This window comes from Channa argus, chromosome 1 (assembly GCF_033026475.1).
Source record: "Channa argus isolate prfri chromosome 1, Channa argus male v1.0, whole genome shotgun sequence".
In the NCBI taxonomy this organism is placed as follows: Eukaryota; Metazoa; Chordata; class Actinopteri; order Anabantiformes; family Channidae; genus Channa; species Channa argus.
Window position 1 is genome coordinate 52,114,453 of NC_090197.1, and position 144,179 is coordinate 52,258,631.

Sequence of the window (144,179 nt, forward strand, 5' to 3'; positions counted from 1 at the left end):
GACCACATCTCGGACGAGCATCCTGCCAAAGAACTATTCTTACAGGGTTCTGGAAGAAGTTAATCGGGTCCATTTTATCCCTGTTTACCTTTACAGGTGTTGAGTGGAATGAATTGTAGAACACACGCATTTAATTTCTATTTCTGGCTTGTTTATTCATTTTCAATTAAGTGAGGTTTGTTAAAAAGTATAAAAGAAACACGCGAGCGCAGGCCCACGTCTCACTCTCCCTCTCTGTCTCTGCTTTTCTGTCTCTTTCTTCCCATCAGTCTCTCTCCCTCTGCCTCTCACTCTCATATCCTCTCTCAACATTTTCCCCAACCCTGCACCTGTTTCCCAGCTTTTATTTTGAAGTCCCTCAGACCTACTTCATGTCTAGTCTGTTTTCACCGTTCCCCGGCCTACTTAAACCCAGCTCACCATACAGTTCCCTCCCAGACCTTCACAGGTTTTCCCTGATGGAACATTCAGCCGTCTGATTCTGCCTGACTCTGTTTCCTGTTCAGATTTGGTCTGAAGTTTGGTTTGTTGTGTTTCCTATCTTGCTCAGTAGTGTGCACACTTTGATTAATTGTTTACTGCTGATTCCGTTTGTTGTTTCTTATATCACCTCTCACTCAACAGTTTATTATTCTCCATGTGAAATTCACATTGTTTGTGTTTTTTTCCAGTAATTTACTGTAGGCAAACAATTTTGTTTATCTTCAGCTTCTCTTGTTTTTACTCAATAAATATTTCATATAAAGAGTTTTTCTTTTTGTATATCTTTGCTTATCCGGAGTATTGAGGCAGTGTTTCTGGAACAAGCAACATAAGTACTTTTTAAACTGTTATTGTAGAAATGGTTAATGGCAGATGGCTCCAAGTGATGGAATTCAAATCTCTTTTAAAAAATTGAAACTACCTTGTTTTGCCAGAGACATTTGAGAAATATTATAAAAATTCATTTTAAAATTTAATTTTTATGCCATGAAATCTTGAGCTTTACATTGTGCCTGAGTTCGCTGATCAGATTATGTGCTAATACTCTTAATCCTTATGATTTTTAGTGTGTTTGCTGGAAGCAGCATCCGTACGTTTTAAGGGGGAAAACACAGAGCACACACACACCGCGACATTCAAGGTCAGACCAACAGGTTTTCAGACCTTGTTTTTCTATCTGAGTAACACCTATTTAGTCTATGAATGTGTGACTGGGACCTTCCACCAATTTTACATATGAAGGTCAGTTAATACAGTTTTAGTGTTAGACAAGCAGAACACAGTTAAAATAAAGCCACATTAAAAGAAAGTACATGCTGGTACATGTGGCCAGACAAAGAAAAACCGTGAAGTGCAGTAATAACTGTTTAAGTTTGTCACATTCCTGGTGATGTGTTTCTGCGACTGTGGAGCAGGAAGGTAGAGCGGTCGTCCACCAATCCCCCAGTTGATGGTTCGATCCCCGGCTCCTCCGGTCACATGTCAAAGTGTCCTTGAGCAAGACACTGAAGTCCAACTAAGTTGCTCCCGGTGAGTGTTGGCCAGCTGCATAGCAGCTCCCCCATCGGTGTGTGAGTGTGTGAAGCGCTTTGAGTGCCGATAGGTAGAAAAGTCCTATAGAAGTGCAGAACATTTACCAAATGGTTACTGGTAGAATAATTCTCACTGTACCATATATTAAGGAATGATGGAAATGAAGCTGCAGTACTCATCATAGGTCACTAGAGGGTATTACAAGTGTAGAAACTGCAGACACTGCAGGCCGTTAGTTTCCTCCCCACACACTGTTGCATTGCAGCTTGGACAAAGAGATCCCAACACGAAGAATTGGCTGGTTAGTAGCAGGCAGTTTAAATTGTTGACAGGTTTCTAAACTGCTTTCTGTATGCACCTTGTCAATACACCATATTTAGTTTTTTATTTCTTCTAGTACAACAGCTTACAGTGCTGCAGGCCTTTGAGTCTGTGATACGATTTGTCATACTAGTATTTTATATTAGGCTTTTTTTTAATTTTTTTTTTTAATTTAACTTATTACTAAAAATAATCCCATCCTCTGCTAGAAGTCAGTGGCTATGTTGTAGTATCCTTAAAATGTTTATCGTTGATTATAATGGGATTGATTTTATTATTTTTTTAAAGCAATTTGAGATTTGCAAATACATTAAAACAAATATAATAAAAATGACAAGGTTAGTATCCCTAAAATTGATCACTGATTGTGAAGGGATTAATATAGAATTTTTAGCATGTAAATCTGAATTTTACAGTGGTTACAAAATAAGACTCGTAAAGATTAAACGTTGCTGTGTAACATGGTAAAGTGTTTGGTTTAGTCTGGAAAATCTGCCTGACGCTCTTTTCTCGACAAGTGCTCATGTTTTGGATGTATGGGTGGTTGCGGTTTCTACAGTCCCCCAGTAAGTAGCGTCAGCATAAGCAGAGAAACGACATTCTCCCCCGTGATTCAAACATACATCACTTGTCATGTTTTTTGTGACTGACTCACAGGTTTAGATTTTATGAGAAATCCAAGTAGAATACTGTATCTCCCCACTCCTGCCGAAACAACTTTCCAGAAACACCTCAGTTCTGTATCACCACTCAAACAAACCAGATACTGGGCTCCAGAAACCCGACTTTTAAATTCAGCAAACCTTCCATTCAACGCACACCTGGTCAAGTTTGAAAACATGACTGGGGGATTTTAATTAGACACAATTAGAGATAGCGACCATGCAGGGAGTTGGAGGTGCCCCTGCTTTTTAGGCTCAAGAGAAAAAAAAGATGTGCTAATTAGGCCAGAGGCTACTTGTATTCGTGTGACCCGTGGAGACTCCACACAAGCTGTTTTATGTCACCACTCTTACAATTAAATCAGGAATTTGTTTGAATAAGCTGTTCATGTTGACTAAACAGACACATTACATTCGCCGCAGTAGGAGTCTATGAGTCTTAAATGACCTGCGTGAATGGACAGGCAGCAACAGGTGACCGGCCGAGGAGGAGGTGGATCGATCCATTGTGCACCCGTTTTCCTTTCAGCACTATTCCACGTATAGTGCTTCCATAGGTAAATATTAAGCCATTTAGCTGCAGGAATAATGTTTTGTGTGGCAGAATTGTTGTGTTCTCTACAGTAGATTGCACATTGCAGGATACAACTCTCTGTCCATCCATCATAGAAAAGCATCTCACTGTAAAATTAAACAATTCCTTATTTTGCATAATGAAACCTCCGAGCACCGAAGGAGCCCCCTCAAGAAGCCCTAGTGGACTTTCACAATGGACACCGGGGTCTTTTTTTTTTTTTTTTTTTTTTTTTTTTTTTTTTTTTTATAAAGAATTCTTCTTCGTGTGACAAATTAGCTGTGGAAACTTTGCAAGCAGCCCCAAATCCATATGCCATTTGTGTTGCTTGGCCCAAATAGGTCATGATGTGTGAATCATTTTCTTGGCAGCTGCAGTTTTTTAAAGCCCATAGGCCCCCTGCTGTTACAGCCACCATCCTTTGGAGGTAAAAAAGAAAGGAATGATGGACCTATTATAGACTCAGATGGGAGAGGAGAGTGTCCAGGAGGAGGCTGGGGCTTGGCTTCATTGGCTGAAAGCTGCCCCTTTTTAGGCTTTAGCATCGTAAAATGTGTCCTTTTTACAGGCGTGAATTGCTTTTACTTTCTTTTAATATATTACATAAGGCTTTGCCTTAAACTGCTGCTCCAGGCCTGAAAATCCTGCTTTGATAGGTGAGGGCTGTGCCACCAAGGATTCATGGGAATATAATTAGGGTTACAGTTAGAATGGTTTTATTTTTTGAGGGTGAACTTTCACTGGAATAAACCAAGAAACAGAAGACCCAGGTAAAAAAAGACAGTTCTTCTGCTCGGTGGCGTCAATAACTTTCAGAGCTTCCCATGACATAACCTACAGTAATGGTAATGTAACTGTAAACACAAGATTACATTTGATGAATAAATATTTAAAGGGTATAATGATAAAAAGAAATGCACCAAAAAAAAAAAAAAAAACAGAACACTGACTTTTGTACTTGTAGTTCTAGTTGTGCATTTTTGTTTCAATATTAATTTATGTTAAAAAGGAAACTGAGGGTTAATCTCAGGTTTTTATCAGATATGATCATGTAGCACATTAAATTTGGTAATTTTTGCAATGGAGTTTGGAGAGAACACAGCGAACAGCCAATGTTTTAAGAGCAAATATGATAAATATTTTGTGCCTTGAGCTGGTGGCAGCCACAGCTTCCCATTAACTGGACTAAATACATATAAATGCATGTTAGACTTAAAGAATATCAGACTGGGTTCACATCAAACTTAGCATTGAACCTAGATCACATGAGCAGAAATATTCTCTGAAAACTATCTACTACCTTAAATCCAAAGGTATTAGGTATTTACTGGGGCAACGTGACGCCGCGGTGACCCCGGAGACGCTGGAGGAGCTCTGTTGTAACAGGACACTGAAAACCTGCTTTAGAAATTAGAATTATTTTTTTTTTACCCCACATTTTTATTTGCTTTTACACAGTGGTGTTGATGAGATGTGCTGTATCAAGAAATATAGAAGCATAGCTTTCATCATTATAAGGTAGTAATAATGATATTAATTATAATAAATACCTTAATTAGTGGCACTTTTGGCGAATGCACGTGCGCCAAAAGTGTCGGAAATGTATTCAATGTGTGGTGTAATATAAAATATAAAATATTTTAAAAATTCTAAGGTTTTTAAATAAGCATATTGTTTTCAACTAACATGACACTTTTTTTTAAAGCGTGGTGCTGATTTCTACGCGGTAAATAAACCCAGTTATGATGTGAGGGATGAAGTGAGAAGATTTTTTTTTGGTCTGACAGAATTTTGAGCTGCGATGCTCTGACGGGTGCGTGTTCTATTTCCTGGAGAGCTGGAGCATAAACCTTATTCTGCAGCTTTGAAGGAGCCCTTGACTCAGTGATCCTGGGATATTTAGGTCGAACTGACTCCGCTGCTCTGCCTTTATGTGTCCGTGTCTGCAGACGTGCTTTCTCACCGGGATCTATACTGTGCGACCTGTGAAGGCGCGTGGCTTCGGTTTTTAACGAGGGAATAAAGTGCGTGTCACAAGTCACAGCACGCGCCACGAAAAACGGCGCAAAAACTGAAGCTGGGGGACGTATCGCAACTAAAAAAACGAACTATAAGAGTCCACACACACACACACATACACACACAGCCCGTGAGGAGGAGGAGGAGGTTTTTCCGTGTGGAAATAGGACCAACGACAGGAAACAACAGAAGCTGCGTGTTTTCTGCTCATTTCTGCTGCCACTTTTGTCAGTGACCTAAACAAATGAAACGTGAATTGGCTTCTTGGTGTCCAACAGTTCACCGGGCGATGCAGGTCCCAGAGAATTTAGGTGGGTTTTTTTTTCCACAGCAGGCCTTTTTGGTAATTTATGATCATCGTCACTATGATTGGGGCCTAAAACTGTAATTGATAATATTCGCAGTTGTAGTTTAATTTTTATTCCCTTTGGAAATAAAAATTTAGCCCCGTAATCACAAAGCAACAATATGGGGAAGACTTCCAGAACATAACTATCTGTGCCATTGTGGAGCTTAGATGCTCTTTCATTTGTTGTTGGGTATTTCTGTTGACAAATACGTTACTTATAAAGTTTGGAATTCAGCCGGCTCGTTACGACCTTGTGTGTATCAGTGCTGAGCTTGAATGTTTGTGAGTCCAATTCACAGCTTGGTAATAACTTGACACTCAGCAGAATGAAATGTCTCCGGGTTAAGGCCACGGAATAATAGACCCTCCGAGGACAGGGGCATTGTGTGCGCTTGTGGATGGTGCCTAATGAAAGCTTTTCCATGGAAAATCAATAGGTTTTGTTTGCCAATACTTGCTATTGATTGATGATTTTCTGGAAATACTTCTAAAACTCTAAATGTGAGCACAGAACAAATATTTGGCTATAAATACTCCCATGATTTGGAGTGAATGGGCCTGAGTAACAGAACGCATCATCACAGGACAGGAGAGCTGTTTATTGAAGTGAATTATTTTAGTCAGCCATAAAAACAGTGGTGACAGTAGACCAGGCACCAGAGGCTTAAAGAAAGAGAGAAATATACTTTACATAGATTAAAATACTTCTATACTTAAATATGTAGAAATGCTTTTGCTTAATTATCAAGAACAACAATAAAATCTAAACTTAAACTATGTTTTATTAAAACCACAATTATGCTTTACAAATATTTTATCATCACACTGAAACTAACATTTAACAATCTTTAGAAAATTAACAAAACTCTCATATCAAGTTTCATATCTTCCAAAATGAAAAATCTCCAAAACAAAAAAATAAATAAAATTTCACTCCTTTCAACCTAGATATCACTTAGATTTGTGACAATATTCATATATCTATTTATTGTTCCATGAATGCCACACATCTATTTATATCCATAGTTCTCATACACCATATGTTCTTACAAACTTCCTACATTTTGAAAGGAATTTTCAAACGCTTTTTGTCTTGCACAGGACATCGAAGTGATATTTCAGCACATCATAAGCCATCATTTATTTTTCTTTATTGTGTGATGATGTCTTGGTTGAAGTGTGAGTGAGAAGACAGTTCTTCAGCTCTGCTGCCTAAATATCATTGAGACATGACACAGACACATCAGATGACCTTCGGGTAAATAGGTTAAAACCATGTGAATACAAGTTTCACTAATATTGTCTGTGTCTGCACAAAAGAACAACAGTTCAACATGTTTTCTGAGGAGAAACCTATAGATGCATTTATTGCATCCTTTTATTGGCCTTGCAGTCGCTGGCAGTCGTTTTAGCTTACTGTGAAAATTAGCAGTGAGCGTTTATCAAATCAATTTTGAATTGATTACTAAACAATCACAATATAACAGCAGGAATGAAAAATAAAAGTTGGATCTTCACAGTAAACCTGTAGAGCTACACTCTGAGTTGAATAAGCTTTAGCTCCACCTGTTCACCCACAGGTCTCTGCACTCTGAAAGTATTGGAACTCAGTTATAGTGTGAGGTGTGCTGACATGATCCGTGGTAGGCTACGTCTCATTCACATTCATTGTTAGGAATAATAATAATTATTCTTATTATACATTTTAATAATAATTGTTTTTATCTTTTTTAAATTTTTCTTTCATGGACACAGAATAAATGGAACAGGCAGAGACATTATCCCAGTTTGCGTCTGAATATTCAGGCTGCTGAATAAACGACACCACTTAGAGAAAGTAAAAAGACAGCGTTTTGATTTCCTAATCTCCTACCAACACCCGAACGTCTCGTTGCCATGGTTTCAGTCAACACAGAAAGGAGACGACACGTGGACAATGTCTTATCAGAGGTTTCTCGGGCGTCTCTCTGCAGAGGAACAGGACTTCTATGAAACCAAAAAGGCAGCTGCTGAGTTTTACCGGCTGAACAGGATCCCGGAGGAGATCGAGAGCGCTCTGAACCAGCTCTTCCTCCAGAAGCCGGGCGACGTTCACGGGTACCTGGTATGAGTCGGTTCAGACCAAGACGCGCACGTCTCACGCTCACGCTTTGCTAATTCCCCCTTATCTTATTTGGTACCAGACAGCATCGGTTTAAGCCGGTTAACTAAATATTTATTTGTCGGGAATAACAGCCACGTCCCCACAGGTTTAAGGATTGTCTCTCTACGGGCGGGACACGGTCCCACAAATCCTTCAGCGGAGGTGGGACGGTTGATGTGACAAAACCAAACCTTTGCTAAGATGCTGTGTGTTCGCTTGCAAACTAAAACAAGTGTAAAATAATACATCTTCCTGTTAAACAACCTCGTTACTTCTGTGATAGAGAATAACAGCCTCACTTTGTTTAAATCTGCAGTCGGAGCATTGGAAAGGATTTACGAATATTATAAGCAAAAAATAAAAAAATAAAGAAAAGAAAAATACAGCGCAAGCAAACAAATGACATCAGATATCGACCAGCTGAGGCCAAAACTAATAACGGCAGAAAGAAGAGCTATTTATTGAGCAATCAAAAGTTTTGGAGGTCGTGAAGCAGAACTATTTCCATTTCCAACAATTTGCTCACAGTGCGCAGCTTTGTTTGCCACAGCAAAGCGTTTCTTTGCATTCACACACTTGTGAGGATCACAATCTTTTGGTTGGATTTCAATTGCTATCTGTTGGCAGATGTGTGGGTGTGTGTTTGGGGGGGGGGGGGGGGTCAATATAGCAACAGGGGTCAATGAAGCAGCTCATCACCCTTTTTTTTTTCTCCATGTCAGTTGTAAACGTTTACAGCTGATGCAGTAGAAATGTTGTTGAATGGCAGAGTCGGTCACCTGAACTTCTTTGTCTTATTATTAAATCTTTATTGGTGAAATAGATGATATTTTAAGAGCATCTGAAAAAGCTGCTTTATTTTTCCCTTTTTTTTTTTTTTGGCTTCAAAAGTGCAACGTGTTATTGATTACATTAAATTATAAATTACTACTACTACTACTACTACTACTACTATTATTACTACTACTACTACTATTTATGGCCAGATCTCTTATTAAATAGTTGCAAGATGTCCATCCATCCATCAATTCTCATAACCACTTAACCTGTTCAGGGTCGGGAGGCCTGGAGCCTATTCTAGTTGTCACTGGACAAGAGGTGGGGTCCACCCCAGACAGGTCTCCAGCCTGTCTCAGGGCCACAGAGAGACACACAGACAGACAACCAGTTATAGTCACAATCTCACCTACTGGCAATTTAACACGCATGTCTTTGGACTGTGGCAGGAAACTGGAGAACCCGGAGGAAACCCACACAGGGGGCAATTGCTCAAAACAGGGTGGCACATTTGGAAATTGATTTGACATATTTTAAACTTAAATATGAAAACTTTCAGATATAAAAAACTGCATATTTTTAATAATGTGTGTTCGTGTAATAAATACTAAATACTTGTGACCCAACAACTGTAATGCTTTACGAACGTAGGCATTTTGTATTTGTTGTCCATTTTAAACTTCGAGTAGTCAACAACAACTAATAATAACATTTATTACATTTGTTTGTTTATTTATTTAAAATTATAGTGATTTATTCAAAGTCATGCATGTTAAGTTAATTGGTGACTCTAAGTTGCCTGTAGGTGTTAACGGGAGCATGAATAGTTGTTTGTCTGCGTTTACCCCCTTTCACATATATGTAAAAATGCAAATATCAAAGTAAAACCCTCCTAACATTATCCGGACTTTATCCTTTAACTACTACTACAAGGGCCGTAATATGTGCATGAGCTCGTGCTTGCTGCACACTGATCTGTCCTTAATTGTGGGCGGGATTTAAAGCAGGCAAAGAGACATGTTAACTGCATGGCTCTAATGTGCGATAAACAAACCAGTGTTTTGCCTGTCTAGTTGTTCACATGTTGTTCCTCCTGTACCGAGTTTCTGCCTGGATGCAGCTCGGGATAATGCCACAGGTTCATATGTGAAAGTGGCCCCAAGTGGCTCATGTCTTTCTCTGTTGGTCCTGAGATAGACTGAGGACCCATCTAGGGTGGACCCTGCCTATCACCCAATGACAGCTGGGATAGACTTCAGCCGTAGTGGTGCTGAATAGCATAGGTGGTTAAAGGTAATGGATGGATTTGCTCAGTTCTTCTTGTGCGGAAAGTTTTATAACAGGTACCTACCACCCTCTCAGTCTATGGTGACACCTGTGGTGGTCAATCAGCCCCCCCTCTAGCCCTGCCCCTGTGTAAGGCCTACATCTATGAAAGAGAGAGAATTCATCCTTTTTACACAGATGGTGGTGGTACGCATCACACCAAGGTTTTCACAAATTATAACGTTAATGCTCTACTTTTCTGTGTTTGGGCGCATGTAAAACATCAGCACAGAGCAAAGTACAGCGCAAGAAACGGCTGAAATTAGAGAAGAAATGTGAAGTATATGTCCCTCACTCACGGTTTGTTAACAGACAGTTGTTTTAAAATAATGTAACATACATTGAGTTTGAAATATTTAGTTGTTTACATTAATATTTTGCATGAGAAGAATGATGTAGACCATCTAGAGAATAATGGTCTACATGTGGATATTATTGAGTGAGTCTAACAATGAAATGTATCAGTGCTGAACATACTTATATTTGTGCCAGTTTTAAACATATATCTCTGTGTGATAGATCAAAATTATTCAAGTGTTTGTTATTGTGGGATCTAAAACCGTTGAAGTTTTGCCTTTTTCTGTCCCACTGACTGTCACTTTAGGCAAATTACTTTACAAACCTCTGTGCACCAGCAAGGATAAGCAGACTGAAGGGGAGTGAGGTTTTTGATGCGCAGGGCCAACTGTCCATTAATGTGGAGGTTTTCTGCATTGTCTGCAATAAGGAAAAGGTAAAATGCTGAAGTGATATTTTGCCTGTTTGGCTTTATAGCCAGGAAACACTATGTTTCCTACACAGTTTTAAAATGATGAAATACTGATATAGTTGATGATACATTTCTAAACTGCTTGGACAGTGGCTGATATTTACTCATATGTCATACATATGGTATGACACATGAGAAAATATCGTGTTGTACCTTCTGTGCTTTGTATGAATTCAGTGACTGATGGATAAAAGAGATGGGTTATATTAGTGATATGCTGATGGTTTGAGGGGCTCTTTAACACACAGTAATCTGAAATAAGACACAGCTGTAAAAAAGCAAAGTAGTGATTAAAAAACATAACTCTTGCCATTTTACTTTTAGTTTTAGATATGGAGGTAACCAATTCTAACGAATCTAGCAGACACAGGTAAACAGACTGTATAGATCACGAGAATGTACCTGTTTGCCAGCTTCTCTAATCGGGGTCTTCCTTCAGCATTCTGCAGCAGTTGAAGTTTGGAGAGGTTTTATTGACAGGATCCAAAATTTTAATATGTAAAAATAACAAACTGAAGGAAGAAGGACTCACAATTAAGCTGGTTGATGACACAGGCAGTTGCCAGAAGCTTTATGTCGGCAGACAAGGAGCCTTATTGCTCAGAAATGGAAGTAACTTTAGTGTCTGAATGATCATTGGCAGTTTCTCTACTGTAACTTTAAAATTCTTTGAAGAAGACATTTTGTTTTCGCAGTTGCATAATAAAAAAAAAGGGTCAATCTAGTCGAAAGCCTTTTTTCTTTGCTGTATGTTTCCCCCAATGACATAAAATCTATATAAGAAAGTCTACAAATGATGCTTACACACAAAGTAATGTCCCATCCTCTCTGTTCTGCAGCCACTGAGAAAAATTATTTTATGAAATATTAAGAGTTAAAGGTGACTTTATGTTTGAGGTTGCTGCTTACAGAAGCTCCAAGCTGAATCCTGTTTTCATAATTTTTAGGCTTTATCAAGTAAACTGGAACTGATGTCGGGTTTTTTCACTGTCCATCTAATACATTAACAGTAATGTGTAAAGACACAAAAGAAACAGTACAGGTGGAATTTGAGATGTAGTGGTTGAAGGATGTTTTGGATGAAGAGAGATAAGAGAGATATGCGTGTGTGTGTGTGCGTGTATGTGTGTGTGTGTGTGTGTGTGTGTGTGTGTGTGTGTGTGTGTGTGTGTTTGTGTGTGTATGTGGAGGCTTGCAGAATGTTTAGAACGGAGGGAACTGCTGCCAGTAAACCATGTCATTCTTAACAGCTGTCAGGATATATTTGCATGTAGCGTGTTGTCAACCTTTTGAAGAAGTTCTGTCCTCTCTTTGTGTTCAGAGCATGTCCTCAGCTGCCATCGCTAGCCTGTTTGGATGTAAGGACACGTCACTGGACTGGAAAACAAGGAGCCAGGAGAGGGCTGCTCACGTGATGATTGCTGTCCAGTGGATAAATGAACCTTTGAACAACATGCTGAAGGGCCAAAACCCCTGTGACCAATCAGAGGTTGACAATATACTCAGGTACAGTCGAAATGTTTTGGAGGGTTTACATTTTTAGGGTTATTAAAAACAAAATCTGACGACGTCAGTGTTCGGGAACTTTTGTACCTTGGTCAGCCTCCTTTCAAAAGTGACAAGCCCTAAATAAATCAGTTTCTGTAGATTGGTTTAGTGCATTTCATTGTAAATGTCTATTGAAAAGCTGACGCTCTTATACTCTTATGCAACTGATCCTTCACAACATATTCTGTTATTATCTCAGTTCTTCCAACTGCTACTACCACATACTTTCACTAACTGTCCCCCAACTTTCTCCTCCTTAGTGACAAACTCCATCTCCTGTTCCTTTCCTACTCTCCAATTCTCTCACATGCACTGTTTCTCAAAGACTTGTTGGGAATTGTTTAATCGTGGGATTAAAGCCATGTCATCGTGACCCTTTGTGTTATTACTGACGCACATACTTTAAACCATCAAGTACACAGTTTACAAAAGTAAACCAACTTGCAGAACATGTGTCATAGAATTTAACGCTCACATTCATCTGTATGACTTGTATATTATGTATTAATTATAAATAGTATATTATCTAATACAGTAAGTCTTCTAACCACTAACCCTCACAGAGTGTGGCCATGCAGAGGTTAATGCTTCATCACAGTGTACGATCCCACTAGAGAAGCTGAGCGAGTTACAGGGGGGTAGTTGTAGTTTAGCTTAGGTGCAGTGGTCTTGAACCCAATGGAATTATCTACATTCACAGTATGTGTAAATCCTAGAATATGGTCAGATCTTCATCTAAATACACAGTACATTTTGACAATTACAACACAAATTAATTCAAACACCAGTGACACCAGATTGGAGTAAAAAAAAAAGAAAGCATTTGCTGATATGATCCATGAGTCAGACAGACGAGTTCACAGAACACCCACAATGTGAACACTGCTGATTCGCAGCTGGGAAGAGTTTCAATATAAATCTCAAAGACAGAGAGAAAGCATGAATTTCCAAGATCATCATGTGTCCTCAGGGTTATGGGTCAGGGTGACGGTCCACCAGCTGAAGCGCAATAGAACTTTCCAATTCCAAATACTTAACATACTTTTCCTTCCTCCTACTCCTCATTTTTATTAAATCCTATTACAGTTCATGTCAGCACATATTTGCTGACAACAAAGCAAGCAACAGTATTTCGGTATTTGTCTTTAGTAAGCCTGAGAAAACTGTGGGAAATCGAGTTGATTATGTCTTGATTCAGCAGGGCTGGGGTCTCCAGGGGACAGACACCAGCTTACTTTTGTCATTAGCATAATGATGGTAGCATATATTGGGTGTATATGTTATGTGACCCAGTAGAAAGTAGAAAATTAGAGAAATTCTACTAGAATTTATAGATAAATCTAGATTGGACATCTTTATTATTTGGTTGACTATTGCTCAAGATAAAGAGGGCTAGAAAAAATTAAAATCCTTGGATCTTGTAATCGTTACCTACACAGATACATGGAGCTTATACATTTTGTGTTCTGCAAATCCTCAGCACATTCTTCATGTCCCATAACCTGGAGGAGAAAAACATCTGCGATGGGGCAAAGGAGGAGAGCAGTTCACCCGGTGAACCTGAGGTGGTGCTTTCTTCTTCCCTGCCTGCACCGACAAAAGACAAGAAGAGCTCTGAGAAAGGTGGGCTAGTGATGTTTGATGTGTTGATGAACTGTATGATTATTTTATACAAAGGTAGTTTGTGGTGCTGTTGCTTTTGAACGGTTTTATGCAGTGTTGCAATTATTTTTCCACCCTTTATATATCTATGAGAAACATTACAGGCAAAAAGAGCAGCGCTGCAGAGAAGACATTTCCACCACCACTGTTGCCAGAACCAGTTTTGCCTGGCAGCCTGGCCATCGGTTCAGTATCTCTGGCTGTTGCCAAAGCTGGGGCGCAGGCGCTGGGCATCCCTCTCTACAAATACATAGCAACTCTGAAGAACCAAGAGGTTAGACAACACACGCACAAACGTTTGTATTCACACTGGAGCAACATGTAACAATGTCTCACACACTTATTCAGAGTCCAACACAATTTCACATCCCTGTCTCCTTGGTAACATTGCTGAGCTGTGGGAGGACTTCTCCTGGAAAACTGAGTTTGCTGGAGGAAATCATTCTGATCCCAAAACCAGGCCAACGATTCAAACAAGTACTCACCACTCTTTCACACCACCTGTGTGTTTTTGCACCATTTCGTCTCAGAAATATCAGTCTGTATAAACCTAGTTTTTTTTTTTTTACAAGTTCCGGGTTTTCTTTGTTTTTGCTATGATGTATATTATTGGTACGGCCTCAGTTCTTCTACGTTCAGTTTTTCCTATAGCACTTCTAAAATGCACTGACCTGTGAACTTCTTTAACAGATCATCACAATGACCCTTGAGTTACAGAAGGAGATGATGAGAATAATAAATACCTCAACAAAAGCTGGGGTGAGGGACATTACAATTTATTCACTATAAGAATAGCAACTGAATTCACACAGGCTTGGTGAGGGTGCAGAATGTAAGAGGTGGAGGCAGGATTCTTAGCTTTTCCTTGTTACTGAGCTTTTCTAAAAGATACACACACACACACACAAAAAAAGGAGATTTCTATTTGATTTTCATCATTAATCTTCAAATTAACTCAGGATTGCAGACCTGGAGCTATGTCAAAATGCTTATTAAAGCATTCATCTCTTTTCCTATCTGCAGCATTTGTACTGTGTATATACACTGTGGTAGCTCCTGCATTGTTCAGTGACCCCTAGCATGTACATTAATACTGTGAACATTGGAGAGGGTGAGGGGAACACACTGGTAACCTTGCAGCGACAATTGTCTCATTCAAATCTGTGAATACTCATTTATTGTAATTCACGTGTAGCTTCAGCTAAGCTACATGCACAGACAAATCTGAGAAAGAGAAAGGAAATTGTAAGTTAATGGATTTATTACGGCTGGATGTGAAAAAATACATACGTACATGTTGCTGACAAGGTGAACTGTGTCCTTGTTTCAAGGCCACTCAGGTGATTGTCAGTGACAGTGGAGCACCAGCTGTGAGCTACGACAGACCCGAGCAGCCTCTGGATCTGATCACTGAGGCCTGCACTAACCTTGGACTGGCGCTGGGAGCTGAGATCCATATAGCATTAAACTGTGCCGGCAGTGAGATAATGGACTATGTAAGTTAGTGAAAGGTTGTTGCTCTGTGTGAAACAAAGCGTTGGGAGCCATTGCATAGGAATCTATAAGTATATAATTTCTATAGGCATACAGCTGAATATGTCAGTTCACATAACATTATATAACAATTTGTTACCTCTTTTCTTAATCTTAGTCTAAAGGAAAATATGAAGTTGCAACCGGAACTTTGAAGTCTCCAGATGAATTAGTGGACATGTACCAAGCCCTCATCAGGAAATATCCAGCAGTGGTAGCTGTAATCGATCCCTTTAGGAGAGAGGTATGTCGCTTATGTGTATTAGTGTTTATGTATGTTGTTTTACTTTTGTTTCTGCTCCTGACATGTAGGAGATGGAGAAAAAGTAACAGATTTCTTCTAATTTTCTAAAAGGTTCATTCAAATAAAAAGTTGCAGGAAAGCAGTTGTCAAAATCACTGACTTAAAAAAATAAGTACATTTTGCATTTGCTGAAACCACAGTTTGGATTAATCCACAATTAGGGGTGCTATCATTAAGATATTGAAAATACAACAAAATATAGATCAGACTGCACTGCACATAGCACAGTAACTTAAACCATCTCCATAGTAACTTGTAGAACACTTGTTCATAACTTAACGGTTAGACACAGCTTAAATGATTAAATGGTTTGGAGAAAAAGGACTTTTTACTGGAATACTTCCCTAAACCACATCTGACTGACTACTGTCACCAACAGATCTTGTTCTAGGACACATGCAGGGCTTTAGGTGGGACCAGCGAAACGGGTACATTGTTTGATTTGTAAGGTTTCTGTTTATCTGGCTTTGTGAGGTTGGCTGGATCTTCTGGGTACGTATGGGGTTCTAAGCACTTGTAGGAGAAAATGTACAACTAAATTGTGTCTCCTTGAACTTGTGTTTATGTGTTTGCACACAGGACATAGATCAGTGGGAGAAACTGAGTCACTTGATGGGAGACTCGTGTTCACTGCTCACTGACATGACTTGCAAGTCAAAGGCCCCACCCGTCCTGGGAGTAAGGGGTTACATCGTAAAACACACTGACGAGACAACAGTCAGTGATTTGGTCAGCGTCACGTCCGAGCAACAAGGTAACAGATCCACGGAGGTATGGGACAGAAAACGTACTCACCTATAAGCTAGTTTTTTGGTTTTTGTCGGTGTTTGTAATACATACGCATGAGAGACAGGAAACTCTGTGCTATGTTCAGTTTCACTCATCAACCGTAACCAGGGAAACATAAAGGTGTCAGGAGACAAAGGCCACAAAACACTGAACTGTTTGTACCGTAAAACACCGACACACTGACCCTCAGTTCTCTCAGATATTGGAGCAACTAGAGAACAATTTATCATAACTTTATGTAAAATAATATAAAATTACTAGTATATTGTCATTTGTGCCATCAATCTTGATACTTCCCTTATGAGATGTCTTGGAAAAGAGCCAGTGACAGAGCCCTGCAAGTGTTCAGTCAGGTATGGAAGTAATCTTTAATTACAGTATATGTGTAACCACGTGGGTCAGAGAAACATATTTTGTGCTCATTCATTCAGCGCTGCACATCCCCAACCTTCTCCTGCAATACAATATTTTTACAATAACAGCATTTCAGCATGGATGCAGTGGATGCAGTTAGCATCCATTCATGCTAACTGCTAACTGACTAACTTAACTGATAACTTTTGTGCATCCTCTAATAGTCTGGCAGGTTTGGTCGTGAGCTGATACACAGATCTGTGAAGAACTGTTTTGGGGGCAGACACTCAAATGCATGTTAATGGAGTAAATTATAGAGTTAATTCTCTGATGAGCGTGTCCTGACTAACAGTGGCGTAGTGTTATACATCCTACAACTGCTGTGCTTAAGATATGGAAAATACAGTAAATACACACAACACTGCACATAGCACAATAACTTACAGTAATACACCATAGTGATTTATAGTACGCTTGTCTAAATTTCTTCCTATCTTAAATTTCATAACTTAGCATTTATAGCTTGACAGTTAGCTTAGTTAGACACAGCTTTCGTCAGTTACATCGAGAAAAGTTAGTTGCTTATTTGCCGCCTGCTAGCTGAGCTAACAAGTGGACTTCTGGTGACTTCAGCAAAGCTGGACACATTAGGCTTCTCTGCTAACTTAGTTAGCGAAGTTCAGTCATGTTAAATGTCAAAGTAAACTAAAGACATAAATACCAATGGAAGTTCAACTGTCTCTTCACAACAATTACAGCTACACTAGCAGCATTAAGCTAATGCTATTTCGTTGATTATATTTAACGGTTGATATAACTACTGCTCCTCTTACCACTATCCAAGTTCTGATCTTCTGTTCTTATTTTTTCGTTCCCAGAATTATAACCCCTCTAAAGTTTTGTCAGCTGTTTTTTTTTTTTAATAATGTGCTACTTGCCATGTAGAGTCGGGGTCCTCTCAGGGAGGTCTTCCACTGGTAGTGTCCTTGCAAATTTTGCACACGGTCAGTGTTGTTTAACTTTAGTCAGCCCTTGGGGGTCCTCTACTGGCCTGGGGCCCCAAGCACTTGCAAGCACCTTTGTCCCTTTCTACTCCAGATGAGGGGCGACTGTGGCCCAGGAGGGTAAGAAGGTCTAGCGGTTATCCACCAATCTTGCAGTTGTTGGTTTAATCCCCGGCTCCTCCATAATTTCTACAAAACTGGGAAGAATGCTTTGCAGTCATTGTCTGAAAAATGAAGTTATCCTCGATCATTCGTTGCCTAAAAGGAACAGTCTCTTCCTTATGGTGTGGTATCCATGCTGATGGAGGAGGCCTTGTACATGATACAGACCACCCACTCTCCCACTTCCAAAACCTCCCCAGATCATCATGTTTCCACCTCCGCGATTCACTAATGGTGGCATCTATTATCTTTACATGAGCTCTGTTCTTCGCTTGAGTCCAAACACCTCAATTTTCGTCTTCTCAGTCCTAAATCAGTCCACTTTTTGCGCACCCACTGCAACCTTTTCTTATGATTTGCTAACCTTAGTAGGGCTTTTATCTCGGTAACTCTGTCCTTGAGACCAGCTGGCTTGGTCAGGTCCATTCAGCAACCCATTCAGAAGCAGTAAAGCTTCTGTTTTTCAAAGAGGACACTAAGTACTTGTCTTCTTTGGCAGATGTGCACTTCTCCTAGAGAATAACCCTTGTTTTTCAAGACAAATGTAGACTGGCGAGTTTCTAAGAGAAGCTGTTTTTGTTTGGTCATTTTCATTTCTAATTTACAATGAAAATGACAGGTCACTCTAACTTTGAAAGAAGAGCCAAATATAAACTCGTATTATTGGTTTACTGGACATGAACTTATTTTAAGCTGTTTTACTCACCTGGGAGGGCCATGCATGATCAATTAGGAGCATCCACATTAGGAAGCATTTAAATTGAACACAGATGAAGTAGCAAATGATTGTTGTTTTGTAAAAAGGTAATCTTTGAATTTTTTGTTGTTTACCTGCTGATTAAATTGTTGTCGATGAGTGGTAAACATTTTTCTACGTTTTGGTATTACATACAAAATACCTTAGTGTCTCCAAACTTCTTCTGGACAGTGTATTTGAATCCTATACTGAAAAGTACGTGGGAGAGTATTTCAGTTTGAATGGTAAATTTCCAGTGAGCCCTTTTTGTCAGCTTGCGGCAGCTGGTAGGGCCCAATTACATTTTGCCTTTCAAAAATGAACTTAAAATTAGAGAATTATTATATATATACACACACACACACACACACACACACACACACACAGAGGGGTTGCCACAGCGTAACATGATGATCCTATATCCTGCAGGCAATCCACTCCTGTTAAAGTTCTGCCCTCAGGTCATCGAGGTTGTGGGTTGCAGCGTCACAACCCTCTACATGACACTGCTGATCCCATAGGTTTTCTATGGGATTCTGGGCTGGAGAAAGTGCAGTTAGTATTGGCTCGTCACAGCACCATTCACAAGGTTTAGGGCTCTTCTGTAATGACTAGGCCCACCTGCCCAGACTGTAACACCACCACCTCCAAAGGCTCGTCTGGTGGCAACATTGGCTAATGCATAGTGTTCTCCTTGATGTCTCCAATAGCATTGGTGGCTTGAATTGACTTTTTTCAGAGAGTAGCACTGTGGCCCACTGGTTCCTCATCTGGTGCAAATGCTACGTGGCTCATGCAAGACAATGATGCATGTGCCCGGTGGTGTGGTCACGTACCTTTGCAAATCCTCTAGCATGCAGACCATGCTGATGTAAGTGGTTTTGAATGGTCTGACATGACAGTTGGTGCCTCTCACCTCCCTTAAACGTACGTGGAGTTGAGTGGGATTCATTAACCGGGGGTATTGTTCAAAATGAATTGGTCAAGAACATGTGACGTGGCCAAAGTACGTCCACTTCTATGCATTTCTGTGACTCTTCCAGTCTTTCTGTGTCTCTGTTGCAACCTGCTGATGACACCCTGTGAAAATCTACGCTCAGTGGCAACTTCCCTCTGATAACATCCCGTTGGAATCCTTGCAATGGCCAGGTATCGTTGATTAACTGTTAGGTGGCGCCTTGATCTCATGATGTCAGAACATGAACAGCAAATTTCCCAGTGAATTCCCCAGTTGCTGGTTCGATCCCTGGCTCCTCTGATCATGGGTGATCAATGGGTGAATGAGAAGCAGTGTAAAGTGCTTTGAGTACCAATAGGTAGAAAAGCACCATATAAGTGCAGAACATTTGGCATTTAGCATAATGATGAAGACTGTGTAAATACAAATTATCACTGAACCAAAACATTTAGTGGTCAATTCATGGATCAGACACATGTGATTTTTGCAGTTAATCAGCATGTTATGCAATAACTTCTAAAACAGTTGGACATGTGCATTCAAATGTTTCTAATTAATTTCACCTGTAAACTTTACAGTGCATTTTAGGTGCTTTCTAAAATTTGATCCAAAAGTCCAGTAGTGTATACATGCAGTTTTTATACTGTCTGTGTGTTTGTGTATGTGTGTGAGGGTACTAGGAGTGTTTGCGTTGAGTATGAGTATTGTATTATGTATGATTATTGTTCTTTAGGAGGCAGAAAGAGAAAGTGACAAAGGAAGGAGAGGTGGAAGCATCGGGTAGAGGGCAGGTATTGGGGAGGAAAGGAACAAGAGAAAGGAAGACTAATGGCCAATGGGATAATTCTGTTGGCGTTTAGACTATTGTGGAAAATAAGCTTTGACAAACAGAAGTTTGTGGAACTTGTCTTGTCATCTTCACAGAATAAAACCACTTTCATGATTTTTTTTTTAAGCCAAAACACAATTGCCAGAAGTAAAAGTTGTGGTTAGGCTATAACCAAACTACATGAGTGTTGGCCAGCTGCATAGCATTTCCCCCATTAGTGTGTGTGCGAATGGGAATGAGAAGCAGTGTAAAGCACATTGAGGAGCAATAGCTAGAAAAGTGCTATATAAGTGCAGAACATTTAATATCTATAAACCTTCATTTCCAAGACGGTTACTTAGATGCAGGCTAAGCAAACGAATTAATCTGATTAATTGCACAGCTTTGCAAACTGATTCTATATATTCTATATATGTTCAATGATTGGAATATTACAGATATTATATATTTACTCTAAATATTTATAGGTGTAGTCATATATATATATATATATATATATATATATATATATATATATATATATATATATATAATAGTTATAGTATATTGAACACTAACACTCAAACACAGTGTTAATATACCTCTGCAAACATTGTCATATGGCTGCTAAAAATATACATTATTTAAAACATATTTTAATAAACATATTATTCCTGCTATTGGAAAAAGCAGTGGTAGTTGTTGCTAAGTCAAAGCTACAACAGACATCCTGATTCTAGCTGATTTCAACTTCTTAGAAAAATATGATGGAAACTCAGCAACTCCATAGTACCACTCCTGTTTAACTCCCAGTTTTTTGGGGACTGCCAGTCTCCTGTGTTGCCTTTTCTGGAAAAAAAATCCTTAACAAGATGTCTTTGATGCTGATGCTAACACATCACTCATATTGCTTTCAGTGTGAATTCTAGTAAGGTAGATTGTTATCAGTGTTAATGTGTGTGTTCACTTGTTGCAGGTTCAGTGTTAATGGGTACAACATGCAATGAGCCCTGCTTGGATGACTCTGTGTCGGACATAGTAAGTCTTAATATCTTTTTCATTTTCTCATTTCTCATTTCCTTTAATCAGACCTTTCCTTTTACTACACTCACTGTCAACTTGCTTTTCTTTCAAGAAAAGTCTGTTTGTGTTAGTCATGTTTGGATCAATCCTGAAACACAGTATTAATACCTCTTTGCTGTTCTAGAATCAATTCTCATATTAACAGATCAAGATCTAAACTATGGTACACTATGGTAAATATATGGTAAATGTGTATGTTATCATTAACAGGGGACACAGAACAAAGTGTCTATAACTAAGCTGAATAATTTAAATAATACCAAATTCTTAGGAACTGCTAATTCTTCTGCCTGTCCTATATGTGAACTATGGCTCTGTGTGTCAATTCAATTTCAATTCAACTTTATTAAAATAGAGCCAATTCACAACAAAGTCATCTCAGGGCACTTTACAGAAGAAAGTCAAGATTATAAAGATGTATAAAGAGAACCCAACAATTCCCCCTTGGACAAGCCATAGGCAACAGTGGAGAGGAAAAACTCCCTTTAACGGAAGAAACCTCCAGCAGAACCAGGCTCAGGGTGGACGGCCATCTGCCTCGACCGGTTGGGGTGAGTCGAAAGTGAAGAGAGAAAAGAACAGAGCAACAAAAAGCAACAACAAAACATCGGGCAGATTGGTAGGACCAGTAGCTGCACGCTGGAAGACACACAGCTTCAAAGCCGGGGGACACGTGCAGAAAGGGACAGAGAGAGGGGGACAGAGGAGGACAAAGACAACTACGGGAGAGAACACACAGCGTTAATGACATACAGTGGTGACAATTGCGGGGTGAGAGGAGAGATGGTCAAGAGGAGGAAAGGAGCTCAGTGCATTGGGGGGTGGGTCCCCCAGCAGTCTAAGCCTATGGCAGCATAACTATAACTAACTATATGCTTTATCAAAGAGGAAGGTTTTAAGCCTAGACTTAAAAGTAGAGAGGGTGTCTGCTTCCTGAATCTGAACTGGGAGCTGGTTCCACAAGAGAGGAGCTTGATAGCTAAAGGCTCTACCTCCCATTCTACTTTTGGAAATTCTGGGAACCAAAAGTAGGCCTGCATTCTGAGATTGAAGTGGTGTACTGGGATGATATGGGGCTATGAGGTTTTCTATATATGATGGAGCCTGACCATTCAGAGCTTTATATATAAGAAGCAGGGTTTTAAATTCTATCATAGATTTAATGGGAAGCCAATGGAAAGAAGCTAGTGAAGGGCCCTAGTGGAGAGAGAAAAGAAAAGAGCAACAAAAAGCAACAACAGAACATCGGGCAGGTTGGTAGGACCAGTAGCTGCACACTGGAAGACACACAGCTTCAAAGCTGGGGACACCTGCAGAAAGGGACAGACAGAGGGAGACAGAGAGGGAGAAAGACAAAGTTAATTATATTCGGTGGCGACACATAAATGCATGAGGAGGAGAGAGGGGAGTAGCTCAGTCATCAGCTGTTCAAGCCTATAGCAGCATGTCTATGAGCTTGCTCATGTTGACTGAACAGCTTTAACTTTAAGCTTTATCCAAAAGGAAGGTTTTAAGCCTAATCTTAAAAGTAGAGAGGGTGTCTGCTTACTGAATCTGAGCTGGAAGCCAGTTCCTCGGGGGAGGAGCTTGGTAGCTAAAAGCTCTGCTCCCAATTCTACTGATGGAAGTTATGTTGGGGGTCTTGCTGCTTTCATTTTTAAAGAAGAGAAAGTAAACAAAGTGGCAGCTTAAGTTGGTTATAGAAAGCTAACAGGAAATACGATGAATAAGTTGATGGAGGACTTAGAGCTGCTGCCTCACAGCTAGAAGGTCTCTGGTTCAAATCTTATCCAGCCAGCAGGGTGTTTGAATGTTCTCCCCACACCTAGGTGGGTTTCCTCCCACAGTCTAAAGACAGAGCCCCTTTTATATAATGTACAAGGAGTAATTTACTCAATAATAGGCAGTAAATTGACACTTCTGACTAACCATTGTCATATTCCGTCATCACATTAATATATTTTTCATAAAAATGAGCATTGCATTATGTGCAGAAAACAGTGCATATGCCATATACACTACTGTTTGGCTCCATTCTAGCAAGTTCTGTGTGCACTATAATGGACACATTAAAAATTACATAAACAATATCTTATGCATAAAAAATGGTGAACTGTAGTGTGTGGGGAGTGATTTTGAACACATCCATTGTCTGTCTCTGTATGTCTCTCTACATGGTCACCTGTCCAAGGTGCACTGAACAGTGTTCACCTACTGTTCACCCAGTGAAAGCTGGGATCAGCTCCAGCGCCCCCACAAACATCCCATCCCAATATTCAATTCAATTCAACTTTAATTATATAGCGCCAATTCACAACAAATAAAGTCAAGATTATAAAGATGTATTGAGAGAACCCAACAATTCCCCCTTTGAGAGGAAAAACTCCCTTTAACGGAAGAAACCTCCAGCAGAACCAGGCTCAGGGTGGACGGCCATCTGCCTTGACCGGTGGAAGTGGAGTTAGAAAAGAACAGAGCAACAACAAGCAACAACAAAACATCGGGCAGGTTGGTAGGACCAGTAGCTGCACACTTGAAAGTACAGGTCTAAAACTGGGGACACCTGCAGAAAGAGACAAAGAGAGAGGGACAGAGAAGGAGAAAGACAATTTCGGGAGAAAACACAGAGTTAATGTCATACAGTGGTGATAATTGTGGGGTGAGAGGAGACAAGAGAGGGACAAGAGGAGGAAAGGAGCTCAGTGCATTGGGGGGTGGGTCCCCCAGCAGTCGAAGCCTATAGCAGCATAACTATAACTAACTATATGCTTTATTAAAGAGGAAGGTTTTAAGCCTAGACTTAAAAGTAGAGAGGGTGTCTGCTTCCCGAATCTGAACTGGGAGCTGGTTCCACAAGAGAGGAGCTTGATAGCTAAAGGCTCTGCCTCCCATTCTACCTTTGGAAATTCTGGGAACCACAAGTAGGCCTGCATTCTGAGAGCGAAGTGGTCTGCTGGGATGATATGGTGCTATGAGGTCTTCTATATATGATGGAGCCTGACAATGCAGAGCTTTATATGTAAGAAGCAGGGTTTTAAATTCTTGTCTAGACTTTATGGGAAGCCAATGGAGAGAAGTTAGTGAAGGTGAAATATGATCTCGCATTTTGGATTAATAGTAGGTTCTTTAGGGAGTTAGTGGGGCATCCTGAAAGTAGGGAATTACAGTAGTCCAACCTAGAAGTAACAAATACATGGACTAGTTTTTCAGCATCACTTTAAGACAGGATTTCCTAATTTTGGCAATGCTCCAATATCAAGAACAATATCAAGGTCAGCAAAAACTATGAAACTTATGTCTATATTTTGTACCATATATCTCCTCTGGTTCAAAACTCCACCATATTCTCCACAGGGACGCCTTGTTTACAGTGTCATGTATTGATAGTCACTAGAGCGGAATCACAAGGCCACAGGCTGCACTATGGATCATTGAGCAAACACTTATTGCAGTTAGTGCTCATGTGAGTTGTAGTGTCGCAGTGTCACATTGTACTGATTTCAGAGACTACTATTAAAGTCATATAAAATTCAGTCTGCTAAAGTGGGAGTGGACTGTGTTACCTGCCACTGCTCAAATCCACCCACTTCTGGCGGGTTGGTCCTGGTGTGACATGTTTTTAATTACTGTTATAATGGATAGTGTGAAAACAGCAGAGTAAGATTATTAGGATGCCAGGTGGCAGTGGCAGCCAATGAAAATGTGAGAAACAGACCTGCGGGAGAAGGTGAAACAGTTCCCAGTAAAAGTGTAAGAAAATGTTCAGTCATTGGCTGTAAAGGAGAAAAAGTAAGTTGGCAGGGATTTTATGTGTATTCAAATGCTTTGAGTTGACTAACACTATAATCCATCTCATACAAGAAGCCACATTACATGGTGAATGTGACACTTTTCTCGAAAGGTGCCTGCCATATAATAATTTAAGATTTTTCTATATTAATTTATGAACAGAAAGGCCAAGTGTAGATGGGTTGCTGACAGTCAGTAAAAATGTAGTCAAGTTAGTCAGTGACAGGAAATGTAACTGTTTAAGTTATTGGGATGGACAAAACCCAGAATAGGTGTCATTATATATGATGTTCATATATTTATTTCCATAGTTGTTTCCATAAATTAAAAATAAATTGACAGCCCTCATAATAATATTAAAATAAACGTAAGAACAATATGTCGGTGAAGACTCTCAGTCCAGGTTTGGTTATCTAAAGATGCAATCATTTCAACTGGACTTCTTTTTCTTGGTTAGAAACGTTTCACTACTCATCCCAGCAGCTTCTTCAGTCTGAATAATGTGGCTAGAGAACCTAGTTATATCCTGCAGAGTAGACCTTTGTTCCACCATGGCCTGAAGAGGCTCATTAAGGTGGGAGGTGGGAACAGGGTGGAGGCATCAAGAAGTAATTATTACGACCTTAACTCCCTAAACCCCTCAGATGGTTGGTGGATGTGTGAAGTGGTCTTAATCTTCGTGGGGATGGATGAAAGGGCAGCATGAAAAATGGGAGACAGGTTGAGCGTCAGGCCTCTTCCTCTGTTGAGAGAAGGATTCTCAATATGAACATAAATGGCATCACATGCTCCCCTCTCATACCATCTGTCTTCTCTGTCCAAAATGTGTACATTGTCATCCTCAGTATCCCTTGTCCTTCAGGTATAGGTACACCGCTGATTCTGGTCCTAAGGTGTTGCCAATTGTTGCCAACCTATACATGGAGAAAGTGGAAAAGAAAGCACTCAACTCCTTCCCAGTGACAGCACCTACCCACTGGTTCAGATATGTCCAGGATATCCAGGAGGTACAGGCTTTCCAAGACCACATAAATGCAGTTGACATCAACATCAGGTTCACCAGGGAGGACACCAGTGCCAATAGAATGGCCTTTCTGGACTGCGCAGCGAACGTTGGGACCCAACCTAGAAATAGAAATCTACAGCAAAACCCACACACATGGACCACTACCTGCAGTTTGCCTCCCATCACCCACTGCAACACAAACTTGGAGTCATCAGGACCCTGCACCACAGAGCAGAAAACATCCCCACCTCCTCTGAAGCCAAAAAGAAGGAGGATAGACATCTGAGGTCAGCTCTCAAGGCCTGCGGTTATCCTGTGGGCCTTAAACAAGATGTCCAACAAAAGGACGACAGACAGAGCAGAGACTCAGAATTGAAGGAAAAACCTGGTGATTCCTTACATGGCTGGAGTATCAGAGAAGCTTGAAAGTATCTTCAGAAAACACCACATATCTTTTCACTTCAACCTATTTCCCATTTTTCATGCTGCCCTTTCATCCATCCGCAGGAAGATTAGACAATTTCACACATCCACCAAAGAGGGCCACACCCAATGACCCCATCCTAAGGGTTTAGGGATGAACCCAACAATTCCCTCTTGAGCAAGTCCTAGGCAACAGTGGAGAGGAAAAACTCCTTTTAACAGCTTTGACCAGTTGGGTTGAGTGGAAAGTAGAGAGAGAAAAAGAGCAATAAAAAGCAACAACAAAACATCGGGCGGGTTGGTAGGACCAATAGCTGCACAGTGGAAAACACACACCTTCAATGCCGGGGACACCTGCAGAAAGGGACAGAGAGAGGGAGAAAGACAACTACGGGTAAGTTAATGTCATACAGTGGTGACAATTTTGGGTGAGAGGAGAGAGGGACAAGATTAGGAAAGGAGCTCAGTGCATAGGGGGTGGGGGGTCCCCCAGCAGTCTAAGCCTATAGCAGCATGATTATAACTAAGTATAAGCTTTATTAAAGAGGAAGGTTTTAAGCCCAGACTGAAAAGTAGAGAGGGTGTCTGCTTCCTGAATCTGAACTAGGAGCTGGTTTCCCAGGAGAGGAGCTTGATAGCTAAAGGCTCTACCTCCCATTCTACCCATTCTGGGAACCACAAGTTTTCTAATAATGTTGCCTAAAGGAGACATATATAAAGTAAAAAGTATTGGTCCTAACACAGAGGCTTGTGGAACTCCATATCTAACCTTTGTGTGCATGGAGGATTAATCATTTACATGAACCAATTGAAGTCTATCAGATTTAAACCAACCTAGTGCAGTTCCTTTAATCATGTTCCAGTCTTTGTAATAAAATGTTATGATCAATGGTATCAAATGCAGCACTAAGATCTAACAGAACAAGTATAGAGACGAGTCCATTGTCTGAGGCCATGAGAAGATCGTTGGTGACTTTTACCAGTGCTGTTTCTGTACTATGACGAACTCTAAATCCTGACTGAAAGTCTTCATACAAATTATTCCTTTAAAGGTGATCACATAATTGTTTTGCAACTACTTTTTCAATTATTTTAGAAATAAAGTGGAGATTAGATATTAATCTGTAATTGGCTAAAACACCTGGGTCAAGACAGGGTTTTTTAAGTAGTGGTTTAATTACAGCTACCTTATAGGCCTGTGGTACATAGCCTGTTTCTAAAGATAGATTGATGATATCTAATATGAATGTATCTATTAAGGGTAAAGCTTCCTTGAGCAGCTTAGTTGGAATAGGGTCTAGCAGACAGGTTGTTGGTTTAGATGAGGTAATAATTGAAGTTAGCTCAGAGAGATCTATGGGTAAAAAGCAGTCTAACAGGGAGTGGGGCCTTATTGATGATACTAGCACTGCTGTACGTGAATATATATCTGTACTATTAGGGGGGAGGATCCTCCATTGTATTGATATATGGTGAAGAGAATGATGAAAGAGTCGTTTCTAAATTTGTTTACAGCTTTTTCACTCAAGTACCTGCATTGTTGTAAAGGCCATTAATGTAAATTCAATAACTATGGTCAGACAGAAGTTATGAGAAGAGTTATAAGGAACTATTGTTAAATTATCCGTTTCAATGCCACATGTAACTGTCCTAATTGTTACATCTTGATGCCGCCACCTTGTTCCCACCTCCCACCTTAACAAGCCTATTCATGCCAGTGTGAAATAAAGGTTTACTCTGAGGATATAACTGGGTTGCCAAACCAGCGTATTCAGACTGAAGAATGGATGAGTCCAGTTCACATGATTCAATCTTCAGGTCAGAACAATATGATTCTCTACCTTGGAGTAATACTGTTGTGAGGTAATATCATGATAACACTGCCACCGACTGTGCTCCTGTGGGCTTGTGGGGCAAAAGGTCCTGGGCTGGTTTCAGTCCTAGTCTCTTATGCAAACACCATAATTCCTGTTCTTTAATAACTGTATTGTGAGAGAGGACTCTGAAGAATGAATGTCACTGGACATAACTCACCCAGATTAGTTTTTGGAATATGAATCTGATAAAACCTTAAACAGTTTGTTAAACATAGAATATAAACAAAAGCATGTTCTAATCAAACACAGATTTTCAGACCTTTGTTTTTGTGCTGATTGTTCCACAGATGTTACACCTGCATGTTATATATTTTGATATAATCTTTTCATATGAAAGACATATATGATATATTTCTAAGCCAGAATGCATGAAACCCCACTGGTTCCATCACTTGGAACCAGTTTATTTCCGGTAAATATCCTGTAAAATCTGCTTGAGCTCTGGGAAACTGTAAAGCGTATACAAAAACATATTGTGAAAATAATACGCAGATTATTAGTTAATGAAGATAATCATTAGAAATCCTGTATCCCTAGCACACAAACTATCAGCTCTGCCCTTAGGTCAGCCTTCCAAGCCCTGAGCGGACACACTGTGTTCCTCGTACCTGTCTGCAGTTTCATCCAGTATCAAAAACAACAGAAAATGGAGCAGTAAAACCCAAAGTGTTCCCCTTCATGCCATCACACACATTTCCACTGCACCCATTTGTGTCTCACAGTGTGCTCTTCTTCCCCTTTAGGCTGTGGGGCTGGGCCTGGACTATGTCAAATTGGGAGGTCTGAGCGGTGCTGAGAGAATGGCTAAATACAACCGACTCATTTCTATAGAGGAAGACCTGGCCCAAGAAGGAATCTTGGGTGGGTTTTTTTTTTTGTACTCCTTCCTCATCAAAAAGGCCAGACAAAGCAAAAGAAAGAGAGAGAGAGGCAGTAATGCCTGAGCTTAAGAACACAGACAGATCTCTCTCTGTGTGTGTGTGTGTGTGTGTGTCAGATGTGAAAGGAAACTGTGTGTGAGGAATCATACAAATGTGTATTTGTGGGTGCAAGTGGAAGAAGAAAATCTCCACCTTGGATCTGTTAATTGGCTGCCTAATTACACACAGGGACAAATACTTTCCCATTCATCATTTCCAAATAGCAGGAAGAAGGGTTAATGAGAGATGGGTCCATGTCTGTTTGTCATCAACTCCCCATCGTTCAGTTTATTGAACATGTAATATTTGTGTTATGACATGTGAACTGTGACCTGCAGTGAATGGCTCCGTTTGCTTCTGCTACAGCAGCAAAAGATGATTTTAGTCCAGTTACGTGAGTCATCAGCTTTGGTCCACTTGGTACATTTCATTATTGTCTTGTCCACAGCCACCAAGGAGAAGCACGGGCCTCCACTGTTTGCTGAAAACCTACGGGAGCAGTCGTCTGCTGCAGAGGGGACTCTGTCAGACACAGCCTGAAGCACACATCTCCCGTTTCTAAGAAAATGTGACGGATTGAGGTCTTCAAGTCTGTGTGTGGCCTTGACTTGTAGGGCACAAGTTCACTTATAAAAACTACAAAATGTTCTTTTGTGTTTTACAACCCAAATTCCCAAAAAGTTGGGACGTTAAAACATCAATAAAAATTTAATACAATGATTTAACCTTATCAACCCATATTTTATTCCCAATAGAACATAAACAACATATCAGAGGTTGAAACTGAGATACTTTGCTATTTCATTGAAAATATTAGCTCATTTTGAATTTGATGGCAGCAACACATCTCACAATAATGTTGGAACAGAGGCAACAAAAGGCTAATTAAAAACTAATTTCTGCAAATAAGAAAACAAATGGAGGAGCATTTGAAAATTAATTAGCATGCATTTCTGATGGAATGGGGGTGCGGCAGCTTACACATCTGGAAAGGCTCCATCAATGCTAAAATGTGCGTAGAGGTTTTAGAACAACACATGCTCCCATCTGCACAGGGGGCCTTGCATGTTTCAGCAAGACCATGTTAAACCACATACTGCATCTATCACAACAGCGTGGTTTCACAGGAGAAGAGTCCAGGTGCTGAACTGGCCTGGCTGCAGTCCAGACCTTTCACCAATAGAAAACATTTGGTGTATTATAAGACAAAAAAATCCAGCAACAAAGGCCCAGGAGCTGCTACAATCCTCCAAGAATGGGACAACATTCCTCCAGCCACTGGTCTCCTGACTTCCGAGATGTTTACAGACAGTTGTTAAAAGAAGAGGGGATGCTACACAATGGTGAACATCACCCTCTTTAAACATTTTTGAGATGTGTTGCTGCCATCAAATTCAAAAAGAGCTTATATTTTCCATGAAATGGTAAAATGTCTGTTTCAACATCATCTATTGTGAATGAAATATGTGTTGATGACATTTGCAAATCTTTTAATTCTGTTTTTATTTAGGTTTTAGACATCTTCCCAACTTTTTTGGAATTGGGGTTGTATTTAAAACTGTTGAAAATGTAAAGCTGTTTGAGGAGAGGCCAAGTGGATAAATGCAGCCTCAATAAAGCAGCTTCTAAAACCCCCAAGCTTGTTGTTGCTACATTACAGTACCAGGAGCTGGACAGTGTACGTCCTTACACAAACGCAGGTCTCCTGTCAGGTCATAGGCCGTAACACAACAACACAATGCGTCAATATTTTCCCACAGTGGTTGGATCATCAGACTGAACTGAAATAATGAATAATGTTTTTATCTTTTGGTTTAAAATAAGTTTTTAATTTGTCCACATAGAGAAATAATTACATTAATCAATTCATCGTAAAGAACATTATTTATAACACCGACATGCAGGTTCTTGGCATTATTTTATATCAAATCCTCTGAAATTGCATCTTCATCAAATTCGCATTTTTTAACTTGATACTTTGTAAAACAAAGCTGTGAACCTTTTCAGAATTTCCTTTCTTTCCATGGTGTTTGTATTCTAGTAGAGTTACTGTGCATGAGAAGAGGGATCGAAAGGAGAAAGCTCACTCGCACACACACATCCACATCCACAGAAAAGCATGTCGGTCTTGTCCGATGTCCTGACTGACCCCTCTTGCAATTTTTGGAGGAAACGATTCAGTCAGTGTGTATAAACATCAAAGGAAAGGCCGGAGAAGCATCTGCCTGCAGCACAGAAAAAGGCAGAAGCTTCCCAAGGGCTTTGTGTTGCAGTCACATAAAGCATTAGTGAGCCTGCGAGTTATTCACAGCTATTTTCAATTAAACAGAAAACGAACATATTCTAATTGACACAGCTTAGCGTAACGTGAAAATTTAGTCTAAAGATGTTGATACAACACTTAACTGAAACAAATTGGCAGTAAAACATACTTGCTGCTCTTTTATTGGAACAGCTGTTTCATGTAACTCATCCTGTAACAGATTATTTCTAAGTAACACCACTGGTTAATGTACAAATTCCCTGTGTACTTTTATTTTAGGCAAATTTCTTTATATTTTATATTTGGTTTCTTGATCTGCCGCCAGCTCACACTCAGCGTAGCTGTAAATGGTGGAGAGTGAAGACAACCTTTAATCATTGACAGATACGGATACAAAATGAGCGGAGACACACTGCAAAATCTCAGCTGACGCTCCCTGGCAGGCAATTACTGTGTTTGGAAAAATAAATGAAATGGGTAACAAAATAGGTAAAATTAAGTGTTTCCCAGCCAACACTGAAAGGACCCCCCCCTAATTGCTAGTCCATAAAGAGCCAAAAATACAAAAACAACAAAACATTATATTGTGTTGGCCAATGATGAGCAAAAAGACATTGAAAATGAGCTTTGGCTGTAGCAGAGAAGTCGAGGGAAGAAAAGGACACAGCATGGTTTGTGTAATTACATGTTTTGCCACCATCTGATGTGTGTGTACTGTCTGTCAATCAACGTCAGCGAGTCCATTGGCTGAAGCAGATGGCGGCGAAACAATCGAGCTGGTCATTGACTTTGTTTCTGCTGAGGGAAGGAAGAGGGAGACAACATAACCAAATGACACTCACAATCGCTCCTTCCCACAATATTGTACGTGGGCATAGTGTCGGGTTGTGTCAGGAATGGCCTCGACTAGAGGAGCCTTATTAGATATGGAGAAAAGACATAAATCAATACAAGGGCTTCTCCTCTTTAAGATTAAAGCAGGTCACACACTCACTGATACTCCATCCCTTTAACATGTTATCCAAGATAATTCCCACATCCTCACGCTGCCTTTGTCATGAGCCAAACATGCTCTCGGTCTCCTCACAGTTCACTTCCTCTTGCTACAAGGCAACTAAATCTCCAGTTAAATACAATTAAAGTGACTTCCTCTGCGACATCAGGTTCAGAGGTGGGAGGAATGAATGTACGTGTGGATGATGAAGTGGAGTCTTTGAAGAGTGTTGCTGATGAATTTGGTTAGAGAAGACACTGTGCCACAATAACATTTCCTCCATACTCGATTAGGGGGATTGGGAGCTGGAAATTGCACCTCAGTGCTAAATGAAGCCTAAAGCTTTAATTAACAGCAGCACACAATAGGTGACAGACATCACACACAGTCCACAGCTCTCATGTTTCAGTCCCTCAGTCAGGGAAGTGTCTGGGAAATTTGGGCAGGTGTTGAGGTAAAACAAAACACGATGGGGAGAAGCCCACCATTGTGGTTAAATTGCAAGCATTCATGGTGGTTTTCAAAGGGCACAGGTTGATCCTCTGCTCACTACCTGTCTTACCTTCCTCTAAAAGGGCCTTAAAAGGAAAATCCGCCCTAACTCACTTTAACACAACGATTAGCCACTGGTGACTTAACTTGTTGATGTACTCGAGTTTTCAGTCTTGATATTTGCTAATAAATTCACTCATCGCATTAGTAGGACTTTTTCCAACTTTTCCACTTCAGACTACAAATATTCTAAAATCAAATTGTAAAATTGATTTACGGAATTGAAGATAAAAATACGTTTTTGACACAACTGTAACCTTCGCTTGACTAGGATGTAGTTCAGCTGCTGAATATGTTTGTTGCATTGTGAGCAAAATCAAATACACAAATTAAAGTGAACCAGATATGAATTACAAAAAGTACAAAGTGGAGAGTCCATCAGCTGGAGAAGACACGATGTACTACTGTATTATTTTAAAGTGCTACTGTTCTTGGGTATATGTCAACTGGTGAGAGGATGTACGGTTTAGAACTTTCAACAAAATGTTCATAAAATTAGCACATCAATATTTAATCAAGAATAACATTGATTAACAACATAATATACAGAGCAATAAGCAGCTGAATCTAATACTATACTTTAACCTTATTGTGACACCAAATTTAACTAGTTTTTTTTTATTATTATTTAAGTGGGCGACTATGGCTCAGAAGGTAGAGCAGTCGTCCACCTACACCTGAGTTGTTGGTTTGATCCCCGGTTCCCCCGGTCACATGTCGAAGTGTCACTGAGCAAGACACTGAACCCAGTGAGTGTTGGTCAGCTGCACAGCTCCTCCCCCATCGATGTGTGAATGAGAATTAGTGTAAAGCGCTTTGACTACCAATAGGTAGAAAAGCACTTTAGAAGTGCAGGAGATTTACCATTTATTTCCTTCATCAAGCACAAAACATTGTACTCTACCAATCTCTGCTCAGCTGAATCCACTGTGTTGGAAAACTAAAAAAGTAATGAAAGTTCCCTGACTGTCTTGCATATAAATAGTACATCCCTGTCTACAAATGATTTAAAGTCACCCAGAAAGTGGATATTTCATCTGTTGTGTTGTAAGTGACTTCTGTGTGTTTTACATTGGATGAGATGTCTGGTAACATAAACAGTGAGTCAAATAAAATTATTTACCGGCTCTGTTTATGGTCTAAATACAGAATAACCGTAAAAAAAAAAAAGCATATTAAAGTGTTTGTCGCTTTGTGGGGCATCCATTCTAAAGCAGAACAGCTCATCCACAGTGCAGAGCGCATGAAGCACAGGGGATGCAGTGCCCTAAAAGGATGGTGGCCTAAGAAGGTTGGGAGGAGTAAAGCATGAGTGAGGGGAACAGTTGAAACTAAATCTGGCACAGTGGCCTGTAATTGCTCACTGGGAGGCTACAAGGTTAACACTTGTCTAGACAGAACAATTCAGAGACACACTTTGCTTTGGGAAAATCTCAAGGCCAGAGAACCTGCTTCACTCATCTGCACAGTGCAAACAATAAATTGGGTTTACTTTCTACTAGAAGAACAGCTAAATGAAGCCTGAAAAGGTGGAGTGGGAAATACACATCTTTTATTTCAATCTAATTTTATAACCCTAGTGTGAATCACTGACATATTTGTGCATGTGCTGTTCAATCTCACTTCTAGATTAATTCATTACCAGCATATCCTCATTACATTTTTTGGTAAATTCACTTGCAATCACTGTGACTGTATTATCACTGTTAAATGTATTGTAAAGTCAAATGCTATACATTCATTTTGCAATATCTGATCCTCCATCACTCACATCGAGTCTGTATTGTAGATGGTGGCAGCCTTCACACTTCAGGCAGGGTAACAGGTTGGAGACCTGGACAAAGAGACAAAGAGATGCTCAAGCAGCGTTCACGATCAACCTCTCAACATTTGGTGACATAGACACAAACATGGAGCCCCAATTTTAAATCTGTGTATAGGATCTAAACCAGAAGACACAAGAGACTCAAGAGAAAACTGTTTACAAGCACATTTCCCTTTATAAATTACAATGACCATCAAAATGTTCACACTTTGAGGATCATATTTCCTGAATGAACACTGCACAAGCTGGTGAAGGGAGGGGGGCACCAAGCTCAATGCTTAGTGTTATTAGGGCTCACTGTTATAAGCTGTGGTCACGTTCAGAACTGTGCAAAAGTCTTGGGCCACCATCAGCTTTGCTATTTTAGTAAGGCTGCAATGACAAATGTATTTCTAGGTCTCTTTATTCAGCTATAACCAGAAATTACAGGAAATACATAGAAATTATTTAAAAAATACACAAATTTTTTTTTAGAACAAATCATTTTCCACAGGCAGGTGTCAGTTTTTAGTGTGACCACCCACATCTTAAATTCTTTAGAGAAAACTGTCTTTAAGATTTCCTAAGTACTCTTCTATTATATGATACCAGGCTTCCTACGCATGTTCTGAGATCTTTTCTATAGACTGTTTTTATATCTTGCTCTGAGCAGGTGTTCTCATATCTCTGTGGAGGTCAGTCAATGACTGTCAGTGTTTTATCTTTGCCCCAAAACAATTTCACTTCAGTAGCTGTTTTCTTGGGATCTTTTTGGGATGAGAAACAAAACTGTTCCCCAGCTGACACTGGTTTGATGAATTAAAACCTGTCTGAATGTTTCAGCGTTCATGATCCCATCAGTTCAAACAACATCACCGGTTGGTTCACCAAAGGCTGCACTCATTCTTTGTCCTCCGTAAGTCTTCGTTTTTACATATTGCCACGGATCTTCACGTCAATATTTGGAAACTTTTGCATATGTCATATTTGTTTTTTTTCTGACAAATGTTCACTTTTACTCTCTTACTTTTGTTCCATGAATTTGATGTGATTCATTGATTTGCATCATTGTGCAGGTGATATTCACAGGCAGCTATGTGCAGCGTATTCACCTTGATGTCGCAGCTGTAGGCTTCTTACATGTTTGCCTATAAACATTTGAAGAGTTCAGTCTCAGAGATTCTCAGCTATTGACAGCGGTGGGCAGAGGATTGTTATTAAAAGATTCTGTGAATGTGGGGCAGCACGATGGTGGAGTGATTAGAGACGCCAACTCGCACCCTTATTCTTACTTTCCTGGCTGTGTTTGACGGACGTACAGTTTCCTTCAATTTCATTTCTTACCCCAAAACAAAAATAGTAATTGCAAAAGGAAAAGCAAGCTTAACATTGTTCAGCCTAATTTCATTATGCAAATCCATGGATAGTTATTTTCTCCCCATTCCAAAGACATGGACGTTATTGGTGACTCTAAATCGCCCGTAGGTGTGAATGGGAATGGTTGTCTGTCTGTGTATGTCTCTCTGTGTTGAGACAGACTACAGACCTGTCCAGGGTGGACCTTGCCTTTTGCCCAGTGGCAGCTGGGATAGGCTCTAGCCCCCCTGAGACCCTACTAGGATAAGCAGTTACACCTAATGGATAATTGGACTGAAGGATTCTTGTAATGTTAGTCGACTTACATAGTTTTGCTATAATGACCTGGTGTCTCACTTGCATACAGCCGTGGGTAATTCTAGGGGGTGACCAGGGGGCTTATTTAAAGTGATATTAATTTGACATGAGGTTCAGTTAGTTATGATTAACTGTCAGACAACTGTTGGAATTCTTATTACAGTATTCTTACTGCATACAAACCAGACTGGGTCACCAGCTCCTGGTTGTTTTGACTGCAGCACAGTCTCAGCTGATGAACCTCCTGTCGATGTGCAGTCTCACCATCGTCCGATTTCTGGAATGATGGTGTCGAACACAGAGCCAAAATACACAAGCAAAAGCTGTGCATATGTCCCGGGGGTGTCGAGGCTGTAACGCAGTCCCATGTTAACTGCATCACCTGCAGGCAAACTGCAGAGGGTCTAGCAGGGGCCCTTTTATTTCTTTCAGGTGGTTAAACACTCATTCAAAGGATTTCATGACCTCAGAGCGATTTACTCATTTAATCCATTTATTTTCTAGTTATATTCTAATAAAGGGAAATTATTATACATGGTCATCGTTGCATTTCTAAAACAACAATTCTTATCGGAGCCTAAGATGTTTGCACAATACTGCACATAGCAGATTTAAACCACAACAAGTACAAAATATATATATATTCACAATCAATACACTTTGGTCTGGTCTGGCAGCCCCACAGTGCCTCCTCTCTGTGTGCTGTGCACCTAGAGCAGGTCTGTGTTTGGTTTAGTTTGCTTGTGTTTTGTCTATTTTTATGTGTTTTCTTAAACTGAAATGCTTTGAGCTTTCAGGGACAGCAGGCATAAGTCCAGAGCTTAAATTCTTTTATAGCCCACAGAAAATGGAATTTAAAGGAGACGAAGCTTACTGGCATTGGTCTGGGACTCCAAGGCTTCCCGCCGCTTGAGCAGAACCCTCTGCAGCTCCTCATCGCGCTTTGTTGTCGGAGACACTGCCTTCGGTTGGGGGAGGTTTCGATTTAAATTCTCCTGGACAGTTTCAACAAAAACACATAAAGCACATGCAGTAGAAGAAACTTTGTTTTTACTGCTACTTGTCTGACATTAACAGAGGTGACTGCATAATTACAATTAATAAAACATCCACAGTTTATCCACTAATTTTTATCTAGTATGTCCAGTCTATTGCAGTAGAACTTTAAGATATGTGACTACATTTCATTTCATTGTAACATCACATTTTGCTATGAGCACACACACAAACATCATCGAAAACAAAGTCTCTCTTTCTGTGTAAACACAGTGAAAGTTCAACTCGTAAAATATGGCTTGTGAGGACATTTGATTCTTTTATTACCATGATTCCTTTAAGTTCCTGAATGGCAGAATTAGAGGGCAGCCTCTGCATCTGATAAAAGGAAAATAGGACGAAAAAGATGTGTTGGTAAATAAACAGCAGTCTGTCACATTATACTTATTTTTCCTCATTCTGCACTTAGAGGCTAAACTGCACCTCTTACCACAGAGATGAGACACTGTAGGCAAGCCCAAGAATGTATGCTTTCTACAAGAAGCAAATGTGTCAGAACACAATTATTTTGAGTCACGCCAATTTTCCCATCTTCATTATTTATAATTGACTTGCAGAGCCGGTCCTAATGCTATCCAATTTGGCGGAGTTGTTGTGGTGGAGGAACATGCAGACCTAAAGATGTCTTGGCCATATGTCACGTTTTATCAAAACAAGCAGCTCTTAAATAATCCCACACACTGATGGATTTAAGAGCAGCGAACATTATATGTTCAACAATGAACAAAACCCCCCGTTCAGGCCCCACAGTCCTGGACATGTGCTGCCTCTGATTTAGGATGGTAATTTCAACAAATATGACAACCAGTCACACACATGCTCTTCCTTTCAGAATTCCCCATGTTCACAGTGGTACATTAGGTTGTTTTGGACTTTTCTATTAACTCTATGTATGTGTTCTTTCCCTTCTCTGTCTGTTCAATACAGAAAGTTCTGCTTCTCTTTAATGCAGACAAACAGTGAATGAAGCAACAGTGGTACCATAGTAGTATTTACAGGTGCAGTGACCAGTGTTGTTTATTCCCAAACTTCCCTTTACCTCTTAAATCATTGTCCTAATATGTCATGTCATTGAGATTTTGAAATATTCCTATAGTCAAATATCCCCAGAGTGACTAGATCATACAGTGTCTAATCCTTTTACTTGACTTTACAGTAATGATCAGTCATAACATTATGACCACTGACAGGCGAAGTGAATAACAATGGTTATCTCATTACAATGGCACCTGGAAATGGGTGACATATGCAGTATTTGGTAGCAAGTTAATATTTTGTCCCTGAAGTAGATGTGTTTAAAGACATTTAGTGACTTTGACGAGTCTGATGGCAATACAACTTAAAACTGTGGCTTTTGTGGGATTTTTCTGGTGTGCAGTGGTCAGGAGCTACCAAAAGTGAACCAAGGAAGGAAAGCTGGTGAACTGGCAAAAGGGTCAATGGGAGCAACTAAGTTGGGGTTCAGTGTCTTGCTCAAGGACACTACGACCAGAGGAGCTGGGGATCGAACCAACAACTGTGAGACTGGTGGACAACCGCTCTACCTTCCTACGCCATGCTGACCCCATGTCCACATCCAAAAGCCCCTAACAATGGGCACAAAAGCATCAAAACTGACCCACTGAGCAATAAGAGTAGGTGGCCACATGAATCACATTTTCATTTACATCAACTGTGAGTTGTGATTGTGCATCGTCGACCAGGGGAGGAAATGACACCAGTATATGGGAAGAATGTAGCCATGCAGTGTGAGACTTTGATGCATACTGTGGTGAAAAACCTTGGGCCCTGTGATTCATATGGATGTGACTGGATGACACATTAAAACTACCTAAATATTGTTGCTGAATAAGTAAGGCCAGATACCACAGCTCACCTTCAGAGGTCTAGTGGAGAATATACATCTACGTATGGGTCAGGAATGAGTTGGTTGCAAAGGAGGAACCTATTCAATTTTAGGAGGGTTCATGGCATCAACTTGGAGGCAGTTTAGATTTGACACCATGGATTAAGAAAATCAGGAGTAAAGGTTACGCAAGTTTGCTGAGTTTTCAAAATGCACAAGTGTAAAGTAACGTTAGTTTGTCAGTAAACCTTAAAAGCTCCTTTAAAAAAACTCACCCATTTGATCCTAATGACAAAAAAGTAATCTTCCCAAAAACAGCTGTTTAAATGACTCAATATTTTAAAACTACTTCAGCCTGAAATATTCATCTTAAATATGAATTATATTTTGTTTTTTTTAACCCGTTAAAAGCCATTATGTTTGCATAACACCCTAATTTATTTTTATCAAAACACTGCATTGACTAATGAGTGAAAACACAGTCTAACATCTAATTTCATTAGAAAGGAATCCTCACAGAAAATGGTAAAAAGCGGGACATTTTTCTGCAAGATTTGAATAGGAAAAAGTACAGATATAAAAATTAAAAATAGAAGGCTACTAGTCCAAAATGAAATCTTAACCTAAAGGATTGCATTGGTTTAAAAATTGCATTTTCAATGCAACATTTTTTGACATTAGGATCATTAGGATCAAATGTGTCAGTTTTTGTGTAGCTGAGCAACTTCAGGCTAATTTATTGAACTGACATGCAATTTTGAGCTTTATTCATTCAACACAGCCAAAAGGCACCATAAATATAAATATTAAATGTCACATTTTAGTGAACGACTTTGAGAAAATAGCATATTAGTTCAGTCAAACTTCATTTCTTAAAAAAACTGAATATCCATGACATCACATAACTCAAGAGCAAAGATCACCTCAGTGACAGTGTAAAGGGGAAAAAATAGTCCTGACAGTTTAAAATAAAATAGCTTAAAAAGGCAGAGATGTACAGTGTGACCAGCACATCTCTGGTCATACTGGGGTCATATGTCATTCAAAAGACATTGATCGGATAAGATACCTGTCTCCTTGCCCCCTTAGATGACTGGCCGACTGGTCGAAGTTGAATGCCTTTCTTGATTCTTTGCATCATTTCCTCCACTGCCTGGTGCTTGATGTCCATGTCTGAGAATGACAGACACATGATTTCATCACCAAGCTCGAGGTTTAGTGGCCTTTTTTCAACAGATTTATGGCATTTAGTCACTGACACTTAAGAGGAAATGGGAAACAGTGCCAAGAATCAAAGTGAGATTAACCAATTCTGAGAGGTATGTGTAATTGTGTACTTCACAGGCATCATTAGCATGGCCACTGAAATAAAGATCATTTAGATGTAAAAGCTTACAAATGGCACAAGCACCTGGGAGTATTCAATGAAGGTTTTGTTAGAAAAACTCAAGGGTTTTACTCTTAATTATACCATAAATTCTGCCTGAACTGTATTATCATACATTCTATTTTAGGATGGATGTAGCTATAGTCATAGATACACGCAAATAAATAATTATTGTTCTGCCTGCTAATTTTGTTCAATTCGAAGTACAACTGTAGAGCCTTCAGAGCCTTTGTAGTGTGGTGCTTAATTCATCTGAAATGAATTTTTACTTGATGGGTAAAAACACAGTTTTTCATAGAAAAGTTCTGGGGCTTTCTCAAGTTCATGAAAGATGGGAACAAAAATTCAAATTCGGAAATAATCCAGCCTATTGGTGAAGAAATGTGAATATTTAATTTTCAAACATAGGACATTCAGTGGGATGCACAATGGGACCATTATCAGTAAGATGCCTTTAAAATGTCACACAAAAATTAATTCCTGTTCATGAAATAGTAAAATATTTTCCTCCCAAGTGCTCAGAAAGAGACTATTATTCAGGTGTCGGAGTAGAAGATCCTTGGGTGGCCCCTATTCAGCACTGTTTGTAATTTTAACAAATACCCTGTGCGAGGTGCCCAATTCACTCACATATTCCAAAAGTGTTAAACAATTTGAGAATAGCCTGTTCACAGTGTAGCCTTTGAGTCAACATGGTGGTTGTACCAGCTCCAACAAGTCAAGGCTTCCGTTTTGTCTGCACAAATTGAGGAATTTAACATGTCGACCTAATAGTTCAGCGATGGAGTTTTGTGACCACAGTGACCAAACATTTGAGCCTTTTTTTGGTTCCTCAGCAATAAGTTAATCTCTTAGTTGCGCAGTGGTGCATAGGAATTATGTTCTATTGGGTTTTTTTTTTTTGCTCATTACTTTTCATTATTAACAAAAGTAATCGAATATACTTTTCTTGTTTCTCCTTTTGCTCAATATCATTATCATGTTTAAAATCTGTGTATGTTTAGTTTTACTCAGCTGATCTACGCTCTTAGAAAAATAGCAACAATCTAATCAACTGCTGGTTCGTGAGTCTTAATTATGCACATTGTGGCCTATTAATACTGCACTGCATTAAATAACAAAGACTGGCGTCAGTTTATAACTGTGTTCGAAAAAAATAATTGACACCTGCCATTAAAACCAAATTCTCCTTTACCCAAATTTAAACATCCGAATTGATGCACTGGCAAACACTGTTCTGTGTAGTTTACTTTGTGGATCTGATATATGTACCCGGTGTTTTGGCGGAGTCCTGGACCACCAGTGGGATGTCAGTACAGTCTCTCCTCTTTCGAATCAATGACAACAGAGAGCTACAGGAGAAGGGACAAATGAAGATGAGCTGATTGCTAATGAATCGGTCAAATAATTAAAGGGATTTTCTAGGTCTCCAGTTTTAAACACAACAAATAAATAAATAATGAAATAAAGCATTAGATGTCTGCACACCAGCATTTCACCTTTGGTCAACAGAAGCAGTAAAAGCAAAAACGATGAGATAAGTACCCAGGATGTAGGCGGCTCTCTCTCTCTGAAGGCCTTTAGAGCCAGTTCAATATCTTGCCGTGACTCAAAGCAGCTGAAAACGGCGACTCTAAACCTACAGCACCAGAAAGCACGACACCTACCCACCTGAGGATCCACTTACTTTCCAGTGCCTCTGGTGTCAGAGGGCTGTTGTTGGTGTTAATTAGAAAATAGTCAAAATCTTTAAAGAAGATTCACAGACCCCAGACTCTCTTCGGGATGAAGTTTTCCATTTTATGAAAGCCACATTCAGGACCAAAGATATTTGGACAGTTGTGATGCTCTGTCAGACGTTTATAGTCACCCTCAGTAAAGTCTTCATTGTTGACTTTGATGGTCCTGGAGGATGTTTATGATCTGACCAACTTTTATAAAAGCGTTTCCTTAATCAGAGCAGACGTTCATATAATCTACCACAGTAGTTTTCTGTGGCCTCAAGAACCTTTGTGTTCCATCAGTGTGTGCTTTCTTTTGAAGAAAGTGGCAAAAAGTTGATTTTGCCAAACTTAGCGTTTTTCCTCTTGCTCTCTCGAATGCATTTGTTTGGGTTTTTCAGACTAATAATTATTCATAATTTCCTATCTTTGTCAAATTTGAATGGCAGTGTAGCAGCATTTTAGAAACTAGTAAAATACTTGAAAACAAACCTTCAAAGCTGCTCCTGCCAGCAAGAAGCGGTAAAAAGTTATTAAAAGCTTTTCATTATTATTTTATAACATCAGGTTGCAAAAGCAATCAAAATAATAATTGCTCACCTTAAAATGATACTCATATCCACATTGCCCAGAGTGTCCAAAATTCTAGAATCACTAGTGAGCTCACCACTACCTGTTTCGATAGAAGTAAAGTCCTGCTGTCCAGCCACAGCAGTGAGGCTTTAGTGCTGCTCATAGCACAGCACCAGCTGCAGCTGCTGTGGTGGATGAAAATGTGACTTCACCTGATAAAAAGCAACACTTTGCTGTGCTCCCATTGCTTTTGAATCTGCAGAATATAATATGATGCAAAATTCAGTCAGTGTCCAAATATTTATGGAGCTGAGTTTACATCTAAAATACATGAAACTGAAATTTTTTTACTAACTCAGGGACCAGCAGCCCACAGCTCCAGAGCTGAATCGGGCTCTTTAGCCCATCACTAGTGGTTTTCTGGCGTTGTCATAAATTATGGAAATAAATAACAATTTAGTTTTCCCATTTTGATGTTACTATTTAAAGTCTACGTCAACTAAAAACAGTGATGAAATTAGAGACCTGTGGCTTAAAGCACGTACACTTCTGTGCATTGCTATGAGGTGGACGTCACTGCTCCATTATCGCTGGTAGCTTTTCAGAGGGAAGCTCCTGAAAAGGTTTGCAGCGCAAGTGGAACACGGGAAAACCATTCTGGAAAGCAAAGACCAGACCTATCCAGACCTGGGAAATATCGATTGGCTGGATAATTAGCACCCTGTGGTGGACATGACAAGTTACATCAAAAGCCTGACAGTGAAGCCTGAACATGGTGCCTGTCAGATGTCTATATGTTTGGGGTTTGTCATCAGCCTGTGGCAGTGGCTAGTGCGTCAGAAGTCTCCGTTCCTGTGTCGGGGGTTTAAGTGGGCCACAGTGCTCTGTTGATTTTTAACATTGCTGCTTTCAAACAGTTTTAGGATTTGGGAATTAGGTTTTGGGATCAATATGTCTCCATATATTTGCCACCCTGATAGGGACAGCGCACATTTACACACGGTACCAATAACGTTATTTAATTACCTTATTATTGGCTTTACTAACATGTGTTTTCTATAGGGTTTCTATGGTGGCTGTGCTCAGCACAAATTCATCAAAGCTGCCACTGTATTTACATTTTAAGTAAAAGTATAAATATCATTTCTTTTATCTCATATATCTCTTATATTTTGAATTTAGATAAACTGTAAAGGGCTCAAATCGTTGTTGTCCCTCCGGACAGATGTTTTTCCCTTCAGACCCATCTTGGCTGTTCCGATAAGAAAAGGTTACCTGGCCTAACAGATGATGTACAGAACACATAAAACCTGAGTGGGTTGGAGGTCGGGGCTGGGGCTGGAGGAAGTGGAGGTGGTGGGGGAGGCAGAGGTGCCGGAGCTGGGGGTGGGTTGGTAGCTGCCTGCAACTTCTTCTGGAGCTCCTCAACTGGTCATGTCAATAAAATCCAGGTACAGCACCAAGAACACAAACCAAAAGCCTTTAAGTCAAGATTCTGATGAACAACTAATGGTTGACAAAAAACATGAGCAAAATCTCTTTGGTCGTAATATAAATGAAGTGGAGCTGTTGTAGCCTGTACTCAGTGAGTCCTCTGTACTATGTTACATTGTGCCCTGTCCGTGCAGTTATTCTCACCTGTAAAGCGCATGTCCTTGGCCTCTGCTTCAGCCTTAGAGCATCTGTCACTGTATTCCCTCTTCTCCTCCTCCACAAGCTCCAGTTTGCGCCTTAATGCCATCACTTCCCTCTGAGCGTCACAGCTCCTCAGCCTGTCCTCCATCTGCTTTATCTGAGGACAGACATCCACACTTTTAGTGTTACAGCAGATTCTAAAAAAATACTTCATGTTAAATTTTATTAAAGGACATTTCCTTTTCTTTGGTTTTTAAAAAAATGGGTAAAATGTTCACATGCAATTATACATTAAAAGATTCAATTGAACTGAAAAAGAACAGTTCTGCAGTGTTGTTGGCTGTACAGCTGCAGTTCCTGTAGGGGGGATTTCATATAAGTAGCACTGGGTAGATGCCAGCTCACCCCCTCCCCAACCCTAGTTCCTTAACCAGAGTATTAATTGTTCCTCAAATGAAGGGTATGTCTCACCTCCACCCCAGCATCAGGGGAGATCAGTGATCCCACTCAGCTCTAATTGTTTTCCATCAGTGCCAGAGGAGGTGGGAGGGTGCTGGAGGCTATGCTGCTGTTTTTAATTATTCATCTGGCAGGTCATGGCCAGGATAACTCACCCAGCTCTTTCGACCTTTGTAATTAACCAGCTAAATAAGTCTGTTTTGATCTATATGAATTACAGCCATTAGTCCTTTGCTTCTATTTCAAGTATTTCGTGTTTTAAATGAGTTAAGCGTGAATGAATAACTATAGTACAAATACTGCAGGTTAGTTTAGATTATTGGTCCAAAAATATTTTCATATGCATCTACACGTACACATATACATTTATACCTGCACACAAACACAATAATTTATAATTCTTTGGAAATTATGTACATTAGAAGCTAAGGCTTATTTAGACCGCAAATAAGACCACTTGGAACCTGTAGAGTTCTGGATTGAAAACCACACTAGCATCATTACTGTTAAGTAAATACAATATGTTGAATTTTTATTTAATTTTGCACTCTGATGCCTCATGTTCAAAATAAAATATTGCGCCTCCATCACTTAAAAAAAAAAAAAAAACATCGGGGAGAGTGGTACATAAGTGCACCCAGATGGTCGATCATAAAGTTTATTAACAAAATCATTGGGACAAAAGTAACCATATAAATCTCTCCAGGACGAGGACAACTTTCACATTAGCTTAACGCAGAAAGCCTGGATTAAATAGATAAGAAAAGCCTGGCTAGATGGAAAAGAACCTGACTTCAAACAAATAAAAAATGAAAAAAGGGACTGAGCGATTAAAATGGATAAACATTTCAGGCTGAGTGAAATAATAAGGCTACAACATAAAGACAGACTGAACTATAAAAAGGTAAATGTCATGTTGGTGGGTAATTAGACTAAATGAGGGGCAGCGTGAATTAAGCATATCACACATGGGGTAAACAGACTAAACAGGCAAACTAAATTCAGGGCTGGCAGAGTAACCAAAGAACACATGAGGACTGACTGAGTGAATCCAAAAAAACTAAAACCAAAAACAGACAGAGTGAACAAGAGTACCAAACATGGGACAGGTTAGGAGAGCAAGACACGAAGACAGACAGAATTAACTAGAAGCTTAGTCAATGTCGGTTGAGTGAACAGAGGTGCTCAAAAGTAGGACAGACAGAGTTAAGGAGAGTGAACCAGAGATGATCATTAGTTCTTTTCCTTACAGGAAAAGAACTAATGAGAAGGCAGATAGATTGAATCAGACAGGAGAAGTAAACATGAGGAGGGCAGGGAAACTAAAACTGAACACCTCAGTCTGAAAACAACTCACATAAACATGAAATAAGACCAGGATGTGATAACCAGATAAGGGATCAGAGGGGGCCGATCAACAGATGAACGAGGCCGATCTGTGGACAATGTTCTGGCACCAGGGAAAAAGTGAATGGTTCTTGATTGGAGACAGAGATGGACCAATCGACAGGGTGGAGCCAGGTTTGAGTGAGTATAAGGGAGACTGGGGCTGTATGTGTGGGTGAGGGCAGATCAGATCAGAACAGGGGAAAAAGGTGAAACAAAAACCACCTTAACTACTCTGAACAAGCGGCAGATTAATCGAACATAACTCTATGAGGTGGCCTTTAATTAATCAAGTGGAGTTACATTAACTTAATTCACATTAAATAATTCACATTTTTACTTTTTATTCAACTAGACTTTGTGTCCAGGGTTGACATAAGTATAACATTTCATTTCTTTGATTGTAGGGAAAACTGCTGTTTATGTGCTATAATTAAGTCAATAATTACAAAAAATTACAAGAAAATTTATCAACTAAATATAAAAATTGATAACACAACTCAGGGGAGCCTCACACAAATAATGGACCTTAAATTCAAAGAACCCTCCAAACTAGTGTAGAAATGTCAAATTTTAAATAAATGATACTCCTTAAAAACAATATAACTTTTCTTTATCTTTCAAGTGGTTGTTATTAGTGTGGCACATCCAAACCAACATGATTTAACATAGAAGTATGTGACAAATATTCAAATGCAACCGCAAGGGGGCACAAGCCAGTGCCTTCTTGTGCCAGTCACAAGTCTAAATAAATGCAGAGGGTTGTGGCAGGAAGAGCATCCGACGTAAAACACATGCCAAATTAAAAATGCGAATCATGACAATGACTTCCATACTGGATCGGTCGGGGCCTGGGTTAACAACGACCGCCACCGGTGCTGTTGACCTACAAGGTACCGGTGGAAATTGGACTACTGTTGGTTGACGTCAAAGAAGAAGAGGAGGAAGGTGTGTTCGTAGGCAGAGAGAGAAGAGGAAACTTACGAATGTAGGACTGACAGTAGGGACTTTGAATGTTGGGACTATGACAGGGAAGGGTAGAGAGTTGATTGACATGATGCAGAGAAGGAAGGTGGATATACTGTGTGTCCAGGAGACCAGGTGGAAAGGTAGTAGGATGTGAGTTAGAAGAGAAGGAGGAAATTCTGGTGTGAGTTAGATTAAGTGATGCAGAGCATCCACAGAGGTGAGAGGGTGGTGATTGGTGCGGATTTCAATGAACATGTAGGTGAAGGGAGCAGAGGTTATGAGAATGTGATGGGAAGGTTTGGTCTTCAGGACAGATGGTGGTAGACTTTGCAAAGAGGATGGAAAAGGATGGCGGCAGGCTCTGGGTGGTTTGGAGATGCTTCCAGATGACTGGATCACTACAGCTAATGTGATCAGGGAGACAGGTAGGAGGGTACTCGATGTGTCATCTGGAAAGAGGAAAGTGGACAAGGAGACAAAGAGACTTGGTGGTGGAATGAGGAAGTTCAGGAGCGTATACAGAGAAAGAAGTTAGCTAAGAAGAAGTGGGACACTGAGAGGACTGAAGAGAGTAGACAGGAGTACAGGGAGATACAGTGTAAGGTGAAGGTAGAGGTGGCAAAGGCCAAACAAAGAACATATGAGGACTTGTATGTTAGGTTGGACACTAAGGAGGGAGAGGTGGATTTGTACAGGTTGGCCAGACAAGGAGATAGAGATGGGAAGGATGTGCAGCAGGTTAGTGTGATTAAAGATAAGGATGGAAATGTATTGACAGGTGCCAGGAGTGTGATGGGAAGATGGAAGGAGAACTTTGAAGAGTTGATGAATGAGGAAAATGAAAGGCAACGAAGATTAGAAGAGGTGACTGGTGTGGAGCAGGAAGTAGCAAATATTAGTAAGAGTGAAGTGAGGAGGATGTTGAAGAGGATGAAGAATATAAAGGCAGTTGGTCCTGATGACAAACCTGTGGAAGTATGGAAGTGTCTAGGAGAGGTGGCAGTAGAGTTTCTGACTAGTTTGTTTAACAAGATCTTGGAGAGTGAGAGGATGCTGAGGACTGGAGGAGAAGTGTACTGGTGCCAATTTTTAAGAACAAGGGAGATGTGCAGAGCTGTGGCAACTACAGAGGAATAAAGCTGATGAGTCACACAATGAAGTTGTGGGAAAGAGTAGTGGAAGCTCGGCTAAGGGCAGAGGTGAACATTTTTGAGCAGCAATATGGTTTCATGCCTAGAAAGAGAACAACAGATGCAGTATTTGCTTTGAGGATGCTGATGAAGTACAGAGAAGGTCAGAGTGAGTTGCATTGTGTCTTCATAGATTTAGATAAAGTGTATGACAGGGTGCAGAGAGAGGAGCTGTGGTATTGTATGAGGACGTCTGGAGTGGCAGAGAAGTATGTTAGAGTGGTGCAGGACATGTATGAGAGCTGTAAGACAGTGGTGAGGTGCTGTAGGTGTGACAGAGGAGTTCAAGGTGGAGGTGGGTCTGCATCAAGGATCAGCTCTGAGCCCCTTCTTGTTTGCTCTGGTGATGGACAGACTGACAGATGAGGTTAGACAGGAATCTCCATGGACTATGATGTTTACAGATGACATTGTGATTTGTAGTGAGAGCAGGGAGCAGGTGGAGGAAAATCCAGAGAGGTGGAGGTCTGCTCTGGAAAACAGAGGAATGAAGCTTAGCTGCAGTAAGACAGAATACATGTGTGTGAATGAGAGGGACCCAGGTGGAACAGTGAGGTTACGGGGAGCAGAGGTGAAGAAGGTGCAGGACTTCAAGTACTTAGGGTCAACGGTTCAGAGCAACGGTGAGTGTGGAAAAGAGGTGAAGAGGCGAGTGCAGGCAGGTTGGAACAGGTGGAGAAAAGTGTCAGATGTGTTGTGTGATAAAAGAATATCAGCAAGAATGAAAGGAAAGATGTTCAAGACGGTGGTGAGACCAGCAATGTTGTTCGGCTTAGAGACAGTGGCACTGAAGAAAAGACAGGAGGCAGAGCTGGAGGTAGCAGAGCTTAAGATGTTGAGGTTCTCTTTGGGAGTGACGAGGATGGACAGGATCAGGAATGAGTACATCAGAGGGACAGCTCATGTTAGATGTGTTGGAGCTAAAGTCAGAGAGGCCAGATTGAGGTGGTTTGGACATGTTCAGAGGAGAAACTGTGAATATATCAGTAGAAGGATGCTGAGGTTGGAGCTGCCAGGCAGGAGGTCTAGAGGAAGATCAAAGAGGAGATTTATGGATGTAGTGAGAGAGGACATGAAGTTAGTTGGTGTGAGAGAAGAGGATGCAGAGGATAGAGTTAGATGGAGGCACATGATTCTCTGTGGAGACTCCTGAAAGGGAACAGCCCAAAGGAAAAGAAGAAGATGTGACAAATATTCAGGTGTTTTAGACAGTAGGATTAGAGTCAGGTGTACGAGGTCCTGCCTTATTTGCTATCAAAGTCTGAGCTTGACAACACGTTTGTAGAAATGTCTAAGCTGAACTGTCTTCGGGCTCAGGGTGCATGGTCCATTACCCTTGTTAAAAGATGGCTGGGTGGTGACCCTCATGTTGCACATAACAACTTGGATTATATTAGCTCCACTTAGCCTGCATCATGCCTTCGTGATTGCCTGTCAGTCTATTGCCTCTGCTCAACCTCAAAGTAAGACGAAGTTCCAGCCGGGTGATAAAGTCTTGGAACTGTGGTACTGTGGTTTCAGCCTGCAGGCTAAATTTCTTGTCCTTATGGGTATTGGCCTCTAAATCCTCAAGCCCTGGAGATTTCTGCTTTTGTTCTGCCAGATCATTATCTGCAGGACAAAGTAAAATGTTCTGCATTTATACGGCACTTTTCCACCTATTGGTACTTAAAGAGCTTTACACTGCTTCTCATTCACACTCACACATAATATATTTAGGTAAGCAGGTAGGTCAAGGACAAGTATGTCCAGCAACTGCAAATGTGGATTTCCCAGTGCCAAAGACCTGACGAGAGCTCTGTCGGTTTAGGCTGGTTACTATGTGGATTTTTTTATATTATTCTTACTGTATACATTGATCCAAAACATCCTCACACCCCAGGCGAGTTGGACCTGAAGTGACATCTACGATGGACTATATGCAGCTCTGTGTGCATAGAGTAATGTAAATGCACAGTGATGTAGTAACATTGTTCAGCTAGACAGCAAACAATTAATCCCAGTGAGCAGCATCTCCTCATCAGTGTCAACACAGAGAAGATATACAACAACAAACCTTTGCCCCCTGTACCCCAGTGGGAAACTTGCAACCACCCACTGTAAATGTTCAGTAAATCATTGAAGTTTGTGTACACAGACCTGGTCCTGGTGCTCCAACGTCTGTGTCTCCAGATCCTGGGTCAGTCTGGCCACCTGGCTGAGGGCTTCCTGAAGAGCTTGGCTGGATGAGGAGCTCATTAGGATTAGACTCTGTCTCTTCAGCTTTTTTTGCTCAACCAACATCTAAGACAAATTCAGCACACGGTATTTCAACACACAAAAAAATCAAACAATGTAAAACAATACAAATGTCATTAAATGAGGAACATGGATGTCTAGTGAAAAAACTCACTGCTCTGGCAAAGTTCTCTGCCTCCATCCTCAGATCGCGCTCTAGGTCCAGTGTGTCCTGCAAGGTCTCATATTCCTCCACAGCAAACTGAGACACTGGACAAAGATCCACATGTTTACATGACTGCATGTAAATAATAATAACTTTTCTTTCATTTGCAGAAAATTGCAAGTCATTTTCTCCTTTTCTTGACATTTAAACAGCAACTTTTCTAGGAGAAGGATCTTGTACTTTTCTTAACCAAGCTATAAAGCAGTCAAAGTAAAAATAAACACCATACAGTCACACGATTTTAGAATAAAAACTACAGATAAAAGATCGAGTAATGCAATGCCCACTGTATTCTGATATGGAATTCAAACCGAGGAAGAAAAGAAACATTACACCTTCCTCTAACCTCTGTTATATTTCCCAAGAAGCTTCTTTTGCTGCAGGGTCTCAGCGATCAAAAGACTGTTACAGTGTTTCTCCTTTAGCAGCTGCAAATGGAAGATGGGAGAAAAACACTATGGGCAAAAAATACAGTTTGCAGTATAGTTTATAGTAAACAATATTAATGTCGAATCATCAAGTCACTTGTGAGTGTTGATTCACACGCTACAAGGTTACAAATTTGTCTACGAAAATTGTTAGATTAATCAGCAACATTTGCAATAAACGCTGTTTATCATTTGTAAATCGATAATGAAATTTAACACATTACAATTTTCTCTGTGCAAAGCTGCAGTTTCGAGTTCTATTTTTTTATTTATTTATTTATTTTTATGCTCAACAAGCTAAAAAACAGTGTCGCGTTTTCAACAATTTACGAGCCTTGTTGGTCAAACCGATTTATTATGGAGTCTGATTGGTCAAAGCATTGTAAAACAGATGAAAACATGCCTCAACTTACCTCATCCCTGGTTGTCTTCAGTTGGTCTTGTACTGCAACAAGATTAGTTATGGCTTGATTTTTCTCCATTAGTGTTGACTCCAACTTCTCTCGTAGCTCTGAAACACATAAAATCCCAACATTATTGTCGCACACACATAGCATCCGGTCTACTGCTCGAGCTGGAAGGTTAACAAGCTGGCGATCATGACAGTTCCCCGAGCAGAGGATTACAAGTTCTGATGTCTTACTGTATGTTCTGCCACATGGATTCAGAAAGCTGGATAAGTTTATTCATCCCCGAGGGGGGAAGCTTGTTTGGTCATTACAGAAAAGCAGGACAGATCACAGCCACACAAAAACATAAAAAAGGCTGATCAAGTGTACACGATTAATAAACCATAGGTGTGAAAAATAAAAACATTACTCACTTTTAAATCGATAACATGCTGCATTATTAAGTAGACTGTAATGCAACATATCTATATTCCATATCATCATTATGGAAAAAAAGCACACATTGTTTGAAAACACATTTTGGCTCTGCCTGCTAGGTCTAAACATACTGTAGCCACTACAGTTTCTACAGGAAGAAGAATTTGCCACATCTTTCCCTGTAGGAGGATGAGTTATCTGTAGGAAACGTGTGGTGTGAGCTATTGGAGTAGAATGCAGGAACAACTGAGGCCAGAATACACATAATGCACTGATTACAATTATTAACCATATAAAAAAACTAGGAGCCCCGATTAATGTACTGCACTATCCATTTATTGTGGTTCCTTTTCAATAATGTGGAAGAAAAAAACAAAGAGTAGCATCAACAGATTGTATTGGTGTAGATGTAAAAAGGAAAACTGCCCTAATGTATATGCATTTGAAGCAAATCTGACAATTAGTTTTAAATCTTTAAAATTACACAAAGATTCAATCTGTTAATACAAAACAGCTCACAGTACGACCAGGCTGAGACATTTAGGCGATTAGTTAAGCAGAAGGTCAGTGGCACCGAAACCTGTGTTTGGTTAAGGAATAGAATGTCATGTGTTAAGTATTCTGTTGAGAAAAATTCCAAAATCCAATGAAAATGCCACAGCGTCTGAACAACTGACTGGTTGGACAGTGGCCGACCTTCCGTGGGTCTTACTTACAAACTCAGCTCAGTATCTAAAGCACATGTTGTGCGATTTTAGTTTAGACCTATATGTGGCAAAAGCATCCTATTTGCTCCTTGCCAGAGTCTGCTTTGACTGGATATCCATTAACATGTAATTATGAATTTTCACTTTATTAAGCCCACAATCTTGAAGCAAGTCAACTTATGTCTGTAATCGGTCATCACAAGCAAAACAGTGTATCATTTGCAAATGACATGATAATCGCCTGCTTTTAATGCTGACAGTCTTCAACAACGTGATAGAAAAGCATGGAGTATAAATCCATTATCACCCAAGGTTTAATTACTGGTTGAGGAAGGGAAGTGACCATGGCATTTCCCAGAGAAAATTAATTCACCGATACTGTATTTCAGACAGTTTAGGAGTCACTATGTGGAGGAACTATGTGATGTATAGCTCAGCTATTTACAGAAGAGTTATTGACATATTTGGCCCATTATACTGTAGATATTGTTTAAATATATGTTTGTCCTTACTGAAAGCTAAATACTTGAGACCACAGTACTTTACTACAGTAAGTTCATGCTAAAGTCTGGTAAACGAGCACTTCACCAATTTAGTGCTTTACTTTCTATAAAGTTATGGAACTTGTAAGAGACAACCTGCTTGTATTCTCCCACTACTCAGTTCCGATACAATTAGATGATTTCCATTATGTTTTAACATGTTTTAACACAAAACAAAACATGGAAATAATAGAGGGGGTTATAACTTTTGGACATGACTATAATCATTTGATGACTTTCTGAAAGACTGTCCAGTGTTTTAGTTGCCTAATTGCAGCCATAATATAACATACACGGATCCTGCATTGTAGATAGGAGCTGTTTTTTGAAAAAATATTATTGATCATGCCTAAGACACATATTTTCAGAATTCCTGCTATGTGGATTAAGATCCCTCCCATTCCATAATTCATCAAGAGCTCTTTGATTAGACATCATCTGCATCGGAAGTACTTACATCTCTCACCTTGTTACCAAGGGTTTCTGTGATAAATGTGTATTTTGTTTATTCATCCTCAACAAGGAAATCATATTGTCTGTCTGTATAACACCACTGATATTACTGGACAAACAGAACAGGGGCGGCTGTAGCTCAGTTGGTAAGGCAGTTGACCATGGACCACAGGGTCGGTGGTTCAATCCCCGCTCCTGGCTACAAGTCGAAGTGTCCTTGGGCAAGACACTGAACCCCAAGTTGCCCCAGAATATTAAACTGCCATCGGTGTGTGAATGGGTGAATGGGAAGCTACATTGTATAGCGCTTTGGATAAAAGCGCTATATAAGCGACTATTTACCATTTTAGAACTCCCTGATAGTTGGACAACTTGGGGACATTCTGTACCTGAAATAGTGCTTTGGGATGAGAGGCAGACTTCTCTGGCTGCATGCAGGTCTTCACCATCCTCTTCCTCTTCAAGGTTGATGTCTGTGAGGGTCTCTGGGCTGAGGTGGGACAGCAGCATCATGCTCTTCCTCTTCAGAGAGCGGTTCTGATAGCTCAACTACAGTAGGAGGAAACAGAGGGAAACGTAAAAGAAATCATGAAGAATATTGAAGAAAAGAGATCAATAGCACTATTTTACAATATTTTATATTTCTCAAATTTAAATCAGATTTATTTATACCATTGTGAACCATATAGCAATCCAGCATAACAGAGGTAATACAAAGTAAAAAGTAAATCATTTCACTTAACAGGATGATACACTCACAATGCCACAATGTGCGATTAGTTGACAAAATCACAAAACAACCGCTGAATATGCACAAATCTTCTCTATAAGCTGACATGAAACCAACCAAAAACAGAGACTACAGCACCTCAATTTTCCAAAATATGCATAGAGTGACAAGTGTTCTTTGTATTAAGCCACTGAAAAACAGCCAGAGAAATGAGGTAGTAGAGCAACAAATGGGGCAGATGAGATGTTCTGATTTACTCTTTTTTTGGCCATGCAATCAGTCATAATGGCAGGATGCATGCAAAGGCAATATTAAGGTGTGAAAAACATTCATCATTAGACGAGCACAAACAGATGAGGGAAGCAGCCAAAGACAGTGAATATCTCTCCTTTAAGATGTAATCACAGTTTTTGGATTTGACATGTATTTGCATTTTGCATTTCTGTGCACCAGTTTTTCTGTGATTATCACGTCTAACCTGTTTCCTTCTGTGGGGTTTGATTGTTTTAGTTTGAAATTCTTTGTAACTTGATCAATTCTACTAGCATGCACACTGAACTGTCACAATAGCCGTTCCATCTCTAGAAGTTCAATCATCAGTGCAGCCATATTTATCAATTAAGGAGAATGTTGCTAACTAAAACATGAAAGCCTATGGGAAAGAGATGGATGCCAATTATGCATGTTTTTTTTTTCTTTGTCATTTGAGGGAAGAAAAGTGCCTGGGGAAAGGAAAAAAAGAAATGGAAAAGGCAAGCCATAAAAGAAACATTTATTAATGGCATCCTGGTGAGAGCAGATTGCAGTGATTCCATCTTTTGATGATGCCCTTCAAGCTACATCTAGTTTTTTTTTTTTTTCATATTTTTTTATTTTTCGGAACTGCAATCAACAATACATAACATGGAATCACATTCTTCTGATAATAATCTACAATTGGTGAAGATGTATGTATAAAATTACATACTCAGATGAATCGAGGCTGACATAGCATCAGGCTCCACTCTCTGGAGGTCACCATTACAAAGCCAAAGCCCCTTCATCTTACCTTCCATCACACAACATTACAAAGACTATAAGCAACAAAAACACTTGCTGATTGCTGACTCCCTCTGGTTGCTTTTTAATTCTAAATAGTGTGTATTTAAGGAACTTTCCCTTTTTTCGTTCTGGTGGCCTTGGGCATATTTGATATGCAAAATTATCCTCACTGGGTAGAATGAGATTAATGCAAAGATGAAAATTCCTATTCTTTTGTGAGATTTTGGGTTAGATTTAAATTTAAATAAATTGACGTTAACACCCTCTGAGTGTTGGACTTGAATCCTACCAAAAGTTCAACAACAAGTCTCATTTCAGGCCTGTTCTACTCACAGTGCTTATGCGTTAATGGTAAATAAATGTGTTACTCTAATGTAAGTGAATAGTGAATTTGACTTGTTTCTTGATGTAGCTAATGAAGGACTATCAGTCTTTCTGCTTGCCTGTGCTCATACATCCTGCTATGTTAACAAGGAAGGCGCATAAGGACTAACTATCCTCTGGACACTGTTTTATTTTAGCAAAGTGGGGCAACGAAGTGGAAAGCAGAAAAGACCAAAGACATCATATAAACCTTGATAGAGAGGAGTCACTTAGGCTGCCACAAAGCAAGCTTTTAGTCACTATATTCTTAAGAACACATTGATTAATTCCTGCTGTCAGACCAGGAGTGGGCTAGTTTATTACTGCCATTTTCAGTGGACAGAGCTCGATACGCTGTCTTTTCTAAAGCTAATAACACATTTTGCACAAAAATACACTGATCGGCCACAACATTAAAACCAGTGTGAGCACTCTAGCGGATTTGCAGCTGTGCAGATCTATATGCAGCAAGCTGCAGTTCTTAGCTCTTCTGAGGAACTTGACCAGACAGGTTCTACTTTGCATCACTGAGCCTTGGCCACTTTAGTTGTCACCATTGGTAGATCCACACCAGCATAAGTGGGAATCCCAAACGAGACCTGTGGTTTTGGACAATGTCTGACCCAGTTGTGCAGTGATAACACTTTGATTCCGGTTAAAGTCACTCGGATCCTTATGCTGCCTATTGTCCTGCTTCCAGCACATCAGGGTTAAGAACTGACTTAAGCCCCTTTCAGACATGTACTGGAACTCTGAGATTCTCCTGACTTTCTTAGGAGTGGCCGTATGTGTGAACGAAAATGTCCTAACGAAAATGTCCTAGTAAAACGCTGCATTATCCTTATTATTTCCTTCGAGCCCCCAGTGCAATGTCTGTATTATTTGCATAAACTCGCGCGTGTAGCACACTGCTCTCTGTAGAATCGTTTGTATGTATAAAAGCGATCAAGTGGGCGTGTTGATGTCTTTTCTACCACTCAACTGCGGTTGTAGTCGAGTGATTGAGTGATTTTTATTAGTTGCATGGGTCTGACGTGCTGTAAACAAAACACCGTTTCCCAAATTTAAAACTTTATATCACACCGGCCTCCTGTGTGCGCTGATCACACCTGTGGATGCTTCTCTCTCCCGATCTCTCGCTGTGAGTTGCATGTCTGAAAGGCCTAAATTCTCCTAACATTGTCCAGAGTTCATGTGCGAAACAGGCTTTATGCTAATGATGGTGGTTTATTTTGTGGCTGATTGGTATAATTTATCTCCCATATTCCAAAGCAATGGCCGGTCGTCACACATGATTCACTAGTTGCTAAATATTCACTTTGTGCACACGTAGAAAATTTCAAATTAGTACCTTTGCATCCATTAAGTAAAAGTACAACATTAAAGACTTGCTGCATACTTTTTTGGATGCTGATCTTTTTATTTGAAAAGAAGCAAAACAGTAGAAACACATTTGGAAAAAATGCAGCACATCTTAGTGTAGTAACGTGTTTTGCAAAGATAAACCAGTGTTGTTTTCCAACACATTCCTCTTTGCAAAGGTTAATTGTGGTTTAATATGTTTGGAAGAGATTGATCAATAGCTCAATAGAAGATATACACTTTATGTATCAAGAACAAATCACATTGTCATAATAATTTAATGAGAAGAGGTACGTACTTATTTGCTCAAGGGGGATTTATTGTGTTCTTCTCTCTAGTTGTGTCGGGTCCTGACCTTGGACTTGAAAAGGGCTGTGCGATGATTTTGATGTGATTTGTAAACTGAACTGAACTGAATTAAATCCAGGTTTTCTAAACCAACCAACTGATTTACCGTAAATATTCTAATTAATGGTAACTATTATTATATTAAAATCGATTTTCTTTGCTTTGCTTTTTCAGATAAATACCATCATTATTCACCTTGCTGCAAATCAAATTTCCTTGGGGACAGTAAAGATGGATTGATTGATTAATTGAAACTTCAAACCTTATCTAAGAAAATAATTTGGTCCTCCAGCATTTTGGTGAAATGATTAGGCTGTAAAAATTCTATCCTAAATATTCTGTGATTGTTTTAAAGTTGTTCTTCCGAACAGGACAGGCTTTAATGAACAATATGAAAAAATGGCTAAAGGACAACCTTTACCACATTCCTACCTCAGCCTTTCACTTCTGTGAGGGGCTTTGTTCAGAAATTGAATGATACATGATTACAGTGGTAAGCTCAACACTGGTGGGCTGGATAATGCCTGTATGCCAAGTTTCCTCATTCTCAAACTTATTTAAGCAAACAAATTTTAGCAAGGATTCTAATAAAGTTTGCTCAGAATCAAAGGGATCCAATGCAATTTCAGACACAGAGATCTAGTGACAGCAGCAGACCACAGATTGACTGGAAAATGCAAACTGAATGTGTCAAAGTGACCAAAGAATCATCTGAAATGACTGATTTGATCCTGTAGCATTTGTTTGGCCAAACCTGTTCTAAATCAATGGATTTTACACATCTGATCAATGATAATTAAAGTAATAATGCCATTTTCCCAGTTGTGAGCATGTTTTAGAAACATGTAATAGAAACAGTACAGAGCGTGAGCGACCACTTGGTCATTGTCTTTGAACAGTGGTAGGCTGTACCTTAGATGCTAGGGCTTCAGCACTTGCTCTACATGTCCTCTCAATCTCCAGGTTCTCCTGAATTGTACTGACCTCTTCAAGGACCATCTGTGACACTAGGACAAAAAGAGAATTACAGACATTTTAACTTTTATTCATTCAGGGTAATTTCACTGAGAGGCTAGTTCTTTTTCCAGGATCACATTCACACAGTTACACACATTTACACCTGGAAGCTGCACAGTACAATCACATTGTAATCATCTCTACGGGAGGAGTTGGGATTTAGCAACCTGCTCACACACACCGCAGTGTTTATGAAGGGGGGGGGGGGAGGGGAACAGAGGTTTTTCACTTGCTCCATGCATCATGTTGGGCTAGGGATTAAACTGGTGACTTCCAATCACAAATTCTCTTCGCATGAAGCAGTAAACACTTCAAATCAGCACAGAAACACTATCCCTACTGTGAAGAATGGTGGTGGAGGCATAACACTTCTCTGCAGCAGGCCTTTATAATATACTGACTAAAAGGTAGTGAATTTAGGTTTTAGGAAGGTCGCAATGACAAATTGGTCTCAAAAAGATGTACACATGGCACAGCAAATGAAACCAGTTATTTAAACATATGAAGATGCTAAAGCATTAAAGTACATTGAGCCATATTTACTCGATATGAAATTATGGGACTTTTGCATTGTCATCTTATATTGTTTTAGAGTGACTTCAGAAATTATTCAGGTTGATCTGTAACAGTTTCACTGTGTCCAACATTAAATAAGTGAAACATGATAACTGATCGGAAAATGAAATCTTTCATTTACAAATACATTAGAGGCATCACACCTGCTTACACCTGAATTTGGGCAGTTTATCTCATTCTTTCTGGCAGATTCCCTCAAGTTCCATCAGAGTAGATACATCACTGTAAGCTGCCATCTTTAGGTTTCTCTATAGTTGTTGTCATTTTGAAAGTTGAAGTGTTGTCCATTTACCACACTGTGCACAACAGGTTTTTATCAAAGACCTCTTTCAATTATTCCTTACCGTAGTTGTGATCAGTCTCCTTGTCCCCACATAGCATGATGCTGCCACCACTGTGCTTCACCATATCTCTATGGTGAAGCACGGTGGTGGCAGTGGTATTAACAGAATGAGCAGTGGTGTTCACCAGTCATACTGCTTGGGATTTTATTTTATAAACTCTAAGGGGGCTATTTGACTTTTTCTGAGACTGACTTGCTGCTGAGATATTCATTGTTCAAGCGGATTCTGCCATCTCTGCAGAGAAGCTCTGAAGCTCTTTTAGAGTGATCAATTTTGGCTGGATGGCCAATTCCTTGAAGAGTCTAGTGGTTTCAATCTCTTCCATTTTACCAAATGTTTTTACAAATGTGGTCACAATGCAATGTTTGATCGTATTAATTTTTTACGTGACAAAATCAAACTGCTTGCAAGGCACTGTGGGATTCCCAGAATAACTGTTCTGGTATATCTCAGTCCCTGACCCACAGTATTACAGAAAAAATTCTAACAAACTTCTGCCAGGCAAAACTTGAAGAAAGAGATCTTAATACTCTCTGAATTTAGTTTTGTCAATATTACATAGTTAGTAGCCTCTCAGGCCCCACTAGTAACGAACATCAACTTTTTGAAAAACATTGTGTTAGTGTCACATCTGGTCATTGACCAGATAACAGAAACATGTGCCTGGCCAGTGACAAAATCCTGCATATTCATGTGCACAGAGATCCACTCATCACCAGGCTCCACGGATAATGTTGACAATGTAAATCAAGTATGAAAAGCAGCATTTATAATTCTTCGGAATAACTGCATTCATGTCAATACAAACTTAAAAAGTCGACTCATGGCCAGTCCTTCTGCTCAAAATGCCATCAAGGAAACAAAGAACATAATTAGGATGGTCTAAACGAGTGGGTGCATACGTACAGGTGACGTCTCGTTTCATTGTGCAGTTAATTAAGATAAGAATCCTGTAACACTTGACAGTGAAGTATATTTGTGTTTTTTATTGTGTCTAACACCTGAGTTGCCTAAATGGTGAGTGACCTATGTACATCATTATGATTTGAATTCAAAAAGAAGTGAACTAAATGTTGTTAATCGATGTATCTCGTATTCAAAAAATGTTCCCTACCTTTTTTATTTTCATCAGCCAGGGCCAATAAGTATTGAGTATAGACTGAATTCATGCAAGAAACAACTTCAGAGTATAAGGCTATGAATAATAGTTTATGTGGGTTTTTTGTTAAGAATGATACATGTGATGTTGCACTTAACCCAGGGTGAAGGGAACCTTCGCCTTTAGTGTTTATTTCTTTTCTGCCACTGTAGTACTTACAGTGATAGGGTTGCCCTAGTAAAACATATCATGAGAAGAATGGTGCATTTTTATAGAAGAAACACAGTGTTTAATCAAGCAAGTGAACGACACTGTAGATTTATGTAGTAGGAGCAAAACTGTTTCCATTTTATCCTCAAGTTTAGATTTCTTAAATGCACCAATTTGCTCAGATGACTGCTTGCACACTATTGACAGAAGCTTAACGAGCTTCATGATGTGATCACTCATCTTAAGGAAATTCCCACATATGAGATACAGTGTTGGATGTGGCTACAAGTTTTCATGAGAAGATTTCATCTTATTATTGTATTATAATACTTTTCCCAAATTTATTTTTATTCGTCTTCTTATCTGTGTCAGGCCATCAACATTGTTAATCAGTATATTTATGTGCACACGAGTCCCTGTTCTGTTCTTATTCCATTTTAGCTATATTTAGGGTATTATTAGAAAATAATATAAGCACTGGGCCCCAGGCAACAGTTGTTGTCTACTGAAGCTTGTAGCCCCTTAAGAGGATATAAAGCTTCTGGGTCACTTGAAAGTGCATGAGTTTGATATCAGAATTGTTTTCAACAGGTCAATTTTCAATAAATGTTACAAATATTTACATAAAATATGCAACGATACATACATTGTACCTCCACCACAACCTTCCTGCTGTTTGAGTGGGACAATTTCCAAGTCCAGAAGACCATGAGATATTGTCAAAAGTTGCCAAAAAGTGAGTGGACCACTGAACCATTTTGTCAACTACTGGTCAATAGTTAATAATGAACAGCCAAGCTGAAACCACAAGTGCTAAATAGCTAAATAGCATCTTGAAAACTTGCCATGGCTAAAAATGTGACCACAAGTTTCATGTATATAACTGGTCCATGTCGCTGGAAAGAGCTCAAAATGTTTGATGTTGACATTGAGTTATTTATAGAACCTAAATTGAGTATTGAATTTGCTTATTTCATATTTCCTTTCAGTCTCCATTATGTTTACTGGTAAATTTATGAACGTTAAAAAAAAAATTATGAATAAAAGTAGAAGGATGTAGGTTGAGACGACAGATTATCTGAAGCTTCGCAACCTGCCTGCAGCTCATTCAACCTCAAAGAAATCGGTGCCAAATGAAACCATTTTTTAAAATATAATTTTCAAACAGCAACAGAAAACATCAAATCTTGTTTAAATATGTATTTAGATCTTAAATTGCAATAACTATCTGATTTAAATGTATTTTTTCGTTGTGGTTTTCTCTGCCGTGAGCTCAACATTAACCTTTGAGTGTTGCCATGACTTCGGTTTTTGTTGGGGAAAGGCCGACTTTTACAAGAAAGAGATTCTGTGCTCAGAATTAGGAATAATTAGGCCCCAGTGTTTTTCTATGGAGTTATATCAGGATCTTTTTATTTCTTATTAATTTTTAATTTTACATTAACGCTTTTATGTTCTTATTTTGTATGTTTTCTCTTAAAACCCAAACTCTCTGTATGCTCCACCTCACACCCTCCTCCTCGCTCTCAGGTGTGACTGCATACTCAAAAAGCTCCCTAATCTCTGTGCATGCACTTAGATTTATAGTTGATTGAACCGATATGATTCATGCTGTGCTGATAAATCATAAAACGGGAAGGGAAGCAAACCGCCAACCAAAGGGTGAATCATTTGTCCAGCATGTAGCATTATCCTGTATATCTACAAGAGTGAAGTGCTGTTTCACATTCTTGGAGCTGTGTCCAACCAGCTATGAAGGAGACAAGTCCTTATCTCAGGGTAGTTACATTTACATATTACATATTTACATATTATTACATATTTTTCATTTATACATAATAACCAAAACACAATGGAGACACGATGATTTCCTGGTGTCTCTGGTATTCGCTCTCGTACTGGTCATATTTATAAGTTAAAACACATCTTAGTCATATACCACATTTGCCTATAATTTATTTTTCAGATCACAAATTTTATTATTTTCGTAAAAGGTTTGTTTTTTAAATTACACGTTTCTGGTTTGTAATGTCTGTGTTTGTTGTTCATGCAGGTGAGGACGTGACAAACCATTACAAGTTGATGTCAGCACTGCACTTCTTTAAGCCATAACCCTGAGAGGACGTGTATGATCCTACATTCTGAATCTTCCCATTTGGACACTGTCTCTAGCTGAGCCAAGCCCCACACTGACTGCCGCTTTTGAGCTTCTAAAATTCCTACACAGTTTATAAGATATTTTTGTAGGCTGCCTAATTCTCTTTATGATTAATAGCATAAACACCTGCTGGTCTGATAAAGTACATTTCAAACTGCATCAGAATAAATTCTCCAAAATCACAATTCAATATAAAAAATATTGTTGTTTTGATATGTCAGGGACCAAGTAATCGGTTAACAACTTAGATGTTTTCTCCAGCCATTGAAGAGATGTTTCACAAACCCTCTGTTTGCAGGCAGTGTTTGAATTGATTTTGCTAATTATATTGTTCTAAATATGAATAAAAATGTACATCCAACCACTGTCTGATTCATACGACACACATGAAGTCACATGTTGTTCTTTACCTTATATTTACTGTAGGAGTTTTGGCAGCCACATGTATTTAAATGCAGTGTGTATGCAACATCCTTTCCTCGATATTTTGGCAGCTACTGAATTGATGTGGCTGTTGAAACAGTAATAATGTTAGTCAAACTTACCAGAGACTTACAACACTTGCTTAGATGGAGAGATTTGTTTCCTCGAGCTGGTCTCCAGCTTTGACGTGAAGGCAACGAAAACGAACCTGCTTCACAGTCAGGTCACTGTCCAGGTACAGTTTATGAACCAATGGTCCTCTTCCAGCTGCGTGATGTGATCTGTTTGGTTTAGCAATGCTGCAAACACTCTAGGCCTAAATCCATAAATGTATGACAGGGTGAAGACACTTCCAGTAAATAACAGGACTGTGTGGTGGGTTGTTGCTATGGTGCATTTCAGCTGTGATGCAAGGAGAAATATGAGAGCGAACCCTTGAGGTACTGTATGACATTACATTACAGAGAAGTGTCCATCATGTCATCAGCCATGCTGCTGGTGCAACAGCCGTAATGTTACTAACCTGAGATGTAGACACAGCTACACAGTGATTTCACTTTGTTTTTCCTTCATAAGATTTTGTACAACAGCAGCCATGAGTTTCTCTGCTATGATCACTCATTGGAGATAGACAGGAGTCTATCTGAGAGCAGAAGTTTTGTTTTGTGAGCGCACAGCAGCACCTGAGGGTGAGGATAAGCATTTGAGGTGGAGCACAGGACTTCTGGGAGCACTCACACAGTCTGGAGTGTTTTAGGAGAAGTTATTACAAAACTTGAACATAAAATATTGAAATAATCCTTTCAAATTGAAACAATAAGCTCTTGACGCAGTCAGATAGAAGAATCTCTCCATACGAAGACACTTGGTCCACTGGTAAACAGCATAGACTTTACTGAGTGATGATGCCTTTTACCGCTAAATCACCTCTGATGATGCTAAAAAAGCTCACAAAGCCGACAACAGCGTATTTTAGTTTGGCTTTTTAAATAATCAGATTTTGTTTGGCCATAAAATGGCAAAAGTTTGCATCTTTGACTAAATGTTTGCCAGCTGGTAGTTTACAGTGGGTTAAATTGATTATTGAAAACAGTCTCCAGCTGCTAGAAATCAGTGAGGAAAGCAATACAAATAAAATAGACTGAGGAGCGGTGCAGTGTAACATTGTGCATATTATAAAATAGCAAACAAACTTAAATCTCTAAGCTGCAATCCCACTTTGCTACACAAAGGTCAACTTGAAAACTCGTCCTAATAAAACACTGAGCTTGAGCAACAGAGAAACTCAGCATTAGCACAATTGCTGTGGGCAAATCCTTTCGTGCAGCGACACGCAGACACCTCATTAAGAAGTTGATGAACCCCAGCATCAGGCAATACACATGTTTGTCCTGTGTCCTCTGCATCCGTCATTCAGTAGCACTTAGCTGCTGGTTTTCAGTCTCAGCCTCTTCTCCGCTCTTTTCTAGCCAGCTCCATAATGCTGTGGTCACACTCAACAACCTACCAAAGGACGCCTTGAACTAAATGACATGTTAATTATAATTACTGGTAGCCATGGTAAATAAACAGCGGTGGAAGTGTTGAAAGTGCATGAGCACAAGTCGATGGGGGGCTATGACACGTCAGAATTGGCAGTCTTAATTGTAAGTTTCGACTTCCCCATCATCATCACTCCATCCCTTTTCTCCCCTATTTTTTGTGCCTGTCTTTTTTCATCCTCCTCTCAGGAAAGACAGTGATTACCCCTGTGCCGACGTGCTGCATAATGGTATCAGCGCCGCCAACGGAGCAGTGAATTAAATTGTATCTGCAGCCGCTGTGAAGCCTTGATGAGGGGGGCAGATGCCTTTGTGGTGTTATCATTATAACACAATGGTCATGTTGTCATCAACCTTGCCATCCAATTGAAAAGGCATGATTGTGTGTTGGGGGCTTTTTCTCCTGTCCTCCCACTACCCCCACACCACCACCCCACCCCACACACAAAAAAACCTGCTGCCCCACCCCCAGCTATAGCGTTGTGAATAGGAGCAATTTTCTAAGAGCTATGAAATCACGTAATAGGTCCTAATATGCAGCTGCTTGGCACAGTGAAGCAGCCTCTATTAACGCGCAAGTCAAACACAATATGTGTTTTGGCTGGAGAATCGCTGAATACACGGGAATGGGCCAGATTTGTACAGATGAAAATCCACACAACTGTCACCATTACAAAGACAAACTATTTGCTCCTTCCTCTGACATGTGCTGCCCCATTTCAGATGCTGTCTTTACTGAAGTGCTCATAGCAAAGCATTCAACCTGTGAGGTAAACGGCTTTGGAAAATTCATGTAAAACATTTAAACCATATTTCCGAGACTGACTGACTTTGCCAAGAGACAAAAGCCGTCAGATGCCCGTCAAATTCTGTTTCCGTTCCGGGATTAAAGTTCCAAATGTGGCCACCTTAAAAGCATCTAAACTAAACAGCTCCTCCGTCTTTTCCAGAATCCTGCATCAAGTATAGTTTCTGAAGCTGAGCTCCACATTTGTGGGATTTCCTCCAAAGAGAAGTTCGATTTTGTTATGCTGGCTGCTACAATGTGAACTAAACAGTTCCACTGTCTCATCGTTTCACATTTACACATTAATGACTCAGGCACCAAACCTATTTCTCCCATAACCTTCTGCAGGGTTTTAGAACTACAGAGGTCTAACTCCTTTTAGATGTTTGAGAGGCAAAAAGTGGGAGACAGCTATTAAAACCATGTTCGTGCGGAGTATAATATAACATTATTATCTGTTAGCAGTAATTCATTAAAATCAGGTGAAATGTTCAAATCAATTATCAACATATAAGCTGCTTTTTCGCTTCACTCCTCCGGATTCTGTCTTAAACTTTACTTTCTTTCTTCCTCTGCCCTCTTCAAATTTAACTGAACCCTTTTTTTTTAAACTTTTTTTATTTTTGAGTTTGCATCTAATTGGGTTTAAATCATTGAAATGTGTCTCAAACAGTACGTACTTGTAAGCAAAATGAGTTTTATACAGCAGTAGCCATGACACTGTGATTATGCTATTGAATTTCGCAGTACTGATAAACGGAGAGACGGACTTGAAAGCTGCATTCTTGCAGGTCGCAGTACTGCATTCGGCCACTGGGACAAACTTATAACAATGCTGACTCTCTAACATTGTGTCCAAGTAAAGAAAATCCAAACGCGTTGTCTTAGTCTCATTTCTGGACGTGTATAATAGATAGATATAGGTAAGATAAACGTACCCTGGTGGAACTCGCTGAGCTTCTTAATGGCCTCATCTCTCTCCTCTTCCATCCTCTTGCACTTTTGTAAGAGAGAGAAACACAGAGCAGCTTTAGCACAGGATCACTGCTGTTTGCCTTCCAAACTTCAGTTACAGTTTCACTTACATCACATCAAAAACGTCCTTCTCGACATGTATCTGTTATGATTTATGATCCGTTATTATCTGTTACATTTGGTGTCGTGCACATCTATTTGGCTCTGTGTCTTTGGTTTTTCCAATGGCCCAGATAGCAGTGAGCATTTTCTCTGTCAGGATCTGTAATCACCGTACTTTCTGATAGTATCATCTTATATCCACAACATGGGGGAGATTTCCTGCGTCTAGGTCGGCTGTTAGAATTCAGTTGGTGAATTGAGTGTGTAAAATAAGTATAAAATGTGACATATTTGATGCCAACTCAACACTTCCTGAGTTATAAGACTGGTGTTAGTGATACATTTCATCCTCTTTCTAAACTAGACACAAGGTTCTATGTGACCTTGTTGCGAAAAAAATCGGTATTCAGAAAAAAAGTATTTGGAAGTTTTTAGATGTTGTATTGGTTTATTTTTCATTTTAGATCTTTCTCACTTATTTCTTCTTATAAAATTCTATCTGCACCAAACAAATCAGTGTTTGCTATGGCTACCGGAGGACCAATAAGCTTCTGTCTCTGCCTTGGGTCACTTCACTGCTCAGTGGCTGAAGCTACAGCAGCTGAAAAGACAACAATTGGATTTTATTTCGTTTTCTAACAAACACTGTAGAGGATTTTCTACAGAGGTCAACTAGTTTTTGCCTTTGGTAAAAATCTTGTTTGAACTTGGTCAGAAGCTCATTTTTAACATTAGCTACAGGCTAATTATTCAAGCTTCTATTCTAATGTTAATAATACAACGTGTAGGGACGACAGCAGGTGTTGCTGAAGGTTTCAGATGTTTTTTGGGTCTAAACACTTTAGTAGCCTGTTGCTAACTTCAGAACTGTTTGTTGTCAATAAGCTGCTCGTAATTTGTGGACTTCAGGAAACTGAAGACAGGTATTTGTTTGAAAGGTGCAGATTCTGACAGGGACATTTTGTCTAAAGAGACAACATCGGGGGACAAAAGAAGACTGTCCATGTTTACGAAGAAGAATCTTTAATATTCTTTAAAAACAAATCCAAGTAGAACACTTCATCCAAATTTTAAAAAGTGATAGGATTTTGATGATACTTATTTAAAGTAACTGTATTAGCAAATAAAACGGATCACTTCTGTATATTAGTTCTGTTGTGTAACACGTGAAAACTATAATGCTTAACACCTCAAAACCAGTCAAAACCACCTCAAAACCACTCCCAGTGCCCACAGAACCTTATAACTGCACAGCAGTATGAGTTGTTATCTGATCTGACCCAACACTAATCAGTACTTTCCAACCCTGCAGATAACAGTCATAGACAGACACGTTATTTCTGATTGTTCTCTGTTCTGCCATAACGCGTTGGTTCTGACCCAACTGTTAAATGAGACCAGCACACGCTGTTTATGGGATTTGGTCATTTGTCTCTTTCCCAAATAGCACCAAGAAAAAGAAGCTTCATGGTTGGTAGCAAGCTCCTACTACTGCTGCAACTATCTCTGCGTCTGCTGTCCCTGGGTCTCCTCCTGCTGCTAGGTCGAGTACTATTGTATTGAAACTGTGAACTGATCCTACTGGTATTTCTATTGCTGCTACTGCCAATAACCTATAGTCATCATATTGGAGACGGTCAGAATTACATACTTGCATGGATAATATCACATACCTCCATGGTTGCAGTCTCCAGCTTCCTCTGCAGACCTCCATACTCCTGGAGGGCTGTGGGGAGTAAAGGATGCCAGTAAGCCATTTTTATCAGTGAATCACTATACAGCCAGTGTCACGTATTCCCGTTTAAAAAGTCTGCAAGTGCACAGGCATGTGATCATTTCTCATCCTGAGCCTTCTGGAGTCCTGCCTGTGGAATACAGCAACACAGTTTTTCCTGTGGCTGGTGCTAAAACTGTAAGGGGAAATGTGGAAGTGTCTTCTATGATAAATTCATAGGAACAAAGTGATCTGACTGGTCAGTGCCAAGATAACAGATCTTAAACAGGGCTAGTAGCCAAAAGCAACACAGTTATTGTGAGTATGAGCCCTTTACTGTAAGTATTGTATTTACTGAAGGTGTTGGTCTTGTGTGAGCATGTGGGAAAATCCTCATCAGTCAACGTTGTCGTTGACTCCAACAGCACCACTTAAACTATTAGTGTGTACAAGTACAGTCGTACTTTTTTCTGTCGCTCTAACGCACAGTACGAGTTTGCGCGCACTTTCTGGACTAAACGCGACCAAGGTTCAGTTTGTGCGGCCGAAAGCTGCATCTTCATTATTAAAGAATAATGTGGGTCCGAAACAGCACATGATTTTTATTTTTTTTTTATGCCCCCTGGCGCATAATCCCTACAAAATCTAATTGCGTTACTAAATCCTAGAAACATCTCTGCGCACTCGCTGCTGTATAAACGCCAGCTCCTCGATGCTCGTAACCGGGACACCACCGGACATTTCCTCCATTAGGTGGAGACAGGACGGATTTCCCCCAGTAATGTGCTGCAATGTGGAACGGAAACAAACGTTGAACACTTACCTTGGTTTGACAGCTTTGTAATGACATTCATTTTATCAAGCTCCTCTGCTGCCATGGCGAGACAATCTTTAACCAAAGTTCAACAGGAAGTGGCCCCTCGACACACACCTCTGAGGTAAAACCAGTCGTGCAGAATTACTGCCTTCTACTGTTATGTGGGAAACATTAACCATGTCTTAAGCTGCATGGATAAAAAGTATGTCCATAACATTGTAGTTAGTAATGAATACTGGACAGTAGGATTATACCATCAATGTCTCAGGAACAGCTGTACTGTACACTGATGAGCCATAACATTAATACTGGGGGTCTTCATAATGTAGGAGGACAAGGGTCAGCATGGAATACACTGTGTGCAGAGGTGGTACAACTACACAAACGCAATACTCACGTAAAAGTACAAGAGTTGCTCTAAAAGAATCCTTACTTCTAGCAGAGGTTTAAATCTTTATTTAAAGTAGAAGAGTAAAAATCCCCCACGATGAAAACAGTATATTTTTAACTATGCTGAATATGGTCATTATGGTAAAATATCTACAGCATTAAATAATAAAAAAGGTCAAAGATCATTGTTGGTAAAAACATCATTAACAACATATTTATATTAAAAAACCCTGACAGTTGACTTGACTGGTTGAACATCTTTACAGTAATAACACATAATGATACGTCACGTACTTTTGCAGCTCCACTTATTCCTGCTGATATTAGGTAACATTCTGTACCATAAACTGGATTATTTCATCCATTCTCTGCTATCTTGTCAAATATGCTTATTGTATATTTTAATCCACTGCAGTTACCTTAATGTGTTAGTGACTCATTACTAATATGAAAGGCTAAGAAATAGGATGCTTGGTATGAATAAAAAGAAAAATGACAGTAAAAATGTTTCTAAGACCCACAGTGGTGCCTCTCAACATGTTCACTCTCAAACAAATGAAATAAAGACTCAACAGTAAATGCAATCAAAGCTGGATGGTTGGTAGATTAACCCTTAAAAAAATACAAAACATTGTAAAGACAGCAAAGAAATGCCAAATATTTGATGATTCCAGCTTCTCCAATATGAGGATTTGCTAAATGTAATTTGTTTTTCAACGCAACCTTTTTGAAAATACTATGAGGCTTGAAGAATCTCATAACAGAATAACTGTGTCTGTGTCTCATAAAAGTTTATCATATACAATCTGACAGTCAAAACATTAATAGAGCGTCTCCAGCTGGTGCAGAATGCTGCTGCCAGGCTGCTGATAAAAATCACACAAACACTGTCACATTTCCACTTCCATTGGCTGCTGTTAGTTTTAAAATTAACTTTAAAGTGGTGGTTATTATATATAGAGTCCTTCACCATCAGGCACCTCAGTACCTGTCTGACTGGCTTCATGCTCCTTGCAGAGCACTAAGCTCTGCCAGCCAGAAACTGTTGGCTGTGCCTCACACCAGGCTTAAAATCAAGGGTGACTGGACTTTTGCAAGTGTTGCACCAAGATTGTGGAATGTTCTTCCACAAGACTTAACTGCTGCTGCAGTGGACATATTAAAAAAAAAAGTCTCAAAACACACCAGGCTCTTCCCAACTCTGACCATCAATTGAACGATGCCTGAGCTGTAGATCATTGGTGAATTTGATTGATGTTGTACATTTGTCTTTATCTGTTGTCAATATTTGATGTGTAGTATTTTAATCTGTCCTAATGTTTTGTCCTGCGGTTTTCTATTTTTATCCAGCCATTGTATTACATTATTAGTGTATAAACGTTTTAATTAATTATTTTTAAATTACAAACTATTAAATAGTTTGTTCTTTTATTTGGCTCTTTCTATGTGTCCTGGTTTGCTTCACTTACTCTTGTAGGACTGAGGTTGAGCTTTGTTTTTTTAAAAGGATTAAATACCTTAATTTTACTTATAAATTAAACACTTATTGTAAGTTGAGGCTGTTGACAGCTTAATCTTTTAAAATGTAGTGATCTTATGCAAGAGTGTACTCTGTTGAATACTGTACAATACTGTAAACGTCATAGTGGCTGCAGGGTACTTTTAATACTTTAAGTACATTGTGATTAGAAAGAGATGCAGGACACTTTAAAAATGCATGAACCTGTAAGATTTTAACAAGTTCTGCATGAATTTAACATCAAATTTAAAATGATTTTTACTCACGTCCCAAAAATAGATTAGTAAAAGATAAACATTACTAATTTCATCTTCTTCTTTTCCTTTGGGCTGTTCCCTTTCAGGAGTCTCCACAGCGAATCATGTGCCTCCATCTAACTCTGTCCTCTGCATCCTCTTCACTCACACCAACTAACTTCATGTCCTCTCTCACTACATCCATAAATCTCCTCTTTGTTCTTCTTCTAGACCTCCTGCCTGGCAGCTCCAACCTCAGCATCCTTCTACTGATATATTCACAACCATTACTAATTTCATCTCCTGTACATAAACACTTTACCAAAGCTGTCATTTCAGGGATTCCACATTGCTTTTCATGTTGCTGGGATTCCCAGAGAAAGCTCTGTCATATCATAGGAGGGCGTGAAAATGTGAGTGATGCCCAGATAAACTGAAAAAGACCAAAAGACACAGGGTTTCTCATATAATTTAATTATGGACACATACACTCAAAATCATTATGTTGCACAACAACAACAACAACAACAACACATAAATCATTTGCAGACACATGGGAATGTATAATATACTTCTGTATACTCATCTTTTACAAATCATGTAAAACACCAACATCAGCTGAACTATAGTAGGGGAAACAAGAGAGCAATAAAGCTGCATACTGTGAATGTAATGAGACGATTTGAGCATCTGCCAACTTCCAGCTAGTGAAAAACACAGCACCTGTATTTTGGTGAACAGCACATATGTACTCTCAGGTAAAAAGCAATATAAGGACATTTCTGATATGTAACTTGGAAGTTGAAAGTTTAGTTTTCAAATTGTATTTATTCAGAATATGCCATTTTGTATATTCTCTGTAAAATACAAACCGTTGAATGTTACCTGACTTGTGCTGACTGTGGTTTACTGTTATTCTGCTGATCGTCATATTTTCCTATCTTACCTCTTGTTTTTGGTGGAGAAGGGATATTTCATAACATCTATTTTAAAAAGAAGAAGAGGGAGGACCAACAGTAACACACCCCAATAAATTAGGTATGATCTAGAATTTCAAGGATATGTTAACGTTTTTGCAGTCAAGGTTAGATTTTACAACCACTTTCAATAAACAACGTTTCGATACAGATACGCTACAGTAAATCTAGAAAAGAGGGACTTTACTGCCCTGTACCAATTCGGGGTAGGAGAGAGTGGGAGTGGTGGAACAATGGACAGAGTTGAGGCTTGGGATGGGTGCGGGTTCGACAACATGGGTTGAGTTCTCCAATGTATAGCTTGAGAAAGAAGTAAAAGAGGATGAGGATAGTGAGAAGGGTGAGTGGAGTTACAACCAGATCTTTTTGTGCTTCAGTGTCGGGCTGCAGACTCCCTGGGGTAAAATTCAGCGAGGGTGCTCTGAGGAATTCTCTTGAGCATCTCCTTGGGGAAGATGCGCAGCAGCTGCCAGCCGATGTCCAAGGTTTCATACACCGTCCTGTTGTCGTATGGGCCTTATGGAGACAAGGGGCCACATCAGTGACTGTTAGCATCTGGTTGTACACTCACATATTCATAAATGTACATAAAAAAAAGAGACATCCTAAGAACTTCAGTGTAAAAGGTGAATGTACATAAAATGGATACAAATATTAAAAAAATGTGACATTTCATTATTACACAACAGACACAGAGCAACTGGTGTTTTTAAATCAAGGCAAGTTTGAGATTTTAAAATGTCATTTTCTTCTCTTGTGTCATGGCTGGATTACGGTGTAAACAAGAACCCTGTACCTCCCTGTGTTAAATGAACATCCTACAAATCCTGAATTTCTAAAAAGACGTTTTCAGTGCAAGAGCAATAACAAAGAATCTAAACATCTATGTCGAATTACAAAAACACCCCAAAACAGAAGAAGACATTAGTTCACAAAGCAAAAATAAACTATTCCAAAACCAAAATGATTCATTTGTTAAACCACCATGTGATATTTCCAATTTTGGTGCTTCCTAGCAAAGTGGAGTAAAAGATAGTAGAATGTATTGTTAACCACTACTGCTACTTTACATTGTCTCTTAGTTATTTCGTTGCATTTTAAGTGTAAAATGACTGAAGCGTCTTAACTTTGTGAGGTCTGTATGTCATATTTACTTCATTATGCGAGTTCTTTTCTTATTGCTTTCCAAATTTTCTAAATATAAACTCTTACTGTAATTTTGTATTTGGCCTTTTTTTTTGCATTTACATGTAATTGTAATTGTTTTGGCTTTATGTAAAGCTGACTTAATTCCCTCTGTGTTGAAGCTGAAGTCACTAAATGGCATATTGAATGACATTATTACTGTGAGTTGGGGAGAAAGAAAATGCTCCAAGTATTTCTTTCCATTTCCCCATCTTGTCTTGCTCTTATGACTAATTAGGAATCCACCAGTGTTTCAAAGGGGAAAGAATGTTCTGCTGGTCCAAAAATTATAGATGTATCATGGTTGAGTGTCAAAAATAAATCCTTGGGCCACAGTTTTATAACTGGTGAATGTGGGAAATTTTGCCAATTTTATGGACCTCACACAATTTTATTGCTTTGTTTTTAGGAAAACAATATTGATGCCACTTGTTGAATGTAGAATAATGTAAGTTCTGAGAAGATTTTACACAACATTGCAATTTATCTAATGTAACTGAGAATCCATTAAAATTCGAGTCAGGACATTAGAGCTGATCTTCTTTTCCTTTCGGCCGTTCTCTTTCAGGTGTCACCACAGCAAAGCATCTGCCTCCATCTAACCCTGTCCTCCGCATCTTTTTTCTTTCTCTTTGGTTTTCCTCTAGACCTCGTGCATGCTGTCTCTCCTCTGAACATCTCCAAACCACCTCAATCTGGCCGCTCTGACTTTATTTATGTTCAGAGTGCTGACTGGAACTAGCAAGAGAGATCATATTTCACCTTCACTAGCTTCTCTCCATTGGCTTCCCATTAAATCTAATATAGAATTTCAAACCCTGCTTCTTACATATAAAGCTCTGAATGGTCAGGCTCCATCATATATAGAAGACCTCATAGCACCATATCATCCCAGTAGACCACTTCGATCTCAGAATGCAGGCCTACTTGTGGTTCCCAGAATGTCCGAAGGTAGAATGGGAGGCAGAGCCTTTAGCTATCAAGCTCCTCTCCTGTGGAACCAGCTCCCAAAAGCACCCTCTCACCCTCTCTACTTTTAAGTCTAGGCTTAAAACCTTCCTCTTTAATAAAGCTTATAGTTAGTTATAGTTATGCTGCTATAGGCTTAGACTGCTGGGGGACCCACCCCCCTTATGCACCGAGCTCCTTTCCTCTTTTTGCCCCTCTCTCGTCTCCTCTCACCCCACAATTGTAACTACTGTATTGCATTAACTCTGTGTGTTTTCTCCTATATTTGTCTTTGTCCTTCTCTGTCCCCCTCTCTCTGTCCCTTTCTGCAGGTGTCCCCGGCTTTGAAGCTGTCTGTTTCCAGTGTGCAGCTACTGGTCCTACAAACCTGCCTGATGTTTTGTTGTTGCTTTTGTTGCTCTGTTCTTTTCTCTCTTCACTTTCCACTCACCCCAACCGATCAAGGCAGATTGCCGTCCACCCTGAGCCTGGTCCTGCTGGAGGTTTCTTCTGTTAAAGGGAGTTTTTTCTCTCCACTGTTGCCTAGGACTTGCTCAAGGGGGAATTGTTGGGTTCTCTCTATGCATCTTTATAGTCTTGACTTTATTCTGTGAAGTCCCTTGAGATGACTTTGTTGTGAATTGGCGCTATATAAATAAAGTTGAAATGAATTGAAATGAGCTGTCCCTCTGATGTCCTCATTCCTGATTCTGTCCATCCTCGTCACTCCCAAAGTGAACCTCAACATCTTAAGCTCTGCTACCTCCAGCTCTGCCTCCTGTCTTTTCTTCAGTGCCACTGTCTCTAAGCCGAACAACATCTTTGGTCTCACCACCGTCTTGAACATCTTTCCTTTCATTCTCGCGGATACTCTTTTATCACACAACACACCTGATACTTTTCTCCAACCTGCTCAGGACATTAGAGCTGATATACAGCAAACAAACTCAACACAGGGCTTCAAAGTCACTGATAAAGGCCAAGTAGAAACAAAAAACAACAACTGCAATGCATTTAGTAGGAAGTGCAGCATAAATTCTCTACACTGTCCACACTGTTTGCTCACTTGAGTGCCATAGATTCAAGAGCTTTTAGTTGTACCAGAATTCTCCAGCAGAGACATTTTGATGCCTCCTGTGCTGCCTGTATTTTGAATTTCCTTTCTATTCATTATAAACATTGCATAGGCTTTATTCATTAATTTCCTGCAATGCATTATGGGTGTGGTAGGCTTTTACCCTTTTGAGTGACAAGGTATAATACAGCCCTTTCTTCCCCCCCCCCCCCCTTTTCTTTTTTACTCAAATGTAATTGCACATTTCCAACACACGTGTGCCCCACATTTCTTTGAGTTTACTTGTTTTTCAGCGGTAAACTTTCTCTGTAAATAGCAGTTTCACTGCTTATTATATGATAGCAGTAAATAGTATAGGGCGACTGTGGCACAGGAATGTAGAGCGGTCATCAACCAGTCCCCCCAGTTGTTGGTTTGATCCCAGGCTCCTTCGGCCACTTGTTAGTGCCCTTGAGCAAGACACTGAACCCCAACTTAGTTGCTCCCGGTGAGCGTTGGCCAGCTGCATAGCAGCTCCCCCATCGTTGTGTGAGTGCGAATGGGTGAATAAGAAGCATAATGCACTTTGAGTGGCAATAGGTAGAAAAGCTCTATATATGTGCAGACCATTTATAGTCTTATGTTAAGTCTATATATGACAAGTAACCAGTAAAATCTGATTATACTACATAAATACATAAGCAGAACTTAGGCATGTACTCTCCAGTGGTAAACTCATAGCTTAAACTGCTGACAGAGAGAACAAGCTCTATAACTCATCTACCTACAGAAAGCAGCTCACTTGACACGTTGACAGTGAAAAGCTATCAAAACGCATCATATGCTGGTATTCTGCAGTAATACTTTGATAAATGCATTATTCCTTGAGCATATTCTTACCCTGAGCAATGAAGTTCTTCTCAAACTTCTGCAGGAACTCGAGGTAAAGCAGGTCATCAGAAGTGAGTGCTTCTTCTCCAACAACAGCTTTCATGGCCTGGACATCCTTTCCAATGGCATAGCAGGCATACTGGAGGACAAGTTATTATTATTATTATTATTATTATTATTATTATTATTATTATTATGGTGACAACGGCTTTGAGCCCATTGAGCCACCAGCTCATTTTTATAGTACAAAGTCTGGAAACTAGGTTAACCCTAGAAATGAGGGCTTTACCAGCCTTAGTTGAATCAGATTTGGCTGTTTTGACAGATTTTGGTACCTGGGGCTTGCTAACATACCCCAGGTGACCAGAGTTAAGAAATTCACTACTAGTGGAACTTACCAATTCTGTATACATTCAGGAAAAAGGGTTATGTTCATGTTACAGGATGTATTCTTTAGACAAAAGATCTCACCAGCTGGTTAGAGACATCAGCATGGTCCTTCCTGGTCATTCCCTCGCCTATAGCTGACTTCATCAGACGGGACAATGAAGGTAATACATTAATGGGTGGGTAGATCTGAAAAAGGAAAGGAAGAAAATCTGTAAAATTATTGTTTCAACTAAAGGAGGTTAGCACAACGAACAACTTCTTGTTCCAACCTTAGTGGAGAGGTGTACTTTGACTCATATTTACTTTGCTATAAATATGTGAATGAGCCTAATCCCCTATGTTCTGTGTTTATTTGTCCCCCCACATTGAATCCTTCCTATGTGTAGTCTTTTTCCAGGTCTTCATGGTGGGGATTAGAGAGGTCTTGTTTTGTAGTAGTTGTTCTTAATTTCCAAGTATTTCAAATGTTGCTTTGAAATCGCCTCTTTACATGGCTTTAAACATACCTGTCTGTTGTGCAGCTGTCTGTCAACGTAGACCTGACCCTCTGTGATGTAGCCAGTCAAATCAGGAATTGGATGGGTGATGTCTGTTTACATAGATTATTTAATCAGCATGATTAGATTTTAATACAGCAGCAACATATAAAAGACATAATTTGTTGGTTCTGAAACCGTATTCAATTCAACAATTTATTTGCAGGTATTAAAACACTGTCACATATAAAACTGAAATAAACTGAATTTCTGTTCTTCCTAGTTTAAAGACCTTTATTCTAAATCAAGAGCCTGAGAGCCCTTGGGAACACTAGTAGTGTTTAGTAAATGCCGACACAATCACCTCCCTGTGATGCTGTAATGAGGGACTCCTGTTCAACTAGATAGGAGTAGGCTCTTCATATGGGTTTCTATGGTAACTGCAGGCATCGCAAATGTCTTCTCAGGCCATTTCACATACCTACCCCAGTATTTTAACAATAACTTGTTGAGAGATTTAGGAATTTAAGGAGAGAGAATAGAAAATAGAGGTGGAATCTGTTATATACAGATACACAAGCAGAGAACAACAATTACAATCGTTGTAAAATAATTAATACAGTTCACATGCTCATAATCTTGATCAACTACAAGCCTTTACTGTTTTGAAGAGGTCATTCGGATCCAACTTAAAGCACAGACAGTGTTTGCCTTATTGCTTCCACTCTTACCATCATTGGGCATAGTGAGAATAGGGATCTGAGTGATAGAGCCGTTTCTTCCTTCCACACGACCGGCACGTTCATAGATGGTAGCTAGATCAGTGTACATGTATCCTGGAAAGCCTCGACGGCCAGGCACTTCCTCTCGGGCCGCAGAGACCTAAAGGTGGCAGGGCCGACACGAGAATGGTAAGAAGAAGCAGCTAAGAAACTCAAGGCTGTTAACATGTACCTAGTTTTAGTTTGTCTTTTACAAATTTTACAGGTGCACGAACACATTTTAAGGAAAATAAAAAGGCAAACTGGTTACATAATGCCATATATCTACTTTAGTCCTCTTCATAAAGACCTTTTAGCTTACTCAGAGTTGGATCAGGCAAGTGACTACTAAGATTAAGGAAACTTTATCGTACTATTGGCCCAGGTCTGAATGTTTTAGGTGGAACTTGGGGAAAAAGCGACAGCAAAGGGAAGGAAAATACATTTCAAACCAAATCTAGGTTTAATCTTACTATCCTATTACTTTTAAACAAAGAAATAAAAACATACTAAAGCCATTTACAGTTTGGAAAGTCAAGTTAAGATAACTCCTCCAGTGCCGTTTAGAGGAGGCAAACAGTTGGAAATGTTGCCATTCTGTTTTCAGAAATGACCAAAAGCAAACCCTTGTTCCCAAAGTCAAGTGAATTCAGTGTAAGTAAAATGAAAATGAATCCCAATCATTCTTAGATCCAAAAGGTTGATGGGCAGGCTAAACACTTGGAACTGTGGATTCAATGAAAAAACTAAACCTTCACATGTCGAATAGGAACACAAGTTAAAGGTTAATGTCATCTTAGCCCTTTGTATGTGCTGAAATATCAATCAAGCTGCCTGAGCTTGACAACTGGTGCAGCATGGATGTGCCAAGGTTATGGACAGCAAATGCAAGAAGAAAAAAAATGCACCATATAAAAACCTACATTGTGCTACCAGCATATTCAGACAGCAAACTGTACAACAAAAAGGATTATTACGCAGGCGAAAAAGAATGAGTTGAGGCCTCACTCCTCACATGAGAACAGTAGGTGGAGGGGAAGGGGCACTTTCTTTTTTGAGCTAAGTGAACAATAATGAAGTTAAGATATTTACTACAGAAATGAAGGACACATTATCCTTCCTTTCAGCAGGACCTCAGTGAGTCTATCCCAGTGAAACTAAGAGAATATCTTCTAATACAGCAATTGTTTACAGTTGGCTGAGGTGCACGTCACAGGACATGCAAGTTTAAGTAAGCATGCCTCAAGGCAAACCTGGTCAAAATGTCCTGCCACCTTTTTGCTGTTTGACACACACAAAAAACCTTTTCACAGCAAATCCAAAGCCTGTCAGTCAATGTCTGTCTGAGGTAACATCATTTACTTTAAGGAAAGGTTTCTTGTTAGTGATCAAAGATTAAGTCAAAACGTCATATTTCAATTATTGTGGAAAATACTGTGCTTTGTTATCATAATATAATAATCATATGGGTCTAAAATTAATAGGTTATTTTAAACCCATTAGGGTTAGGATATTTCCCAACTCGAACCATAGAATCTAGCATAAACCCTTTATAGTACACTGTTAAACTGAATTGTTTTAAATTAAATGCCAACTATTTTAACAGTTACTATATATAAATCGACTCCTACATTATAAACTATTCATGTAGACTTTGGGAGAGTTGAAATATTGTTAATAGAGTGAATGCAAACATAGGAATTAGGTCATGCTATTAAACAGTCATGGTAAATTTATCTTTAATTTAAAACAATGTGAGAGTAATTGGCTGTGTTCTACACAATAATCTCTGTCCCACATTCTTTTTTGAAAGTAATAATTGATGACCTACAGAATGCACCACATAACGCACCTTGCAAGCTTGTTGTACATTCTGGGCAACATTTAGGGACAGTTGGTTTACTCCCCGGGCAACAGTGGTTTACCGAAGGTGTCTGTTGCCACATCAGTCAAAGCCCAAGAGCCTAAAACGAATGTGGGAATAGAAGCGAGGGAGATCATTGCAGTGAGCGGGCAGAGGTGAGATATCACAGAGCATGTGCTAACAATGGGTTGTGGGGCATAAAACTACAGCCTAAAACATAAACCAACATACATGTTTGTATTGCAGCTTTGCATAGAGGTATCCTGGCTTCTTTCCTTCTCCTTGACGCCAACCATTCATAATTTATTTCAAATGTTATTTCCGGAAAGTGACCGACAACGTATTTAATGATGGTGACCACAGCAGCTTTGAGCCTTTTGTCCAATCAAATTGCTTGATCAGAACTAATTGAACAAAATCTCAAGACAGTCTTGTCAGAAAAGAAAACTTTCTTTCACCTTCACTGTCGCATGTTTCGTGCTCCCTTGCAAAGTCCAAAGTGGCAGGTTTGAGGCATGGGAGGAAACGCAGCCTTTAAAGAGGTTTTTGTTTTTCTTTAAGTGCTTGTCTCACAGATGCCATCTTATGGTTATTGGACTGCAGTCAGCATTAGTAAGGGCCTTAATTTGGGTCGAGGATTGGCCTGTGACCTCACAGACAGCCCATCCGATCATTTTATTGGGTCTACCACTTGACTTTTTTGTTCCATAACCCTCAGGATCTTTTAAGAAATGTAAAATGATCGTCCTACTGCTTCCAACCACATTGGTGCATTGTAAGAGGCCTTGCTTGTGCAGCTCAACAATTCTTCCACGTTCAAAGATGGAAAGACTTTTTGCCTTTGCCATCAGAAGGTCATAACAGTGTGAATGCTTGAAGGAAAATGGCATAAAAGCCAGATTGTTGAGCAGATTCTAACCTTTTAAGGCTATGGTGTTAAACTTTTCATCAGCTGATGAACAGCCTGTTTAGAGTTTAAATGCACTTCTCAATGAATCGCCTACTCTCCATTTTTCTTTTTTGAATACTTGTTATTTCTCCTCCGGTCTTAAGATTTCATTCAGGATTGTATCTTATACATTATCTAAAGGTATCCTCACTATTATTGAGGTCATGTAAATCTTTTATGTGGCAAGACATAACTGCCAATTAAGCCTCCAGTATTTAGGTCGTTAACCTTATGAAATATAAGTTGTAAAAGTCAGAATACAGAGGTGTCAGTTGCACATTTAACCAACATTTATTTTTTTCTGCTTTTCATCTCATTATCACAGGTTGTGAGCAGTTAAAGTTTTACGGTTTTCTTTAGAGTCTTAGTTTAGTGTTTATGGTCATAAATGCAGTATACAATTCTTAGACTAGGTTACATATCTGTTATCTGAATCAGAAGTAATAAAAATGAAGCATATAAACTACTACTATACTGTCCAAAGTTATATAAAAAAAGAAATAAATAATTACTTGGGTGCAAATGCTTGCATTCCTTTTTGATAAATTAGGACAATTTTTTTTTTAAATCAGGCTATGTATCACGACTTAAAAACTTTCTCTTGTAGCAAAGCAAAGCTGAAACTTACAAACGGTCTTAGGTTCAGTCAACAGACTTGTCTCAGTTGTCTATGTGCATTTGACTAAAATTATCAAAATATTTTATGAAGGAGACTGGAACATGTGATTTGGAATAAATGAAATCACATTAGGATGATCTAAACACCATGTATTAGATAGATCCCAATTTGTTCACATTCATGATGAATAGTCCACACAAAAATGTTCTTCTAAGGCAACATGATAGGAAACACTCCATAAATTTTCATTGCTATGCAGATGACACCCAACTTTATTTATTTACCAAACCAGACATAACAAATCAATTAGTCAAACTTTAAACATGCCATAAAGTTCTAAATGTCCTGAAAATTCTTACTTTTAATTTACAACAAACTGGATCTATTGTATTTGTGCCTGAAAATCCTAAATGTTATCTAATCATGCAATTACTTTAGATGGCATAACTTGGAGTTATTTTTTTTAAATCAGCTGGGTGTGAACCTCCGACCTTATGTTTGTTGGGTGGCCACTTTACTAACGGAGCTGCTGTTGCCACCTTTCAATAATGCTCTCTGAACTCTGCAGGCAGTTCCTTTGACCCAATGGCTTTGCTCTGATACACTATGCATTTTGTCAGCTATGAGCCCTTCTATAGAAAGGTGTCCAATCAATTTCATTTACCAAAGGTGGACTCCAATCAAGCTGTAGATAGGGAGGCACCGGAGCTACATTTCATGTGTTGTTGCAAAGGGTCTAAATACTTATGTACATGTGATATTTCAGTTTACAGACATTTCAAAAATTCTGCTTTCAATTTCTCATTATTGGGTACTGAGTGTAGATTAATTAACAATCCATCAGCTAATTGTCTTACATTCTACTAGAAGCCACATAATTGGCTGAGAAAACTGAGCAGAAACTCTAAAAAGAGTGTTAAATGTTTAAGAATTTGGTAGAATCTTTGAAAGGACTGTAGTGAAAGTTTGAAAGCATGTTTTAAAACTTTGAACACACAAATGTGTAACATTCAAAAGGAATTAAGTAAAATTTCCAGACATTTTTTTTAATGTTTGAATGAGAATTTTAGGATTTAATACGGTATATTTGGGTGCTTCTTTTTACCCAATTTCTGACGCTTTTTTTTTTTTTTTTTTTTTTTTTTGTTAAAAGAAATAACGTGTCAGAAACAAAAAAAATAATTGAACCTTTAAAAAGAGATATTCCCTGAAAAAAAGTGAGTTGAATCTCTCAAAGGAGCACAAGGAATATTTGCAAAACAAGCTGCTAAACTTTAAAAAGAGATCTGTAATACTGAAAAGAAAGACGAAAATCCAAGGGCAACTCTCGAGTAGCAGAGATACTAGACATCTATGGCAAACATTAGGGTGATGACAGAATTTACTGGCTGTCAAAGTAGTGTACAGTCACAGTTATAGAAGAAAGTTAAAAGACGCCCAGGTGTCTGTATTAAGTGCAAAAGAATTTACATAACAAAGCTTTCTTTTATTTACCGCTCCACAGTTGTGATACAGCTTGTCTGGTTTTCTGACATGGCATCTGACATGGTCCTTGGTCTTCCAGAGGTTCTCACTGCATATCCACAGGACTAATGTCTCCATAATAATTTGTAATTAAAAGAAACCTGCTTTTGTCAGGCTTTTTTCAGATCAAGAATCCGTCGAGTCAAGCGCTTTACATGTTTCCATACATTGGACACTTATCCAAGCAGAGCTATGGATGAAGGCCAAGGAAGACACCATTGCTAAAGAAAAGATGACTGATCTTTGCCAGAGTACTTGGACAAACTACAATCCCGGGAAAATGTTCTGTGGTGAAAACCAAAATAGAGCTTTTCTGGCCATGCACACCAACAGTTTGTTTACAGCCGCTGCAATGACGCTTACTAGGAAACGAACAACATGATCCATGATGCTGTGGGGCTGCTTTGCTGTTTCTGGTACTGGAGGCCTTGACCATATCACCGGAATCATGAAATCAGAGAATTACCAAGAGGTTTTAGAGCACAAATTTCTATCCAGTGTAAGAAAACTTGGTTTGAGTTGAAGATCACTGGCCCTCCAGCGAGACCCAAAGCACACATCCAAGAGCAAGCAGAAATGGTTGAAAAAACAAAACCAAAAAAAAAAAAAAAAAAAACCTACATGTTTTTATGTCTTGTAAACTGGAATTGAAAGGTTCTCTGTTAAAAAATCCTGATTGTATAAATGCAGTTACAATACAGATTATCCAAAAAATTAAGTGGTGCCAATAACAGTGAGCAGGACTGTAACCTAAAACTCAGGAGCAGGATAACAACGTCGGTTTATGTAAGTGCAAACGCATCTATTGAAAAAACAGCCTTCACACGTTAACAAGCTGCATTAGACAAAACCTGTGCACCTGAATCCAACCAACAACACAAAACATTCCTGCACACTAATGCAGGCTGCAATTTTTCTATTTTTTTATTTATTTTTATTTTTGTTCTTTCGGCATATCCCTCGAGTTCAGGGATCATTGTCCGCATGTTGATTTGGCACAGTTTTTACGCCGGGTGCCCTTCCTGACGCAACCCTCCCCAATTTCTACCGGGCTTGGACCGGCACTGCACAGCTGGGGAGGGGAATGGGCTGTTAGGGGTTCAGTGTCCTGCCCAGAGACACTTCGACATAATTTAGGCCGCAATATTTATCAATTTACATTTTTGTTGTACATTTTGTTTGCCCTTAATCAATTCATTAACTAAACATCATACAAATTACAGCCTAAGACAGTGTGCACACGTCTCTTTTGTTTTTGTTGTAAAATAATCCCAAAAATCTTTCCAACGCTTAGTCATTTGAAACAACGACTTTGATTTATCTTACTTTGTAATAGATTTACTTTGTTATATTTATATATAGAAACGAAGACAAGTATTTTTCAAGACTGTGCCGTCTGTGACACTGTGCCGCTATTCCTTTCACTTTCTATGGTGCAGTGGTAGAAGTTAGTGAGGTGTTTCTATGGGAGCCCAGTTTTCCTGAAGAGGCTCTGCTGGGATCTCTTCACTAGCTCCCTGGTGTTCATTCCTGTCAGATCCTCAGAGAACACCAAGGGACCAACTCCTAAACTGTTACACTTCTTCTCTATTGATTGGCATGTGTTGTGCTCGTGTTTCCTGAATTCAATGACAAGCTCCTTTGTTTTGCTGGTGTTGAGGAGCAGGTCATTGTTCTGGGACTAGGATGTGAGGGCCTGGGCCTCCTCTCTGTAGGCTGTCTCATCATTGTTGGTTATTGTCCCCACCACTGCTGTGTCATCTGTGAACTGTTTTGTGATTTGTGTTTTGAATGTGAGAGCAGTTGTATGAAAAGTGAGTATAAGAGGGGAGAACACAGCCTTGGCGGGTGCCAGGATTGTGTTAGAGGAGATGAGGTATCCAAGTCTATTGGAGAAGAAGTCTTTAATCCAACCACAGAGGTGGTAGTCCAGACCCAGTGACAGTAGCTTGTTGACAAGTTAACATGGGTTGATGATACTAAAGGCAGAGCTGAAATCAACAAACATCATCACACAGGTGTTAGGGTTCTCCAGGTGTGGAGGGCAGTGTGGAGCTGGGGTGAGATGGCATCCTCAGGGCACCTATTGGCTTTATAGGCAAACTGGTGCTGGTCCAGGTCGGAAGGGATGGAGGTCTTAATATAATTAATTACCAGTCTCTCAAGCTCTTCATGATTATTGGTGTTAGTGCAACAGGGCAATAATCATTTAAGCATGTTAGTGCTTCCGTACAGCGATGATGGTCAAGGTCTAGGCAGGTGGGTTCCTTTAGTGACATGTTCAATATGTGCTGTTAGAGAGCAACCTGTGACCATCTGGACAGCTGCTTTCCTGCCGTTGATGTTAGGAGCCCGCTGGCCCTGGTATTGGTGCAAGGTAATTGGTTGCCTTTCTTTTTCTCTCTGGGGGGAGTTGATGGTATGTAAGAGGTGTGTGAGGGTTTTAGGAGGTGGCACTCTTACACTTGTGTTACTGTCTAAACGGGGTGGGGGGGCGTTTAGCTGATCAGGGGCGGAGGGGTCAACTGTGGAGAGTGGGCAGGGGATTTGTTTATAGATTGTAATTGTTCTAATCCCCTGCCACATGCTGCCATTGTTATTCTCATTGAAATGCTGTTCGAGTTGCATTTTGTATTTCCTTTTGGCAGCAAAAATCCTTCTTCTAAGTTCCACTGTAGATCTTCTGTAGGTCTCCCTGTCACCTCATTCCAGTGCTGTATTTCTGGCTTTCAGCAGAGTTTGAACAGTGCTGTGGAACCAGGGCTTTTGGTTTCCAGGCACCCTGATGTACACAAAACGTAGTCCAGTACCGTGGAGGTGTATTACTCTGTGTCTCCCGAATCGAAAAGTTCCCACCTTGTGTCCTCAAAACAATCCTGCATTGCTTCCGCAGTCTCCTCAGACCAGAAGTGAACTGACTTGACCTGGCTCTTTATCCTGCTAATAACTTGTTGGTATGTAGGTGTTAAAAACAGAGCCTATTGGTCTGACTGTGCACAGAGGGGGACTCGGGGGACTTGTTAGGCACCTCACCTCTCCCATCCCTACTTCCCTAGTATACACAGCCTGTAGAGCAGCCTCAGCAGATTCCGTAACTTTTTTCTGCTTCCTCATTTGATGAAAAATGACTAAGATATTTAGAAAAATGCTACACCAGCTTCATCCAATTTGCTTAATTTTATGCCAAATTAATTGTGTTGTCATTTTTATTTTGTTTTATCTAAGTTGTTTTTAATCATTTATCAGGATGTTTATCGGTGTTTCAAGTCAGCAGTTTTGATAACGTTGGTTATAGTTTGTTCATGGAACAACGTTCTAATCGAACTCACAAATCTGCCATTAAAGCGCAGATGGTGTTCATTTGTCTGTAGGTAAATGTATCGATTTAATTGTCAAAGACATGTTGCAGTGGGCTATAATCCATATATCAAATGTTCCCTTCAAAATGATTTTGCATGATTTTGTATGAAACAGAAATGTAATCGCAACCCAGTTTAAAGAGACAGAGACACAATCCTATGTCCATCACATCATCATCAAAGTCAACATCAATCAGATTTAAAACTAGTTTTCACTAAGAAGTTGTTAATGCCACTGTTAAGGAGCGACTGTGGCACAGGATCGTCCACCAATCCCGCAGCGGTTGGTTCGATCCCCGGCTCCTCCGGCCACATGTCAAAGTGTCCATGAGCAAGACACTGAACCTAAACTTAGTCTCTCCTGGTGAGCGTTGGCCAGCTGCAGAGCAGCTCCCCCATTGGTGTGTGAGTGTGTGTGTGATTGTAAGTGAGAATGGGTGAATAAGAAGCAGTGTGAAGCGCTTTGAGTGCCAATGGGTAGAAATGCGCTATATAAGTGCAGACAAACATCCACAAACAGCAGGATTCAGTACTGTGGACTGATGGTAAGCACAACACTGTGACGCCTGGTGACTGAAAGAAGAACTGCATGCTGGATTTACTGAGCCTTTTTCTGAATTAAACACACTGCATTACTGGCAGAACGCCACCAGTAGGGTACCGTGGACATACCGCACACAAAAACCATGGAACTTTCAATGCCTACATCTGTATGTGACATTAGTCCAAAGGTTGTTCCTCACAAAAACACACACACACCTCCTCCTTTCTTCTCAGCGTCTGGTGAGTTGTCTGCTCTGTATAAATTGTGTCCCTGTAGTTCCACAGTTGCATCTGGGATGTTTTCATGCAGCCATGTCTCAAATTGTCCGTTTTGTTGACGAGAAAGCAAGCGTTGACTAGAAGTAAACTGGAAATAGCCAGTCTGTGCAGAGCCTGGAACAGCCTGCCCATTTCGCCCTGCTTCTGTATTCTGTATGTCCACGGTCTTGATTTGTCCGACGCTCTGATAAGAGTGTTTCCGTGGCCGAATAGTCCGTTTAGGAAGGGATTTTATTTCCTCTGGAACAAAGTCCGAACAACGTTTCCATATTTCCATAAGTTCTTAACGTGTGTGTTAGAAAGGGTCGCAGTGAATGGGCGAGTCATTCACTGAGACTTCTCGCCCCCCCCATCATCAGAATGATGACTACTACGTTTTATTTATCGGATGTTTATCTTTCACTGTACACCAGCATTCTTGAGCTTACATTTAATAACAGGTTAGGTCGGGCCGAGATTGCGAATGACATGGTGAGGATCACTGAACTACTCCAGCTCTAAAACAGAATGTGTGTGTAAGAGCATCATGTTCAGAAACATTTTAGAAAAGCTAATCACTTTACCTTGATACAGAGAAATCCTTTGACTGTGTGCAGAGGATAATGAGGTCACGCTGCTGTGCCAAAAATATATATTTTCTGAATTTCTAAATAGTCAATTCTCCGGTCGTAACTTACTGGTTTTTATCACCTGTTCTGAGAACACAAAATATATAAGAAGCACCACTTTTTTTCTTTTTTGTCACCTCTTCTTGTACAATAAATTGTTTAATCAAACAACACTGACAGGGGATTTTTGTATTGTGATGGCCTCATCTAGAAACACACTATTTTCATGCTACCCATCCAGCACTGCATACAACACTGACTCGCTCACAAGCATAACTATCTTTATGTATTCAATTAAAACATGTTGAATTATTTGAGAACTGTGTGGCCTCCTTAGTCACATACACTATATTGCCAAAAGTATTCGCTCACCTGCCTTTAGACCCATATGAACTTTAGTGTCAGCCCACCCTTTGTAGCTATAACAGCTTTTCCCCCCCCAAAACTTTGAACAGTTGAATAAACGTGTAAGACAGATGGTAGTCGTACCTCTCTCAGAGCCTCAGCATAGGAGCTCATGTCCGTCAGGATGACCAGGACATGCTTCTCACACTGGTAGGCCATGTACTCTGCTGTAGTGAGGGCCAGGCGAGGAGTGATGATACGCTCAATGCTAATTGGTCAAACAAACCCTTAGTAATTATATTGTACACATTAAAACATTACCTACCAATCAAAGCAACTGTTCACTAGTTATTATCAGCTAAGGAACATTTTAAGTTTGTGAATTTATAATCAAACATACATTAGCAAAACAACAACAACAAAAAGATCTGAGATCATCTGGTACAGTTAGTGCTTTAATATACATATTAAATATTTCTGACTGAGTCTTACGTTGGGTCATTGGCCAGGTTCAGGAAAAGGCAGACATTATCCATGGAGCCATTCTCTTCAAAATCGGACTTGAAGAACCGAGCAGTCTCCATGTTGACCTGATAAATAAATGACACAAATTAAAAAAAATAAAAAATAACTCCCCTATAACTCACATAAATGTGGTGAAACTAGTCTCAAAGTCACACAGTTAGGACATAAATCAGTGGCTATTAAAGTGCTGCCATTAATTTATTTTTTTGTAGAGCAATGAATAAATGGACTTTACAATGGCTAATCAAATGTGTTTTTCTATGATAAAGCTAAGACTTGTTTTGTGCTTTTAGGATTAAGACCATAACCTAGGTCAAACTAGAAATGAAGCAAAATCTTTTGACTTGTAGAGATTCCCATTGAAATGTTTTCAACTCCTCTTGTCTCCTCTGCCAACAAAGGAAGGTGACGTTTTAGAGAACTAAAAGAAAGAAGGGATAGCATTTAATTAGTGAGCAAATATGTGTGTGCATGTGTGCCTCAATGTGTTTGGTAGAGGTCAACCAGACACCGTCGGGGATTTACAGCAGAGGTGCAGCTGAGAAGAAGGGAACTTGATACTGCAGGGCTGACCGTGTTAAAGGACCTGTTGAATTAGTAACCTGTCTGCATGGGCTGGGGATATGGTCAGAGGTGCAGAAATAACAAGGGGGACTTAAAGGTTAAATAACCTTGTGAATAAGAGACACAAAGCAGGCTGGGAGACAGGGGACACGGTGTCACATCAGGGTTAAGAGGAAGATTAGCGTTACAAATGGAGTAAAATAAAGGTGTCCGCTGAATTCTGCAGTGTGCCGGCCTGCTTACCCCCATGGCAGCGAAGACAATGGCAAAGTTCTCAGCACTGTAGTCCATCACATCCTTTGATTTCTGCACAAGGCCAGCCTGACGACATATCTGAGCGGCAATCTGGCAACAAGAATTCAACAATCTTTAAAAATATATGAAAATTCAATTTTATAAAGCAATTTGCATGTGTGAGAATATGTGGATGTTAAGTTCCTATTTCTGTGTGTTACAAATTATCGTTTCCATAGACAGTGTTATGCATGGTTCACAGTTTGAGGTCCTATGGCCTGAATCAGCATAAATTAACACCATAGAAGATGATTGTGTAAAAGAAATAATTCTTTGAAAAAAAACTCAGTTATCTTTTCAACTCACAGTTGAAATCATTTCATTATTCTGGTACCTTTGGGTAAAATTTAAAACTACAGTTCATGCAGTTTAACCAACTTTTGAGATTCATAGGAATTCAAGGCTTTTTGCCATGTCAGAATTACAAAACACCACAATATCCCCAGAAACAAAGTTGAAATGTACGTAATTTAGAGGTGTTTATACCAGAAACATATAGGATCATTACATTATCCTATATCTGTTTTAAGTAACTCTATTAAAATATTAGTTTCTATTAAAACGCATTATTCTTTACAGAGATACTTTTTAACGATCCCCTGATTCAGGAGCAGCAATTTGAATTCTGTCCTTGCCATGTCCAACTCTTTAGCTTTTTGCAGATGATGTGGTTCTATTAAATCAGAAAAATGGGATAACAGTCAGCATCTACAAACTTCTTTTCTTGAAAAAGTGGATTGCTCCCTTCAGGAATGAGCCACTGTTTCACATGAAGGAGGACAAGTTTTTCAGGGTGTCGTTTATGAGTAAGGGTAAAATAAATCACAAGACTGAAAGGCGGATTGGTCTCGTGTCCGCAGCAATACTGACAGTCAAACTGTTACTGCCAGGCAAGGCTTTAAATTAAGTCTGCAATGCAACCGTTACCAATGAGCTCTGGGTAGGTACTATAAGAATAAGATTGCAAATACAGTGCAAGCAGCCGAAATAGGTTTCCTCCATAAAGTGGGTTGGTGGTTATCTTTTTAGATCTAAACATTACCTACTTGCTACTGTTTAATTCCTACTTGCATTTAGGAAACATGAGGTTGTGGTATAGAGGGCTGCAGAAGATCAGTTGGTAAGGCAGCCCTCCACGGAGCACAGGGTCAGTGTTTCGATGCCTGCTACGTGTCGAAGCGTCCTTGGACAAGACACTGAACCTCAAGTTGCTCCCAGTGGGTCAGGTGAACACCTTGCATGACAGCAATCCGAGTGTGAGTGTGTGTGTGATTGGGAGTCAATCTTGCAAAGTGCTTTGGATAAAAGCGCTATATAAGTGGTCATTTACCATTTATAGAAAAAATAAAGCTACTTCAAGTGTAAATAGGGCATAAAATTATTTTTTAGAGAGGGAGGGGGATTCCCCCTTACAAACTTCACATGTGGGGATATATAAATGACTGAAGGAGAATACTACTATTGGAAACTAAGGAAAACATTGTCCAAACCATAGTACGAGACAAACTACGAGACAATTCTACACGTTCAACAAAACATTTTTTTCTGTTGATTAAAACAAATGTAGCTTTTTTATTTCCCTGATTGTTGACAGGATGTATATTTTAAAGTATTTAAGAAGGTCTTACATGTTGAGGTGATGTATAGGTTCTGTGCTCACATTGGTTCAGGGTAATTATTGTTATGTATTTATCTAAGCTCAGTGTGAATTGGCCTCCTGCATGATTTTCTTGGTTCTGCACAGATTGCAACCTGCTTTCACCAATTACCTTAAAAACGACATAGATTTTATAAACAGAGGCAGTTTTCCACAACAGCCTGAAAATTAGATCATACTGAACTGAATCTATTTCTAAAGACAACTCTGTTCTCAGTATAGATGGTAAATGTAAATATACTGTGCACATAGCAGCATTACATGTGGATTAAACACGTGTCTACATAATAACAGCCTACAGCATTTTGCTTCAAATACTGAAGGTCCCGATTCAGAATTAAAACCCGATTTGGTTCATTTATAGAAATGATGAATGATTTTCCATCAGTGTTGTGGCGGCTTCTTGACTCGTATACAATCTTTGGTTTTACACACAGCATTGTTGTGCGGAAGCCTTAGAGAGACCAAACACACCTAAAACAGTAGGTTTCATTTAGTCCCATCATCAATTTATGTCAGTGAATTAATGGTAATGAACTGACCTGATATGTTAGTTTTCCTGAAAACTGACAGCTGGTAATAGCTTATTAAGACACTTTATCAAAAGAAAACTCCATCCTGTCTCAGGTTCCTAAGGAGTAACATTAAATGTGATTCTCCTTTCAGGCTTCAGTGCAATCCACACAATTCTGCATTAAAATTTGGGCTCTGCTAAACATAGTCGTGATTGCTGTCAAAGATTTGGGTCTGTAATAACAAAATAAAAATAGGCTTTCACTGCCTATTAAAACGCAACAATGGTTGTCCATTGTTAGAATTTACCGGAATAAATGTTGACCCTGGGAACTGGCATGCAAAGATTAGCAAGAATGAAAAAGAACTAGGGTCAATGTCGGTTTATAAATCTGAATGGCCTGTCTGTCAAAAAACTGTGCCAGAGAGCTTTTGTCACAGAGGAATAAATCAATCGCTACAGTTATACAATACAATGGGGTTGCCGTTGTGGCCATTGCTTATTTTATTTTAGTTCATATTTGCCTTGAGGCAAGTTACAAAATTTTCCCATGTAATCAAGCATGCTACAATATTCTAGCTGGTAAGAACAGACTACTCTCCCCTTCAAAGTATCACTTGATCTTATTGGATTAACATATCAACTACAACAAACTGAGTGTGGTAAACAGCTGCTTGTTACCATGGTTTGAAGGAACTTATCCTATAAAATACACAATATTACCTAAAATGGGATTAACCAGTGCTAACGCTGTAGTTAATCGGTGTATTAACCAGCATTTACCAATGAACTGTGTAACTTCACTTGAATCCTGCCAAATTAAAGGTAGGTAGGTTTTCGAAGGCATGGATAGAAATTAGGAAAGATCTTAAACTGTTAATCATATGGCAGAGAAAAATGGCTGAAAGCCAGCACTGGCTAATTTCTATCATCAAACTGCCATAGAAAACAGTCTGAAATGGTTTGGGCTTCAACATTTATATATGGTGTATATTTAAATTCTACTTTGGTATTAGAAAAGGTTTAATTCTATTGCATATGAACTTAGCAAATATTTCCAGGATGCTGGTAATTACACATTATAGGGATAGGGATGTCTATATAGGTATATGTACGATATATATGTATAGCGATATCTCTGTTAAAATGTAATGTGTTAGGGGTCTGACCTCGTTGTGGGGCAGCCCAGCAGCAGAAAAAATTGGGATCTTCTGTCCTCTGGCAATGCTGTTCATGCCATCGATGGCTGAGATGCCGGTCTGGATCATCTCCTCGGGGTAGATACGACACTGAGGATTAATGGGCTGACCTGACAACACAGAAAATGTTTTAGCTAGAGCTCTTAAGATAAACCACCACACACGCACACGCACACACACACACACACACACACACACACACACACACACACGGTAGAAAGAAAACAAAGAAAACAACAATTCAGTACAATATCTGCATATATTGTGTAATGTTAAGCATAGGTTTAGCTGTTGGTGAGAGACTTGATTGAATTCGTTGTTGAACTCTGAAGTCACAGACAGTGTCTCTTGTGATTCCTTTCAGCAGCAGTGCAGCTTCATGACACAGTGTAAAAATATTACAATTTTAAATAATTTAATTTGGGACATGTCTTTCTAGGTAAATAACACATCTGTAGTTTTTACATTTCCTGCTTGCCCCCTGACCCTATTAATCAGGGACATTTTAAAATCTGTCCTTCTGCTGTCTTACTGCCCACCTCTTCTGCTGCTTCTGCCACCAAATAGATTTTTTTTTTAAATCTGATAAATTCAATGTTTTTTCTTTTCATCTTTTATACTTTTTCATGTTTTTGTAGCACCCTGACTTCTGTCCTCCTGCCTTTACTCTGTTATAAAAATTGCCTGTTAAATGGTTTAAACAGGGCTATGTAAAAGTAAGAACCAACTGGTCACATAATTGATAAGTTATTGAACTATTATGTTAATATCTAATAGGTAAATGAGGTCGTACCCATGATATCCAAGTAGTCCTCAGCCAGCACGTTGGGACCACGATCGATGGGTTTGCCTGAACCATTAAACACACGCCCTGGAAGAGGAAGATTTGAGCTGAAATAAATTCTGTTTTTTGCTAAATAACCATTTGGTTTATCTGGAGGTTGAATGCAAAGGTAATTACTAAGAAACACCAGTAAAATACAATTCATTATATGACACTTCCAACCACATCTGATCCATTCTATTTTGTGTCACACTCTAACTGATAAGAGTGTCACTGCTGGCTCTTGTCAATCCTGCAAGTAACAAGTACAAGTAATTATAAATTCATGAATGTGATTAATGATACTTCAAAAACAAAAGCAGGCTTACTTTCTATTGCTGTTAAAAAAAATATGTAACCTTGTGCTGTACTGAGATAATCACACTGATTGAGACAGTCAAGAACATTAAGTAAATAGCATTCATTCAGTGTTGTTTTGCTTTTTACTGAGTAGATTGAAAACGTAAGTAAAATATGCACAGTGAGGTAAAATACAGTATTACAACATTCAATATCCTTCAAAATGTTCAGCTCTGCATCACAAAGATCGAAGGATGAAGAAGAATTATGCAGCTACAAACAAAACATGAACTGTAGACTAATCAAGAGTATTATTGACTGTTTAGAGTGTTATCATTAAATTTGGATTAAGTACGCCATCTTAATGATCATACCCAGCATGTCCTCTGACACGGGGGTACGCAGGATGTCACCCGTAAACTCGCAGGCCGTCTTCTTGGCATCAATGCCTGATGTTCCCTCAAACACCTGAGCAGACAGACACAACAAATCATTCGGATTAAAGAAATCTTAAGACACTTTCTCTGCCATAAGTTAGGACTGGCACTTGCACAAAATGATCGCAGCAAGGAAACAGTCATAATTATAATGGTGGCGCCATAATTTCATCAGGTATAATGTTTCCCATTTTCACGATAGAGATTTAGAATGTTAGCATGTTAATGGTTGCTAATCAAAACTAAACCCAATGTCCAGCTGAGGTGTGTGTGTGTATGATGTAATGAAGTATGGACAGACAAGCAGGTTAAAGGCTGCTGCTGCTACTACTACTACTACTACTACTACTACTACCAATTGAAAAGTAGACACAGTCATACATCACTGAAACGAAGAAGAATTACATTTTAAAATGTATTAGGTATTCAGTCATGTTACAATATAGCTTCACTGTCAACAACTGCAACTGTCCATTTGCGTGAGCCACTGGCTCAGATGCTGCTGCCCCATCAGACAGCAGTAAAGAATATCACACTGATCACAACAAACTGGTAAAATATTTGCAAGTGGGTAAAAACATTTTACAAGTTTTTGGTCATAAACCAAAGTATAAATGTGTGCAACAAACAGCTGACAAGACATGTCAAGAAAAGCCAAGTCAAGGAGAAGCCTTATGGGGCAAAGTGCAAATGTTTCACTTTTTTGACAGTGTCAAATATTTTGCGCATAGGAAGTTAAGAATTTTTCAATTCTTCAACTTCCATCTTAATATTAGGAATGAGGCTGCTGACCAAGTTGCAGTGATATGCAACTTGTTTCACCATCATGAGACCACTGGGCTAAGGATCTTTTATAACGTGGTTTAGGGACCAGCAGACAGCACTCATGGAGGAGCGCAGTGAGAGCGTGCCCGAAACCTGCGATCCTCTCAATCGCTGAAATTTATAGAGGAATATGACCCGAGTCCCTGTAGACATATGTCCCTGGGCAAGAAACTGAACCCACTAACTGCCCAACCACAGCTACTGAGGTTGCATAAACCAGTGCACAACTGAGTACTGTTTCCAAGCTTGTTAAAAAGTGGAGAAGGTTCCATCAGGAAGGATATTTTTTTTTATTCCAAATCAACTTGCAGACGCCGTAATCCACTAAGATGATGAAGTTTAAAGGGATTAGCCAAAAAAACCAAGGGAGAAGAAAAAAAAAATGTCCAACTTAAATGTTTTTATAATCATTCATTGCCCGTTTCTCATATTTTTTATGTAATAATTTGTAATTTCAATGTAATTTTTATATAGTTTATATTTTGTTAATCGCTTTCAACCTTTATCTTTTATACTCTTGTGCACTAGTATAAAATTATGGCCCAGCTGTTGTTCTGTTCACCTTTGTTCTGCAGGAATCACAGCATGGGTGGGTATCAAACTTTGATACCGTCACTTTTTAAACACGGCTTCGATCCTATCAAGTAAAAATACCTGTCATTCAATTGCAAAGTTCAATACCTAAGCAAGGAGCGACAAGCATTTCACATATGCGTCACACACTGTTCGTGCAGCCAGTGTGACTCAGAGGAGGAGGCCCAACTGATTCCTAGCATTATGCTGGCACTTGAAAAAGGCAGTGAGTAGGATTAGCAGATCTGAAAATATAACTTTGCAGTATTAATGAAGTCTGTCACCCTTCTGTTCTTCCTGTCTGCGTGGCTGAGGATGGGGGTCCCAGTGTTGTGTGAACATGCACACACACACACACTTCTATGATTATGAGGACACTCAGTATGTAATGTATTCCTTAGCCCCTTAACCATACTATTCCAAAAAAAAGCCTCACTTTGTAAGAAAAATACCTTTTTTTTTTTTTTTAATCCTCACCAAGTAGCAAGTACGTACACACACACAGAGCAGGTCAGGAGACCAGACAGAGCCTAGCTGAGGTGAGATATTCAGGGTGACAGTGTTCACACTTTTCTTTGTAACCACAATATAAGCTCCACGAGTAACAAGCCAAGGAAAGAAACCTTATCAAACTTTAAACAAGCACAAACCTGCAGCAAAGGGTTAACTTCAGGTCTGACCTTTAAAGCTTGTTCGCTAATCCCTATAAACATGCTAAAATGAGAGCCGTATGTTCGCTAACATGCAGCCTAATCTGCCATGCAGTATCTTTAAACAAGTTCTGGTCTCTCTCTCTGAAGCCTCTTTCACTGTAATATCCACACAATGTCTGAGGAAATCCGGTCCAGACATTGACCCGAGTTGTGTTTTATACAGGTAACACACAAGCAGGAGATCGTCAGAAGAATTTTTCTTGGAGAAAAGCTTGATTTTAGAGAGGAATCAAAGCGTACAGGTGGCACCGACTGACAGAAACTTGGTGGAAACGCACATTTGCAGCATGCATCTTACACAGGCTCACGAATGTAACTTTATACTAGGGGGCTCACAGGATAAGGTCCAGCAAATATGGGGAGCACCTCACTGATTTGCATTCTCACCTACATCGCTTCCAGATAAAGTCTGGAGAACCTAAGTTCAGTGCATGTGTGACAGAGGCTTGAGAGAGTGATGTGGGAGCAGCAGCAGCTCCACTCTCCGAAACATCCCCTCTCTTTGCCAGCAACACCATAAGAGAGAGGAGGACAGAGGATTTGGCTGTTGTAGAAATGAATTTATTGTCATTAAGCTGTCAGTTTATTAGATAAAGGTTTTTCTCAAAGTTGAGGTAACAATCCTGGTATTGAATTGTTTTTATAATACCCAGCCCTACGCACAAATCACTTATCCCTTATAAGTTACGCATTTTTGTTTCTTACCTGGACAACTGCCTTGCTGCCAATCACCTCCAGAACCTGCCCACTCCTCTTGGTCCCATCTGGTAGTGTGAGGTGAACAATCTCTGCATATCTGGGAAACTAATTCAAAGACATTCAACAGAGTTTCACTAAAGTAGGCCAAAAAAAATACTCATATTAGTAATACATACTTGTAATAAATTCTCAAAATGAATTTACTAATAGTCAAATATCATTAAACAGCAGCATATCATTAGTAGTAATTTATAGTTACAATTATAGATATATAGTTTTATGAACACACAACATCTTTGCAGTTTCACCTTAACGTTATCCAGGATCACCAGGGGTCCGTTTACACCTGATACAGTAGAGTAAGCTGAAAGAGAAGAAATTATAGAGTGTATTTTGTAACTACAACAGGCCACAGGACTGAAAAAAAAAAAAAAAAAAAAACAAACAACACACATGCGATATTCCCTCTTCCTTGTGCAGCTGAAAGCCATCCATCAACACTGGAACAAGTAGACTCATTTAAAGGCGACACTGTTAATAATCACAAGCTGACCTTTCATGGTGAGATTTAAACAGCTTTCATGCACTGCCATGCCCAAATGTCATAGGCAAGCAAATGTCAGGAAAAATGCATGAAATTCACTTGTTCATATATGGGGAGTACAATTACAAAGGAACATGGTTAGTTCTGAGCGTCTCAATAATAGACTACTAAATGAAGGGTCATCCATGATGAAGGCTAGTGGGAAAAGGTGGCCTTCCCCAATAATAAACCATAATAACCTCAGCAAGATGTACTGAAAGAACATACTAAAGTTCAATGAAAACTACACAGCAAACAGGGACTAGAACCTATTTGGACAGTTGCATATTTTCTGTATGATAAGCTCTGTGGTTCAGGCCATTTAAAATAAAATAATGGGGACAATAGAAAAGTCCTACAACTCAGCTATATTTTGAGCAGCAGTGGGAGAAGTGCGTATGAGAAAGCTTCTTTAGCAGAAATGCTAATATTTACCAAGCCTGTCATAAATAAGCAAAAACCTGATTATCGCAATTTAGTTTTTTTATCTAGTAAAATATTCATTTACACAAATGATGAAAATGAACACAGGCACAGTGGCATGAATTTAAAAGCATTCGGCTTATAAGACTGATGTCTGTCTATTGCAGACAAGTACTTTGCATTTGTAGAATGAGGTGAGGCTACTTGAGAATAAAATGATAAGAGAAACAACAGACACAAGCTGATCCTTGTGCATAATAGTTTCTATTATGGGAAATATTAATAATTCTTCCAGTATTAGAAGACTAGCACTAGTTTTACTATATCCTGACATGTGACAGAAATTGTTCAACCCTAATGAAGGTGCAGCATCAGGTCAGCTGTAATCAGGGTCAGCTAGCATCAGTCCCCCACTAGGACACCTGCAGCTGCTTCTCCTCACTTAACAATTTCAATTTTTGCTGCCAAACATTATTTCTTCTAAACCTCATCTGTTCCTGATTTTTCAAATGCACAGCAGGGTCATAATTATAAGCCATGGACCATCATGTTCATATTAATGAGACCTATATACTTAACTTAAATGAACGTTTGATGAATATCGAAAATATTTTAATTATTACAAGTAATTTTAAATAAGCACTTAGCATTGAGCAAGCTAAAATAATTTAGAACCAGATAATTAATTTCTATTTTAAAAACAATATTTGTGGAACAGCAACAAGAATATCTGAAAAAGTACTTCACGGTATTTTTAAAATCATCAAACAAACAGTTGGATACATATAGGTCAAACAAAATCACCTCTAAAAGATCCTGACTTTATGAAGGTCATAAAAACATTGTCATAACAACTTTTTAATATGTGCTGATGCACCTGTGCATTGATGTTGTGTCCCATTCTACTAACAGGAGTTTTTAACCCAACCCACATCATTGAAGCAATATGCAAAGTACATAAACAAGTCTCTGTATGACAGTTCAACAGCAGTATCTTCCACAATGATGACACTGAAAAAACTTCACTAAAGCAGTTTCAAACCAATTATTAAATTCATGAAGTGAGCGAAGTGAGGGAAGCAGGACTGCTTGGTTAAACCAACTTACTGTGGGTGACCCTAATAAAGTGACAAATATGAAAATAATTCAGAAACAGAGTACGTACAACAATATCGATTAAATAGTTCTACATAAAATAAGTAATAGCTTGGTGGTCAGCCAGGAAGCATTATAGTAGGGAGAGGTTGCCTGTTACACTATGCTAGATAAAGAACAGACTGGAGGATTAACAGAGTGAGACCAGATGAACCAGGAGAACTTCTGCTCAAGAAAGAGCCGTGTCTGCAGTTTGGATGTTTTTTGGTTTTAAACAATCCTTGGTCTGCAGATTAGAGAACCAGTGAAACAGAGACAGCCAGCATTGATCCAGACATTACTTGTAGAGGAATCTTTCAAGGCACTGACTGCATATGGCAGGAAGAACAAGTGATAAAGTGACATAAAAAAATAAAATAAAATAACAGTAACTTAATTCATCTATATACAAGACAGTCAAGGAAGATGGGTTCAGACACTAGATTAGAGGTATGTGTTAATGGGAAAAACATACTCGAGCATATTCTGCATATTACATTAATACCGTTACCTTGTTATTTCAGAATTATTACCCCACCATTACCCTGCTATTACTGAGCTGTAAAGTACTACTCTGATTCTTTATCAATTTAGGCTCATCTCTGTAGGTAAAAAAACTCAGTCAGGTTTGCAGTTCGTTAAGGCATCTGTTTAATTATATCTAAGCCCAAACACTCCTCCTTCTTCTTCTATGAATTCTTCTTATTGCAAGTTTCCAACAGAATCTGGCACATGGGTTTTCACAATTTACAACTGTTAGAAAAATATGGCAACACTGACAAAAAGGAGTGGACCACTTTTAACTCTACGGCTGACAAGATAAAGATTCCTGTGGACTGGACGATTTGGGACCAGTTCGCAATTAACATCTCTAGTGTGGCCCTAACCTGTTCCTCAATCAAGCAATACCACTTGCTCCGCTGAAATCAGACGATTTACTGAGTTTGCAAAAAAATCAATTGCCACTTTAAATTACCTTCCTTCTGCACATCTGCAGACCTGTGGAAGGTTGGATACAAACACATAGAAACAAAGGCAGAGGGGATGTGGCATTGTTGCCACTGGATTTTCTATCACGGTCTGGTGTTTTTCTTTATGTGCAAACCATGAGTCTCTGGGCTGATATCAAAGGCGAAAGGAAATTAGAGAAGACTGGTATGAACATAAAGCACTAAAGCTTAGTGGGGAGCAGCCACTATGCCACTAATTAGGCAGAGCTCAATAAAATAACCTTTCAAAGCACTGTAGTAATACAGCCATTTCCCCCACACACCTGCATTTAACCCTCTATCAGACAGACAGACAGACAAGTGTGATCATGGGTACTTGCATGATTTTTTTCTAAGGATCTACTCACGTTTATTACCTGGGAGTGTGGACATTCTGGCAAGGTTTTCTCATCCCCATATTCTAGTATAAATGGAAAGGTCTGATTGTTTTGCAAAAAAAAAAATCATCGTTATCTCACTTCATGACTCAGGGACCACATTCAGGTGAATGAAGCAAATCCTCAGACATTTTGAGTGACATTGCTGAACCAATGAGCAGGACTGCTTCATAGAAATATTTGACTCAAAGGGATCAAGTAGCGTAATTTCCTGGATTATCAATTTACCAGAATATTTCAATTTAACCATGCAGCCAGAGAGCAAATCTTGAGATATAGATGTCAGAGGGTTACACCAATTTCCCAGACATTTACATGTATAATAAATTCATATTGTACACTAAGTGTACTTGTCCTACATATAATATAAAATCCGCAACAATATGTACTTCCCCAGTGAACATCACAACATGGCTTTAAAACTGTTCCAAGAAATTTTAAGGATGATGATTAATATTATTATTATTATTATTATTATTATTATTATTATTATTATTATTATTATCACATTGATGGACATCTTTATACTTTAACCTCAGACAGCTCCTCCCTGCTAAACATGCCCTTTGCATAAAAACATACAAATAAAAAAAGCTTTTATTAAAATTCCATCAAATTTTCACCACATTCTTGTTTTATGGCTAGCCCCTTTTACCCTCACAAATGACAGACTGTCAATGTTGGCAATGTTTAGAAAAAGAACTTAATAACTACACTTAACCTAGAAATTGCCCACAGGTCTCAAAAGAGATACATATGGTTATTTATGAAAGGGTGATAATAATGATGCAGGGAAAATTGGGCTGCATAATTATATATGACCCTTTTAGAAATCCATAAAGTCTCCGCATGATAATGGTAGATATTTGGTAGCAGTTATGGAAGGAGGTAAATGTAATTTTTAGAAATTTTAACAGACTTTACCTTCTGTCATTCAAGCTATATTTGACATCCACACCATCCGTCTCATCAGAGACGTACAAACATACATTTAAAATGACCATAAACAGTTGACTCTTTGCAAAACGAAACAAATGAGATTAAAAGAAAATATCAAACCATCCTGTGATGAAACCATTTCACCTTAACCTGCCTCATTTACCTTTTTAGCTGGAGATTATCAACAGATCAAGATAAAATAAAACGTTCCATTTTTTGTGCCTGCAACTGGACAAAGGATGCCGATAGCCAACAGGCTTCTCCCTTGTATAAGTTTATTATTAGTAGAAAAGGACACTATAAACTTGCCCTTTGGATTTTTCTTTTTTTTTTTTTGGTCCTCCAATCGGCTTATCCTGTGAGTTCAGGGTCGCCACAGCGGATCATTTGTCAATGACATCAAAGCAAAGGTGTTTACATTTCATGAGAAGTAATTGCAAGAAAGCAGAAAGGAAGTTTTTTTTTTAAGAATAGATTTAAGTGCATAGGAAGGAGCGGATGAGTTCTGCTTCCAGCAGTTTTTTGAATATTGGGAGGGACTTTGAAAAGTTGCACTTGCTGTTTGAATTAGGATTAAATTAAAACCTGATATTCACTAGTCATTAATAAGCATTGATAGTGTAAAACACAACATCCATGTATGGATTTTGGTTTTCATGTCTGTATGGGGATTGTAGACAATTTGATAAATTTAGAAAATGCCCAAAATTGCAATCTAAAGCAACTTTATCAGTTATTTGGGCCCTGCAGTGCTGCTAATGTTTGATTGTGCAAGCATTGTGCATCTTAGACCTAGATGGTAGCCTGTCAACAAAGAAAGGAAAGTAAAACAGTTCAAGGTACCCTTTCACATATTACTGCGAGGACAAAAAAAAAAGCAGTTTGCTCTCTCATTTCACAAGATAACGATTGCTCAATGGGCTATATGTTCATGAGGTGTGAAGTAGCAACATTTCCCATTAGGTTTTGAAAACTTTCTCCACCCCTCTTTCTACTTCAGCTCAAGTGCAGTGGTCCCCTGGCTCGGCATGCAACAGCAGTGTGGGTCGCCCTGCAGCCTGTTCAGCTGCCAGAGCCCTTTGTGTACAAAGATGTTAATTGGTCCTAATCTGCCACTAGAAGCTGTTTTGGTAGCCTGACCTCGCACCCTGAAGGACACCTTGGTGTGAAATACTAAAGAGCCCATTCAAGTGCCAGAGAAAAGAGGCACAGAGCATTCCAACACAATTCAATTTCCCAGTTGAAAGAGAGGGGAGCGCGAGGGGAGGACAGGGGTCGGAGCTGGGATGGAGATGGGGCCGCATCATCATTCTGACAATAAATGAGCGCTACAAAGCCGTGACTGCTGTGATGTGCAGATTCACAATCACGTCTTAGCCTCTACTTCAAGTATTCCCACAGCCCCACTGGACATGGGAATGCTAATTGCCTCAAACCTAAAACCAGCCATCAGCCCCTTCTGTCACCACACACAGTGAAAAACATGTGTCACTGTGTAACAGTGAGATAATACACTAAATTGATAAAATTACTTATAACCCCCAGATTATTTTTTTTTTTACATTTAGGTTACATTCAGTCAGACTGTGTTTTACCACAGCCTCTTGTGTTAAAACAGTGCACGGGCAGGAGCTAGGGGTTGGTGATGGACGGTTGAGACAGTTTACCAGAATTCAGTAGTCCAGCTGGATGGGTGGTGTAGGTGTGCTCATTAGGCAAACACAAGCTTTTCCCAGAGTGCTGCTTGCTCCTCCGGGTCCTGCAGCAAGTCTATATTTCAAATCTTCGTACAATCGAAGAATAAAATTGCTGTCGATCAAGTACTGCTTACAGATTAATCTTAGCTTTTTAGCTAGTTTACTTAAATAAAAAGATGCTCTGTACGACGACAAATTTTTAAATGTGTTACATATGATAATGTTACTCGAGTACCAGCTAATTCCAAATTTAACTTGCTCCACTAAGCTGGTAATTGGCTGATGGTTTCTTGGTTTCCCTAGGTGTCGTCTTCGCTCAGCGTGTTATTTTTTTTATCAGCCTGTTTTGCAATCTGGTGTCAATCATAGGGCCTCTCAATTAATTGGATTGGATAACGAGGTAAAAAAAATGCTAATGATTTAGGGTGATTTTCTACTTAGAGGTAAACTGGACAAGTTAAGGGCACTGAGACATCTGTAGAGAAATGTCAGATGCGTAAAGCAGAGAAACACAAGGCAATCTACAACACAAAGGAACCCTATGAAATGACATTAAGGCAGGCGGACACTTGATGACTGTTCAGCAGATTAAGAATGTGACTTGGGCGTGATGACTGGTCAAACCTAGTTGGTCCTGGTCAGTGCCAGTCTGAATAAGTCACCGCTGGCACTAACCGGGACCAGCGTGTACTCGGTAAAGTTTGTACTCTTCAGTCTTAACACTCAGTCACTGCCAATAATTCTCAAAGAATGTTTTAACCTATATCAGTGATCAGAGACCTACAGTAACTACAGCTTTAGCTGAATGTAGCGTGGTTTCATAGTTAATTTACCTTCATTTCCCTTTGTAGCCTCCGAATCTGCATTGTCCTCACTTTTACATCCATGAGTTTGCCATTTTTTTCCATTATATTGATTTATGTGTCACACATATTGTTTAAAATTGTACTTCATTGTAGAGCTGCACCCACCATGTTAAATCTTAAAGTGTCCACGATCTCTGATTTCAAGTGAGCCAGAATACAGGTTGTTATAGTTTTTAAATTGGTGCTGTCCTTCCCCTACTTGGTGGCTTGATAGGGTTGGGATACAGAAGGCTGCAGTTTGAATCCCACTTCACCAACTGTGGCCCTGCCCAGCCATCGTGGGCCACATTGGTGCCAGTTCCGACCCTGGATAAAATGGAAAGGTTGTGGCAAGAAAAAAAAAAGCCAAATCAATGTGTCCACTGTGGCGACACCTGAACGGGCAGTTGCTCTGTGCTTCCCTACCACTGTTTACAAACTTCAAAATAGCTTCATGAAGCATTAATAATGTGGATGTGCACTACAAAGCGTTCAGCCTGTTTTGTCGCAATGATGTAACTTTCTGAAAAGCTTTTTACAGCTTTTAGAGGCATGAGCTGCAGCTGCCAGACAAATATAAAATGAGTGAATGTGGCAAATTATCTGTTTTGTTAAAGTGTAGAAAATATTCATTGAGTGGTTTCACAATTTTCTCATTGTTTTGCTCTGATTGATCACATTTCTAATTAAAACAGAAAGAATTGACAAAACGTCTTTAATCCTCACCCTTTTTGTGTGATATATTTTACATAATACGTTATGACCTATTAAAAAGGGGCGACTATGGGGCAGGAAGGTAAAGCGGTCGTCCACCAATCTCACAGTTGTTGTTTCAATCCGCGGCTCCTCCGATCACATGTCGAAGTGTCCTTGAGCAAGACACTGAACCCCAACGTAGTTGCTCCCGGTGAGTGTTGGCCAGCTGCATAGCAGCTCCCCCATCGGTGTATGAGTGTGTCTGATTGTGAGTGTGAATGGGTGAATAAGAAGCAGTGTAAAGCACTTTGAGTGCCAACAGGTAGAAAAGTGCTATATAAGTGCAGACAAGTTACCATTAAAATCTGCACGATCTCAAAACTGTCATTTACTGCCTTGTGTTTCATTAACTTACGATACTTACAAATGCAAACAATCTCTTCTCAGATATTAAATTACATACAGTATAATGCTAATATTCTGGGTTAAATGAAACAGATGTAACTTTCAGAAAAGAAAGCTGTACAGTGGTAATATTAACAATTATTATTTCAGAAGTTTGTTACAGGACACTTTATTCCATTAAAATGTATTAAAAAAGGCAAATGGGCCACACAGGATCTGTGGAACTCTTTGGATGGTGAGTAGTATAGTGTAGGAATATAGGTTCAAACGTTAAAGACTTCATCACAATTTACACAAACAGGGTATTGGTGTGTATGGTATTATGGCGAGAAGTACAGCAAGACTGAGAGGCCGTCAGGCAAAACCTTAAGAAGTACAAACCAAACACTTGGCAAAGAGAAATATTCTTCTTTGTCCCTGCCATATACACTCAAATATCATTGATATGATAGACACTATTTTTTGTCCTTTCAGCTTATCATGAGTTCAGGGTCATCACAGCAGATCATTGTCCTTATGTTGATTTGGAACAGTTTTACATGCCCTTCCAGATGCAACCCTGGCTTGGACAAAATGGACTTTGACATATAACCAGGACCGGGGATTGAACCACTGACCCTGTGGTCTTTGGACAACTGCCTTTACCAACTGAGCTATAGACGCCCCTTAAACTTGATTGTATAATGGGTGAAAAACACATTCTGCATATGCCCCTGAAAGCAGCATTAAGCCTTTCAGGGATGGTGAGCTTGAAGTCATCCGTGTAGATTCACTGTCAAGTGAAAAAAATGTTGGCAAGAATAAATAAAAACAAAACAAAACAACTCCCACGAAACCTTATTAAAATAATTTAAGTTCATCCTGTATAATGGCTAATGTTAAAAAATGTTTCATACCCCAGCACACCCATAAGGTCACAACTGAAAACAGCTGTAATACTTGATCAATAAGTACATTGTATGGGGGGGGGGGGCTTTTGACTGTGTCTACACCCCTTACTCAATGTTGTCACTACAGCATAATTACCAATAATGTCTCTCAAACAAGGTAAAACACAAAGGCACAACAACAAACTGTGTCACAAACAATTTGTAACTCTAACAACTGTATGTGTACAAAATGTCACTGCCAAGAAACATGCTGTGTAGCAAAGCTAAGTAGCATCACCTTCTGATAGACCAAGCAATTCTGGTCTTAAATAAACTGAAGCAGATGAAACATCTACTTATAGCTGCTAGTGGTAACAATAACAACTTGATTTGCGGCAGCGGATTACACGCCGTATTCTTGCAGGAGTGAAACTAAACATTATTTCATCACCAACATTGCTTATTTTTGTTGAAGCTCTGCATGTGACAGAAGAAGCAAGTAGTGGAGCAACATTAAAAACTGAGAACAATTTATCTGTCCAAGTACACGGCCCCACTACAGACTAGTTCAGAGGAATACTTCAAACAAAGGATTAGAGATATTTCTTAACAGGACAGAAATGCTACAGCTAAATTTTTGTTAGCATTGTTCCATAAAAGATAATATTAATACGTTTAAAATTTTAAACATTATGTGTGGAAAAAAAACAAAATGACGAAAATTGTGACTGATCAAGAGACATTTTAATATTCACTTACCTTTGCTTACAGGAAAATATCTTACTTGCGCAACGCAATTTAAGATATAAAAAATATTCTATTATTTTTACCTTTTATGTAGCCCTGACAGTGCAATAAATCAGAGAAATATATAAGAGGGCCAGACGTGCATACAAATGCTATGATATATACTGAAATTGACAAAATCCTGTGTAAAAAAGAAAAACAAATTGGGGTCACAGCAGCACCACTGAGTGTTTAAGTACCAAACGTAACAAATAAGCAAACAAGTAAAATGTATGTAAGTCAGTATACAAAAACAAAACACACTTGGAGCTCACACCTTAAATTACCTCTACTGTCGCACACCAAGGTTTGGGGGAATTTCATGTTTTTGAAAACACACACCAACTTCCACTTACTGAATGACCAAACACTAAATAAATGACCCTACAAATCATTTGAATGTGAGAAAATGAATGATGTGTAGACGGGGAAACGTGTGTACCACTGGATGGGTTTCTGTTCATGCAGCAGAAAGAAATGGTGTCAAATCCTTTGCCTACATTTTATGTTCTTTCATGAAAAGAATGGCAAACGCCCACAGGAGAGTCTTTTTTCCACTGACAAGCTAGCTGCTTAAGCCTAATTAGAATGGGGATTATAGAACTGTAACAAAAATAACATTGATTTTATAGAAATTACTTTCATAGTGACAGATGAGACATTTGTTTATCGTGACTACATTATTACCATTAATTAAATCTTTACAAAGAAGTATAGTGCCTTGTTCGATGTCTTTTCATAGCACTAAATGACAGAATGCACTACTAAAACAAAGGCAAGCCATTTCATGGGCTAATAGCTTTTGTCACATTTGACATGAGAGAGACAAAGGCCTCTTAAAAGAAAAGACTTGGTCTGATGAGAAATCTCTGTATTTGTTTATTTTCATGCTCTGTCTTGCAGTGGCTTTTCAATAGCTGCCTCTCTGAGCTCTGTCAAGTCAATAGGGAAGTGAAAATTCATCTCAACATTGTGATCTTATAGACTGATGTCTGGTAAATTGCTATACTATACAAACTTGGATTCCCAACAATCTACATAGACGTTTGCTTTACCAAAATACACGTTTGGTTATTTTCTACTTTAAATGTATTTTCGGCTGTATTCATACAGACACTAAAACCAACACTCCAGTCTAGTTTACTCATCTGTGTTGTTGTATGAAAATGAGCTTGAAGAACAACAACCAAAAAAACATCACACACCACTTCACTGGGTGAAATATTTCTTCATTTCACAAACCTTATTTGTGAAATAACAAAAAACAACTTGATTGGCTTATCAAGACAGCTGTACAAAGTGTTGGCGCATATGGCAGCGTTCCTCCTTTTTACTGCCAATTTTCAGAGAAGGGTTATTCCATAGGTTTTATAGGAATACAACATTTTTCTTCTTTCTGCAAAATATATTGCCACCTGACTTGACTAGCTCAGTTTAGTAAGCTGGCAGCTTACTAGAAAGTGTAGGGACACACGTGACGCAACGACGATGTAAAGTGATACATCATGCTGCTGTAGTTTTTACACATGGAGATAATTTGGCTTGACATCAAAGCACTTTTCAGCTTGTTAAAATTATGTTATGTCTTCTGGCTCTAAAGGATCATTAAGTACTGTTAGCACTGCAGAAATGTGTAATACACTTAATTCATGACAAGTGCTTTGAATTCTTTTAGCGCCGTCTATGTTTCTTTGTCCTCCGGCCAATCACGTGGAAGCTGATTGTGCTCTGCCGTCATCAGGAGTTTCAGTGCCTTAAATGAGTCGTGGAGGAGTCGAATAAAAAAACTTGGTGTATGAGTCTTAACTTTTTCTATTTCTCAACATCTGGCACTCATAATATAGCAAAAAAGAATAAAACTACACATGCACACTTAGGCCTCACCTAAAACAATAAAAGGGAGTTAAAAGCAAAAAAACAAAAACTAAGAATATCTCCTGTAGCCACCAGCAGGGACATGCAACATGTATTATAAATTCACACCCTGCAATATTTGAGGGGCACATAAAAACTTTTTGTTACTTGAGATTATCATCTGGCTCCAAATTGTTACCTCATCATCAGAATGGACCGGTGCTGGTAATGTGTTTCATGGGGTGGGGGGGGGGGGGTGGGGGGTAAAACAAAAAAAGGGCAGCCATTCTGCTACAACAAAATTAGAGCATTTCAGAAGTAGGATGGTTAGATGTTTTCAGGACAAGGGTTTTAGCACATGTTGCATCCTCTTTGCTTAGCTCTCAGATGGTCCAAGCTCCATTAAGTCATTTCCTTCGAGTTTGCTAAAAGCCTTTTAGTCCATGCTTGCCTCTCTGACATGTGCACAAAGGAAAAACCATCACCTCGCTGGCTTCATGACTCAGGCTGCCTTCGACAGCATAATCAAAGTCACGGTAAGGGCTCAACCTCGGGCTCACACAAAAAGTGCCAAACGACAACAACATTTGTGAAGCTCCCTCTGTTGATTTAAATCATATAATGAGCACATACAAAAGACAAAGTATGGCCGCCACATAAATACAAAAAATAAGGTCACTAATGTAGATCGGGATCAGGATAAATTCCCGTTTTTTATTTTAGTAGGAAAACAATGGAACATTATTTTAATGACTGAAGAATTCATTAAAACCCAGGTGGTTCAATCAAATAATCAAAACATGTGAAGTTTTATAAATTACAGTTGTTTTGAACAACTTACCACAGTATTTATCAATTCAAACACTGAACAATGTGACAGTATAATCACCCTCTTATAATCCAAATATCAGCACAGTAGTAATAACACGAAACAGTATTCAGACCATCATAGATACAAGAGCACTCAGTTCAAACCCTATTGATTAATTTAAGTATTTTAATACTAGCTCTTTAAGCCTGATGCACTTCATCCAATTGTAGCTTTCCTCTACATACAGTAAAGAAAATCATTTATACAAAAGTAGATGGTAAAATATTACATTTCATCAAAGTTAATTTGTAACCAATTTAATTAAGATAAGTTACTTAATTAACCTAACATGAAATAATCTGCAACTGTTAATTCAGCAACAAACTTAATACAAACTGCCAACTTGCACTGGATATATGCTTAATGGCCTTTTCACCTTCCATCCTTTTATCTCCCATTATATAATAAAAACCTCGAAAATGTTGTTCTATTTATATTATGATAACAAATGCCATAAAGTGACTAATTCAACAATAAATTGTGTCTATTAACTGTAATGTGTGTAAATCCAGGACCTTACAATAAATAAGGGTACTGTAATATATCTATAAAGTTCTTCACAGGATGAGTGGCATCATGTTATTCAAGGTCACTGCTCATGTTTGTTGACTGTAAGCAATTAAATGGCCAAAGTCAGGAGACAGTGATATGTAGGAAATACTAATACAATTACAACATAATCAGCATTAGCAATATATCCTTACTGGCAACTTTATTAGGTAAACTTGTTCAACTGCTGGTAAAACCAATAATCGAATCAGGCAATTACATGGCAGCAACTCGATCTGTTTGGCCATGTAGACATGGTCAAGACTATGTGCTGAATTTTAAACAAGGCCTCAGAATAGGGAAGAAAGGTGATTTAGGTGCCTTTGAACATGGCATGGTTGTTGGTGCCAGATGGGGTAGTCTAGTCTCAGCTCTTTAGAAACTGCTCATGTACTGCACAAGCATCTCCATTGTCTTTCAGATAACGGTCTGAAAAAGAATATAAGCGAGAAGAAGTTCTCTCAGTGAAAATACCTTGTGGATGCCAGAGGTCAGAGGAAATGGGCCATGAGACATGAGACAAATTAAGTCTGTATATTGTCTTTTGGACTTTAATGGATACATAAAAGGCAGAAATCACTGCGCCAATATTCCCTGTGGAATATCACATCTTCTTGTGGCACTAACAAGACATTATGGGATTTAATTTTTGTCAAATAGATAAACCTTTAAAGCAACATTTTAACAGCATGATATCTACTACAAACATTTTCCATAGTAACCTTTATTAGGCTTGTTGTCTATTGTAGCTAATATTTAATTATTATTATTGTTCACTTCTTTGTCGTCAGCACAACAACTGAACTGATCCCATCAACTCCACCGCAGGCTGCAGCACTCATGTGATCTAGTCACATGACAGATCATTCATCTGTCTGTCCGTCTGTTCCTCAACATGCTGAAGCTACTAAAACGACGAAGCAAACTATCTATAGCGCCACACAACAATGACGACAGAAAGGACACTGAAGTCAGTAGTGATCGAACAAAATTTAATTAGCAACTCGGCTGCATCCATGGTATCTGTGTGGCTACCACCCGAGCTAGCTGACTGGGTGGCGATCCACTGATCCACACCGCAAAAGAAATGTAGATGTAACGTTAGGAAATCATAGAATCGTTTAGCTTTAACGCCGTGAACATTATACACATTTGCAGACCAATGATTATATATGCTCATATGTATATACCACGCTTCGTTATGTGTAAAGTTAGCCAAATGCTAAAATCGATCCAGCTTTAGACTGGCCACTGTTAGCTATAGCTAGCTACAATGCTAACCTAGGTGCCTCGCTGTTTAACAATGACATTACTGTAGTTAGTTTTATAAATACATAAGTACATAAAAGTGTTAGACTATTCTTACAATAAAAAACAAATACAACAGTAACTTGTATTCAACGTAAAATTAGCGGACTTTAGATAATAATCGCACCCAACTGCTGTGTTGCGGTTCAATGGGAATAACGTTTACATTACATTCAAAGTCATGACTGGACACTTGTACAGTTTCGCCGTGAACTGATATGTTGTATTAGTTCGCAAATCAACTCTCCTGGAATTTAAATATTAATAATTTCTGATCCGTGCTAACGTTACAGCATGTTAGCCAAAGATTGTTTTCTGGATCCTAACTAAGGGCTTCTAATCAATATTTTCCAAATGAAAGGCTACATATTGCACCAGCACCGAGCAAACTTTGAATTCCCTGGTTTTACACGTTTCCCATTTCACTGAATGACACAACCTTGTTAGCCACAAGCTTCTTTAGCAGCCTGCTAGCATTCGGTTACTCACTCAGCCTCGGTTGGGAGATGTAATTTCTGGTCACAGCCTGGGTATGTGTCCTCGCAGCTGCTGCCAAGCCGTTGACGTCCATCGTCCTGTTTGCCACCAAGGTTGCCATTGTCGGATAAAGAGGAAAAACTGAGAAAGTAAGCGTTTAACGGTGTCCTCTGCTAACTGGTACCAAATAATGACAGTACAGCACTTGTCATATGACACTGAGGAACCGGATGTTTCCTGACTGTGGAGTCGCTCAAGAGCGCGCATGTTGTGCGCGCGCATTAGAAAAACCACATTCGGGGAATGTAAAATATTAATATTAAATGACAGTTAATTGAAGTAAATAATCTAAGAATAGACAAGAAATACAAAACATTATCTCCCAATATATTAATGTTAAATGGTCTTGTACTAGAGCTTTTCTACCTATTGCTACTGGAACAGCTTTACACTGATTATCATTTACGGATTAACGCGCACACGCCGATGGGGGAGCTGCGATGCAGTTTGGGTTTCAGCTGACAATTTTACTTGTCACTGTAGCAGGCGACTAACGTTATAAACAATGACTTGATTGTATTCAGGTGCCCTGTAGCAGGCCATGAAAAAGAGGTGCATGTTTTAACTAAATAATTTATATGCACATTTATATGCATAAATGCTTTCCATGAAAACCTATTGGCAGGTAACAATCACTAACGTCAGTTAGCATAAGAAAATACAGATTGTCGGTATGTGACAGCTTAGAACAAAAGGAAATTTGTGGCACCAGAGAGAATCTAGACCTTTTTTACAAAAACCGGAAGTACTTAGCCAAGGTGTAAAAACCCTATTTAACCTTTACGCTGTGCTACTAACAACGGATTGCAGTAGGGTTTTTAACTTCTCTGTCATTAATAAAATGACTGTATTTGTATAGTTTAGATTAGATTAGATTAGATTAAACTTTATTGTCATTACACATGAACAAATACAATGCAACGAAATGCAGTTTAGGTCTCACCAGAAGTGCAATAGCAGCAAAAGCAGGATATCCAGTTATTGCATAAATAAATAAGTTAGTATTGTAAGTGGATATGTACATAAGTAGAAATTTAAGGAAAATGGATATATACTGTGGTGAGCTATCAACAGAAGTAAGAATATAACAATAATAAATAAATAAGGCTATGGTGGGCAGTAGTGCAATGGATATAGTGCAAGTAAATTATGAACAGAGGCTTTAAAGTGATAGTAGTGCAGTGTAAGTGATTTTTTTTTTTTTTAGGTGCAATAGTGACTGTAAATGAACAGTTTGCAGTGCTTAGTTACGAGCACAAACAAAAAAGCAGGACATTTACCCAGGTGGCTGTATTACAACAACATGTCCAAATATTTTTATGTGACATCCGAAATGAATGTTATTATGCCCAATTTATTGACTCACTGGAACTACTACTGTACTACCACCACTTTTACCGCATATAATTCTCCTGTGCACAGACAAAGATGTTTAAGGTTATGTTGTGTCGTACCTCACACATGTAAAGGAATTACTGTTATAAGTAGTAGCTTGTGTAGAAGTATGTGAAGATTACTAACTTTACATTACTGGCTAAGTTGGTTCATGGGAATAACATTTACATTTTACATTTAAGTTTACATTACATTCAAAGTCATGACTGGACACTGGTACAATTTCGCAGTGAAGTATGTAAAGATTACGAGCTTTAACTAACAGACTAAGTTGGTTAGCATTAAATTAGAGCTAACAAAACAGACCGTCAATAAAAATGGATTAAAACTCCACCATAACAGCCATTTCTATTACATAATAGCTAATGTAATACATCATTCATGTTAATCTTTCTTGTCAGTGGCAGCTTCCACACTTAAACTGGACAAAGAGGAGACTGCTTCCTCTCCAGCTCTTTCATAGACATTCTCCCCTTTCTGTGGTGCGACAAAGTTGTTCCATGAAAAGTGACTTGGGACAACTCTGTTTATGAGAAGAGTGCTACCTCTTTGCATCTTAAAACTTTGCCGTTCGTCTCACCTGCATCCATCTTTTTTTTGTATTTATTTTGGAAACGAGCGAAATAACACATTTGTCTGTTTTTTGCGCTTAACACGAACACAGGTTTGCTACAAAAGCTCAAGTTTTTAGGTTCTGCAATTGTTCCTATGTAATGACTTATAATGGAAGTTAGGCAGCCTGTTCTCGGCTGCTTCCGGTTGAGCAATGCAGAAGTGTGAAAAAGGTCTATTGTGATATGCAACAAGTCCTCAACTTAACTGATATACCGTAGGGTACATAAAAAAAAAAATTTAAAAGGGACTTGGCAGGTAGTCACTTTCTTTTTGTCATATTGTCATTCTCATATTAAAGTACATATGTGCTGCACTGATTTAAAACGAGATTAGGTAACTAGTTACAATTTAAAGGCTGACTTAAGTGATTTCCAGCCTGCTTCTCATGGCTTTGGCTTGGGGAATACATAGGTCTACAGTATATGAATAGTATTTTCTATATTAAAATATCTCTCTGCAGCTACATGAAATTTGTCTGCAGTGGCCTGGACGGACATTATGTGGTTGCTAATACTACACAGGCTGTATTTAGAGTGTTTATTATAGATAAGGCAGAAAGAAATTTAATACCACTCATATTCATATACTGCCCAAATGAGAACCTTTAACATTAACGCTTTTTGTTAGGAAACAAATGAGAAACAAGAAACAAAGGCAAGGTTCGGTTCAAAGTAGAAGGCCCCAACTACTGATAGGAAACATCATTCATGAGATATGTAAAATTTCGCTGAATTGTTTAGTGATTTGTTTCGTCAAGAAACATGTACCTCTGCTCCATGTATTATAGCGTATATGTGTTCTCTTTTCTCTTTCCTTCTTACACACATAGAGTATACACACATTCACCAACATAATGTGACAGGTAAAATGACATGATTGCCCACATTTTCCCCTTAGAAACTCTTGGTTTGCTGTTTTCTCATTTTTGAAGCTCTGATCCATTCTCATTTGACGCAGCATGTTCTGCACAATAGCTTCTAAGCAACTGTTTGAAGATGATTTTGAACCGTGAACTCTGCACAACCAACACACTGGCAGTCACACATCACACACAGACACGCACAGCTCTCTGATGGAAAAAAAAAAAAGGCACTACAGATTGAAGTGGTAAGCACTGCCATGGTGAGGCTGATGGCAGCCCCTAGAGAGCTCATCCAAATGTTTCAGGCCGCATGCAAAAAATAGCAAATTAATGCAAGTGAAGGACTTCTCCCTACAGGAGCAGTGCCCTCATTTTAGAAATACCAGTTTTTTCCCCTGGGACTTTTTTGATGAGCTCAAAGGGAATGATTTCCTTAAAACCCCTCAGATCTATCCATTTAGGAAAATAGGTATCATAATATTAATTTTAGATGTCTGCTTCTGTTGTTAAGGGCTTACACAGTAGTGTGATCAGTGTTACAGTAGACAAGGTACAAAAAAAGTCACAATTCTGTCTTTACTTATGACTTTAAAAAGTACTATGATGTGACTACACTGATGTGCAGTGTTGTTAGATCTACAACACCTAAATGAATGAAAGCATTGTCTTTTATAGTAGCTGCTGCCCAGCAGTTTGAACTATGAATAAAGTAGCTTTGTCTTGAAGAGATATGTGTTATACACTGATTGGCCAAAAAAAAGTCACACACTCTAACATGATGATGGACTGACTTTAGCTTTGATTACGGCATCTATTCACTGTGGCTTCATCCAGAGGTGCATTGATTTTTTAAGTTCTTTCATTGGTGATGGTGGACCACTATGTGTAATCTGCTCTAGCACATCCTAAAGTTTCTCTCTGGGGTTAAGGGGGCCAATCTTTCACAATTTGAGCCAGATGAAACCTGGTATTGACATCATAAATATAATGCACCATCAGAGATTTAAAAATCATTTGACAGCATAAACTGGTCATTTGATATCCAGTATTTAAATACTCAGCTGCTCATTGCATCAGTTAAGGTTGAAACACGTGCTGCCATCTGAGACATATTAATCATTGCAGGAATTATTCAAAAGAAGGCTCTTAACTATTTGCTTAGTTAAATCCAGGTGTTGTTGTTGCTCTCCAAAACTGCTATTGCTTATCCAGTCAATACTCCCAATTTGTTTTGTGTTAACTGTATAGATTTAATTTCTATACAGATAAACTGTGACTGCAAATACATTGTTGTAAGGAACATGAATGCAACCAGATTATGTTTTCTATTATAATAAAAAGAAAATGTTGACAGTTAACAGAAATCCAAAATTCTGTCATGTTGACTATAATAATAAAATATTCCCAACTTTTCAGTTGTGGCTTAGGACGACCAATCCCAGGGTTGTTGGTTCCAAACCTGGCTCCTTCTGTCACATATCAAAGAGTCTTTGACAAAGACACTGAACCAAAACTTAGTTGCTCCCAAACTATCCATTCTTGCTATACAACATGGAGTTTGTCAGACTCCAAAGTTATTAAACAGTTTCATGTTTTTTTTTTTTTTTTTTTTTTTGTCTTTCTGTAGCATTTGATCACAGTTAGACAAAGATTTCTGGGTTAAGAGAAAAAAAGCTTTTCCCCAACATTGACCACAGTACTGAGTGGAAACTAAGTTTATGTCTCCAAATGAGTCTTTCAAATTAGATTTCATCAGTGAACAATCTTTCTTGGCAGCTCATCATTGTTCTTTGTGCCCATTTCTGACAATGATCTTTACATCTTTGATTAATATAAACTCAAAATAATGATAGTACTTCCTGCCTGACTTCCTCGTCCTCCAGCCTCCATGTAGCTTTTTTCCTAGCAGCCAACATGACAAAAATCACAGAAATAATAAAGCCTATAGACTAAGTAGTGAATGGCTATGGCTCTTACCTTCAATGAAAAGTAGATTGTCATAGTTGAAAATACCAGTTATCCAGTAGTTTATAGTAGTAATTTTATGTTTTTTTTCTTGAAAAGATTATGTTAAGGTTACATCTTTGCTTCTTTTGAAAGAAGTTTTCCATTTTCAAAAGAAAAGTTGACTTCATAAAACACACATGAACACGTGCTCTGAGCTTTCGCTGCCACGGTACTTGGTCTTTTAGGACCAGTGCTAATAGCTAAAATAAAGGTTGGTAAAATTAGCTAATGACAAACTTGAAGTATGTGCGATATTAAGCTGAGTAACTTTATGAATTTTCAGACTGTGTATGAGGTGCACTTACAGTATATTTATAAAAGTTTAATGTTAACCATTATTCTGTAGTTCCCATTGTGTAAAGACATCAAATCTGACTTTTACCTGTTTAAAACGATTCCTGCCATGATGTAGCCATAAATGCAAGTTAACAGGTGTTGTTGTTGCCACTGTGGGACATAAACAGCAGTGATCAATGCGGCTCACACGACCCGTTTCTGTATAACGGCATTATCCAGCGTGAGCGGCAGCATTGAAACATGCCCACTTCCATTTTAGGGTTAGTTACACTTCACAGGATTGTAAAAAAAAAATCTATTGAATTTGGGGCTTCCAGACAAAAAAAGTGCCACTATCCACCGATCCCACAGTTTTTTGTTCAATTCCCAGGCTCCTCTGGTCATATGTCAAAGTGTCTTTGAGCAACTTTAGTTGCTCCCGGTGAGTTTAGGCCAGCTGCATAGCAGCTCCCCTATCGATGTGTGATTGACGAGTACGAACGCGTGAATAAGAAGCAGTGTAAAGCACTTTGAGGACCAATAGTTAGAAAAGCGCTATATACGTGTAGATTTACCAAATGTACCATAACTAGAGAAAAGGCTTTCCAATGTGCATTTTTACACCAAGGAATACAGTGTTCTCAAGGCCTCCAGCTAATAACAAGATGGGCCTACAGCAGGTTATGACACTGCATATACCGAGACTGACATCACCAGTCACCTTCTGTTAAAGGATTCTTAAATCTCAGCTCTTGTCGGCTATTGATGTATGACTTCCTATTTTCAACTAAACAGGGAGGTGAGAGACTTAAAATGACACATTAGTATTAATACTACATGCAGACATTCAGTATAACATTGAATCTGTGAGCAGACAGTGTATAGTAAACTATTAATTGTCACACACAGAATTTTCTAAACACAATTATGGACCCTGTATGTATAAGTTGTGTTACTGAAAGAGTGTCTTATTCTAACAGGCTTTGTTTCTACCTTTGTCTGGTAGGTTATAGTAAACAGAGCAGGTGATGGTAGAAACATATTTTATGCTGGTCAGGTTGTTCACATGTTGACTAACAAACAACTGCTATGTCAGTGTCATGGACGCATGGCAACACAATGTTAATGATTTGTCCTTGAAAACTTGGACACCTGTGTTTGGAAGGTCAATATGTTTGCATGTAAACATTTTTGCTACTAACTTTGAATTGGATATTTTTCGTATAGTATAAAATAGAAATTCTTGACATCTACGCATCATTTTAATTTATGTTGATATTATTATAGGAGCAAATGTACAGCACTCCATTGTAGAACTTAGACTGCATCATTTGTTCTTTTGTGCAAGACATAGTTACATGCAAAATCTTAAGTGTAAATACTAGCGAAGAAATAAAACAAGGAACCGTGAATTATACTTTTTCTCATAGCCATGACCATCCACCATCTTGCACCATCTCCCTAAAAAGCAAAGGGAGGACATGAAAGAAGAAGTGAAAAAAAGAAAAAACGATGCTGGACACTGGCAGCAGTTATGATTGTTAATGGTTAAATGTGTGTTTGACAAGTCACAATATCCACTGTGAGAATGACGTCTGTCTTCTGAAGTTTCCATAATATCTGCCAACCAAAATGCTGCCACAGAGCCCGGCACTATTTGCAACATCTATCCAACGTCTATGACTTAACCGCTGGTCATGTCACAGTGTATTTTTATAAATGTGAAAACAATGTGATATTACACATTAATAGATGTTTTTGAAGTTGTGGAAGGATGTAATTTTTATTTCTTTAGATTAAACTTAAGTTATCCATCCACAGCTCTCGTTCATTGTGTTTGTCACAGCTGTCATGAGAGCCAATCACGATCAATTTATTTCCAATTGTTATTTTATTACTTAATGTGGAGGAATTTTAAACAAAGTAGAGGAAAAGCTGAATGCTGCCGTCTCTCTGTGTCATGAGGTTATGCAGCGTAGAGGACAGTACAGAAAAAGTCCCACTGGTGTTGGTGTGACTGCCTGTGGCAGATACATCAGCTCCACCAGCTCGGAAAAATATTTTGTGTCGTATGTGTGAACGCAATATGCTGTTTTGTAGAAGAAACCGTTTTATAGTAGGTGAACCCTGACTTCCAGGAGTTGGGTGGTGGTGGTGGGGGGTTCATTACTTAATAGGATTAATTATTCAGTGAGCAGAGTTACTGAGCTGTGCAGCTTTTCCACAGGCCTTATTTGCCTAAAGGGGAGTTTGTTGTACTGCAAAGCTTGAAGTTGCTGGGTCAGTGTGCTAAAAGAGGGTCACTCCTTAAGCAAGAGTTGTCAGGATGTTAATCCCCATTTTTACTGCGTGGCACAAAATGAACAGGGCTGCAAAGCGGATACTAAAAACAAGACAGGATGTCGACATTCTTTCATTTTAAGTCACGAGTTTAAGGGCAGGAAAATGTGATGGGAGAAAATATGTTGGTGGTCTGCAGCACTGACAGTCCTGTGCCTACACACAGACATACACACATTTCCCCTGAAACCCCCACTTACAGAAAACCTCCCCAGTCTTCCATCTAATTAGACTGGGGTGAAGGGGGAGAATGGGTGGGGGTGGCTGTGGAGGTTAGAGGCATAAGTCTGACCTTTTTGTTTCTCTGGGGAGATTCCCAAGACACAGTGGGGGGGAGACTGGTTTCTTTGGCTCTGCTCACAAAAGAGTTTCCTCTTATTGCACAATCCCTGCATTTCTCTTGTGATTACTCTGTCAGAAGAAGTAGAAGTAACCTCATAACAAAGTTGTCTCAATGTTACAAACAGCATCAAACTTGTGTACCAGTAGCATCTTTGTAAACCACTGTTTACCAGCGTTTGTTTTCCGTGAGTTCACATATTTGTCTGAAGACTGTTTCTTTCGTACACAGCAACAGAGAGTTGTTAACAGATTATGTACCTAAATAAAAGTTTTAGCACCTAAAAACAAGTTTTACTACATCTGCTGTTGGAAAAGTGCATAGCTATTATCAGAAAAGTTTAAAATTATAAGCAGCATTCTTTTGTTACAGGTGGTGACTATCCACTGTCCACTCACCCCAACTGGTCATGGCAGATGGCCGCGAACACTGAGTCTGGTTCTGGTGGAGGTTTCTACTCTAAATCGAGTTTTTAGTCTCCACTGTTGCCTGGGACTCGCTCCAGGGAGATTTGTTGGGTTTTCTCTGTATATGTTTATAGTCTTGATTATTATGTAAAGTGCCGTGATTTGACTTTGTTGTGAACTGACGCAATATAAATAAAGTTGAATTGAATTGACTGTGGTGCTAATTTGAATACTTACTGCAGGGTGGGTCCTTAAATGTACGTAAATGTAGCACACAGTGATTACATAAATGTCTTAAAACCCCCCGGTTTACCTTTGAAAAGTTGTTATTTACATATAAAAAGCATTAGATAGAAGTATAGATACTTCATTGTTGTACAAAGTTGTAATATTTGAGTAAAGTCCTAAAACATAATAACTTTCCGTCACTGGCAAATACACACCATTCTGCTGTTTACTGCGGGGGCTTGTGGTCACTACTCCTGCTACATGATTGGGAACAGTTGCATTTAATCTATTATGTGTGAATTAATCACTATTTGTTTTCCTGCTCATTTTACTGATAGTCCGTCTCTTTGTGTTTGAAACAGAAAGGCCTGAGTTGTTTCATGGTTCAGGAGACATTGTGTTATTGATGGTGGAACTAGTAAAGTTGTCAAGCTGCGCACCTTTGCCACCACACACCAAGACCTTTCATGACCTTTCCTTTACCTAATTTAGCGTGTACAGTGGAAAAATGCTAATTTGTCCATAGATGCAGGTTAGATGTGTAATGTATTTTAAGAATAATACAGTGATTGTTATCAGTGTTTTTTAAGACATTTTCGTATCAATACAGAAAAACGAAATCCGATTAATAGACGAAATTTTGTCTATTAAAGTGAAACGATCCTCCTAGTGTTTTCTGAAATTACACGTAGATCACGAATTCACAAATTCTAGCTCTCATTTGTTTGCATAATCAGTCATTTCGTTTTTTTTAAAGCGAAACAATTTCTCACAAATACTAAATCTTTTTGGAATTTGGTTTGTTGGTTTACACAAATCAAAAAACTAGGACACCTCATCTTGAACCTTTACTTTTCTGACATTTAAAGGCTGACGACAAATCAAATCAATTGACAAATTGATTGATAAATCAAAGAATTACTTACAGAACTAATGAAATCTATTTAAAACATCTGATTTATCACAGTGTCATAACTTTTAGTACTAACTGTCTTTTTTTTCTTTTTTCAGCCTCTTGTTTCACTGATTAATCCGATTATTCTTTGCAAACTGTACCTGAGCAGTGGCAGTGGTAAGCAAGCAGCGGTAATAACATCAGCAGGTCATGGTATTGAAAATAGGGTAAAAAACATTTCAGAGCAAAAGCATCAGATAATAGTGTATAAGAGGTATAACAGTCGTGAAATTTATCATAACTTGATTTATAGCAACATGTATGAAAGAAAAATGAAAAACACACTTGTCTTTGTCTGGAGCCATATACATAATATATACGCACATTTGTACCACACATTTCACAAATTACAAAATATTTCACAACAGCACCAAAGAGCTTTGAACTGATTCTTCAATCCTGCTAATACATTCATTCATCCATTCATACGTTTCCACGCACTAATAATCTATTAATTACAGAAGTGAATAATTTACAATAAAATAACAATTTCAAAGTACATTTCTCATTTCCAGTACTTTTATACTACAATCATTCCATTCGGTCCTCACATGCCTAAATATTTTATAGACTGTCGATTTTGTAAATTTCATACAGGAAGGAAATCATATTATATTGTCTTAATGAAAAACCTGTTACCTTGTCATGTTCCACCAAACAAGCAGTTTACTAATGCTGAAAGCATTTCTCAGGACTCTCCATTTCAGCCATTCATTCCTCCTGCACAAAATAGAGCTGTACACCAAACATCTGTAAGCTCACAGTAGAATAAAATCACAGGCAAAAAAGTCAGGGACTGCATCAGACGAAAATGGCAAAAGAGAAGACATTTCTTGTGAAATGTTAACATCCTCATCAAACCATAGATAAAACAACACTGAACAAGTGAACCATCATACTGCTTGACAACACCTTCTCTGTGTGATATTTTGGTTTGGTTCAGAAATAGATACAAAAGATACATAAGATCTTTTTGTAAGATAGTTTTTTTTTTTTTTTTTTTTTGAGGCATCTGCATAAGCAAATTGCATTCACATGTTTAATGCCTTGGGTTATGTGCTGACACTGGCCTCGCAGTGGCAGTTTTTTAAGGTCACTGCACTCCCCCCTATTTTATTTTGAATAATCAGCCTTGCATGTTGATTCATAACGCCGCGGTTTCAATTTTGAAATGTTCTGATTTGCTGATTGCGTCTGAAAAACTGCTGTTGCTTGTGCTTGTGACAACTTTCTTTTTCTTCATCTACTCACCGTGGTCAGTGCGTCCACCCAACTCAATCAATTGATAAACTACATTTCGGAAAGATACAATCACTTTATGTTTCCTGTCCCCAGTGCTATACTCTCCTACTATACACTATGTACCACTTCTCCTTCAAGCTTCAGTGGCCCCGTGTGTATTGTTATTTTTGGATTAATAGATAGTTCTGCCCATTTGTTAGACAGACAACTGAAAGATCCCTCAGTTACCCTCTTTAGCCTTTTTCTTTCTAAACATCTCTAACAGCATCCTACATGAACATTTTGTGCAAAATCTTTCTACCATGACTATGTCTTTGTTAGACGAGCTTTAACGGGTCTTTGTTTTCATCCTTGTACAAGGCAACAAATGTGCAAGTGGAATACGTGAACTGCCACAGAACATGACACAGACGGTTGAAAGAGACTGGGCAAAACAAAACAGAGACAGGGAAATCCAAGAAAACAACCAAAATTAGTCGAGGGCAACAGAAACTCAGCAATGTAAAAACAAAGTATCATTCCAGAATTTTCTTGTCCATGGATTCTTTGCCATTGGTCCGCGAGTAAGGTTCAAAAGCAGAGGAGCTCAGGTAGCGGGCAGAAAGTTCCTGCAGGTTTCCAGCCAGTGAGCCGGCCATAGACAGGGGGTTGGAGGAAATTCTGGTAGCAACGCCACTGAGTATGGAGGGCATGGGGAAGCTGAAGAGACTGTGAGCTGCTGGCGAGCTCTGCAGGCCTGTCGCTGTCCCTGAGCTGGTGGCGGTGGGTAGAGGAGGACTGCTGCCTGCTGTGCTGCCACTGCCGCTACTACTGCTGCTATTGCTTGCTATGGCAATGGAGGGAGGGCGCAGGGCAGAGCCCATAGTGCCACTGTTACAGTGGGGGAGGAGGCCTGGAAGGCCCGGAGGTGTCAGCAGACGCCCTTGCTCCAACAGTCTGAGCACACTGCAGGTTGCTGCCGTTTCTGAAACCACTGAACGCAGCTCAGAGTCCTTCCCCTGGTCCTTCTTCTGTTTCGTGCGGCGGTTTTGGAACCAGACCTTCACCTGGAGAGGAGCACAGAAAGCTCATGTATGATCTATTATTATGTATGTCCTGTTACAGATTTATACATATTAAAAAAAAATCACAAAAAACAATAATTTACATTTAAAATCATTGATATTTGCAGTAACGATTATAGTGTAGAAATCTGAACATGTCATTAAGTGAAGACAGTAGCCTCATGAACTGCACAACAGTGTGAAAAAAAAGTTGCTTTTACTAAAAATCTTTCTTCACATAGCAAATGTGGGATGTAGGATGTTCATCCCAACCACATCCACTTTGAAATATTTTCTAATGTAGAGAAGCAGAGACACTTACACACATTTATACATCAGCCACAACATTAATACCCCTGACTTTTAATACCACCAGTTAATGTTGTGGCTGACTGGTGTATGGAAAAGGTGCTACACAGGTTTCACAAGGATTGTGATTAATGAAAAGCTGCTATATTTGTATTAACTCATGAGGAATTTAATTTTATTATTTATTTATTTATGCAGGTTAGTCTCATTGAGACACAAAGTCTCATTTTCAATTGAGACCTATTTCACACAGAAAAAACATTTTGCAAATTACAAATATACACGAAAATTCTACAATATCCAAAAATATCAAACCTCTTTAACAAAAGAGTAGCAGATAAGTCATTAGAAACAGGAACATATTTCTTTCAATAAAAACTTAAATTTCCCACGTGTGAGCAGACCGGACACTTTCAGATCTTCCTGAAGCATATTCCAGGTGGTTGGGTCAGAGTAGGAGAACGTCTTAGTGCCAAGCTCAGAACGTACTGATGGAGAAAAGGGTCGGACGTAAATTCTATCAAAACTCCCTCAAAGACAGCTTTACATAAGTAAACCACGGCTCAACTTTTTTCACCGTCTTACACTACAAAAGGCTCAGAAATGAATTCAATTTTGTCTTTGAAAATCTAATAATTGTAATACTAGTTTACAGATATATTCTGATACTCAAACATTATAGGAGATTATAGGATTTGTAAATCTGTTTATTTTCATATTGCAAATAACTCTGGAACTTTGCCATAGTTTTACATAATCAAACACAAAAACCATACGTTCCATGATCCTGCTGGTTGCACACTGGTCCTGCAAATTTTCATATTGAAGTATTTTTATTCTCTAAATTCAAAATGGCCACCATCAACTTGCCCCTGGCTCTGAACAACTTTCTCTTAAGTAGCACAGTTGGTTTTGCTGACAATGTAGGTTAACTACATAGAAACCTGATCTTTAAAGTGGAAAAAGCTTCCATGTTTATGCCTAAGAAAATTTTAACTTCTGGTTGATTTTTTATTTATCTGATTCATTGTTTCAGTAGTTTCTGAAAATCTAAACGTTTCCAAATTTCTTCTTAAGAATAGTGCCACCACAAAGTTTACCTACACTATTTATTTCAGGAATACTTCTTGCAGTATGTGTACAGTAAATCCAGTTGAGAATATTAGTCATCTGTTTCAACCTTCCACTTGCATATGTTGCCGGCCTATTGTTCCCCTCCATCTGCATAACTGAGTAAATGCCTAAATAAAGCAAATACATAATTTTCAATGACTGTTTCCTGTAATCACACCTGATTTCTTTCTTACAATGCAAAGTGTACATGTTTCAATTGGCAGCAAGCCTCCAGCTCAACCCTGCCAGTAGTGCAATCATATCTGAATATTATTTCATTTCAGTGGGTGGTTTATCTGCTCACCATCTGTTACCAACCATTTCCCACTATGAAAAGAAGCCTTTCTGCTCAGTCAAATATGATCTCTTTGCGACATAGAGATGAAATAAAGAAGTAGCTGTTTTTGCATTGTCAGTGTAAAGCAAACAAGGTGAAGCTGGTATGTAGTTCAAACAGTACTGATGAGGTGTCCACACAGCAAATGGCTGTCATTTCTAATGTGACAGTCCACGAGTGCCACGCAACAAACTGTTAATTTTACCACGTTATTTAAAAGCATTTTATCAAGACAAGAAGCAGCCATGGAAAGCAAATCCTCCTGCCTTTGTCCTGCCTAAATAGGGAGCAAAGGTTGTCTTCTGTGTTCCCTTTATACAGTGTGAGCAACATCACATCTCCAGACACTCAATTAAGTTGTTTGGAATTTATGTGAAAGGAGGAAAACATTTTTTACATTTTCAACATGTAAAATGTGAAAAACTAAACACAATGATTTGAATTTGCATCGCTGTTAATAAAAGCAACAGGGAGTGTGCAGTAAGTCCACAACGGAAAACTTGGTTGGTTGTGGTGTCATTTTGTGAAACATGCTTAACCCGAAGCAGACAAGGTCGGCCTCCCTCAGCAAAAGCCCCAACACATTACTGCAAAGACCAAGCCAATGGCGCTGTTAGCTGTTTTACACTTTGTTCAAAACTAGCTGACCGCCACGGTTTTCCTACATCCAGATCACAGGCTACTGGGGGACTTGACTTGGAATATGGTGTTAGACATGGTGCAAACATTGTTCATTCACAGTAGACATGAGGCCACATGGAAGACATGGACAGGAAGTCTGCATATAGTTTTACTTTGTGAATATGTATGTGACCATACTACTTTAAATCATATGGACAATAAATAATCGCACCTCTAAAACAAAAAGACTGAATCAGATTTACACATTTATTTGTTTCACACCTTACAAATGAAATGAAATGAATTTGATGGCAAAAGTAAAATCCTCTGTGATTCTTCTGTGATAATGTAAACAGTCCTCAAACAATGTAACTTGATTATCTCATGTGGGTGGTGGTCGAGGGTGTGAGGACCCAAAATATGTAATCACATTAATTACAAAAAGGCGCAAAAGATTTTCCTGTTTACATGAAACAAATTCACATTTTCTAAACGAGGAGGTGCAGTGCAAACGTACCTGAGTTTCAGACAGATTGAGCTGCCGTGCTAGTTCAGTCCGTTCCCTCCCGACCACATACTGGCACCTCTGAAACTCCATCTCTAACCGGTAGAGCTGCTCTGCAGTGAAGGAGGTGCGTGTTCGCTTAGGTCGGTCCAGATCCAAACCCTTTGGCAGAATGATCTCTCTGATCGAGCCTTTAGCATCTGCAACAACACACACTTCGAATTAACAAAAAAAATCATCTACATTGGAAACTTTCTCTATTATTAGTATTAATATTAATATTATTATTACCAGGAAGACACTCAGAAGTCATAGCTATAATTCAGATTTTAAATAAAGTTGCTGAGTTTAAAAATAACATGATTAACTGAGAAAAAACAATGTGTGTTTACTACGCAGAAAACTCCTTTTGTATAATTCCTTCTGACAAACGTGTGCCCTCAATAACATAAGATTACACGTGCACATATCAATAAAATGATGCAGTTCAACCCCTCATGTAATCAATACCTACAGTAAAATGAAAATTATAACAATGCGTGTTTTCAAAATGAATCAAATTGAATGAAAATCAATTTAATAAAATCAGTCTGTGCTTAACAAGCAGAGGATTTTTTTTTTAAAGTTGATATTACATTTTTCTAAGCATCATTTCAAAGCATGATACATAAAAGTGGTTGCAGCTTTTTAACAGCGAGAATGGAATCTTTGTTTTTATTATTTAAACAGACTGAACATAACAATATGTGCAAAAAATGTAAACAGAAAAAGCTCTAATTTAGAGGAAATGCTTTTATATCTAGTGTGACTAACGTTGTACTTGTGTTGAAATCCTGCTCATATTTTGTTTTCATATGAGTTCCAATACTGAAAATCTTAAATGAAGGAATTTTCCATAGAGGACTCTGTGCCTGATAATAAATATGTATTTAAAATTAAAACTGGAATTATCTGTGACTTTACATGTATGACAGTGTACATGCACCATAGATCCCTGAAAGCATTTTTAACCTAAATTAAATACATTGCAGATTTATGAATTTAAGCTATGGCTGATTGCTTTATTTAGGGAAATAACACGAACTATTTTTCAGTATTTAAGCATTATAAGCCATTATAGGCCGAATGTAATTTTTTTTCCCTTCTTTCTTAATAGTAGTTAACAATTTTCACGTCATATAATTTAATGCTCTGTGTTTTTACTCCAACTATATAAAGCTGATTTCTGGATTAAAAAGATGTTTAGCTTTTGACTTTTAATTTAAATTATATGTAAAATGCTTCTCATTTTTAATAGATACAAGCAGTAATTCTCTTTGTTCTGTTCATTAAAAAAAGCTTCATTTTAAAATTAATTCTCATTTTCCTGAATCTAAAATGCATGTGATTTCAACAGTAGTTGAAACTAAATTTCCAGATTAATGAGATTAATCTGCATGATTCCATTTAAAAATTAGACAAAACACAAGCCGTACCTCTGACTAGTATTCTCCGACAGTAGTCTGGGTCCCCCGTACTCCCTCTGTTCTTCTCGCAGTTTTCCACGGTCCCAGAAGGGGAAAAGGAGTCCTGCTGCTCCTTGAGGAAGCTTTTGGACAAGCTGCCCTGGGAATCTTTGACATCTTTTCCCTCCTTGAGTCCATTTTTCAGCACCATCCCTTCCGTCTCTTGATTGTATCTGACCTCCATGCTCAGTTTATCCTCCTGAACCTGCAGCTCTTCTGATTTTCCTTTCTCAGGTAAAAAAAAAAAAACGGATATTACAGAGAACACCGCTCACCAGACCGTCGGGACAGTGTGGGTTTTAGTTTCAAAACTGCACCTTTTAGCAGGTCACCGTCAGCTGTCTAATGTTGGGTAAAATACTTGGTCGCCTGACCAAGGAGCCCTATTATCACTGACCAAACTCCCTTTGCCCAATGATCATGCACTTCTCAGTGAAATTCAACAGTAATTCAATCCCCCCTTTTCCTCGTTACATAGACATCAGGCTGATAGATGATCTCCGAATAATCAGAGCCATGGATGCGCACTCACTGTTCCAATTGATTACGGTAATTTTGCTGCCTCCACATTTGCGTAACCTCATGAATACACTAAATTGTTTGGGGAAATAGATCAGGTCTTGATAGAGGGGTTTGCTCGTCCCGTCCCCTTCAGTTTGCCTGTTCTCAGTCCAGGGAATCAAGACAAATGATTGGTCTTGTTTCGCAACCAAGCCTCCCTGAACCCCACATGAACGCACACAATAACAGGGGTACGACTCTTCCAGACCTGCAAAAAGTTCCCATGTGCTTCATTCTTCCATCTGCAGGACACGGCCAGACATTTTTCCCCCGAGCTTTCACAGTGCACCTGATTGTCGCAGCATGTCAGTGAACTTTGATCCCGTTTTTCCCTTTAGCTCTGTTGCCAATCAGAGGAATTCTGCAATTTGCAGATCTCACCACTATGCTATTGTAGGCAAGAGACATTGGGAAAGAACCAGGGAGAGAGAGACAGACAGAGAGAGAGAGAGTGAGAGACAGAGAAAGAGAGAGAGAGAGAGAGAGATGAACAGGATAATGAGCAAATCCACGGCGATCAAAATTCATGAAGGCGATGACGACCCAACCAGTTTCAGCAGTGCAGCAATGCAGAGCTCTACTTTAATGGGAATTGTTTTAAAATGTCCTGTGTATCGTCCAGTGTTCATTCGGAGAGAAATGTGGAGCAGTCCAGTAAGATCCTGGCTGCTAATGCTACATTCTTCAATATTAAGATGATTGCAGCCCAGAAGCCATCTTCACCCTCTGCTAATCTTAACCTGCACGTTTAAAAATGAGGAAAAAAAAGGAACAAAACTTGTCATTAGTGCTTAGACTGCCTGCACTTTCTCACATATACATACCCCTGGAATGGCCCCTACCTCTCTCCTCCACTCGCCTTCCAGCCCACTACCCAACCCACCCAACCACCAACTCTAAGCTATTTTCATTGTCAGTGCAACAATATCTCTGAACACAGCAGTAGTCGGTAATCCAATAAGACCATTGATTAGCCCACAAAGATTCAATTCAAATCAGTGGCCTAGTGCAAGGAACATTCTCTGGCCCTTCTTGTCACCTTAGCTGGCCAGAAGCCCTCTTCAGACTGCCCCCCTCCCTGAGTGCTATTCATGCCTTTATGGGAAACAGAGAGGAAAAGGAGTGAAAGATGGCAATTATCTAATTGGACTATTAACAAACAATTCTACGAGTGTGGCTGCCCGGCAGCAGTTTTGGGGTGGGTTTAAGGGATGCATCTTGGACTAACTTTATTCACTGAGTGTTTGGGGGGCTGCTGCGTGGAGTGGGGCAGAATCAATTGTTTGAGAAAGGTAAAAGGGAGGCTAAAAAGGGAGCTACTAAAGGGAACCTGGGCTTCTCAAGCTGTGGTGCAGAGCCTCACCCTGGGAAATAGATTGGGGATGCATAGTCTTGGGCTTTCTGTGCAACACAATCGCTGATGAGAAGAAAAAGCTGGTGTGTTAAATAAATAACACAAAAAAACATAGAAAAATATCCCACACGTGTGCAAAGAATGTGCTGCATACATGCTTTGAAACCAGCATATTATGTGTTTTACAGTTCACATCTTGGACAATAGTAAATTGCAAGACTGTGTTTGAAATGACTTGAATGAAACTATTTATGGAACTCTAATAGAACTCCAATATTTCAGACTCTGTTAGCCTTGAAAATTCTTCACACAAACACAACATTGAAAATGTATATTGACTCATCAATATAGAATGTTAAAAAAAGAGCCATCAAACCTCCATGTTTAAGGAGAATTGTGAGGGCTGGTATTTTTTTCTTTCCAATCCTTTATCTATATAGGCTACATAATGTCTAATCAGCAGACCATCTTATCTGCCACCAAAGCTGCAACTTGGTCAGTTTCTTTCCACGTGCTTTCAAACAAAACATGGAGTGAGAGGAAACGTGCAGCCAATACTGCAGAAAAAATCAAAAAAAACAATTACGACAGCTTTGCTCGATGACACGCAATGTGCGAAAAAACAACGGACTTATCGGAGTAGTTGCTGCTTGTGATGATGAGCAAAGCACAACAAATAAGCAACAAGAAGTTTGTTGATTTGTCTATGAATGGATCCTACAGCTGACAGTGCCAAAGGAACGATGCTGTAGTGAGTTTCATTATTTGTCGTTTGGCTGCTAACAGTAATTAACAGAGACAATATGAGGAGATTGTATAGGCTGAACCTTTTTGAAAAGTCAGGGTTTAAATTTAGATGGTGTCAGATGTCACAGCACCGTGATCCAAATGAATGCTGTGCAAACCATTCAGTTTTCCTGATAAATAATTAATTCACATTCTATTGTTGATTTTATTTGTGAAAAGGGTGGATTACTTATATATACTAACATGAAGGAAGCTTTATTAGAGTTTACAATGATTTCAATTCAAAGATTCAGATTTAGATTCAGAGCAACTGAGTCATACATACATAAAAAATCGGATTTGTTTTTATTGTATGAATTTAATGCAATGTTCTGATTCATAATGAAGCCAATTCAAGAAAGTCCCAATTCATTAAAACAATTCAAATTTGAGCTTTTTTTTATTGATTTTTATGTAATCTCAAAAAAATGGTGTTATGTTTTACTGTCATTTATCATCAGCTTGTTTTGTGAATTTGATATCAATTTTTTTTATTAGGTCTATCGTAATATTGACAGAGATCTACTGCAATTTATTTTTAAGAAAATTAAATATAGTTGCTCCTTTGAGGCAGTCTGATGGAAATGAGGCCTGGTGTCTCAGTGGTAGAGCATTGCTTTGGAATGCAGAAGACCGTGGGTTCGAATCCCGCCCAGCCACCAAGAGCCACCTTGGTGCCAGTCCTGAGGCTGAATAAAATGGGAGGGTTGCAGCAGGAAGGGCAGCTGGCGTAAAAATTGAATGGACAAGCTGAAAGCCATTCATCTTTTTGATAAATATAGTTGTTCCTCTACATCTAAATGTTGTTTCCAGTTCTTCTTACTACATCAAAATAAAATAGCTTCATCCACATGCATCCATTATCTGTAACTGCTTATCCTGGATCCCCAGCGGTGAGGTACAACCTTGGGCAGGTCAGCAGTTTGTCTGAACGCCAACACAGAGGGTCGCACACAGACAGACAACCATTCACATTCACAAGTGTGAATGGTCACTAAACCTAACATGCATGTCTGTGGACTGTTGAAGGAAACCAGCAAACCCGGAGGTAACCCACACAGCATGGGGAGAACATGCAAACTCCACAGAAGAAGGCCACAGCCTGTAGGTAGATTTGAACCAGGGACATTCTAGCTGTGAATCAGCAGCACTTACTGCTCCGCCACCGAGCTGTTTTACATTTGGTCCTTGAGAGGAACTGCAATGTTGAAATGAGCTATATTTGAGTAAACCTTTATTGGTGAATATGGCTGATGTGGTGTATAGCCCTCAGTCACAATCCAAAGGTTTTGAATATAGTGTGTGTACAAAGGTGCCTGAAAGGGCGGCAGTGGCTTAGTTCCTAGGGTGGCCACCCACCTAGCACAGGGTCAGAAGTTTGTTCCCCGCTCTTCCTGACCAGATGCCAAAGGTTCCCTGGGCAAGATAATGAACCCGCAGCAGTCCATCCCCCTTCCCCGGCGGCGCAGTGCCGATCCCAAGCCCGGTAAAATTGAGGAGGGTTGCATTAGGAAGGGCTAAAACTAGATAACGAGAATGCAATCACAAAACATGAAACTAAAATAATGTGGGTTGCCTTCCTTGCATAAACTGCCTGCTTCAGATCCTTCGAAAGCATTTCTACAGGGTCGAGGTCTGGTCTCTGACTTCAAAACATTACATTTCTACTGCCTTAACCATTCTTTGGTAGAACCATATGAGTTTAGGGTTGTTGGTTTGCTGGATGATCCACTTTCTGTTGAGTTCATAGATGAATACCATGACATTTTCCTGTATGATTTGCTTATACAAATCAGAAATCTTAGATCTAATAAAGCTGTCCTGTTCCAGAAGCAGTAAATCAGGTCTAAATCATAATACAGCCACCACCATGTTTCACATAGGGGTGAAAGGTTCTCGTACAGGAATGCAGGTTTTGGTTATAACCAAACAGTATGGTTTTAATTTAAGTCAAAAATTTCTAGTCGATGACATTTGTCCCTGGAACATTCCAACAGTTTTCTGGCTTACCCACATGGCCTTGAGGAAAGTGTAGATGAGTAGCAATGGATCTCATTCACCAAGTTCTTCTTCAATTTGTTCTTTAAAAGATTCCATGAAAAGTCTTCATGATTTTTTTCTTAAATCATGATGAATCCCTCTGTCCTTGTAAGTTTAAAGTGTGCTGCAATTGTTCTATTTAGCATAGGTAAAAAAAAACCACCAGTTTCCATTAAAGGGAATTAGACTTAAATTAGACTTTTAAAGTAATGGAACAGAAACAATGAGAAAATCACCAGTCACAGTGGAACACAGGACTCCAATGACAGAAAACGTTTCAGCAACTCTGAAGTGAATGTTCTACTGCACCTTAAACTACTTAAACTACACACCTTAAAAATAGACACACCAAAAAGATGAAGCACTAATACTATAATTCAGTGCTGTATCTGGTGAACAGAGCCCAATGGATGAAGTTACTGTTTGGGGAAATCTAGCAGCTGCAACATCGTCATGCTAATTAGTTTGGAAGAGGTAGGGGTGGTGATTGGGCCCGAAACACAAGATTTCACACAGGAAACCGGAGTTCAAGTCTAATGTGAAACAAGTGTTATTGTTGTTCCCACCAGTCACATAATTGACATTGTGTGACTGAAGTTAACAAAGTACAGATTTTTAAGGCAACCAGCACTTTTTTTAATAACACTAACATCTATTTAGTGCATAACCCTAACATAACCTAACCAGGAGGTTTATGTGCCTAACCCTAACCAAGTGTGGACGGGGCCTGGAGGTGGGCTTGGCCAAGTCCCTGCTTGGAGACCCGCGACGATGGCTGATCCCTTGCCGGGAATGAACTGGAGGCTACACTGGGGGTCGGCGACAGCGGCCGAAGCCCTCCGGGGAACGAACCAGAGAAACTGGACAAACTGGAATTGTACGAACAGGCCGACCCAGTCGCACAAACAGGAACAAACGAGACTTCGGCCAAGGAACAGGGACAAGACAAGTGTCAGTCGATGTTGGCTCAAAAACAGGAACAGGAACTAGACGAACTGCCACTGGAACATTAACTGGACGAACAGGAACTGGCTGGGAGTTGGCTGAGCCAGACACAAAGAAGAAGAGGAACAAGACGGGCATCAGCCAACCCCAAAGACTAAAAGACCAACAGGAAGTGGGCTGAGTGACTACGCCAAAATGTGCAGACACCCACTGCAAGAGAGGCCTTTAGTTTCCCCGGACAATTACACGCCTTGTTCTTGGTGTGATCTTTCTTCTGAGGCTGACCACCTCTAGAAAAGGTAATAGTGATGGTAAAAACCCTAATTTCTCTACTTTTAAATAAGTATTTAATTGAAACACCTAACTTCAATTTCCCCTTCAAACTAATTGCTAATCCTGAAGGTCAAGATAGAGATTTTATTTTTTTTTTTTTAATTATTAAGCTTTATTTGTAACTTACCAACTAAATTGGGGAGGGTTGCGTCAGGAAGGGCATCCGGCGTAAAAACTGTGCCAAATCAACAATGATCCGCTGTGCCGACACTGAACTCACGGGACAAGCCGAAAGGAGAGTAGTATTTTGTAACTTTCCAATTGTCAAGGGTCACTGTATATTCCTTCCATTTCTTATATGGTATATACATATTCTCAAATCCCCTAGAAATAAAAGTGCTCTAGGGACATATATGATGTCTGCTTAGAAATAAAGGTGTCTTCAGAGCTGGACAGAATGATCTGAAATAGTTACTGGTTGCATTATCTGCTGAGATGCCAACATGTTTGTGTCTAAACTATCATTTTTTATGTTTGTAGTCAGTTAACACAGTCAGAAAAGCTACTATATTTCTAAAAGTGTATTAATTCCTGCTGTAATTGCTATACATTTGCTCTTTGTGGTCCTGTTATTAGGAGCTAGGTCTCCTTGGCACTTTGTGACAAAGCCTGTTAGGCTCTCTAATACAAAGTAGGTTGCTGTGGAGAGCGCAGGCCTTGGAGAGCCTTGATGTCTGATTGACAACACGGTAAGTCAAGAAGAATGATCACATTCAACGCCGCGCTTTATGTTTACAAATGTAGTGATTATGTTCCACAGTAAGAGAGCAAGCTGTTCTTGAACCCTCTAAATGGAACTTGTTTACATCTATGCCACAGGGCTACGCTGCAGCTGAGCTCAGATATTGTTGAGCTCTGATGGCTTTTACTGCAAGCACACAATTTTTACCTTTTAGTTTTTTTCTCTTTGGTTAAAAATATTTGGTGCCTCATGAATATCCAGTGCTTATAGCAATTAGGCTTCATCAGAGCTGGTGAAGTTTAAACCATAGGTTTTAACTCTGAGTAGTTTTGACAACTGAGCTAATAATTGGGATTAACTGTATGTGTTGGTTTCTGATGTAGAAACCCTATGTTCTCAGGCCTGGGACAACTTTGCTGTTAGTGGGCACTGAGGGCTTCCAGCTAATCTGCTCAGCTAATGATGTGATGTAGATAGGGCAGCAAAGCTCGGCTGCTACAATACTTTAATGACTGGGGTAGAGTGTGCAGATGTTATTACATCTGTACACTGTTGAAAAGGACAAAGTGAATGTGACAGGTCTGAAAAACGCTTAAAGACCATCCTCCTCCTCCTGCTGCTGCTGCTGGTGGTGCTGGTGGTGCTGGAAAGACCCACTAAAGCTGAAAATAGTCCCCAACAAATACACACTTCCCTCTGTTTGAGAAACATTTGCTAAAAACTACACTGCAACTGGATATTGAAATTTAATATATATATATATATATATATATATATATATATATATATATATATATATATATATATATATATATATATATATATATATATATATATATACATATATATATATATATATATATATATATATATACATATATTATTTATTTATTTTTCAAATATTATAATCTTAGCAGAAACCTTTTTCTAGATTGTTTGACGATGGTTGTAAAACAACGACACAAAGCTCCTTCAACAATATAAACCTACAGCGCATGTGCCTCTGTTTTCCTACTGATTTTCAGGAAGACATAAAAAAAACATAAAACATAACAAAACATAATATCGCGTTCCATTATAGCATCTCGTGTTTAAGACAATTTAAAGATTTGGGCTGTTGGGATTCCTCAAGGCCCAGACAATTTCATTGTAACTTTTTACAACACGGTGCAGAATCAGACATTTTATGATTGTGGTCCCTTTGTTTTTGTGGTGGTTACATGTAATTTTGTCATTTTCAATGCAGTAACAAATTATCTGTCGCCCAATATTTTAAGTGTGACCAGACAGCCTATAACCTGCAACAAAGCCTTAACAGTCATTTATTTTTTTTCCTGTACATTCTCTGTGAATGGTTTTAGATAACACTTCTTTGTCCCGCAGACAGCACCTTGCTGTAATAATTGTCACAGGTGTAATTTGAGCAGTTCCTTTGTATCTCTGCAACAGTTACGTCCCCATTGGCAGTTGTGATGTGCATCGAGACTAAAGCCAGAGGAGAACAATGGAAAGCATCATAAAAGCTTTCAAAATAAATTGTGTTCTTTTTTCTTCCCTTCTCTCCCCACTCAGGCCAGCGTTTCTCAGAACCGAGATGGATTTTTATTATTTTTTTTAAAGACGGCGCCGATCTTTGAGAAGTGTTTGGAAACATGGCATGCTTGACTTTGAAGCTGTGCTGCTCTCTGTTTAACCTCATCCTTACTGTATTGGATGATAAAAAATTACAACCTATTATTCCTGCTGGGAGCTGTAGCAAATAAGTAGCTGGCAGCTGTTGAACAGTAACCTCTAAAAACCCAGCATGTTGAGAGTGAGGACCTATGTATTGGCACCAAGCCACTAACTCTCCGTCTTACTCTTTTCAAATCATTTCTCCGTCTGTCCCTGCGCGTTCACACAAGGAGAGCACAAAATGGTACAGTTCTACAAGGATACAGTTTAATTTGGACGTATTTCTTTTCAATCCATTAAGGAAATCGCTAAGAAAAGGGTCATTAACAATTTCGGGATTTGCATTTGTTTTTCTTTTTCATGACAATAATTTTTATGGAAATGACCACAACCCACAACTTGTCAATGTCTCTCACTAATTTCCAACTTCTCGACCCTTTGGGTCGTCTTGTACTTTATTAGTTATTTCTAAAGATGTAAATCTTTTCGAATTTTACATTCATTTGTAGTTTTATGTTTAGTAAATATTAGACTGAACATGAGGACATTTTCAGGTTTGCATGAATCAACATTTTGCACCGTAATGAGCATATTATAAACAGCGATGTAGTGATTTTTAAAATAAACGTCACCGTATCTGCTGATGATCATGTAGAAACCTGCCGCTTTTTACCCTGAACCGTAATAATTTTGTTTGATTAACAACAGCAACAAAAATCTCACAAAAGTCAAATTTTTCAGGTTATGTTAAATAAATACAGCGACAAATGACAGATTTTTCCTGAAAAGGGTAAATTTACCATCACTGAGCGCCTCTAAATGAAGACTACTAGGCACTGGTTAAACCTAGATGCTAAAACCTCTTCTCTACCACAAAGACCAGGAAAGAGGACGGGCTACACGCACAAAACAGGCAAGTCTCAAAAGACAATTTGTTGTTTGCAATGACTGCAAACACAGGCTCCTTAAGACCCCCGTCAAATACACCTGACAGTTGTTAATTTCTGAGAGCCCTCTGCTGTTCCATGACGAAACTGTGTCTTTATGATAGTGGCTGGATCATTTTTCCAGCAGGACCAGCCAGCCACAACATTCACACCACCTAGTGGTTTTAATATGAAAATATGACATGGCCTTTATAAAAAATATGATGAACTAATAAATGGTGATGTGTCATTATAGATTAACCATCTGCCACAGAAAGTGTTAAAATCAGCTCCACCTTCATCAACAATGACCTGTGAGCCTTATTTTTGATTAATTTCTGTACCATTAATTTCACCATAAGTAAAATCAGCTTGTTTAAAATACAATGTTTCCTTAGTGGAGTACTTTTACTTTTGTACTTTAAGTAAAATGTAGATTATTACTGTTAGTTGGGTAAAAGATTTCAATTGATACTTGTCCAGTGTACTTGTAGAGAAGTATTTGAGGTCAATACTGGCAGTTTACTTGAGTATTGAGTTTGTGTATGTTTGCCATTGCTGCACACTTGACCTCGCTGACCTTTGTTCTCCATGACATTGGGACCCCCAGCGTTAATATGGCGACTGATCTGTGTATTGTGCAGTTAATGTGCAATCCTTTAAATTTTGAAGAATGAGATGAGGTGTTTTATGACAAAATAAACACTGCTGCACACCAAATCTAAAGCATGAGGATGAGACAAATGCAGTGAATGACAGTAACATGGTGATCATGAGAATTAAATAAAGATATGTAAAAACAAACAAACAAAAAAAACCTGTACTGGCACTGAAATTTACAGGGAATACTACACGTAACACATTTGGTTACTTTCTATAAACAATTGATGCTGGATTATGGTTTTGGGGATGAAAAGCTGCACATGAACAATATTTGAAAGTGTTGGGAAGACACACAAGATCTTGAAAACGTGATCATATTTCATACAACTGGTCTCGTTCGTGGTCATTTTCCTGCAGACGTTCACCATCAAAGCAAGAAAATCGATAATGGTGAACAGCAGCCAGTTGTCATAGAACAAAACCGAGCAGTCACATAGTAGCAACAAAGAATAGATGAATAAATCAAGTAGGAGAAAATTTTGCTCATCTCTCCTGTTTTTGTCTTTCTTAAGGGTTTTGCAGTATGCGTTTCATCAATCAGCAGGGATTTCTCTAAGAACTGTCTTTATGTCAGGCTGCTTGGTGAAATCAAAGTGAAATAACAGTCATATGGTGAGATGGGAAGGAATCATAGCTGAAGAATATGTGGAAGCAGTCAGACAGTGGTTGTGAGGGACTTTGGGACTAGAACATAAATAGCTTTATTCCTCTGCATCATTTATCTCAAAGTGTCATTAACTTAGGAAACCCGATTCAGTATGGTAATGTCTCATCTAATCCAAACCTCATTTTCAATTAAATTCTGCCTCACAAAAGACGTCCTTGCAGCTTCATTAACGTTCACTATTAAAAAAGTGTTTTTGCAGATTTTATAAGGTATTTAAGTGTGTGTAAGGTCTAAGTACCTCTTGTTGCTTATCTCTTGACATCTTTTTCATTAACACTATGTACGTAGGTATGATCCCAAAGGTTTAGACCAGCTCATGTTCCTCTCTTCATGTAGGTAGTTATCTTTATGAAATAACAACCACCTGATCTAAAAGCTACTCTCAGTAATAACTATGTTAGAAGCCATAAATACGGTTGTGAGAAGGGGGTGAAATCTTTAATCACTGGTATTCTGTGCTGGGAATGATTATGCTCCAGCTTTTTTTTTATTACTGTACAACTTTACATGATAAACATGTCATGATTTTATTTAATTAATATCCAGTAAAATGTATAAATAAATAAAGTAATAAACACTTACTTTTTTCAGTGCTGGTTGTAAATGTCAACGGTGTTGGCCAGTGGTGGCTGAACTACATATTTTATTACTACAGATTGAAAACGACTTGTTCATAATTTTAGTATATCTGAAATACCTGCATACAACATAAAAAAAACTCATAAAAAATAAGAAAGACCGCTGTATGTGAAAATAGTTTATTATGAGAGGGAAAGCAGTGGCTAGTGTCAGGGATTAGGAGCGAGACAGTAAGAGAAACAAAACAAAGTCCACTTTTCTATTAAATCAGACATGTAAATATTTAGCATTTACAATATGCTTTTATGGATGATGATAAAACAGCAAAACAAAAACAATTTGTTAATTAATGATAGATAGAAAATTGCAACAATTTTGAAAATGGATAAGTCATCAAACTAAAAGTTATTTAAAGAAAATTCCAAACTAATTTTTGTTGTTTTTTCTTTTCACTTGTGTTTAGTGATTTTCTCTGTATTTCTATCAAAGCAAAATCTTTAGTTAGAAAACAATTAAGTACGTTTTCGCTTTTTTGACAAATATTTGGTGTGATTAGTAATTAATCGAGGGATTAATGAAAACAATGTGTTCATAAATGGATTATTTAAAATTTTAAATTTCAACATTGTAGACATTACAAGAATTCTATCTTGTATCTTGTTCCATAGTCATTTGCATCATTGCAACATTATACTGTAATAGTATTTAACATTTAACTTTAGGAACATGGAAGTTGTCTTTTATGATGATGACAGTGTATTTACATAGAGAAAAGCCTTTTACACTGTTTGTACTTCAGCATTTTATTGCTAGTTAATTCATTTTTAAAGAGTTTCTTCATTATTGCAGTTCCTAAACATGTCAAACATTGCTTCCCATGACAGAGTTAAATGTTGGGAACAAAAATGCTAAATTGTTTTATCATATATTTTATAGATTTTAAATACTGGTATTGGTATTTTAAAGAATCAAGTCAATAAAACACTTAGACACAATCGTGAGGACAGGAAATTGGCCTGAGTCTGAGTCTGACCCTAACAACTAAACCACACATGTGTCAACAAGCTATTTGACAAAATTGGCTGCTATTAGAAAAGACTAAGAAACACCAACAATACCCTGCCTCCATAATCACATCATTACACAAGTTATAATATTTACTCACCTGAAACAAAAACCTTAAACTTACTAACGGGACTAAACCTTGCCCCCTCCTCCATCAGATTTGCAAAATGGTTGAGCAGAAATCTTGTTTGATTTACATGTAATCATATTTTGATTAGCTATTCTTCCAGTCCACAATCAAAAGGCCAGTTCTCTGCTATAAATTATGCTGGAATACCCATTCACATATTTACATATGAAAGCTGGTTTTGTGTGCCAGGGGGGCATTATATACAGAATCAGATCTCTGATGTAGAAACATTGGTAATGTTTCAGCATCAGTTGACATGTATGACTACCAAGCCTCTGGGGACATCATGTGGCTTCTGAGGGTAACACTCCATAGATGCTCTAGCAGAAAGATCAGGATTTATAGACCAGGGCTTATGTTGAAGTAGAGGGTACTAAATTACAATTACAAGCGAAAGTATGTGAAACCCTCTGGAGATCCCTTATTTTCATTGTTCAGATGAGGATGTGATGTTTTAGATAGAGAGAACTACAATGTCCTTTGGTGTTATTGAAAAAACCTATTAATATCTTTTGAGATAACATGAGGTGAAATAGTAAATTTTAGAACTATTTCACTTTTACCTAAGTAAATAGTTTGTGTCCAATGTCAGTATAGTGTGCTATCAAACTCAGCCTTTTCTTATTTTCCTTTTTTAAAACTCAGAATTTGAAATATCCACCTCAAAACAAAAACAAAATAAATACACTGAAGACAGAATAAAGCAGCACGTGGAAACAATAGAATATATTAAACAATGTATATAAAAATTGTATAAAACCAGTATGAACTGTTACGTTTCGAAAGGAGAGGTGTTGTATAAATCAGCCTGTAGACTTAGGCCCAGGGCGGGATCTAGATGGTTCTATCTGGTTTGGGGGTGCAGTGTTTTTACATTCACGGCTTTTACCTCTTTGGATTGGTTTGGGTTTGGGAACCCACAAAATATAAATGGCCTTACATAGCGCTTTCCTATCTCTTGGGGCTCCTGGGATCAATCGCCCCCTGGTGGCTGGTTACAGGATGAGGCAAAAAGCCTTTCTATTCAATGTTAAAGAAGAAAACATTAGCTCAATTTAAAATGAAAAGTAAAAACCAAATAAACCTTTCCCAAAGCTGGTTTCTGTCATTTCTGCTAGATACAAGGGTACAACAGTGGTACAAGTGGTCTTTTCTAGTGAAGCTTCTCCCCAGGGTCCTTTAATAAGTTGGACATTTATCTCTGATTACTGACATTAGTTGGTGAGCAAACTATGATAAACTCAGATAACGTTAAGTTGTTAGGGCTATGTGAGTTTATACTGAATTTAGGTGAACAGTGACCCCAGAATTTACGTATTAAAATTTAGTTTTTTATGTAATAGATAAAATGACCAACCAGTGGGGTTATAAAACACACAAAGTGTAACACTGTCAAGAAAACCCTGATAACACTTTGCACTGCTCTTCTTCAGTTTGATGAATAAAGCTTGAATATGGAGAAGAGTAGTGCAACATGTTTGAATTCTGATGTATTTGTCTTGTGCATGAGGCCTGTTTGCTCTTTGTCCACCTATTGCCATGTTCTTTCACGCTAGAGGACTAAATGATGACACTTAGCACTGAGGACATGGTAGAGATGTGAATCAGAGGAGAAATATGTTTGCAGATAAAAGGTTTAACAAAAGAAAGTCTTGTCAAAATATTCCCTTTATTGAACGTTTTGCTGACCTAGATATTGTTCTGCTAAATGTTGTGTCACCAAGCTAATCAAACGATAGAATCTCTCTCTCCGCACCTCAAACTTAAGATTGTGGTTGGATTTTACACTTCATCTCTACCTGTTAAACGGGACTGTTACTGGATCATCTCCCTTAGCGTGTGAGCACACAAAGAGAAACATTTACTAAGCATCTGCTTCTGTCTAAAACGTTGGGTCTGTGTATGAGGTGTGTTCAGGGACACTACAAAGTGTGGGTCATCTATCAATCATATTCAAGTTTGATGTACAACAAGCCAGGTCGCTTAAGATTAAACAGTCGTGGGTATTTAAGCATCATGCAAATACAGAAACTAAAGGGTTTATTTAATATATCTAGATGGATTATATCCGAGCAAGAACCCCTAATTAATCTGAGGGGTGGAAAAATCAAAAGCTGTACCACATAACAGCAGAAGTAACAATGGTGGAGAAACTATTCCAGCGCCAACTTTTAAAGATAAGATGCCAACACAAGTAAGTGGCAGTTTGTACGGGTGTGTGAGAATACACCAATAATAGGACCCAGTTAAAAAACCAGAGCTCCAGATAAAGTTTTCAGTGATTTATTATTGAATTAGGAGCAGGGAGTGATGGACTTCAAGGGAATAACGCTCAACCAGGAATCTGGGAAAACAGAAGAGATTCCACATCGAATTACAGTCAATACAAGAATTCTATCTTGTAGTTCCATAGTCACAGTCATTCAGTCATTCTAATAATTGCAACAATATACTAAAATAGTATTTAACAATGTGGGAGGTCAAGGGAACCTAGTGACATGCTGCTTTTTACGGCAGGTTGGTCATTTCTTGGTTTTGGTTGGGCCATTTAATACAGGAAAGGTCTCAGGAGCAGATGCATCTTTTAAACCAGGAACAGGAGTGCAGAGTAGGGTCAGGAAGACGATCAGGCTGGTTGTCAGACACAGGCAAAGAAACAGGGTCTGTGATTGTGCTGTGGCTTGGCTATCAGAGACAGAAACCAGAACAGGAGCCTCAGCCACATTAGTGGAATGCTGTGGATCTGGAGAGATGAGTTACAGACAGGCAGACAACGTGAGGAGTCAGCAGGTAGACTGATCAGACAGGCAACAGGCAGGTTTAG

At 39.0% G+C, this 144,179-nt stretch overlaps 4 protein-coding genes across 7 annotated transcripts; 1 reads left to right on the top strand and 3 right to left on the bottom strand.

Annotated features, from left to right (window-relative positions):
* Positions 1–7,322: 7,322 nt before the first annotated feature.
* On the top strand, positions 7,323–31,049 carry eno4 (enolase 4). Of its 2 annotated transcripts, XM_067475759.1 has the most exons (13): positions 7,324–7,544; positions 10,291–10,419; positions 11,777–11,961; positions 13,484–13,626; positions 13,770–13,939; positions 14,014–14,142; positions 14,356–14,424; positions 14,997–15,161; positions 15,317–15,442; positions 16,082–16,256; positions 21,290–21,351; positions 29,235–29,352; positions 29,860–31,049. In XM_067475759.1, the coding sequence occupies exons 1-13, from the start codon at positions 7,377–7,379 to the stop codon at positions 29,949–29,951; spliced, it is 1,731 nt and encodes a 576-aa protein (XP_067331860.1). In that variant the 5' UTR covers positions 7,324–7,376; the 3' UTR covers positions 29,952–31,049. The 2 variants fall into 2 exon arrangements, with proteins under 2 accessions (XP_067331869.1, XP_067331860.1); XM_067475768.1 differs by lacking the exon at positions 10,291–10,419 and having other exon boundaries at positions 7,323–7,544.
* A 202-nt stretch (positions 31,050–31,251) lies between these two features.
* On the bottom strand, positions 31,252–70,033 carry shtn1 (shootin 1). 3 transcript variants are annotated; one of them, XM_067475798.1, is made up of 17 exons: positions 69,934–70,033; positions 69,070–69,122; positions 67,258–67,318; positions 59,077–59,171; positions 54,710–54,869; positions 52,205–52,302; positions 51,710–51,791; positions 51,313–51,407; positions 51,060–51,203; positions 44,920–45,073; positions 44,592–44,709; positions 42,260–42,339; positions 40,670–40,773; positions 38,022–38,072; positions 37,573–37,693; positions 34,992–35,054; positions 31,252–32,469 (listed from the first exon to the last, which is right to left on the bottom strand). In XM_067475798.1, exons 1-16 carry the CDS (start codon positions 69,986–69,988, stop codon positions 35,023–35,025), a joined length of 1,503 nt encoding a protein of 500 aa, XP_067331899.1. In that variant the 5' UTR covers positions 69,989–70,033; the 3' UTR covers positions 31,252–32,469; positions 34,992–35,022. The 3 variants fall into 3 exon arrangements, with proteins under 3 accessions (XP_067331899.1, XP_067331890.1, XP_067331882.1); XM_067475789.1 differs by having other exon boundaries at positions 31,252–32,472; XM_067475781.1 differs by lacking the exon at positions 31,252–32,469 and having other exon boundaries at positions 32,486–35,054.
* Positions 70,034–72,525: 2,492 nt separating this feature from the next.
* atp6v1ba (ATPase, H+ transporting, lysosomal, V1 subunit B, member a) lies at positions 72,526–113,023 on the bottom strand. Its single transcript, XM_067475831.1, has 14 exons — positions 112,803–113,023; positions 98,276–98,331; positions 97,974–98,072; positions 95,095–95,188; positions 94,391–94,468; positions 93,568–93,707; positions 90,177–90,278; positions 89,337–89,434; positions 88,989–89,112; positions 78,725–78,875; positions 78,024–78,106; positions 77,599–77,703; positions 77,137–77,266; positions 72,526–73,565 (listed from the first exon to the last, which is right to left on the bottom strand). Exons 1-14 carry the CDS (start codon positions 112,909–112,911, stop codon positions 73,423–73,425), a joined length of 1,512 nt encoding a protein of 503 aa, XP_067331932.1. The 5' UTR covers positions 112,912–113,023; the 3' UTR covers positions 72,526–73,422.
* Positions 113,024–122,367: 9,344 nt separating this feature from the next.
* vax1 (ventral anterior homeobox 1) lies at positions 122,368–130,247 on the bottom strand. The gene is made up of 3 exons (XM_067475835.1): positions 128,921–130,247; positions 127,458–127,645; positions 122,368–124,563 (listed from the first exon to the last, which is right to left on the bottom strand). Exons 1-3 carry the CDS (start codon positions 129,132–129,134, stop codon positions 124,033–124,035), a joined length of 933 nt encoding a protein of 310 aa, XP_067331936.1. The 5' UTR covers positions 129,135–130,247; the 3' UTR covers positions 122,368–124,032.
* Positions 130,248–144,179: the final 13,932 nt, after the last annotated feature.

What these genes read in the sequence shown, in the direction of transcription:
- eno4 (XM_067475759.1), top strand. Translation starts at nt 7,377, where the DNA reads ATGTCTTATCAGAGGTTTCTCGGGCGTCTCTCTGCAGAGGAACAGGAC. An exon ending in CAGGCCAACGATTCAAACAA is followed by an intron (nt 14,143 to 14,355) that starts GTACTCACCACT and finishes CTTCTTTAACAG; the next exon opens with ATCATCACAATGACCCTTGA. An exon ending in GCAGTGAGATAATGGACTAT is followed by an intron (nt 15,162 to 15,316) that starts GTAAGTTAGTGA and finishes TCTTAATCTTAG; the next exon opens with TCTAAAGGAAAATATGAAGT.
- shtn1 (XM_067475798.1), bottom strand. Translation starts at nt 69,988, where the DNA reads ATGGCAGCAGAGGAGCTTGATAAAATGAATGTCATTACAAAGCTGTCA. An exon ending in CGTTGGAGCACCAGGACCAG is followed by an intron (nt 45,074 to 51,059) that starts GTCTGTGTACAC and finishes GTCTGTCCTCAG; the next exon opens with ATAAAGCAGATGGAGGACAG. An exon ending in CCGACCTCCAACCCACTCAG is followed by an intron (nt 42,340 to 44,591) that starts GTTTTATGTGTT and finishes CTTCTCCTGTAG; the next exon opens with CTCTCTGTTGTCATTGATTC.
- atp6v1ba (XM_067475831.1), bottom strand. Translation starts at nt 112,911, where the DNA reads ATGGCAACCTTGGTGGCAAACAGGACGATGGACGTCAACGGCTTGGCA. An exon ending in CATCTCCCAACCGAGGCTGA is followed by an intron (nt 98,332 to 112,802) that starts GTGAGTAACCGA and finishes CTTCTCTTTCAG; the next exon opens with CTTACTCTACTGTATCAGGT. An exon ending in GAAGAACTTCATTGCTCAGG is followed by an intron (nt 73,566 to 77,136) that starts GTAAGAATATGC and finishes TGTCTCCATAAG; the next exon opens with GCCCATACGACAACAGGACG.
- vax1 (XM_067475835.1), bottom strand. Translation starts at nt 129,134, where the DNA reads ATGGAGGTCAGATACAATCAAGAGACGGAAGGGATGGTGCTGAAAAAT. An exon ending in TCGGAGAATACTAGTCAGAG is followed by an intron (nt 127,646 to 128,920) that starts GTACGGCTTGTG and finishes GTGTTGTTGCAG; the next exon opens with ATGCTAAAGGCTCGATCAGA. An exon ending in TCAATCTGTCTGAAACTCAG is followed by an intron (nt 124,564 to 127,457) that starts GTACGTTTGCAC and finishes GCTCCTCTCCAG; the next exon opens with GTGAAGGTCTGGTTCCAAAA.